At 35.1% G+C, this 129,053-nt stretch overlaps 3 protein-coding genes and 1 long non-coding RNA gene across 4 annotated transcripts; 1 reads left to right on the top strand and 3 right to left on the bottom strand.

Annotated features, from left to right (window-relative positions):
• Window positions 1-18,493: 18,493 nt before the first annotated feature.
• On the bottom strand, window positions 18,494-37,785 carry LOC128559400 (beta-1,4-galactosyltransferase 7-like). The gene is made up of 7 exons (XM_053550823.1): window positions 37,725-37,785; window positions 33,053-33,561; window positions 32,305-32,530; window positions 29,583-29,666; window positions 28,839-28,886; window positions 28,297-28,401; window positions 18,494-25,640 (listed from the first exon to the last, which is right to left on the bottom strand). The coding sequence occupies exons 2-7, from the start codon at window positions 33,400-33,402 to the stop codon at window positions 25,437-25,439; spliced, it is 1,017 nt and encodes a 338-aa protein (XP_053406798.1). The 5' UTR covers window positions 33,403-33,561; window positions 37,725-37,785; the 3' UTR covers window positions 18,494-25,436.
• Window positions 37,779-57,939, top strand: LOC123547739 (uncharacterized). Its single transcript, XM_045334996.2, has 4 exons — window positions 37,779-37,904; window positions 43,841-43,981; window positions 49,741-49,968; window positions 52,995-57,939. The coding sequence occupies exons 1-4, from the start codon at window positions 37,830-37,832 to the stop codon at window positions 53,019-53,021; spliced, it is 471 nt and encodes a 156-aa protein (XP_045190931.2). The 5' UTR covers window positions 37,779-37,829; the 3' UTR covers window positions 53,022-57,939.
• A 1,071-nt stretch (window positions 57,940-59,010) lies between these two features.
• Window positions 59,011-66,242, bottom strand: LOC123547738 (uncharacterized). The gene is made up of 3 exons (XR_006685727.2): window positions 64,110-66,242; window positions 62,932-63,022; window positions 59,011-59,619 (listed from the first exon to the last, which is right to left on the bottom strand). It is a non-coding gene; the product is annotated as an uncharacterized LOC123547738 (long non-coding RNA).
• Window positions 66,243-69,312: 3,070 nt separating this feature from the next.
• On the bottom strand, window positions 69,313-76,679 carry LOC128559399 (uncharacterized). The gene is made up of 8 exons (XM_053550822.1): window positions 76,490-76,679; window positions 75,019-75,397; window positions 74,204-74,324; window positions 73,908-73,980; window positions 73,361-73,502; window positions 72,541-72,720; window positions 71,361-71,508; window positions 69,313-71,005 (listed from the first exon to the last, which is right to left on the bottom strand). The coding sequence occupies exons 1-8, from the start codon at window positions 76,609-76,611 to the stop codon at window positions 70,770-70,772; spliced, it is 1,401 nt and encodes a 466-aa protein (XP_053406797.1). The 5' UTR covers window positions 76,612-76,679; the 3' UTR covers window positions 69,313-70,769.
• Between the last annotated feature and the right edge of the window lie 52,374 nt (window positions 76,680-129,053).

The raw sequence follows: 129,053 nt of genomic DNA, 5'->3' as shown, positions 1-129,053 counted from the left end.
ATTTTCTACTCTGGAAACATTTTTTAAGAAGTTACATAAATTGTATCTTTTGGAATTGAAATATGTTTGAAATATCGGCGTCAGTTCAAGATTTGCTATTTGCGCAGGAACAACATCCCGCACAGGCTACAGATGTAACATTATATTCAGATTTGCAAAGCTTAAATTTTAGATTGTAATCGGAAAACAAAGTAAAAGTTAATATGGTCAAGTCATTGGAGCAATTTTCAGATTTTCTATTAGCGCAGGACACACATCTTGCGCAGCTACAAAATGTAAAATTTCGTTTACATTTTGACGAAAATAACAAGTTATTTTATCTATTTCACTATAAAACATAAAATAAATAAATAATTAAGTATTTAAGATCTGTACGAATTGTCTTTTAATTCTGCTTATTTTTATTTTATTTTTAAACTTAGCCATGTCAAAAGATATGCTCACGTTGGTAAAAAGAATTGCGCTTTTTCAATGTGATAAAAGCGATATGGTGAAATGTGCTAAGTGTGTGGCGTTTCAATTCTTTTATCTACGTCTTCTTTATGTTCAATATCCGGTATAAAATGACTGTGTGAGAACAAATGAAGTAAAAAGACTTTAGTTATAAAAAATAGAGAGGACGATGTGTGCTATCCGAAGGAAATCACACCTTCACGCATGTTTGAGTTTAATTGCATGTTATATGATATTGTAGATATTGAAACCTGGTGACCGACTGCTATGAATTTACTGATGTTGAAACAATTCTATGACACATATTTTTAAAACCAAGATTTACAATTTTAGTCTGTAATTGTTAAACAATGTGAAAGTTAACATGGTTTATGGCAGATATTCAAGTTATCAGAGTAATTTCCAGATTTTCTATTACCGCAGGACACGCATCTTGCGCAGCAACAAAAATGCGAAAATTACTATTTAATATTATTCTTGCATAAAAACTACTTTTTTCACTGGATCCGCCCATGTATAAACGGGAGAAAAATCGTGTGCAAACAAGGCAATTCACGTGCTGTCCTTAATACATGATTTTTATTTTTGAAATGCTTTGCCAGGGCCGTATGTATGTATTTCTGCGCAGACTGATATTTGGCATCTGCATCTTGTTTCTTCCATAATAACCTTTTCTTGTAGCATTATAGATACAATGTAATCCATAGTATGTTTAGTTGTATCAGTTTCCAACCCCAAACGTACTGCCCCCATCAATGTACGCTCTAGCTTCTGTTAGAATTTACTCCCTTTACAAAGCGTCTGTTCAGTTATTGTAAATAACTGTGAATAAATAAGTATCGCGTGTAACTTGTGCTATTGCCCGTTTTTAAGTATTATATTTATGATTTTTGTTAGTATCAGTCGGTTTGTTTTTACCTGATTTTTCGCACAATTCATATAATAAACCTCGAAAGCTAGTCACTATAGCTTCGTACTCATCCGTACTCTGTTTGTTCGTACTCAAAATAATTCGAATGTAAAGTTGTTATTGTTAAAATAATTGTGTTCCTGTTTATCAAATTTTTAAGTTATATGCAAAATTATGTGTAATGTAACGTTTGTAATAACTAAAAATAAAAATAAGATGCTCAAAAACCTTCAAATCACGCTTTTAGTAGTGTTGTTGTTATGTGTGCCCCGGTTATGGATATTTAAAACATGTTTACCGTTTCCAAGAACAACAAGAATGGTAAATAAAAAATGTACCGGAATCGTCAAGTCATCACATATGAAAACAATGCATTTAGTCGTAGTGTAATGTTTTTTATGCAAGAATAGCGACAATACACGTTTGTTTTGTGTATTAACGCCTGCAGAAGCCCTTGGGATATGTTTGTGACCTCGACCTTCGGTCTCGGTCACAAACAATCCCGCGGGCTTCTGCAGACGTTAATACACAAAAAAACGTGTATTATCCCTACATAAAACATTTAAAAATATCAATACGATCTGATCTGTAAGAAATGATATTTATCTGAAATATCGGCGTCATTTCAGGATTTGCTATTAGCGCTGGATCGACATTCCGCACAGGCTACGGCTTTAAAAAAAAATAACTTTTCTTATAAAATATACTTTGGATATTTGGTGTTATTTTAAAGTTTTCTAACACCTATGACTAATGGCTCTTAATACCGTCTTCAACAGAAATTTATAGTCCGTAAACTACCAGGGACGTGAACATCTCATTGAAATTACCGCATAAACACGCTGATTTACTTTTTAAAAAATAGATCTATATATTTCTTGTTCTTTACAAATTAAGCACAGCGACCAAGTCAATTCACACCTTTACGCGTGCCTAATCACCGTCAGTTTTAAAATTAAACAATTTTATGTAGGCCAACAAGCCTAGCCCTCTTACGAGATTCAATTTTATCGGGAGATATCATCCATATGTTAAAAGCGACTCATTTACCATACGCGCAAGACAGTTACCGTGCGCATATAACAAATGTAAATAAGGTTGCCCAATTTCCAAATCGTTGCATAAATAACAAATTGGTTATTTGTGCTGCGCGATTTACCAAATGCGCAGATTGGCTATATGCGCGTAACAAAACTTACCTAATGAAAATATCTAAAATACAACAATTTTAAGATAAAACAACAGCATTAGTTTTAAAGATGATAGTTACTAAATGAACTAGAGGACCATGATGGTCCTGAATCGCTCACCTCTTCCCACATGACCCAGTTTTGAGTATGACGTCGTTTTTTCTATTATTTGACATAGTGACCTAGTTTTTGAGCTCATGTGACCCAGTTTTGAACTTGACCTAGATATTATCAAGATAAAAATTCTGACCAATTTTCATGAAGATCCATTGAAAAATATGGTCTCTAGAGAGGTCACAAGGTTTTTCTATTATTTGACCTATTGACCTAGTTTTCGAAGGTACGTGACCCTGATTTGAAATTGACCTCGATATCATCAAGGTGAACATTCTCACTAGTTTTCATGAAGATCTCATGAAAAATATGGCCTCTAGAGAGGTCACAAGGTTTTTCTATTTTTATACCTACTGGCCTAGTTTTTGACCGCACGTGACCCAGTTTCGAAACTGACCTAAATATCATCAAGGTGAACATTCAGATCAATTTTCATGAAGATCCATTGAAAAAAATGGCCTCTAGAGAGGTCAAAAGATTTAAATAATTTTAGACCTACTGACCTAGTTTTAAACCGCAGTTGACCCAGTTTCAAACTTAACCTAGATATCATCAAGATGAACACTCAGACCAACTTTCATACAGATCCCATGAAAAGTATGGCCTCTAGAGAGGTCACAAGGTTTTTTATTATTTCACCTACTGACCTAGTTTTTTAAGGCACGTGACCCATTTTCGAACCTGACCTAGATATCATCAAGGTGAACATTCTGACCAATTTTTATGGAGTTCCATACACAAGTATGGCCTCTAGAGAGGTCACAAGGTTTTTCTATTTTTAGACCTACTGACCTAGTTTTTGACCGCACATGACCCTGTTTCGAACTTGACTTAGATATCATCAAGATGAACATTCAGACCAATTTTCATACAGATCCCATGAAAAGTATGGCCTTTAGAGAGGTCACAAGGTTTTTCTATTATTTGACCTACTGACCTAGTTTTTGAGGGCACGTGACCCACTTTCGAACTTGATCTAGATATCATCAAGATGAACATTCAGACCAACTTTCATACACATCCGTTGAAAAATATGGCCTCTAGAGAGGTCGCAAGGTTTTTCTATTATTTGACCTACTGACCTAGATTTTGATGGCACGTGACCCACTTTCGAACCTGACTTAGATATCATCAAGGTGAACGTTCTGACCAATTTTCATGAAGATCTCATAAAATATATGGCCTCTAGAGAGGTCACAAGGTTTTTCTATTTTTAGACCTACTGACCTAGTTTTTGACCACACGTGACCCAGTTTCGAACTTGACCTAGATATCATCAAGATGAACATTCTGACCAACTTTCATACAGATCCCATGAAAAATATGGCCTCTAGAGAGGTCACAAGGTTTTTCTATTTTTAGATCTACTGACCTAGTTTTTGACCGCACGTGACCCAGTTTCAAAACTAACCTAGATATCATCAAGATAAACATTCAGACCAACTTTCATACAGATCCCATGAAAAATATGGCCTTTAGAGAGGTCACAAGGTTTTTCTATTATTTGACCTACTGACCTAGTTTTTGAAGGCACATGACCCAGTTTCGAACTTGACCTAGATATCATCAAGTTGAACGTTTTGACCAATTTTCATGAAGATCGGATGAGAAATGTTCGACTTAGAGTGCGGACAAGCTTTGTGACAGACACACACACAGACATACACACACACAGACTGGAGTAAATCAATATGTCTCCCACACCACTGTGTGGTGGGAGACAAAAATACAGCCTCTATTGCATACACAATGTTTTTCTTTGATTTGACCTAGTGACCTAGTTTTTAACCCCAGATGACCCATATTCGAACTTGACCTAGATTTCATCAAGGCAATCATTCTGACCAAAACTCATGAAAAATACAGCCTCTATCGCATACACAAGGTTTTCCTTTGATTTGACCTAGTTTTTGACCCCAGATGACCCATATTCAAACTCGGCCTAGATTTTATCAAGGCAATCATTCTGACCAAATTTCATGAAGATCAATTGAAAACTACAGCCTGTAACGCATACACAAGCTAAATCTTAACAGACAGACAGACAGACGCCAAGTGATCACAAAAACTCACCTAAAAAAGGCACCCGTCTCATAACGTAACAGGCAATCGCTGTAAGATTGGCCCGTTTTTAAAGCAACAAAATTTTTACCCATTTCAATAATTGCTACAGGCATTCGCTGTAAAGATTGGCCAGGTGCACAAATGATATACAAATGTATATTCTGCATAAGTTATGTTTAGTTATCAAGTGGACACTGTCAATTTTGGCAGTTTTGACCAATTCAATGGCCATAATTCTGCAGCTAAGTTATGCACCAGACACAATATGATGGGCAGTTTAGACCTCTGAGCTTCATTTGTCACCTTGACCTTTGACTTACAGGGTTTAAGCTCTCTGCACATCGTCTCATTGCCATCTGCCATTATGCCAAGTTTAAAGTGACGTCATACTATGATCTAGTCTACTAGGTCGGAGACTTCCCCTGGGTTGAGAGACAGTCTCTAGATCTAAACACTGTTTCTCGTTTGAAAGACAAAATGTCTTTCGATCGAAAGACTGTATTTAGCTTAAGTGTTGAAAAAACAGGAAATCATTATCAAAACAATCATTACATTACAGTCGCATTATTTATTCATTGAAACAATTTGTTATTTCGAGTAAACTTTACAAGAAAAACATTGTCACAGAAGTTTACTTAAGCATTATAATGCTTAAACAAAATTCCCAAAATAATTTTAAAAATCTGATAAAAGATAGATAATTTTCTATATTTGAAATAAATTTGCGCATTCTAAAAAGAGAGTTTTAATTACTCTTTCAATGATTTTCATTGCTTAAGCTAATTTGAGTCTTTCGATCGAAAGACATTTTGTCTTTCGAACGAGAGACAATGTTTAGATCGAGAGAATGTCTCTCAATCCAAGGGATATCTCCGACCTGATGAAGTTATGCTCTGGAAACAAATGATGGATGGATGGACAGATGGACGTGCACAAACACAATAATATGTAAATTTTTTCAGAAGGAGCATTACATAATAATATATAGAGACACGATTCTGCAAATATATAAAGCAAACTAGTGTTTCACTGAGAACAAAATTGACCAAAGGAAGTTCCGAATAATTTTTTTCGACATTTACAGTATGGCTGCCTCTACTGAGACAGCCTTACTCATATTGGACTATACGACAGTATCAATTAGCTTGTCTACACATATCGATAATCTATACATATTTAATTTAAGTAAATATATTTTTCCATAATTTCTACACATATCGATAATCTATATATGTCGAGTATACATATTTAATTTATGTAAATTTATACTGGTTGCATGGGAAGCATTTTCTGGACAGGACCAGTTTCCGGACACATGTAATATCCACTTTACTTCTTTGTTATTCATGTAATTGTTTCATCTAGATCATTTACATGTTTGTTCTTCATGTCTACAATAAACCACTATTTTATAAGGCTGTATAATGTTTGGGTTTTTGATGATAACTCGCCTGCGTTTACAAAACAACTTTCTGTCTTAAAGGGGTATGAAGATAGCATTGCGCATGCGCAGTAGTTCACACACGCCAAGGTATCAAGTGGGGAAGAAATAATCAAACTACATAATGATTGTCTGCTGATAACATGTTCTACTTTTAATTTCACGCTAAAAGTTACGTAAGATGCAGGGCTGTCGATTTTTGCACTAATTTTATTCTATATCTATTGGAATTATCAAGAATTCGTATAAGACGAAATTCGAATTTGTATAGTCAACCTCGGTTTGCTTTCGTAGCTGCTATTGAACGTAGGGTTATGTTTCATGTGCAATTTTGAAGAGATGGATGATAAAGAAACGTGCAGAAATAGTTTAATTACTTATTTTGATATCGAATTAACAACAAAACACCATCAAAATATTTGTCCGGATACTGGTTTACCCGACGGGAAAAATAACTTATTTTAGTGACCCCATTTGAAGCCCCATGTAACCCATATTTTACGTCACAACGCGATGCTGTTAAACATCGGATGTGGAAGGAGCTGAAGTTTGTGCAGAAAATGAGGTTTTTCCCCTGTAACTTTTTTATTTCTGCAAATTGTAATCAATGGTCCATATCAAAATAAAGCTTAACATTTGCTGAAAACTTTACACAATTCAAATTTATATTTAGTAAGCAAACTCACAAGAAGTGAGGCCCTGAAAGGGGTATGTGAAATGGGGACTGTATGAACGTTGACTGAAGATAAATTCGACCACTTTGTCATTTACAAAATTTTCTTTGTATTATTATATTGAAACTTTCTCAAAAAGCTGCAACAGTCATTCCTGATCAAGTAATGAAAAGTGACCCAATGTCAGGCCTTCATGTTTCGGCAGTGAGCATGCACAAAAAACACCCTCTTCCCCAGTAATTTTGGATAAATATTTTTTATACAAATAAATGTAAGTCATTTATTTATACAGAATACTTACCAATTTTGTTTTTGTAACACCAGTTGGTGTTGTAAGTGGAAACTATTTGATGGTGTGTTCAATTTTATAAATAACCGATTGCAATTGAACATTTCCAAGGTGGTCGACCTTATCATCAGTTCGGGTTTATCATTAGTACCAGCAGATCTATGTCAAATATTTTTTTAGGGAATAATGGAGCCGAAATATGAAAATGTGTCCGGAAAATGGTTCCCAACCAGTATATATTTTTTATATAAATTTACAGATTGAATGTTTGAAACTGTTGAAATAATACTTGGACTGAAATTAATTCATTTACTTATGGTATGCTGCATAAATGAATCTACAGTACAGACTATGTACAGTGCTGTAAATGTCAACTGAAAATTACAATTGGCTTAATTAGTCAATTTTTTTTTAGATCTAGAGTGGTGGAACCTATGCTCGCGGTATTCCTATGCTCGCGGTTTTTCGATGAATAAGCTCTCTGCAGAAGCACAGATAAAAATATTTCATCATGCTATGTTCAACATCGACCAGTGGTGAAATGCCTTTACAACAAACGTAGCGATAGCCGCGCGTGCCGTTCACGTGACGTATACAGCAGCCGATACATTTTACGCAATCTGTATCCGTCGCACAAATCTCAGACAAATATGTCAAAATAACCCAACTAAAGTTAGTTCTTTTAGAAATCATGCATTACAGTCAGATGTAAGATACATTTAAGAGCAAGATGTGATGAATGTGACGCCTGGCTACACTACGAGTGCCTGTCGAACCATGAAAAGATCGATGGTGATCTTAGTATTTTGACAAAGTCCAAATGGCTTTTTCTGAGATGTAGGGAGGAGTAATTTTCCTACACACAAAAGAAGTGTCGGAAACATTTGTGAGTTATTCAAGGTCGTTGTTTGAATCATTAATACTTGAACATTCTGTTTTTATATAACATTATTGTACGTTTTTAAGCTTTGTTCTAATAGTGACTCCATTTCTGTAAGGGAAATATACACAGGCACATTTTTAAAATTTTATCCTTTTTCTTTTGTTTTTCACAAAATAAATGAGTACTGTAATGTTCTAAATATTATATTCGCATATGCTTGTTTGTACATTTTTAGCCTGCTGAATTTTTTTTTTCGCCCTTAGTTTAATAGATATAACATACCGCCAGCATAGGTTCCCTTCTGGGCGAATTTTCACCTTTTCACTTATGCCGTGTCGATAGCTCACGAGACGACTAAGTCGATATCGGATAAAGTCATATGGCATTTCACTGTGGTTATCCGTGGCCTGTAATATACCTATGTGTTGATAATATCGAGTAAAGTAAGAAGTTATTTTACTGTGTCTATCCTTGACCTGTCATATACTTCTATATTGGACAGCTTGTAATAAACATATATACAGATCGAACAAAGTCAATTGTCATTTTACTGTGTCTATCCATGGCATGTAATACACTTATATATTAGACAGATCTAACAAAGTCAAATGTCATTTCACTTAGCCTATCCTTGGCATGTTATATACTTATATATTGGACAGATCTAAAAAAAGTAAAATGTCATTTCAGTGTTTATCCGTGGCATGTTATACACGTATTTATTTATTTATTTATTATTATTATTATTATCATTATTATTATTATACTGGATTTATATTATTATATATTTATCTTAAGCATGTTCAAAGGCCCTTTACATATAGCAAACGCAGCCACACAGGGTTCGAAATTCATCCTCTATTAGTACAGACACGGAACGATCTGACCAGAGGGACAGAGTGAGATAAAGCCCCCAGAACAGATAGAGAGAAATCGTTTAGATTCACGAAGTATTACGGACGGATGAACGGACGGACGGACAGAGACCACTCCTTTAACCCTCCCCTCACCACCATAGCATCGTGATTAGGAATTAACTAGGCCCCAGAATTATCATATTATGAACAAATCAATTTTAGAATTTGGTGGTACGATACCGTCCCAGCGAGGATAGCCAGAAATGTATACGGTAGCGGATAGCCAAAAGGCGTGTCCACTAAGTCACGTGATGACGCACAACACTATCTTTCGATAATAGGAGGATAACTTTGTGTTTTTGTATAGGCAAATCGAAATAATAATTTTTTCTTGTTTCTTAAAAAGATAATAGATCTATATGTACAAAATACCGCGAGCATAGGTTCCACCACTCTACTTTTTTTCTGAAAATTCTTAAAACACAATGTCTTTCATAAATATCTAGATTTCTAACTACTAGTGCTATTCTAATTTAGGTATCAGGATCGTTAAACTACCCCTGTTTACGGTAGATCTAGTTAACTTACCGAGACAAACACCTGTAAAATTTATCACGTTTGCTCTTGTTTACAAGAAAATGGCGGCCTTTTCAAAAACTCCCCTTTCAGTTATCAGTTATCTCCCCTTACTGTTCAGTTTTAAACAAATTAGGCTTAAAGCAACAACTCAAATAGTTTTTGAGTAATTTTCAGAGATTATGCTCACGCATCCATTACGAAAAAATAAAGACAGGCCTATAAACTAAAGATAATGTTTGCAAAGGTCATGTCACATGGTATATGAGCGGCTAGGCACGCGTTTCGGGACAGTGCGAAAACTTTTGACTATAAAATGGCACCTGTCTACACATTTTTCTCGATGTGATCCCGGACTCGTAGTGGTTTGTGGAGTGAAACAACTACTGTATATCTACGTTTATTTTTATTGAACAGAGAACCAAGATCTAGGTGAGCCCGCCCGCTTAGCTCAGTAGGTAAGAGCGTTGGTCTACGGATCGCGGGGTCGCGAGTTCGATCCTCGGGCGGGGCGTATGTTCTCCGTGACTATTTGATAAACGACATTGTGTCTGAAATCATTAGTCCTCCACCTCTGATAATTCATGTGGGGAAGTTGGCAGTTACTTGCGGAGAACAGGTTTGTACTGGTACAGAACCCAGGAACACTGGTTAGGTTAACTGCCCGCCGTTACATGACTGAAATACTGTTGAAAAACGGCGTTAAAACCCAAAACAAAAAAAAAACAAAAAAAAAAAAAAAACAAGATCTAGGTTGATCTACGTAGGAAGAAAACCTAAGAACACAAACAAAAAAAGTCATGATAAAATTAGGGCCTATGAACAGCAAATGTGGAAAATGTACATTTCTCGCAGTTATATGTCTAAATAGCCTACTGTAGTTAGATCTAAATGAACAATTACAAATTAAAAAAAAAACTCACCAGATAGATCTACGTCTAAGAATATGTTACTTCGCGCCAAAAAAAAAGAACAACTTGTTATTCGTGCAGAAAGCATATGTGACCAATCAAAATGTATTCTCTCTTACAAAACAACTTTAGTTAGATTCTACACGGATAAAAGCATGACTGGACACGAGCGTGTTGCACGAAATTTTGATGGGATGACTGTCAAGTACATGTATACGTATACATGATACAAATGTAAAACAGCCAAAACCCGACAGGAGGGTGGATGACAAGGGCGTCTTTAGAGGGGGTGCGGTGGGTGCGAACGCACCGCCTTTTCGTTCGGGCAAAGTTTGCAAACTGCATTCCATTAATAGATCTATACCTTTTAAGCCGTTTCTATATGTTTTCTGTATTTCTTCCGGCCCGCTTCGCTCGCCAATTTGCATATACTTACTTAAATTACTTTGTAAGTTGTCACATATGCAAATTGGATGCATGCAAACAGTTAAATAATTACTTTATTAAGATTGCAAATTGTGTGCTCCTCCTTCATACACGTTTGACAGACTAAAACTTAGATTTTAGACATTTTAGTCAAACTTTTCGTTCACTCGCAAAACTTTATTTCAGTAGTATTTATAAATACTGAAGGGATTGCAGACCAAAAGCACTACCTCCATCGCAATACCTGCCACCGGCGAAGCAGAGGAGGCCCATTAAAATAAGGAAATTCACAGACTGTGATACCACAAGCGTTCTTGAAAATCAAGTGGTTAATAATTCACGTGGTTCATTAGTAAGAAACTGTAAAACTGAGCAGTTAAGAAACTCTTTCTTTGTGAAAACGCCATCTGGAAGATTATATAATGTGCGCAAAGACAGTTCAGGGCTTTAAGCCGGCCCTCCGATATTACTAGTACCTCCCCACGGTGTCCGATTCCGTAACTGGTCCTGCGCCACAGATACACAAAAGCTGTCCACTTTTTGAGAGTAAATTATTGCATTAGAATATCTTATATATAAAACATTATACAGTAACTTGAAATAATGAAATATTTTTAAATGACTTCCATATCCTATATATTAAATAGACGGTAGAAAACATGCAGAAGGCAAGTCTAGAAATCGTACGCACGGACATTTCCTGGATGTACATGCAACGGAGTGGGGGAAGTTGTTTAAATTCATAAAACAACTCTCCAACGTTTCTGTGGACATCGAATGGAGAGGGTTAAAAACTGCGCATGGCAGAGAGGTACGCGTCTTCAGTTCCGATCCTACACGCCCCCAGGAAGGTCTAATACGTATCAGTTGTTCCAGACGCCCCACACACCTGTCGGAGCATGGAGTAGCAAGGAGCGTTGTAGTTAGATCTACTCACAAAAAGACATGTTGCAGGTCCAAGTTCCGTGACTGGGCCCATCTATGACGTCATCAAATTGGCGCCAAGTTTGAACAAGAGCATCGCCTTGCGGGTGCTGACGCTCATCTGATTTTTTTTGTATAATAGAAATGTTGTCCTACCCATGATTTTCTAAGTCTAAAAAGGGCCATCATTCTTGCAAAAAGCAGGATAGAGTTATGTTTCTTGAGGTAAAGCGTCCGATTATGATGGTGAAAAACTGTTGCAAGTTTTAAAGCAATAGCTTTGATAGTTTAGGAGAAAAGCTGACTTAAACATAATACTCAACCAAGACAACTGATTTTCTAAGTCCAAAAGGGGCAATAAATCTTGCAATAAGCAGGACTGAGTTATGTTTCTTGCTGTACAGGGTCAGCTTATGATGGTGAACAAGTGTTGCAAATTTTAAAGCAATAGCTTTGATAGTTTAGGAGAAAAGCTGACCTAAACATAAAACTTAACCAAGAAAACTGATTTTCTAAGTCCAAAAGGGGCAATAATTCTTGCAAAAAGCAGGATGGTGTTATGTTTCTTGATGTACAGGGTCAGCTTATGATGGTGAACAAGTGTTGCAAGTTTCAAAGCAATAGCTTTGATAGTTTAGGAGAAAAGTTGACCTAAACATAAAACTTAACCAAGAAATCTGATATTTTCTAAGTACAAAAGGGGCCATAAATCTTGCAAAAAGCAGGATGGAGTTATGTTTCTTGCTGTACAGGGTCAACTTATGATGGTGAACAAGTGTTGCAAGTTTCAAAGCAATAGCTTTGATAGTTTAGGAGAAAAACTGACCTAAACATAAAACTTAACCAGGCGACGCCGACACCGACACCGATCAAGTGATGACAAAAACTCATCATTTTTTTTCAAAAAATCAGATGAGCTAAAAATTAAAACTTTGCGTATCTTAAAATTTACTTAAGTGAGTATCTTAAAATTTACTTAAGTGATACAACAATATTTAATATTATTATCTTTGATCTTCCATCGTGGAATATTTTTTGTCAACAAAATAACACTATTGAAGTTTATAAACAATTAAATGTGTAGAAAAAACAAACAATGCCGTCCCAAAAGCAACCTCAAGCGTTATAAATAAAATTGTTAATAAATGTGACCGAAAGTGTTGATTAATAGCTGTTCAAGCCATTTGGCTTCACAACATTGAGAAAAATGTCAGTTTCCAATATATTTGTTTTTCTCGAAATTCTGATCTTTGTTTTGAATGTTTTTTTTATTATTATTTTGTAGGTTATCTGATTGCTGATGAATACAGGGAATATTTGCAGATCGGCCTGAAGCTGAAAATTTATTTGGGGGGGGGGTGGAGTTCGAAATTGTCTCCTGGCGATTACTGGTCGCAAATTTGTCGCATCACTTGACTGGCGAATTGTCACAATTGTTGGAAACTGTTCCTTATATAATTAGTTATTTGCGCTGCGCGATTTACCAAATGCGCAGATTGGCTATATGCGCGTAACAAATACAACGAGCAGGGATATTAAATATTTAGTGATGTGTCAATAAATCACAATGTGAACGAACTACAAATGTATGGATAATGTCCTATCAATTTTGAAAATGGCATTTGCCCAAAAACAAGAAAGAACCAGCAGATTTGTCATTTATCATAGGGTTATACTAGATAGAATTGTACAAGGATCTGCCATTCATGGACTTTATGTTCAGAATAAGCGAATTCAGGACAAAATCTTGTCCAAAATTGAATTTTTTGTTTTCGACTATTTACGACACAGTTGTTTGTTTGTTTTGGGTTTAAACGCCGTTTTTAACAGTATTTCAGTAATGTAACGGTGGGCAGTTGACCTAACCAGTGCTCCTGGATTCTGTACCAATACAAACCTGTTCTCCGCAAGTAACTGCCAACTTCCCCACATGAATCAGTGGGTGAGGACGAATGATTTCCGACATGATGTCTTTTATCAAATCATCACGGAGAACATACGCACCGCCCAGGGCTCAAACTCACGACCCCACGATCCGTAGATCTGTGCTCTCCCTATTTAGCTAAGCGGGTGGGCATGACACAGTTGTAGTCATAGTGACCCGATAACTACATGTACCTATTCATCTGGATTACATTGTTCATCACTCGTCAGACTTCAAAGGTAGGTAGAATGCACTTTTTAAATTTTGAAAGTACCGTGATTTGAGTTTGTCGTTAAAATATGCTTTAATATTGTATCTTTTATTGTAATTGTCAACCAGTAAGGGCTAAAATACGTTGTCATATTTCAGTCAACGGTTGTCTCTAATTATTGATGGATAGTTATAAATATTTCCATTTTTCAGTTAGAAATAAAAGCAACATTTTTTCTGTACAGAACTTTTTAAAAGGAGTATGAGATATTTTGAGTTGAGTACAATGATCTCCAGTCTAATATCAAAATGTCATATAAAGAATGACAATCTTGGTAAGTTACATATCTCATTCCCAAATTGCTAGGGTATATACGTTTTCTCTACCTACAGGCAGTAACTGAATCTTTTTTTTTGCATACCATATTAAAGAAACAAGAGGGTCATGATGACCCTGGATTGCTCAGCTGAGTAATATGAGCTACATGTTTCAAATGTCAAACTGATGCTAAAATATTAAGAAAGTCAGTAGATCACATTCATGGTCAATGAAATTCAGTTTTACGATCGGTGTGCAAAACTGTGTATGTCATCCAAATTTAAAGGCTGTATCTTAAAAAACAAGGAAGTAGGTCAACAGGTCAAGGTCACAGTCAAGTGACATAATATTACTTGGGATCATCAGGTAATTATAATTAAACAGTCTTGGAAATAGGATCAGATAATTATTTCAGTATTTTTTCCTATATAACTCATATAATAACTAAATGACCCCGGGACGGGGCCTCTTTTAACTCCAGGGGCATAATTTGAACAATTTTGGTAGAGGACTATTAGGCAATGCATCATACTAAATATCAAAAGCCTAGGTCGTGGTTTTAGACAAGAAGATTTTTAAAGGTTTTTTCCTATATAAGTCTATGTAATACTTGGGACCCCCATGGCAGGGCCTCTTTTCACCCAAGGGGTACATTTTGAACAATTTTGGTTGAAAACCGTAAGACAATGCTACAAACCAAATATCAAAGACTTAAGTCTTATGGTTTCAGACAAGAAGATTTTTAACTTTTTTTCCCAATATAAGTCTATGTAAAACTTGGGACCCCCGGGGCAGGGCCATATTTGACCTTAGGGGGATAATTTAAACAATCTGATAGAGGACCACTAGATGATGCTACATACCAAATATCAAAGCCCTAGGCCATGTGGTTTTGTACAAGAAGATTTTCAAAGTTTTCCCTATATAAGTCTATTTAAACCATGTGACCCCTGGGGCAGGGCCATATTGTGACCCTAGGGGGATAATTTGAACAATCTTGGTAGTGGACCACTAGATGATGCTACACACCAGATATCAAAGCCCTAGGCCCTGTGGTTTTGGACAAGAAGATTTTTAAAGTTTTTCCTTTCGGTTGCCATGGGTTCTGTATGGAATTTAATTCTTTGAATAATTTTGAAAGGGGCCACCCAAGGATCATTCCTATGAAGTTTGGTGTAATTCTGCCCAGTGGTTTTCAAGAAGAAGATTTTTTTAGAAAATGTTGACGGACACATGATGGACGACGCACGATGGACATTGAGCGGTCACAAAAGCTCACCATGAGCCTTTGGCTCAGGTGAGCTAATAATAGCAAAAATAAAATAAAAATAATGACTATTTTCTTTTAGCAGCGCATCTAAACAAAACGTGTGAAATCAACGTCCATAAACAGGAAAGACGTCAAGACGTTTCAAAGACAAATAATGATGTTTTGTTCTGGTGTTGTTTTATCATTTGCAGTGTAACGTTACGTATTTTTGAATAACAAGAGCTGTCCGTAAGACAGTCAAGCTCGACTATTTGAAATGTTGTCCCAGAAGTAGGAAAATGTTACCCAAATTGTTAAATATCAAAAGAGTTTTAAGTTCGAAAGGGGACATAATTTGACCAAAATGCATATCAGAGTTATGGGACTTGATGCTATCAACTAGTTTTATAATCCCAAAGAAACATGTTTTATAATAAGTTTCAATTCCATATCTGCATTAGTTTTGGAGATAGTAACTTGCATGTAAAACTTTAACCAGAATTTTTTAAGTCCAAAAGGGGGCATAATTTGCCAAAAATACATGTTGCAGTTATGGGACTTGACCCAGTGAACTTGGTACTTGATCTAGAAAATGAAAAAATAAGTTTCAAATCTATATGCCTTTAAGTAATACCTGTATGTACTTGCACGCAAAACTTTAACCAGGATTTTCTAAGTCCAAAGGGGGCATAATTTGGCTAAAATGCAGGTCGGAGTTATGGGACTTGATGCTATCAACTAGTTTTATAACCCCGAAGAAACATGTTAAGTTTCAATTCAATATCTGCATTAGTTTTGGAGATAGTAACTTGCATGTAAAACTTTAACCAGGATTTTCTAAGTCCAAAGGGGGCATAATTTGCCCAAAATACATGTCACAGTTATTGGATTTGACCCAGTGAGGTAGGTAATTGATCTAGATAAAGAAAAAATAAGTTTCAAATCTATATGCCTTTTAGTAATAGCTGTATGTACTTGCACGCAAAACTTTAACCAGGACTTTCTAAGTCCAAAAGGGGGCATAATTTGGCCAAAATAAAGGTCAGAGTTATGGGACTTGGTGCTATTTACTAGTTTTGTAACCCCAAAGACACATGTGAAGTTTCAATTCAATATCTGCATTAGTTTTGGAGATAGTAACTTGCATGTAAAACTTTAACCAGGATTTTCCAAGTCCAAAAGGGGGCATAATTTGCCCAAAATACATGTCAGAGTTATGGGACTTGACCCAGTGAGGTAGGTTATTGATCTAGAAAAAGAAATAATAAGTTTCAAAGGTATTCGCCTTTTAGTAATAGTTGTATGTACTTGCACGCAAAACTTTAACCAGAATTTTCTAAGTCCAAAAGGGGGCATAATTTGCTCAAAATACATGTCAGAGTTATGGGACTTGTATGCAAAAACTTAACCAAGGTGTGACGCCGACGCCAGGGTGAGTAAAATAGCTAGACTATTCTTCGAGTAGTCGAGCTAAAAAACAACATTTCTTTTTAACTGAAAAATATACTACAAGGATGTAAGATGAAGTTTTCTAGCACCTGTGAAAACGCTGGAAATCCCCGTCTTGTATGCAAGAAAAAGAAATTAAGGGCCGGAATTATATGCAAGTGCGAGAAGCACACATTCGGCAACCTTTGGTCGCCTCTTCAGTGAAATGTATAATGTAAAATAATAATAATCAGAAATTCGTGTTTGTCATGATTGTTTTGTCATGATTGTTTTTGTTAATAATTTGATATGTAATACTGAAAGGTATTAACAGAAAAGACAAGGAAATGAAATAATATCCCCTCCTTTGTTGGCCGCCATTTTGGACTTCATTAATTTCATTTATCTTTGATATACAGGTACAAAACAGATGAAGCAGGTAGAAATGACCCATTATCACATACATTCAACATAATATAAAAAGCTATACAGTAATGGCCATATACGACTATACGAGTTGTCTCTCTTTGTTTAATCCAATTCAAGTAGGTATTATTTCATTATTTCCACAAGAGAAACTTTTAACTTGGAAATATGACAAGATGATATTAATTGAATAATTATCACATAAATTTATATTTATCTGGTTTACATGTCATACTGCTTTATTCAATCTGTACTGAAACAAATGCATAGAAAAACGATGGAGAAACGTTCCCAGTTTTCTCTTTGATGAAGTTAAAGAAAACCAAAAACCCTTGATTTAATTTATTTTGATGCAGGAATATCAACAATACAATTATGCCTTAACACTTGCCAAAGCCCCACAGACCAAATTAAAGCTCTCATATATAGTGAAAGTGTATTAAAACTTTAACCTGAAATTTTAAGTAAAAAGGGGGATAACTCATGAAAACTGATGTCAGAATTATGGCCTCAGCGTCATATGATGTGGGTTCTGGTGCGAAACAATTATTTCAAGTTTGAATCACATTCCTTCTGTACAAGGACACAAACCTACAGATATTATAGTGAAAATGCTTCAAAATTAACATAAAATTCTAAGTAAAAAGGGGGCATAATTCATGTTATGGACCTTGTGTCATTTGATGTGGTTTATGATGAGGAACAACTATTCTAAGCTTGAACCAAATTCATTTATTAACTACAGAGACAGAATGAAAGTGCACCAAAACTTTAACTTGCAATTCTAAGTAAAAAGTGGGGAACATTCGCAAAATATTGGTGCAAGAGTTACGGCCCTTGTGTCATATGATGTGGGTGATGATGAGGAGAAACTATTTTAAGTTTAAAGCAAATCCATCAAGTAATAACAGAGACAAAGTGGAAGTGCGTAAAACTTTAACCAAGGTGAGGACACTGATGCTGACACCGGGATGAGTAGGACAGCTCTCCATATACAGGTACTTCATATAGTTGAGCTAACGATTCAAAGAAACAATTTCAATAAATACTTTTATTCAATTTCAATAAAATTCAAATTAATATAAATAACATGAGGATACACTTTTAGCAAAAAAGAATGATTTTCAAGTACATGTAAGAATAAATTGTATGGCACATACTGCAGTATAACTTAGAGCTATCACTAAATATGAGTCATACCACCACTGTAAGCCTTTTTTGCAAAGTTTCAGTAGCAGAACACTTGTTTAGAGAAAAAAAGTTAAAAGATACTAAAACAAACATGGAAATAATTCTACAATGAATAAAAAAGTTACTAGTTCTTTGGCTCATCACTTCCTTTACAATATAATTATCATTGTAATAATGATCAAAAATATGTAAAATTACAAATCATAAAGGGAGATATACTTTAAACTGAGTCAATGTTTGTACTTCCCAATTAATCTCATTGGCTGCCATCTTTCATTGGATCTAGTAATCTTTATTTCCCCTCAGTGAATTAAAAGTTACTGTACTGAATGAAAAACAAGTTGACTGCTTTCAGGGTTATGCCACAATGTTAAGCCAAGGTCTCTTTGTCGGCAGCAAAGAACAGCAAAATGATTTTCAATTATCATTATACAAGGACTTAATAGTCCTATCTAGTTTAGACACAGACAGAAATAAAAAAAATATTCAAAACCTTTTCATACACATTTGATTTAAATGACTGAATTCAATGCAGTAAAAATAAAATAAAATACACTTACTACTTGTATATGCAGAGTAAATAAAAAAAAATGGAACAGAATAATAATCATTCAGTATAATAAAAAAGAACTAATAAAAAACATCAAAAAGAAATTAAATGTTAAAATGTGATAAAACATTAATATAATAAAACAAAAAAGACATCTATGGACTTTATGATAACAAGAGGACCATGATGGTCCTGAATCGCTCACCTGTTCCCACATGACCCAGTTTTGGGTTTGACGTCGTTTTTTCTATTATTTGACATAGTGACCTAGTTTTTGAGCTCATGTGACCTAGTTCTGAACTTGACCTAGATATCATCAAGATAAAAATTCTGACCAATTTTCATGAAGATCCATTGAAAAATATGGCCTCTAGAGAGGTCAAAAAAATTTTTATTATTTGACCTACTGACCTAGTTTTTGAATGCAGTTGACCCAGTTTCAAACTTGAACTAGATATCATAAAGATGAACATTCAGACCAACTTTCATACAGATCCCATGAAAAGTATGGCCTCTAGAGAGGTCACAAGGTTTTTTTATTATTTCACCTACTGACTTAGTTTTTGATGGCACGTGACCCAGTTTCAAAGTTGACCTAGATGTCATCAAGGTGAACATTCTGACCAATTTTCATGAAGATCCATTCAAGGCTATGGCCTCTAGAGAGGTCACAAAGTTTTTCTATTTTAAGACCTACTGACCTAGTTTTTAATCGCAGTTGACCCAGTTTCAAACTTGACCTATATATCATCAAGATAAACATTCAGACCAACTTTCATACAGATCCCATGGAAAGTATGACCTCTAGAGAGGTCTCAAGGTTTTTTCATTATTTGACCTACTGACCTACTTTTTGAAGACACGTGACCCACTTTCGAACTTGACCTAGATATCTTCAAGATGAACATTCTGACCAATTTTTATGAAGATCCATTCATAGGTATGGCCTCTACAGAGGTCACAAGGTTTTTCTATTTTTAGACCTACTGACCTAGTTTTTGACCGCACGTGACCCAGTTTCGAACTTGACCTAGATATCATCAAGCTGAACATTCAGACCAACTTTCATACAGATCCCATGAAAAATATGGCCTTTAGAGAGGTCACAAGGTTTTTCTATTATTTGACCTACTGACCTAGTTTTTGGCAGCACGTGACCCAGTTTCGAAACTGACCTAGATATCATCAAGATGAAAGTTCTGACCAATTTTCATGAAGATCTTATGAAATATATGGCCTCTAGAGAGGTCACAAGGTTTTTCTATTTTTAGACCTACTGACCTAGTTTTTGACTGCACGTGACCCAGTTTCGAACTTGACCTATATATCATCAAGATGAACATTCTGACCAACTTTCATGAAGATCTTGTGAAATATATGGCCTCTAGAGAGGTCACAAGGTTTTTCTATTTTTAGACCTACTGACCTAGTTTTTGATGGCACGTGACCCAGTTTCGAACTTGACCTAGATATCATCAAGGTGAACATTCTGACCAATTTTCATGAAGATCTTGTGAAATATATGGCCTCTAGAGAGGTCACAAGGTTTTTCCATTTTTAGACCTACTGACCTAGTTTTTGAAGGCACGTGACCCAGTTTCGAACTTGACCTAGATATCATCAAGATGACCATTCTGACCAACTTTCATAAAGATCCCACAAAAAATGTGACCTCTAGAGTGGTCACAAGCAAAAGTTTACGCACGCACGGACAGACGACGGACCACGGACGCTGCGCGATCACAAAAGCTCACCTTGTCACTATGTGACAGGTGAGCTAAAAAGTAGACCACCACCTGTAAGCTACAAAGCAAACTTTAACCTGGATTTAGCATATTTAATCACTCCCTGTTGACATTTAACCTGCTAAATATCTATAATGAACTTGTCCATCTTTCAATTTTGACAGTACCATTAACTGTTAAAAGGGGTGCTTACCAAATAATACTGACTGAATGGCAAACAGTGCAGATCATGATCTACACAGATCACAAAGGCAGAAGGTTTTACTGAATCTGTTGTCTTTGATTACCTCCCTTAGTAGCTCTAACTGTTCAGTCTCAATTGTGCAGTATTAAAAGTAAAGCTTTCCTAACCAAATAAAGAAGCTTAAAATTAATCAGGCGCTGGAGATTTGAGACTTGTCTCTAAATTTATTTCAGCCGCGCCATGAGAAAACCAACATAGTGCCTTTGCAACCAGCATGGATCTAGACCAGCCTGCGCATCTGGGCAGTCTGGTCAGGATCCATGCTGTTCGCTAATGGTTTCTTGTATTGCAATAGGCTTTGAAAGCGAACAGCATGGATCCTGACCAGACTGTCGCAAAGCCAATATATTGGCTTTCTCATGGTGCGGCTCATTTTATAACCTTGAATTCACGAAACTTTTGAGACAGTTACTTAAAGCTGTTCTTAATCATGATTGTCTACTTCAGTAATGTTTATCAAAACTGAAAAGCACAGCATAAGCCTTTTAGCTCTAAAAAATATTTCATATATATAGGGTATTCCATAAATATCAAAATCATCTATTTGTATTTCTGGTAAACTGATCTCAAGTTTGAAACTCACACTGGTTTTCATAATGAGAGAATATGGGAAAATCACAGTTTTGGTGACATTTCTGAAAATGTTTTTTTTTTACAATGTAGATTTTAATGTAGTTCTCACAGCCATATAAACAAACATATGGCATGAAAAAATGTACAAGGTCTGTGTGCTTGTACTGGAGATATCTGGACATAATTAAATACATCTGAACATTTCAAACTGATTTTAAGACATTCTTTAGATTTACTGGTATTTAATGTACTAACAATTTTGATATTATATTCTATCTTTAGAAAGAAAGTTACATTGTTATTTTATCTTCATTTGCAGGTTGCCATTAAATCATAAAAAAAAATCTTTTTTATTGCCAAGTCATGGCTTTGTTCTTCTTTACCCAGATAAATCATATTACGCTATTACTTCCAGTTTACCATAGGTGCAAAACAATCTTAATCCAGTACAAAGTCAAATGTTTTCATTACATAATTATAGTCTCTCCTCATCACCTGTAGGTAAAGTTTCTAGATGTAAGTTATTTACTTCTGAGTACACTATACATAGTGAGGTAGCTTGAGCACTTCAGTAAGAAAAGGGGCATTAAACCTCATATGATCAATAACATAATAATGCAAAATGCAGCGCAAAATAATATGGCCATGATGGCCCTAGATAATGGCCATGATGGCCCTAGATAGCTCACCAGACATTCACAGTAGGATTGAATAATTTATGAAAAAGGAACAATGCTGTAAAAAAATTTAGGATCTGGCCAGCAGTGTCAGCAGAAAAGATTTTCAAAATTTTCTAAATAGTCCCTTTTAAACAAAACAGAATTATTCAAAAGAATTTAGAGGGGGTGGGGAGGGGTCAAATTATTTTCAAACTGAGTCAGCAGTTTTACATCAAACTGAGTCAGCAGTTTTATAAAAGAAGATTTTTACAGTTTTCCTAATAAACAAGTGAATGAAGTATTGCCATGCTACAAAAAGACCCTACTGGAAGGCAACTAATTTTGTCTACTGCAGTATAACATAATAATCTAATATCTGAACAGTACTGTACTGTATATACTATTATGCTATAACACAAAGTTAGCTGCAGTCACTGATTGCTTATAATAGCTATGAAGATGAAAAGTTCATTTTTGATAACATTTCATTTTGAAATTGTGGAAAAATATGAGAACAAGACGGTCACTGACCCTAAAACGCTCACCTGTGTACAAGGCTTCAAGTGTGTTTGTGTAAGTACAGAGTTAGGTTTCTTCTATGTTAGCCTATATTATATACATGTCACACACACTTTTGAACCTAGGGCAATAATTTGAGCAATTATAGTAGACATTACAAATCTGATATCACCAAATATCAAGGCTCTAGCTATTATTGATTCAGAGAAGAAAAGTGACCATGCTCCCTGGCAACCATGTTTTTTGACGAATCGGAATAATTTTAACAATCTTGGTACAGAGTCACACAAGAACCATTTGTGTACAATTATTTTAAAATCGGGCATGCAGTTTCAATCAAGAAGATTTTTAAAGTTTCCACTATATACATATAGGGTAAAATGACCACACCCTCTGGCGGCCATGTTTTTTGACGAATCAAAATAATTTAAATAATCTTGGTAGAAGGTCACACAAGGACCATTTATGTAAAATTATTCTAAAATCGGGCTAGCAGTTACATACAAGAAGAAGTTTTCACTATATACTTAGAGGGAAAAGTGACCATGCCCTCTGGCGGCCATGTTTTTTGACGAATCAGAATAATTTGAACAATCCTGGTAGAGGGTCACACAAGGACCATTTGTGTAAAATTATTCAAAAATTGGGCAAGCAGTTTCATACAAGATTTTTAAAGTTTCAATTATAGTGAAAAGTGACCACGCCCTCTAGCGGCCTTTTTTTCTGACGAATCGGTATAATTTGAACAATCTTGGAAGATGGTGACATAAGGACCATTTGTGTGAAATTATTTCAAAATCAGTCAATCGGTTTAGGAGATGTCGTTTGAAGTTTTTTTCTATTTTTAGCTCTGGCAACCCCTATGTGCAACCAAGCTGAACCGTTTAACAACTTTACCTGGTAGAGGACCACCCAAGGAACATCATGGCCAAGTTTCATCAAAATCCAATCATTGGTTTCGGAGGAGATGTCGTTTAAACACAAATGTTGACGACGGACGGACGACTTGACGCACTCACGGATGCACACACCACGAACGATGGACACGGCATGATCACAATAGCTCACCATGAGCACTTTGTACTCAGGTGAGCTAAAAATAAAAGAAATCCTCATATTAATGGGAAGTAATTCTGAAGAAAATACATCAACAATTTTTTAATTGTGTCCATATGACACATGAGCTTATATCAAAATATGTTACAGACTGGACAGGAACGAACTTAACGTTTGAACTTCAAATGTGACCTTGACCTTTGAGATAGGGGTCTGGGTGTTGCATGTGACAAATCATTTTATGATGGAGAACATTTGTGCCAAGTAATATCAAAATCCCTTTTTGGATTTTTGAGTTACATCTCAGACAGGAAAAAAGTCCTCTTGATCTTAGACCTCAAAGTTTGACCTTGTCCTCTCAGACTGGGGTCTGGGTGTTCTGCATGCCATGGGGTACATTTGTGCCAAGTAATATCAAAACTCTTTTATGAATTGTTGTTACATACAAAACAGGAAAAAAAGTCCTCTTGATCTTTGACCTTAAAGCTGACCTTGACCTTTAAGCTAGGGTTCTGAGTGTTTCACATGACACACTGTTTGATTATGGGATACATTTGTGCCATGTAATATTGAAATCCCTTCATGGACTGTCAAGTTATAGACTGGACATAAAAAATGACCTTTTGACCTCCAAGTGTGACCAGGAGTTGCGCTTGACATGTTATCTCATAATGAGGAACATTTGTGCAAAGTAACGTTAAAATTCTTTGATGAATGACCGAGTTATTGACCAGACACAAAATTGCGAACACACAGACAGATGGACAGACAGAATGACAGATGGACAGAAAAGCGAAATACTAGTCCTAAAAACTGGTTTCCAACAAGTAAGGGATTAATTAGCATCTCCCAAAGGCTGTCATGTTTTTAACACATCAATACTGCTTGAAGGAATTTGGCAAAGGATCATGGCAAAGGATCACTATACAAGCATTGCTTTTACGGACTAGCAGTTTGATAGGAGATTTTCAAAGTTTTCCATATAGTTGCCATATACTTAATGAAACAAACTGATTTTAAGCAATTCAGAAGAGGGTCTTCCAAGGAACATTGCTGCGAAAGTATTTTAAAATCAAGCCTATATTAAGTATCAAATTGCAACACATGTAAGGCTGAAAAACATTTTCTTAAACAAATTTAAATAGAAAAATGTTAAAAATGAAAAAAAAACTAGTTTACAAAGTGTTATAACAAGTGTTATAACATAGTTCAGACGAGGTAAAAATATGACATTGCAATAAATGTTATAACTGAATAAACAAAAATTAATTCAATCCTACAATATCATAAATAAATACATTCGTTTCATACCTTTCCTACACTAACACACTGTATAACTGTCTGCTAAACAGGAAATATAATGGTCCAAAGTAGTTAAATAAAAAAATTTAAAGGAACTAACAACAATTTCATTGGACTTTTCATTTTTTACATTATAATTACTGTTTTATAAGTAAAACTGGTTAATACTGAACTTTTAGTTATTCCAAACTACCACTGAAAATACATCTTTCCTATAATAAGATATATATAATGTAAGAACTCCTATATAATCAGAATTACAATCAGTTTAATCAAATGGCCATGTCTTATATGATGACTCGTGTACAGTAACTTCATTCTTTTCTTGGTCATCTCGGAGGTATAGGAGTTACATATTTCTTTATAAGATGGTGATCTGCCTCTTTCAAGCACCATGGTGTTTTCTCATAATCACACTTCAGTTTCACCTCTAACATGGTAAAACCAGTACCATTCACTGTCAATTTATGCCTACTCAGTACTTCATACTTCACATTGTTCAGTCCTGTCTCTCTATCCAATTTACTGGTTTTCTGGAGAAGAAAAAAACACTCTGCTTATAATATTATTAATATATACTGTGAAATCATTTAAATTCGCTGGCATGAAATTTCGCGCAAACGTGAAATAGGACTGTTTCGCACGGGCTTTAATTCGCGCATTTTCAGTTTTAGAAATGAAAAATTAAAATTAAGAAATAATATTAGCGCGGTCTTAAATTCGCGCATCAGTCCTAGCGCGAAATACGCGAAAATTCTTCCTAAGCGAATAAAAATGATTTCACAGTAAGTTACCTAAAGAACACATCATAACTTGAAATGTGTACTTCCATTTTGCTTGAAATTTCACCTACATATTAACTGAATTCCAGTAAATAATTTATGATGAACAATAACAATTTCAGTTTTATGTACACAGTGAAAAACTGATTGCTGATGGTCACAACAGGATTAGCAAAATGCTCCAGGGTTCTGAGCAATCCAAACACTCAGGGCCTCATGACTTCCTTGAGAAAGCCTGTGCTAAAGCCATCAATGCTCATGTGCGTATTGTTTTACTGTATCTCAAGATAGGTCTTTTCTTTAATCATACAGTTTCCTAAACAAGAAATCATTTTAATAAGAAGAAATACAAAAGCTGTAAAGGAGAAACTACAACTGCACTGATAATGTGTGTCCAAATTGATCCTACAAAGACTTCTTTCAATGACAGGCATTTTGTCAGTATCCCAGTATTATACAACAAAGTATGTAGACCAGTTTTAGAAAGTAGTTTTGTCATTGGTCAATTTACTGAGCCAAGGGTCAACCAATCAGGAACTGCAGATTTTAGGCTTGTCTCCAAACTCAGTTTTATACCCATGGACACAGATCTTTTAAAGGTCAGCTGGATGACATGTTCTTTACGGGAGTATAGGACCCCCTTTGGACTTGAAGCAATTGCTGTGACAAAAAAAACAGTTCATTTCAACTATTCACACTATCCAACCACTGTGACAATTCTCTGCTAGAATAAAGTGGCAAAAATCACAAAACTGTTTAAACACATCAGAAAACGTTCAATGTTGGGCGGTTAAAACCGCCCCCGGTTTTAACCAGCGGTTTTAACCGGTTAAAACCGCCCCAGTCAATACTCCCTGAAGTGGTCAATACCGGTCAATACTGGTCGACTGGTCAATACTGACTGTTAAGATATTTTGCAGACTTTATGAACAATTTAAATAATGACTGTTAAGAGCATTTGGGGCTTGATGAAGGTGTTTGCATGCATTATATTTAGTTCAAGCAACCAAATTAATACTCTCAAATTAGTCAGAAACGGTCAATTTTTCAGCACTGGTTGATACTGGTCATTAGACTGCTTATTTAACTGAACTTCATTTGTAGAAAGTATTTCATAAATTGTAGCAGTTAAGTGTTCGATTCACAAGTGATAAATCTAATTATTTTTACTGGTATTTAATTCAACGAAAAATTGCTGCCTACAACTAGACCCTTTCATTGAAGTGGTTTAATTGTGTTTTGATAGCGTGTGTGTGTTTCCGTTTGTTTATCCTCGCCACCGGGTATTCCCATATGGGCGAGCACGTTTTGATAGCAAGTGTCACACTGCCTAATTGACACCATGTCTTTCAATATGCAACAGATTATATGTTTCAGGCCTGTCTATCCAGTCACTAATTAGCTGTCATGATCAATAATCCAACTGTATTAATGAGGTGCTTGAACATGGTAACGTTATCTAAAAAAAATTAGTTATGTAATCAAAGTACATAATTATGTATTCAAATGACCAGTATTGACCAATATATGTGTTGATCAGGGATACTGTGTAGGACCAAAATTTGAATTGACCAGTACTGCCATTTCAGTGAGTGTAATTTATAGTAATATTTTTTTTTAATTAATTCAAAATAAAGGCTATACTTTAAGGTTATAAAAGCATTTAATAAACTAGTATTGACCACTGACCAGTCTAAGTATATTGTCCAGAACTGAGCCTGACCAGGACACATTGCCAAGGACCAAAACTGAATCGACCAGTATTGACCACTAATCCATTGTACTTTTAAAGAAAAAAAAAATAATATTATTCAGGCTGCTTTATAATTTTTACATTACTGTTACAGCTTGATCTAATCTGTGAATGTGCATTATGTAAAAGTGTTGAATAAACCAGTCTTGACCACCCAACATTGACCAAAGTATTGAATCGACCAGTATTGACCAGTTGAATTGACCAATATTGACCGGTTTTAACCAGTATTGACCGCCAGCCCGGTCAATACTCATATTGAACATTGAAAACGTTTAACAAGATTTGTGTTGTAAGTTGGTGGCTGCATAAATTGTAATATACCAGAACTGTATGAAGAGTATTTGAGCCGCGCCATGAGAAAACCAACAAAGTGGCTTTGCGACCAGCATGGATCCAGACTAGCCTGCGCATCCGCGCAGTCTGGTCCGGATCCATGCTGTTCACTTTCAAAGCCCATTGCAACTAGAGAAACCATTAGCGAACAGCATGGATCCTGACCAGACTGCGCGGATGCACAGGCTGGTCTGGATCCATGCTGGTCGCAAAGCCACTATGTTGGTTTTCTCATGGTGTGGCTCATTTGTGAAGATCAGTCTATTTCAACATTTGTTTTCAGTTAGGTAAAACATGAAAATATCTTTTACTGGATACCTCTTTCTGGTCAAAGTATCTTTTATTGTCTCTTGGTCTTTGCCTCCTGTCATGGATGTGGTGAAATGTTCCTAAACCTGTCGTTATGTTCTTTGGTCTTCTAACCTGAAAAAATATGCAAATGCATGAAATTGAATTTTTTCAGTAGATTTATCGGTAGTCGTCGACAAAACAAGTGTAATTAAAACCAGTATTGTCCAATGTCATATTCCTTATTCCAACATCTCATCACACTACAAACATGGTTACATAAAATGTTTTGTTGCAAAAAGTAAAGTACCGGTGTTGGACAAAACCACTGAAAAGCTAGTGTCATCAAAATGGCATACTGTATGGTTATCGAAAGCTACTAACGTAATGCAACATTCTCACCAACAAAATCAATATCAATTTTACCAGGTAGAAATATTCACAAATATAAAGATCTTTTTTCTTCTTTTAATCAATTATTTACAATTTAGAATTTCGGATTCTGTTCATTTCAAAAACGAAGTTTTTCAAAATTTAAACAAATAAAAAACATATTGTCTTCCTTATAGTACCTCATATTCTGGAACACTTTCACCATCCTTCTCAATCCATTTTGTTTTCTGGAAATTACAGGAAAATCATAACTAGCATAGTCATAAAAGATATAAAGTGAATTTACCACAAACTATGCATTGTCAGAAATTCATACAAGATCATGAAAGTGACATCTTGTGACAGTGATGTCATCAAAAATAACAAATAATATGTTTTAGAGTTTTCTGTCTCTTAGGTGAGATAGCATTGTAATGTAAAAACACATGAAAGTTAAATAATTCTGGCGAGTGTACTAGTAACTTCCTACCAGTGAAGCTCAATTCTTGAACTGAAACCTGTAAACATCAATTTTTAACATTTTATACCATGATATGCAGTGTTTATTAATGCTGATACTTGTTTATCCAATATGTGAAAAATAAATCACAGCATGTGTTACTATGTGCAGAGACTAACTTTAAATAATCAAAGGCTTTCAAGAATTGCACCTGCCTACTATCTATTCTTGATTTTGTACTAAAGTCAGAAGTTATAAAAATGAATTTAGAAACCAGTCTCACAATGGTGTCTCCCCATTGGTTAATTTCAAAATCCACTTCAAAATCAACCAATCAGATCATTAAGTTTTTTTAGACTGGTATCCAAACTCAGTTTTTAACCTTGGATCCGAAGTCCTTGAACTGTTTTCAAACACAACCTCACTGTTACAATGAGTTTTATCTTCAATAGAATCAATCAAATACAAAAATATGTTCACTAACCAGCAGTCCTGCCTTTTTTAATCTGACATAAAATTCATCATCTTCTCTGCCCCATCCCCAGTACCTGTTAGACATTCCATTTACCTGAAAATAATCAACAGTAAACTGAATTTACATAAATTAATATGAAATGAGGTGCTACCTAAAAGGCAGAGCTCCCTTGAAAAAGCACCAGTGCTCCATAAAATAAAGAAATGTTGTTATTGTAATGGCTGCAACTATCTCCAATGTAATGTGGATCTGTTTTAGGAAGTTTATGTTCTATTATTACAATTGACTGTATTAATGAAAATCCACAATTTCTGAATGCAATACATCATTGTATAAGTTTTTTATGTCTTAGACTGCATTAAAATTAAATCTCAACATGTGAACACTTGACACATATTCTAAACAAGAGAAAGTACGGTAAACACAGATATACATCTGCACCAAGATGTAGAGGTTTTTAAAAACGTATCTGAATAATTTCATTATTCATACTGAAACATACTGTATCAACGATTTTTACATAAATTATCATTATAATTCTAAACCAATCACTAATAATAAATGCTTCAAATTTAAAAGCTTGTGAATTTTTTTAACCTAAAAGAATCTAATTAAGGCTATAGCCTAATTAAAGATATTGTGTCTCTTTTCCAGTGAATACTTGGAAATGAAGACCTAATGTAAATACTTTATGTTCCAACTCCAACACTTATAGAAATCGGAATTTATGCAATCTTAGGATCATAGATAATAACTAGAGCTGCTTTTGAGAAAAGTGAATTTCTCCCACAACTGCCTAATCATCTAAATAGAAAGTCAGTCTTTATATACTGTTTACTCACTACAATTCAAGGGCCAGAACTCCAGAATGCCTATACCGATTTGGCTCATTATCAAACTCGTCTGAGGTCTTACAGTCAAACATATTTTGTTCAAGTTTGGTGAAGATCAGATGAGAAATGTCTGACTTAGAGTGCGGAAAAGAGTAAAAAGGCCGATTTTTGGTAATTCAAGGTGCCTGGACCGATTTGACTAGTTATCGAACTTGACCAAGGTCTTATGATCAAACACATTTTGTTTAAGTTTGGTGAAAATCAGATGAGAAATGTTCGACTTAGAGTGCAGACAAGCTTTATGACAGACAGACACAAAGACTGGAGTAAATCAATATGTCTTCCACACCCCTGTGTGGTGGAAGACATAACTATTGTAATTCTTGTTAATGTCATTATTGTCAAATTATGTTCTTTTTGGAAGAATGGGACTAAATTTCTGCCAAAGTTTCTGCAATGGTAGACATCCGGTATGGGAGAATGACAAACATCCATTTACATGTACAATGATTGTTTTAAATTCAGAAGACAAACCATTTTTAACAAGAGCTGTCTGATGACAGCGCGCTCGACTATTCGAAGAATTGATTGAAGAATGGGGTCAAAATATTTCCACGGATATTCAGACAAAAGAAATAAATAGATTAGACAAACAATGTTCCTGTATTACTTTGATTTCGATAAGTCTTGCACTAAATCGCAATATATGAGCCAATTTCAAAGTCCAAAAAGAGCCATAATTCAGTCAAAATAGTTATGTACTCTTGCCTACAGATGGAAATCATAATGATAAACAAGTGTTCGAAGTTTAAAAGCCATATGTCAAATAGTTTTGACAAAACATGGACTTGTATGAAAACAGAACCAATTTCAAAGTCCAAAAAGGACCATAATTCAGCCAAAATAGATGACAGAGTTATGTTCTCTTTCCTACAGATAGAGACTATTACACTAAACAAGTGATAAAAGTTTCAAAGCCATATGTCAAACACTTTACAAAAAATATGAACTGGTATGAAAAACTTAACCAAGATTTCTAAGTCAAAAGGGGCCATAATTCAGCCAAAATCCTTGATGGAGTTATGTACTCTTGCCTATAACTGGACATGGTGATGGTAAACAGGTGTTGAAAGTTTCAAAGCTTTATCTCAAAAGACTTTGTCAAAATATGAACTGGTACGAAATATTAACCCAGATTTCTAAGTCAAAAAGGGCCATAATTCAGCCAAAATCCTTGATGGAGTTATGTGCTCTTGCCTATAACTGGACATGGTGATGGTAAACAAGTGTTGAAAGTTTCAAAGCTTTATCTTTAAAGACTTTGTCAAAATATGAACTGGTACGAAAAACTTAACCATGATTTCTAAGTCAAAAGGGGCCATAATTCAGCCAAAATCCTTGATGGAGTTATGTGCTCTTGCCTATAACTGGCCGTGATGATGGTAAACAAGTGTTGAAAGTTTCAAAGCTTTATCTCAAAAGACTTTGTCAAAATGTGGACTGGTACGAAAAACTTAACCAAAGTGTGACGCCGACGCCGACACCGACACCGACACCGACGCTGACGCCGACACCGACGCCGACGCCGTGGTGAGTAGGACAGCTCTACTTATTCTTCGAATAGTCAAGCTAAAAATTACTGATCAGAATTTTACTCAGAGAAAAAGACTGCACCCTCATGATATAATTACTTCACATCTGAATTCCAAACAATGATTTTATTCAGTGACAAATCATTAAATGGGATATATTATTTCTTAATCAAGGTGTGACATGATGCTGACACAGTGGTAAGAATAGCTACATATTCTTTGAATAATGAAGCTAAAAATCTGTAATAATATTTTAAATTCATTCAATTTACATACTAAAATGAGCCATTATCAATAACATATTACCATCTTGAAATGGAATTTAGTCAGCAGAATTATGCCTCCAATAAACGAATGATAGTGATATAAGGGGTGTAAATCTGGAGCAGATATATGGAATGGTCCATCTCCTGGGTAGGAATAATCTAATGCGTCATTGAGGGGTAGCAGGTCAACATCGTGCATAGCTATATAATCACAGTCACTTGAGCTTTCTAAGACACCAACGTTAATAAGAGATCCACGGTTGAACCTGGAAAAACAATAACAGTATCATTTTCCTTTATTTGCTACAATATCTATCATATTTCATGGAACATACATTGACATATCAATTGTCTTGATATTAGTTATACAAAAGATATATTTCTGTTATGATATCACAGTCAAAGTTCAATGACATATGCCTTAACAGGATAACCCGATAAAGTCCGGAGACCCAGATTTCCATCGGGGTCCATGGTCTTACTTTAGAAATGCATATTTATAATAACTCCACTTTTTCAATCAAACAAATACCTGTTCCTGTTATCTCTATGATCAGAACAAAACTGAAGTGATAGGATTCTTTTGGAATTTAAAAAGAAGTAAAAATCCTGAAAAATTATTGCTTTTATATGTGAAAAAAATATTTTGGTTATGGGTTGAGAAACAAACAATATTTTATTTTAAGCCTTTTGTCCAGTTTAAAACAACTCTGATACCAGTTTAAAAGGCACAGTTATCAAGCTAATAATTTCCCCTACTTTAATCTGGTTGAAAATATTGCTCTTACCTCAAAGAATCAACTTGATTCACAACCAGGATTTCATGTCTGACATGCTTTCTGGTGAGGTATTCCTGTATATGTGGAGCAAACTCTAGTAATTCTTCTAATCTATCTCTGAAAGGGACAATAAGTGTCATTTTGTGGGGGCCCCACTCTTTGTTGTCTCCATTTTGCACGCTCTCTGGAATGTTAACAGTTTCTTTGATAGTGGCATCTTTGTTTACCTTGAGACTTTCATCCATCTGGGAACATGGGGTCAAGGGTGGGCTGGATGACATAAAAAGCACTGTCAGTGTACCTGAATATACTACAGTGACAAAAGTAAGCCATTTTAAAATTGGTATATGCCTGGCCATTCAACAATAAGTTTAGATATAGTCTTGTTTGGTGTAGTTTCCATACAGCTGTAGTAGATATATAACGACACTTCCCTAGTCTTCTCTATAACTCTTTCTTCTATCTATCACTGTGATTGTACTTCATATCCTTAGAAACAATGGTTCACTTTCAGACACCTGTAAAACATCAAAGAAACAGATCAGAATTGCAGTACATGACTGTATACGTAAATCTATCAAAAATATGTTTTTCTCAACATAGTGGAAATTTAAATGCTCTATTATTTTGAATGATAAGCAGCATTATAGTGTATTATATACAATCTTTTCATGTAGCGCAACTCTAAATTCATACAAAACACGCTGAAAGATGCTCATTATATTCTGGTTCACTACTTTGTATTCTCATTCAAAATGGTCCACATTGCATTTCCTGATTTTTTTTTCAACAAAATATAGTATATGTTATACTGGATACATGTACAACAAGAGCTGTCCATAAGACAGCGTGCTCGACTTTTCTCAGTGCTTGACTCTGAATTAGAGCTTTGCCAGTAAAAAATTTCCAAGTTAAAAAGGGACATAACTCTGTCAAAATTATAATCAAAGTTATGGGAACTGCGTCTCCTGGTGTAGACTTTGATAGTAAATAACTATTTAGAGTTTCAAGTCAAAAGCTTTAATAGTAACAGAAATATTTGACTTTTAACAAAAAATTCTAAGTTAAAAAGGGGCATAATTCTGTCAAAATTCAAATCAGAGTTATGGGGATTGTGTCTCCTGGTGTAGACTGTGATGGTAAATAAGTATTTTAAGTTTCAAGTCAAAAGCTTTGATAGTAACCGACTTTTTCTTCGAAAAGTCGAGCTAAAAATAGTGCAAAAAAATCAGTCACAGTGACTGTGATAAATAATCAAATATTCCTATAAGCCTGTCCTTTATAGAACTGCCTAGTCATATAAAAAGCAGTAAACACAAGGAATGAATTACCTATGGTTATAAATGTAATTAATACCATCTAGATATAAAATATCTTGGACCGCTTAAATGTACTTGTATAGACCAGTCCACTGATGGTTATTTATATGTATTTGTTGCCTATTGCTCCCACTTTGCGTTCCAACTTGACAAAACAAAATACATTAGAACATGCACGGAATGGGTATGAATGAAAGGATAAAATATATTATAAGGACAATACATGTATACCATCAACAGTTTATTATAACATATTATTCATTACAGAAAAGTATTTTTATAATTTATAATTTCATAATGGAACCTGTAATTTTAAAATTGACAGGTGCAATTCAAAATTTTTATACATTATCATTCTATATCAACTGTTCTGATTTCAGTCTTCATCACTGATGGCATTGTTTGAAAAGTCAGGTCCAAAAGCCTGCCTAGGCTATCTTGCTGCACATCCAAAGAAGCTGTGTAGTGGTCAAGTTGTAGTTTTCATATTTGTCCCAAACATCGAATAATCCTCAGTGAACCTGTCTGTATCATTCCCTGTAAAGACATGTCTGAGACCAGTCAGATATGCAGATCTACATTCTTTGACTTGCCACAAAGAAAGGGCACAAGTATCTAAGGTCTGACCTGCCAGCTCTAGTCTTGATCCTTCTTATGCCACTCTTCGATATTGTTGTTAGTGTCGACTGTTTGTCTGAAAATGCTCCACATTGTTGATCCATGTCCACTGACTTAGTTGCTTGATTATTCTATATGTTTGTTAACTAGCTAGTAATTGGTCATTTAATTACTGCTAATAAAACCATACTCGATGTGAGTATATTCAATTTGGCAGAATGTTTCATTAAATCAGGGATAAAATGTTTGTTTTTTTCTTCAAAAACAGTTTTGTTTTTTTCTTCAAAAACAGTTTACAAAGCCTTTAAAACTGCCCCTTAATTTCAAAATTTACTGATAATTGTCCCTATATTTTTACATAATTAAGCCGCACCATGAGAAAGCCAACATAGTGCGTTTACAACCAGCTTGGATCCAGACCAGCCTGCGCATCCGTACAGTCTGGTCAGGTTCCATGCTGTTCACTACTGGTTTCTCTCACTGCAATTATAAGGCTTTGAAAGCGAACAGCATGGATCCTGACCAGACTGCGCGGATGCGCAGGCTGGTCTGGATCTATGGTCACAAATGCGCTACGTTGGTTTTCTCATGGTGCGGCTCATATATATTTGAGAATTTAGTAATTTTGTTTTAAAGTAATTGCTAAATACCTTTTATTTTACCAGTATGTAACATGTCTTTTTTTCCCTTAATTAACTGATTTATAACTATCCTTTTTGTTTATGTCAATATTCGTAAAAATCAAATTAAGTTGCATTTTTTGCACTTGCTAGGAAATATATTAATATAATTTGAATTATTATTAGTAACACAGATTTCAACTTCTTTCATTTCATTTCAACTCCCAGCAATACAATTGAGCGATAGAAATTAAAAGGTACGAGTGAAACACTTACAATATTGTATCTTGTTATGCTGATATTAAACCTCTTGGAGCCTGCTATATAAATTAAGTTAGACAAACCAGTAGGGTGATGAATCAAAGGTAAATCATTCAAACACTCTGTCTGTAAATTTTAGATTAAACAAGGCAGTCTGAAAGACATGTAGCTATATCCCCCACTGGTGTTATGGATAGTGAAAGGGTTGATGGTATTGGGTGGGAGGCTCAAACCTTTGACTTGAGTTGTGACCTTGACCTTGAGCCAACATGGCTGACTCATGAGTTCTGCACATCTTCTTGATGAGGTCCTTCAAGGGGTTTTGAAGATACTGAGCAGACACAAAATTTGTTTGTTTTTTTGGGTTTAACGCGGTTTTTCAACAGTATTTCAGTCATTTAATGGCGGGTAGTTAACCTATCCAGTGTTCCTGGATTCTGTACCAGTACAAACTTGTTCTCCGTAAGTAACTGCCAACTTCCCCACATGAATCAGAGGTGGAGGACTAATGATTTCAGACACAATGTTGTTTATCAAATAGTCACAGAGAACATACTCCGCACCAGGATCAAACTCATGGCCCCGCAATCTGTAGACCAATGCTCTACCTACTGAGCTAAGCAGGCGGGTTCGGACACCAAAATGGAAGGTTCACTGAAATAACGCACAGATCCAATTGCTTTTTTTACCTATATAATGATATTTTTTCGGCCCAAAAAGGACCAGGTGCCAGTGTAAAGGTGCAAGGCAGAAACCTGACATTCTGTATTATGGAAAGAAGTGCATGTTCTACAACACAGTGTTTTCAGTGCAAGTTAAAGTACAGCACAAAATTTTATTCCCTTTTATGCATATTTTTGACTAGTCCAACTAACTGTACGTGAGCCACGATATTGCGATAATTTTTGCATAGGTCAATATCTTTCCTCCATGTACAACACAGAAAGTACCTTTTATGTGCTGAGCCTTCCGCGACGATTTCTTGGCGGAGAGGCGGCGATTTTTGAATCACATCCTAACTATCAAAAGACAAAAATATTAGAGAAATTTTAACTAAAATTTAAGATACCTGGAAAGAATATCCAAATTTTTCCTTCCATTCAATTGATGTTTATATGTGAATAAACGGGAAAACACGAGTTTGTCACTGTTTTAAACAACACACCCTAAAGTTTACACAAATTTTACAGGCTCCGATTCATGTCACATGATCGATAACGACCAACTGCACTGTCAGCGTGTACTGAGTGTAATGGCGGACATGTAAATACAGCATGGTAGCCAAACTGAAACATATAGTGTTTACGCTTTATTAACGTGTTTTACTGTTATGTTTAAACCATAAAATGATTCAGTTTTATTTTGTTTTACTATAATATCATGTAAATATATTGCCTGATCGTGTTTTCAGCTAAATCTAATTTCACCACAGAAAAGGTCGTTATTGGTTTTGACGTAAAGAGAGGGATTATGACCTATCACGAAAATATCTCAGAATCACTTTTGACGTCAAATTATTTGGACTAATTTTTTACTAACTCCAGTCTGATTATATATGTATTATACTGCGTAATATCTCTAACAAAAACCCACAACTTGACATGCTAAGTATTATTCCTGTAATGTTTCATAATTCTGTGTCAAATATTTTTTGAGATACCTGCTTGATTAAGAACAAGATATCCAAAATCTTACTATCCGAAACAATACCAGTTGGATTAAGTCAGTAAAAAGCCATTTAACGATTTATGTTTATATATCTGTTTATTGGGACTATTAAATCTGTGTGTTTATTTGATGTTCATAACTATCTTTGATTGTAACATTTTACGCAGAATTTAATAATGTGCTGAACGTCCTTACCGAGATGAAACGTCATCAGGCGTTTGGATTTTGAAGTGCTAATTAAAGCAGTTAGATGATCAAGACTCATCAAAACAAAAACTTGATTTTAAAAAATCTACTGCCATGGCTGCTGAAAAAAGATCATTTCCCTTCTCTGAATTAGATATTCCAACCACATATACATCTGAAAATAAATGGGTAAACTTTTTTTCAATACAGACCGCTAATCAGCAATCAGAGATGATTTTCACATGAGTTCGCGACATTATCAGCGAAAGTGAGGGAAATTTAAACATTTTCTCCCAAAATACCTATCGTGATACCTGAACAATTACCTATACATCTATGCCTGGAAAGTTTTGCCAAATATTTTTGATATCCATATGACTAAACATACTATATACATATGTAAAATTTATATAGATAAGTTTTTGAAAAAAACTGGTTATCTGACCAATGCACAACAACAGTTTGACCTACCTTTTAGATTTTAGTTTTAAGGCAGTGGCTACGATTACGGTACCGTAATCCTAGCCTCCAATTCTAGGATTACGGAAGTTCCATATTCCTAGACAACCCTATAAGGATAGGCTAGGAATACGGAAGTATTTTAGAGGCATCACTTAAAATAGCGATATTTCATGCCGGCTGTATTAATTAATTTATTTTGTGTTATCCTTTCCTTTCCTTCCATATATACGGAAGATAGATGTAATAGTTATAGTATGTGTGAGAGCGTGTTACCAGGATATATCAGAGCTAGGGGTACATCGAGGGTATTTTTCTCTGCACATATCGTCCAGGCCGGTACTTATTTATGAATGGATTGTATATTTACTAATTTTGGTGGTAACCGCCGCCCATAACTCTGTGTTCTAGCCCCTAGCATTCATTAATGACCTCCCACAAAATATCAAGTGCGTCTTTTTGCAGATGTGTCTGCAATATACATGTCACTGACCTCTGTCAAATTAAGTCAGTTTTAAGTTACCACATCTCAGGAAGGAAACCATCCGTATCCCCTCACAATATAACTGCATATGACACTTCTAGAATCTGTCACCTCAGCAAAATACCTGGGATGCCCACATGAATAGGTCAACCAAAAAGGTTTCCTCCGCAGGAATATGCAGAATATAAAGGTCAACACCATGGCATATCAGACCTTCGTCAGACCACATCTGGAATATAGCTCCGATGTCTGGTCTTCATACACACAAACCCAAATAGACCAAATAAGAAGCAGTCCTGAGATGGGCAGCACATTGGGCTATGTGTCTGACTTGGCCGCACATCCAGTGTCATTGACATGCTATACAGTCTATAATTGCACAGGCTAGGTCTCCTGCGCATTGACTCCCAACTCTCTCTGACATATGTATAAAATCTCAAATCAAATGTCATGGTTGCAATCCCCATGGAAGATTATCTAATTCCCCTAACAATTAAGGCAATAACACATTATCATCCGCTATCTTATAGGTTAATTTCTGCAACCACTGACAACTACAAATACTCCTTTTTCCCCAGGACTATATAGTCCTATGGAATAATCTTCAACTTGACATTACCTTCCTTCCAACCCTTGAGCAGTTCAATGCCACATTACACCACTACTGTTACTGAGGTCTACATCAACCCAAAAGAGATACTATATTAATTTTTTACATGTACTTCCTTTTGTTTCCTGCTGGTGTCTTCATATCACATTTTACTCTTAAGTTTCTTGTATTCTTTTTAGCTCACCTGTCACAAAGTGACAAGGTGAGCTATTGTGACCGCTTGATGTCCGTCGTCCGTCGTGCGTCAACAATTTGTAAAAAAATCTTCTTCTTGAAAACCACTGGGCAGAATTACACCAAACCTCACAGGAATGATCCTTGGATGGCCCCCTTTCAAAATTGTTCAAAGAATTGAATTCCATGCAGAACTCTGGTTGCCATGGCAACCGAAAGGAAAAACCAGAAGCCCTAGAGCTTAGATATTTGGTGTGAAGCATTGCCTAGTGGACCTCTACCAAATTTGTTCAAACCATGACCCCGGGGTCAAAATTGACCCCGCCCCAGGGGTCACTTGATTTTACATAAGAAAATCTTAAAAAATCTTCTTCTGAAAAACCGGAAGCCCTAGAGCTTAGATATTTGACATGTAGCATTGCCTAGTGGACCTCTACTAAAATTGTTCAAATCATGACCCGGGGGTCAAAATTGACCCCGCCCTAGGGGTCACTTGATTTTACATAGGAAAGTCTTCAAAATTTTCTAAAAATAAACCAGAAGGCCTAGTGCTTAGATATTTCACATGTGGCATTGCCTAGTAGACCGCTACAACATTTGTTCAAATCATGACCCCCTGGGTCAAAATTGACCCCGCCCCAGGGGTCACTTGATTTTACATAGGAAAATCTTCAAAAAAATTTCTAAAAATAAACCTGAAGGCCTAGAGCTTAGATATTTCACTTGTAGCATTGCCTAATGGACCTCTACAAAATTTGTTCAAATCATGTCCCCCAGGTTAAAATTGACCCCGCCCCAGGGGGTCACTTGATTTTACATAGGAAAATCTTAAAAAAAATTATAAAAATAAACCAGAAGGCCTAGATCTTAGATATTTGACATGTAGCATTGCCTAGTAGACTTCTACATAATTTGTTCAAATTATGACCCCTGGGGTCAAATTGACCCCGCCCCATGGGGTTACTTGATTGTACATAGAAAAATCTTCAAAATTTTCTAAAAATAAACCAGAATAGCTTAGATATTTGACATGCAGCATTGCCTAGTGGACCTCTACAAAAAAATTTCTTTTTCTTCTTTTCGTTCGCGACTACACTGTCAGACCAGTAGCCTCAATGAAACTTGTGGTTTGCCGCAAATCCTCAATGCCTCCATACAGTTTCTGGTGGATTGAGGTATCTATCGGCCAAGTCGCAGCTCGCTCCTGGTCATGTCTTTTACATCTCTGAAGTATATGCTCCGCAGTCTGATCTTCTTCGCCACATGGACAAGTTGGCGATGTTGTCAGTCTGTATTTCTTGTACATGTGAGCATTGAGCTTGTTGTGCCCTGTGCGGAGCCTGACCATCATCACTTGTTCAGACCGATCAAGGAGATGAAAAGCATCTTCCTCCATCCTTGGTCTCGTTAGTGCCTTGATGATGGTGACTTTCTCCTTGTAATTCACAGGTTCTGTTGGTTGTTCTGACTGAGCTCCTAGATTAGCCAGTTTGTCTGCCTCTTCATTGCCTGCAAGTCGACAGTGGGATGGAATCCACTGAAGTGCTACTTTGCAGGTTATACTCAGGCTCTGCATTCTCCTGGCTAGCTGCGGAGCTTTATTGTTGATCAGAGCTTCCATGACAGACAGTGCATCTGTGAGAAAGACGACTGAGGAGCTTTCTTCTGCCGAGTCTTCAACCATTGAGACGGCCTTCATGAGTGCTTCAGTCTCTGCCTTGTAATTGCTGCAGTGTTTTCCTGTGGCATGTAGTGTTTCTCTCTTGCCAGATGGGTATTGAATGAAAACTCCTGCTCCTCCATCTTTGACGGCGCATGTGGCTGATCCGTCTGTATAGACATGAGTCCATGATTTCGGAGGATAGTCTTCATTGATCATAGCAAGTGTGAGGCTCTTCCGAATGCCTTCATCCTCTTGCTTCCCGCAGTCAAGACGAGGAACAGCAAGTCTCACAGTCACTGAGGACAGATCATTCGCTAGTGGGTTTATAATGTCTTCACTACTTAGGGGAATCGTTGGTATGCTCAGCTCAGTTTTGAACTCTCGGTTGAGTTTCTTTGCCTCATGTACGAAGCTGCTACGTTTGAGCCGATTCTTTATGTAGCCATCTAGCTTGGCTTTCATGGGATGGTCTTGAAAAGACCTGAACTTCTCTGCTTGAAGCAGAACCTTTGCATGTCTTCTGTCTTGTAATGGCTGTGTGCCTGTTAGCTTCTCCATGAAGGAGATTGGTGTAGACTCTGTAGCACCTGTCATGATCCGCAATGCTTGGTTCTGGACCTTGTCTAAAGCCTGTTGGTTAGTTTTGGCAGTAGTGGACCAGGCAGTTGAGCTATACTCTAAATGGAGTCACACTGTTCCCTGATATACTGTCTTGAGTATTTGCTCATTTGCTCCCCACGTTGTTCCAGCAAGTTTGCGCATCATGGCAAGCTTCCTACGGGCCTTCCCTTCTGCTTGACTGATGTGGGGCTTCCAGGGTAGCCGTTTGTCAAAGGTCACTCCGAGGTATTTTGCCTCATGTGCTTCAATCAGCGAAGTATTTCCCATCTTGATTTTACCCGCCCTCTGCTTTGATGACAGGGAGAATAGTGTGGTGGACGATTTCTCTGTATTGATCGATACACACCAATCTTCAGCCCAAGCTGAAAGCTTGTTGATGGCTTCTTGCATCCTGTATGTGGCTGTAGTGGCATGTTCTTCCTTACATCATAACATCAGATCGTCAGCGTAGAGAGCAGCCTTAACTCCTTTCGGTAGTTCAGACACCAGATCATTGATGAAAAGCAAGAAGAGTGTAGGGGATAAGACTCCGCCTTGTGGGACACCATGACGCAACAGGAACTTCCTACTGCTGGCATGTTCTAAACTGACTCTTGCTCTCCTGTTGTGGAGGTATGACTTAATCCACCTCAGCATGTGACCTCCTACTTCAGTCCTCATCAGCTTGACGAGGAGTCCATCAGTCCAGACTTTGTCAAACGCCCGCTGCAGATCAATCCATGCTGTAAGCACGACTTTCTGCTCTTGGAAGGCGTCCTCTATCTCTTGCGATAGATAAGTGGTCTGGTCCTTAGTGGAGCGGAATTGTCTGAAGCCAGCTTGTTGCGTTGCGAATAGGTTGTTAGTCTCCATGTACCACTTCAGGCATGCATTCACAATCCTCTCCATGGTCTTTCCATGGTTAGGCTGATTGGGCGGTAGCTTGCAGCCTTCTTTGGATCCTTCCCTTTCTTGTGGGGATCATGACCGCCTCTTTCCATATCTGTGGAAGCAGTCCTTGTGTGCAGCTGTAATTGTAAATTTCCAGGAGTTTGCAAATTGCTTCAGTGCCTAGATGGGTCAGCATTTCATTTGTGACTCCATCTGGTCCAGGAGACTTCTTTGTCTTCAACTGCCTAAGAGCTGCCTGTAGCTCTGGCAGTTTAAGGCCCTGCTTCATGCATTCTGGTATGACTTGGCTTGTCTGCCTTTCCCTTTTTTCTCTTCGAGATTCTCTTTGCTGTTCCCTGTTGATGTTGGAAACATCTTTGTAGTTAGGGGCAAAAGTGTTTGCCGCTTGTTTACCCGTCAACAGTTCACCATTCTCTTCCAAAGTTACTGAGGCTCTTCCTGTTTTTCATCGTTCAGCTGTCTCGTCAATCTCCACAGCTTTTAGCCATCTCGCTCTAGGTTTAGCGAGGCTGTTTTGTTTCTCCAGCTCTTCCTCTGTGCTTCCCGTTTGTGCCTGAGGAATTTGGCCTTGGCTTGCTGTAGAGAGAGGTTACTTTCTTGTGAGGGATTGTTTTCTGCTTCCTACCTGGCTTCTGATAACTTTGCCTGTAGATTCTCCAACTCATCACTCCAGTAGGGCTTATAGTCTATGACAGCCAAAAAATTTTCAAATCTTGACCCCCCAGGGTCAAATTGACCCAGCCCCAGGGGTTACTTTATTTTATGTTACTATAAATAGCTTATTTAGTAACTTCTTTATTATTGGCCGCAAGGAAAAACCGAGACCACTTTTCTGTGGTACAACATGGATGGTACCTCCAATTTTTAGGTGTATTTTGACATATCTGTACCTTTAAGAAAATTTCAACTATATTTACTCATGATTCTTTTGATTGATCTTGATTACGATTTTTTGACCTTCTTGTCCTGAAGTGCAATGATAACAGGTGAGCGATATAGGGCCATTATGGCCCTCTTGTTAACTGTGTCTTACTATCCTGTAACATCCACCTATATTTTCCCCACCCCATACTTTGATATATTTTTTATTTTCACTTGGCTGTGTTTCTCAATATTGTTTCATGCTAAACCAACCCTCACCACCAAACAATTGCTCCATGTTGCCTCATCTTGAGGTGAGCTTGGTTGTCTGCTGACAACTTTTGTTTGTTGTTTACTTTCAGAAAAGGCAATGCATATCTTCAGATTTCTTGAAAAGGCATGATAAAAGTATGATAGGTTCAAGTTTAATGGATGGAATAACAAACTCACCTGCAGAAGAGGCAAGCATGGAATATGAAAACTGCACAGACGTTCATCACCAGGTAGGTTATATGTATAGTGCCAAGAAAATGCCTCATTTAATTGTTGATACAAAACTTCAGGGCGGTCAATCTGACCAGAGCCTCCACTGTCGATCGCCAATGTCAGCGTGGTCAACCTGAGTGAATTTGTCTTCAAACTTTTATTTATTTGTATTTGATTAATTATACATTCATGGTATATTTTCACTTTAAGTACTTTTGGAATTTAAATTTATGATTCTGGTTGTCCGACCAGTATTTTTTCAAAAAAAGTAATGTGTCATAAAATATTGCTTAAATGGGGCAAACTACCTTTAACATTTAAGTTAGGGATGCTAGATTTTTTCATTCATTTTTAGCTGACCTGAGCCAAAGGCTCATGGTGAGCTATTGTGACCGCTCAATGTCGTCCGTCGTGTGTCCGTCAACATTTTCAAAAAAAATCTTCTTCTTGAAAACCACTTGGCAGAATTACACAAAACTTCACAGGAATGACCCTTGGATGGCCCCCTTTCAAAATTTTTCAAAGAATTGAATTCCATGCAGAACTCTGGTTGCCATGGCAACCGAAAGGAAAAACTTCAAAAATCTTCTTGTCCAAAACAAAAGGGCCTAGGGCTTTGATATCTGGTGTGTAGCATCATCTAGTGGTCCTCTACAAAAATTGTTCAAGTTATTCCCCTAGGGCCAAATGTGGCCCCGCCCCGGGGGTCACATGGTTTATATAGACTTATATAGGGAAAACTTTGAAAATCTTCTTGTACAAAACCGCATGGCCTAGGGCTTTGATATTTGGTATGTAGCATCATCTAGTGGTCCTCTACCAAAATTGTTCAAATTATCCCCCTAGGGTCAAATATGGCCCCGCCCCGGGGGTCACATGGTTTATATAGACTTATATAGGGAAAACTTTGAAAATCTTCTTGTACTAAACCACACGGCCTAGGGCTTTGATATTTGGTTTGTAGCATCATCTAGTGGTCCTCTACCAAAATTATTCAAATTATCCCTCTAGGGTCAAATATGGTCCCGCCCTGGGGGTCCCAAGTTTTACATAGACTTATATATGAAAGAAAGTTAAAAAATCTTCTTGTCTGAAACCACAACACTTAGACCTTTGATATTTGGTTTGTAGCATTGTCTTATGGTCCTCAACCAAAATTGTTAAAATTGTACCCCTGGGGTGAAAAGAGGCCCTGCCGTGGGGGTCCTAAGTTTTATATAGACTTATATAGGAAAAAACTTGAAAAATCTTCTTGTCTGAAACCATACGACCTATGCTTTTGATATTTGGCATGATGCATTATCTAGTAGTCCTCTACCAAAATTGTTAAAATTATGCCCCTGGGATTAAAAGAGGCCCCACCCTGGGGTCACTTAGTTACTATGTGAGTTATATAGGAAAAAATACTTAAAAAATCATTTGATCCTATTTCCAAGACTGTTTAATTATAATTACCTGATGACCCCAAGTAATATGATGTCACTTGACTGTGACCTTGACCTACTGACCTACTTTCTTGTTTTTTAAGATACAGCCTTGAAATTTTGATGTCATACACAGTTTTGCACACCAATCGTAAAACTGAATTTCATTGACCATGAATGTGACCTACTGACCTTCTTAATATTTTATCATCAGTTTGATCTTTGAAACATGTAGCTCATATTACTCAGGTGAGCGATCCAGGGTCATCGTGACCCTCTTGTTTTTATATTCATTTTTATATGCCCAACGAGACAAAATAGATGGTGCTGGTCATAAAACTTAATTGCACATTGCTCATGGTCAGTTGATGATCCCTACTGATTTTGAGGTCAGTAGTTCAAAGGTAAAGGTCACAGCCGCTGTTAGTTGAAATAAAAAATAAATTTCCATTCTGAAAGTATCTTGAGAATCCACAAACCTATTAGGAACACTGCTAATAGATACTGAATGACCCCCGTTTATTTTGAGGTCTGCTCACCATGGTCAAAGGGCTACAGTGAGTGACTCAGTATGTTTCTGCTCAATATCTTGAGTGCCCCTTGACCTACAATCCTCAAACTTGGCAGGCATATTGCCCTCAAGGCAGTTCATGACCCCTGTTGATTTTGAGGTTAGTGTTCTGCTCAATTACTTAATGATCATTGACCTGCTATCCTCAAGGTAGTCAGGTACATTCCCAGCTAGATGCGAATGACCCTATTCAGCAATTTTCTAAAGGCCAGGGGACCAGGATTTCCCTCTGCAATATTGATCGTAAGGCCCAACTACTTATAATCCTGTAGCAAATTAAGGTCTTAGTGGGAGGTCCCGCTCTACTTTTTAACTTGCAACTCATGAAACCCCTGCTATTAATTTTGAGGTCAGTAGGTCAAAATGACAGTTAGTACAAAAACTGTTTTTGTTGAATATCTTGAAAACACCTTGACTTTAGCTCCTTATAGATGACACATTACTCATAAGTATTGGATGACCTTTAATTATGTTGAGGTCATTGGGTCAGTGTTCAAGGGCTCAGTGACTGTTCCAAAAAAACTTTTTCTTCCTAATCTGAGAACAAATGCACCAGTTTTGTAAGTGTAAATGAATTTGCAATGAAAAGATTGATGCATTGCGAATTAATGCTGACGCCCTTTTGCAGACTTAACATCGCACTACTAAAGTTGAGCAAATTCTTTGTTGCAAAACTGATGCAAATTTCTGATACAAATTTAATCTAATAACCTATGAATATAGTTAACTATTTACACACAGATGTGTTAAGAAAATTTTGAACGAGTGTGTGATCCACCTCCAAATGCAGGTGTTACAAGACTCAGACTACTGTTATATTACAAACCCAGTAAGAAATATTTTACCTCCTGTACCAATTCAAGGTAAATAGTTATAGTTGTTATGACCTAGCATTTAACTAAATTATGGAGACATTGAAAATTGCCTCTCCTTGTAAATACCAATGATACCAAAATTGTCTTGAGAAATTGTTTTACAAGTATTTAGATTGAAACTTGATTTCAGCTGCTTTGTAATGATATGTATTTTGTCTGTTATAATGGTCTTAATTATTTTTTCATAAAAAAAGGAAAACCATTATTTAATTTGTACATTTAAGGGATCTTGTGCCCAAATTTCGTATTTGAAAAGTTAACAGTTACTACACAGCATCTATGAAAACAACAATTCTAACATGGCTCGAATTGATTTCCAGTTAAACAAAGAAGAAAATCAAACGCAATATATGCTGCGATAAACAACGGTTGACGCGCGGACCGGTAAGAGAGCATTATGGCGTCAATTTTGACGTCATGTAGCCGCCTGACGTCCGATACATTACTCCTCGCGTAAATGAATTCCAGCATAATATTTATTGAAATATATCAACGTCCATGTCAGAATGAAAACAATCAAGGCCTTCTTGTGATTTATCGTCTAATTTACCACGGTTCATCGTTCAGATGCTTCAGTATTTAACCACTCGGGCTAACGCCCTCGTGGTTCAATTCCTACGCATCTGAACTCTGAACCGTGGTAAATTAGACGATAAACAACGCGAAGGCCTTGATTATTTGTTAAATATACATATTTGATTATATAAACAATGTTGCATATCAGGTTAAAAATAGCTCACAATGCATAAATATTTAACTAAACTAACTACAGTATGAATTTGTGCTACCACTGACAAAAGAGTGGTACCGTAGTTTTTTAACAATTGATTGTTCCTACATGACATTTATCTGTGAAAGCAGCTGTACATTCACAGTCAGTTTTTTTATGATTAGCCAGATTTAACACATTTCATGAAGAAGTTAATATCTATTGATAAAATATATACATTTTGTAAGTGGAAGATGGGCTTATTGTATTGCTGTTTTGATACTATTTTTAGCTCACCTGTCACAAAGTGACAAGGTGGGCTTTTGTGATCGCGCGGTGTCCGTCGTCCGTCCATCCGTAAACTTTTGCTTGTGACCCCTCTAAGGGTCACATTTTTCTTGGGATCTTTATGAAAGTTGGTCAGAATGTTCATCTTGATGATATCTAGGTCAAGTTCGAAACTGGGTCACGTGCCGTCAAAAACTAGGTCAGTAGGTCTAAAAATAGAAAAACCTTGTGACCTCTCTAGAGGCCATATATTTCACAAGATCTTCATAAAAATTGGTCAGAATGTTCACCTTGATGATATCTAGGTCAAGTTCGAAACTGGGTCACATGCCTTCAAAAACTAGGTCAGTAGGTCTAAAAATAGAAAAACCTTGTGACCTCTCTAGAGGCCATATATTTCACAAGATCTTCATGAAAGTTGGTCAGAACGTTCATCTTGATGATATCTAGGTCAAGTTCGAAACTGGGTCACGTGCCTTCAAAAACTAGGTCAGTAGGTCAAATAATAGAAAAACCTTGTGACCTCTCTAAAGGCCATATTTTTCATGGGATCTGTATGAAAGTTCGTGTGAATGTTCATCTTGATGATATCTAGGTCAAGTTCGAAACTGGGTCACGTGCCATCAAAAACTAGGTCAGTAGGTCTAAAAATAGAAAAACCTTGTGACCTCTCTAGAGGCCATATATTTCATGAGATCTTCATGAAAATTGGTCAGAATGTTCACCTTGATGATATCTAGGTCAAGTTCGAAAGTGGGTCACGTGCCTTCAAAAACTAGGTCAGTAGGTCAAATAATAGAAAAACCTTGTTACCTCTATAAAGGCCATATTTTTCATGGGATCTGTATGAAAATTGGTCTGAATGTTCATCTTGATGATATCTAGATCAAGTTCGAAAGTGGGTCACATGCCTTCAAAAACTAGGTCAGTAGGTCAAATAATAGAAAAACCTTGTGACCTCTCTAAAGGCCATATTTTTCATGGGATTTGTATGAAAATTGGTCTGAATGTTCATCTTGATGATATCTAGGTCAAGTTCGAAACAGGGTCATGTGCGGTCAAAAACTAGGTCAGTAGGTCTAAAAATAGAAAATCCTTGTGACCTCTCTAGAGGCCATACTTGTGAATGGATCTCCATAAAAATTGGTGAGAATGTTCACCTTGATGATGTCTAGGTCAAGTTTGAAACTGGGTCACATGCCTTAAAAAACTAGGTTAGTAGGTCAAATAATAAAAAAACCTTGTGACCTCTCTAGAGGCCATACTTTTCATGGGATCTGTATGAAAGTTGGTCTGAATGTTCATCTTGATGATATCTAGATAAAGTTTGAAACTGGGTCAACTGCGGTCAAAAACTAGATCAGTAGGTCTAAAATTGTTAAAATCTTTTGACCTCCCTAATGGCCATATTTTTCAACGGATCTTCATGAAAATTGATCTGAATGTTCACCTTGATGATATCTAGGTCAGTTTCGAAACTGGGTCACATGCGGTCAAAATTTAAAACTAGGCCAGTAGGTATAAAAATAGAAAAACCTTGTGACCTCTCTAGAGGCCATATTTTTCATGAGATCTTCATGAAAATTAGTGAGAATGTTCATCTTGATGATATCTAGGTAAAATTCAAAACAGGGTCACGTACCTTCGAAAACTAGGTCAATAGGTCAAATAATAGAAAAACCTTGTGACCTCTCTGGAGACCATATTTTTCAATGGATCTTCATGAAAATTGGTCAGAATTTTTATCTTGATAATATCTAGGTCAAGTTCAAAACTGGGTCACATGAGCTCAAAAACTAGGTCACTATGTCAAATAATAGAAAAAACGACGTCATACTCAAAACTGGGTCATGTGGGAAGAGGTGAGCGATTCAGGACCATCATGGTCCTCTTGTTATTTATTTTGCAGAATGGCCAAATTGCATTTAGAGATCTTCAAAATGGATATGACCCACATGTTGATATTAGATTCAAGAATGGATACAGTCTGCAAGCAAATTCTAGTATTCAGAATGGACACAGTCTAAACTCAGATTGTAGTATTCAGAATGGACACAGTCTGCTCAATGAAACCAATGACAACAACAACAGCATCTCAGGGACATCAGTGTGTATTAGATGCCAAGCTGGAGAACCAGTAAGATTTTTAACTCGAGATCTACTAAATGAGACATATGGAGAACTGTTCTACTCACACTTATGTTGGCATCCACATCCAGATTTGTTTAAATTTTATGTACTTTTTAGCTCACCTGTCACAAAATGACAATGTGAGCTTTTGTGATCGTGTGGCGTCCGTAGTCCGTGCATAAACTTTTGCTTGTGACCACTCTAGAGGTCACATTTTTCATGGGATCTTTACGAAAGTTGGTCAGAATGTTCATCTTGAGGATTTCTAGGTCAAGTTCGAAACTGGGTCAAGTGCGGTCCAAATCTAGGTCAGTAGGTCTAAAAATAGAAAAACATTGTGACCTCCCTAGAGGCCATATTTTTCAATGGATCTTCATGAAAGTTGGTCAGAATTTTCATCTTGATGATATCTAGGTCAAGTTCGAAACTGGGTCACGTGCGATCCAAAACTAGGTCAGAAGGTCTGAAAAAAGAAAATCCTTGTGACCTCCCTAGAGGCCATATTTTTCAATGGATCTTCATGAAAATTGGTCAGAATGTTCATCTTGATGATATCTAGGTCAAATTCGAAACTAGGTCATGTGCGGTCAAAAACTAGGTCAGTAGATCTAAAAATAGAAAAACCTTGTGACCTCTCTAGAGGCCATATTTTTCAATCGATCTTCATGAAAGTTGGTCTGAATGTTCACCTTGATGATATCTAGGTCAAGTTCGAAAGTGGGTCATGTGCAATCAAAAACTAGGTCATTATGTCTAAAAATAGAAAAACCTAATGACCTCTCTAGAAGCCATATTTTTCAATGGATCTTCATGAAAATTGGTCAGAATGTTTACCTTGATGATATCTAGGTCAAGTTCGAAAGTGGGTCACGTGCGATCAAAAACTAGGTCAGTAGGTCTAAAAATAGAAAACCTTGTGACCTCTCTAGAGGCCATACTGTTCAGGAGATCTTCATGAAAATTGGTGAGAATGTTCACCTTGGTGATATCTAGGTCAGGTTCGAAACTGGGTCACGTGCGGTCAATGCATTGTATATGCTTTGATGTTAAAGTAGCTGTTCCGCATTATCTTCATCATACCACCTAGTTTGTGCCATAACAACTCTGGTACCAATATTAAATTTTCATGATTCATGAATTGTGCTCTTTTGTACTTTGAATTTCAGGTTAAAGTATTGATGCACTTCCATTCTGTATCTCTGTTCAAACTTAAAATAGTGGCAGTAGAAAGTGTAGGTGTGCATGTTTTTGTCTGTAATTTGCATTTTTAGCAAATAATGCACCTTTTTTAGCTCGCCTGAGCCAAAGGCTCAAGGTGAGCTTTTGTGACCACTCAATGTCCGTCGTGCGTCGTGTGTCAACGATTCTGAAAGAAATCTTCTACCAAAACCACTGTGCAGATTTACACCAAACTTCAAAGGAATGATCCTTGGGTGCCCCCTTTCAAAATTGCCCAAAGAATTGAAATCCATGCAGAACTTTGGTTGCCATGGTAACTGAAAGGAAAATCTTTAAAAATCTTCTTGTCAGAAACTATCAGTCGAATTTCAAAAAATACTTTGTAAAAATGATTTCTAGATGATCTTCTACCAAAATTGCCTAAGCCGTTCTTTTTCATGAAAAAACATGGCTGCCAAGGGACGGGGCTTATTTTCCCTATTTGGCTATATTGTAAATTTCAAAACTCTTCTTCTTCAAAACTAGGATTTTAATTATTTGGGCAGTTTTGATAGGGGGCCACCCAGCAGATTTTCACAGAAATGATCCTTGGGTGGCCCCCTATCAAAACTGCCCAAATAATTAAAATCCATTTAGAACTGTGGTTGCCATGGCAACCGAAAGGAAAATCTTTAAAAGTCTTCTTGCCAGAAACTGTTAGCCAGATTTCAAAAATATTTTGTAGAAATGATCTCTAGGTGACCCTCTACCAAAATTGCTTAAGCCATTCTATTTTGGTAAAAAAAAAAAAACATGACTGCCAGGAGGGCGGGACTTATTTTCCCTATACGGTAATATTGTAAATTTCAAAAATCTTCTCTGAAACCTGAAGATCTAGAGCTTAGATATTTGGTATGTGGCATTGTCTACTAGTGGGCTTTTACCAAGATTGTTCAAGTTATGAACCCAGGAGGGCCAATGTTGGCCCCACCCTGTGGTCCCTTGAATTTACTTAGAGTTCTATAGGAAAAACATTTTAAAAAATATTCATCTCTTAAACTGAGAGGCAAAGAGCCTAGATATTTTACATGTGGCATTGTGTAGTGGTCTTTACTAACATGACTAAGATTATTCAAGTCATGACCCATGGTCAATTTAAAGCCCCTCCCAAGGGTCACTTAGTTTTTATATGAGTTATATAGGAAAAAATACTTAAAAGTTATCTGATCATATTTCCTAGACTGTTTAATTATACTTACCTGAAGACCCCAAGTAATTAGGGTCACTTGACTGTGACCTTGAACTACTGACCTTCTTTCTTATTTTTTAAGATACAGCCTTGAAATTTTGATGACATATACAGTTTTGCACACCGATCTTAAAACTGACTTTCAGTGACCATAAATGTGACCTAATGACCTTCTTTCTTATTATTTTAGCATCAGTTTGACATCTGAAACATCTATAAACAACTGGGAAAAAATTTCAATGCTAACTTATATTTGACTTTCTAACCTGATCTCTTACACTTGTCCATGTAGCTCAAATTACCCAGGTGAGCGATCCAGGGTCATCATGACCCTCTTGTTTACTCTATATTCATTCAGTTAATTTTCTTTAGTTGACAGGGCTGTTAAATAGTTCACCATTGCTGTCTGCTGACAGCTCCTTATTACCTATTACATCATGACCCAAAGTTGAGATATTTGGCATGTTCCATTTTGTAGTGGTACTCTACAGTTACTGTATTGGTTCAAGCCATAATTAGCCCCGCCCTCGCGTTCACTTGTTTTACTTAGACATATTTAAAAAAATATATAAAATCTTGTCTAAGATTTAATCTATATGTATTATATATTATTATGTACATTACAGGGTCACATTGGACACATAGGTAGATGACAAAATGTGTAGCAGATATGTGAGATAACACTCTAATAATGCGATCAAAGAAATCTGTCTCTGGAGTTTGGTGATTAAAGCTCTTCAATGAAAGGGTAAAAATGGTGTAAAGTCATTGTAAGGAGAGCACTTCCTCACTGCTGTATATACTTGTAGAGACTGAGGGATACACAGTTATTGATATGTTTTCAAGTCAAGACAGGAGTGTGCAGCTATGAAAGGCAAAGCATTGATAGTAGGTTTAGAGAAATTAGAAGCAGGGAAGAGTTTAATGTCTGCTACAGTGTTGTCAATGCATATTTTAAACTGTAAAATTCAGGAAGGAAGGACTTGCAGAATTATGCATTTTGTGTTTTAAACGCTGAGATCTATTTTGTATTTTATTTTTGTAGAAAAATTCTTTCTGTCATCTGTCATCATATTGTTAGTATATGCCTGTACTTAAGTTGTATTATGTTGAAATTTTTGTAAATTTAATGACATAAATAAGACTTACTAATATTATGTTTGTAGTGAAAACTTTTGTTTGAAAACATTGTAAAGATGAACATACAAGAGCTTTTGTTTTCATGTAAGTGTCAGAAACAAAGAAAAATGCTTTAAACTGCCACAAAAAAATAACTCACTAGACATCTAGGCCTCTTCAGTTATTCTGCTGAATGTGTTACCTGCCATTTTTGAAATATGTTAACGTGTTAATGTCACTTTGACCTACGATATTAGGCACCATGCATGCACCATGAACTTGTACTCAGGATCAGTTATGTCTCCTCGAAATTATTTCAGCAGGCATATGAAGTCTTTGTATTGTTTCAATATATTAAGAAAGGTTCCTGTTATATATGATTTCTTAAATTTACACAAAAAAAGGAAAATTTACAGAGGTAGTGATCAACACTTCAAATTATTACATACCCATTTTAAAACTGTTAAGTTTCAGTGGAACCTGAAACATCAATATTTTTCCATATTGATATTCAAATTTCATATCTGGTGTGTGACGTCTTTTCTAACGTAAGTTTCATGTATGTTGTCGCGTTTAAAAATTCTTTAACAACAATATTTTCAATTTCGCTCAGGCTTAATAACAGAATTGTATCATTTATATTATAGTTTTTGGGGTGTAGATGTGTATGTAATAAAAAGATAATTAGATTTGCATCAAAAAATATGCACACGTTCTTTCGCAGAATAATATTGCGCTCCTTAAGTCATGCAATATTTCCACTGCAGAACTCATGCATATTTCTCGATACAAATCTAATAATCTATAATTGAGCCGTGCCATGAGAAAACCAACATAGTGGGTTTGCGACCAGCATGGATCCAGACCAGCCTGCGCATCCGCGCAGTCTGGTCAGGATCCATGCTGTTTGCTTTTAAAACCTACTGCAATCAGAGAAACCGTTAGCGAACAGCATGGATCCTGACCAGACTGTGCGGATGCGCAGGCTGGTCTGGATCCATGCTGGTCGCAAAGCCACTATGTTGGTTTTCCCATGGCACGGCTCAATTATCAGTTGCAGGTCCTATCATATTGTACACCTGATCAGCCTATGGCTGTTTTATTACATGTATGGATTTTTTAAAAAATATATGAATGATGATTAACTAATTTAAGTTACTGTACAGTAAGATCATATTATGCATGGTTTAATGTTTAGTGTCACGCGTGTTTTCACTGCCCAGTTTAGCTGACTGTATTAACCTTTAGCCTGCTGGCGGCAAGTGATTCTGCCTTTGCGACCAGTGCATCCATGCAGTCTGATCGTGGTCTGTACTGATCGCTATTCAGTCAATAAATTTTCAGTAAACTCCCCTTCAAATAATAAATGGTATTGCCCAAATTGAATGATGGACCAGTCCATTTTAGAAATTTAGTAGGGTAAGGGTTGAATAACTGAGCATTATCATGATGTGATGCACAGTTTGTCAGTTGCAAAGTAAAAACTGCAGTATTGTCATTTATTAGGTATGCTGTGCAGTGGTAAAAACTTGAAAATGACTAAACCCCTAAAAACCAGTTCTGAAAAAAAATTGCTTGAATTTCACCCAAAAACTCTTTGAAAATGTTATGTCAGCAACTTACCTTGGGAAAAGGATAGATTTAAGAAAAAATAAAAGCAAAGTTAATTAGTGCAAAAATATGGTGTGTTTTTTTCACTTATCAGTCCTGGAATGTACCAGTAGTGGTTATATAGCAGTCATGACCACATATTATTCACAGGTTACACAGAATGCAATTTCAGTTATAATGCTGTTTTTCAAAATAGTTGATAAAATTTTATCTGGTATGAACGTTGTGAGAAAGATTTGTATATATTTAATAGGGAAAGATTTTCTCAAAAAAAATTTCTATGTATCAGTAATTGCTTTATTTTTAGTTTTAAATATTTCATACAAATAATTTGTTTCTGCAGTATTTTTTCTCATGTATTTAGTTGAACATACCAATGTAAATTGAGGATTTATACAGTCTTTTACTATATACATTGTATTTTAAATCAATGATCAAATGAATTTAATCATTTGCTCTTAGCATGTTTAAAGAAAGATTTGTATACGTGTAAGAAGATGAAAGTGATACAAGTTTAAGTTATGCAGTAACAGTGTTATACTTAAATCACTTAAGACAGCATGTTTTAGCAGGTGTACATATAATTGAGAGAAACCATAAGCGAACAGCATGGATCCTGACCAGACTGCGCAGATGCGCAGGCTGGTCTGGATCCATGCTGGTCGCAAACCCATTATGTTGATTTTCTCATGGCGCGGCTCATATGGTGAAACATCTTTCGTTTATAATTGCCATGTATCATGTTTCCTTTATTCATGTATTTTATAAAATCATCTTTATTATGTCTGCTTTTACAATTTTTCAAGTTTATTATTTAATTCACTTTAGAGATTTTAAAGCATAAGTTTTTCAATATATTTTTACACTTGCCCAGTTCTCATCTAGGTATTCTGGGTTCTAGGGTCCAAGAAGAACTTACCAAGTCATATAGCCCTGTTCATCTGTCAGCTGTATATAGCTTGAACATTATGTCTATGTTTTTTGTTTTGAAACATTCAGTTGTACTTTCCATAAAACTGCCATCAATACTTTACACTGTAATTCCTATATAAGGAAAGAGTGATGGCATCATTGTGTCGAAAAGGGCTGCCATTTTATTACATTGATAATAATTAAATGGTTTTTATTCTTTCTGTTTGTTGTCCAATTTCCATGACTTTCTGCAAGTTTTAATTTTTTACAAAGCACATTTTAATAGAAATATTTCAAATGTTGCGCAAGTTTAAGCTCAGAATGTCTCTAGGGGTTTTGCTGTACCCCCAGCGTCAGTATCAGTGTTGTGTGTAGACACCTTATAAAGGATTCTTATGAAGTTCATATCTCATTTAATACTGATCACAAGTGAATGAATCTTCACACATGCTAGGTTTCTTCTATTTGTTAGGCAGGTTTATATTGCAACCTGGCAGCTACTATAGATGTGCTCTGTAAAAGACTTTCACAGAGTGATAGAGTAACTTAAACCATCATTTAGAAACAAAGAGACCAGCTTTCCTTTCTGGTAAAATTCATTTGAGACTTTAACTATTTGCAGGTTGTAATTTTGTAATAAATACTGATTTTATACACCCACTCAGCTCTCAGTTCACCAGTAATTAAAGAAATTCCTGATAGACAGTAAACACAATGTTTCATATTCATGTGCACTATAAAAAAGTGTAAAATTTTACAAAGTTTCAAATGATACATTAATAAAAGGTTTTCCATTCACAGTTATTTGGTGATATATGAAAGAGAACAAATGTACACTATTGTATGACAATACCATTGTAAAATTATACTGACAAAGTATTGAATATTTAAGTTTTTATTAGTAATTATTTTCACACACCTTTTTCCTTTTATTCTTTTTATATTTATGAATGTGCGAAATGAGATAGATGGACTTGTCAAGTTATTTCAGTATTTACACATACAAATGAAGTGGGAGTAGCATTAAACAAAGAAGGTGATGGTCAGATGTCTAATTCATTTATCAAATGAGAACATGTGAACACAAATATTAATTGTATATATATAGAAAGAAAAAAGTAGGGGGGGTTTCTGTAAACAATATTGGTGAAATGATATAAAGTGTGTCCCTTTTCCTGAGATTGCATGCCGATAAACATTAAATAATAGCGAAAGCTAATTTTACTGACACTAAAAAACAAAATTGTACCACCATGACTACACGACTTTTTTTGCCCCCAAAAGTTGTGGGAGGGCACTTTGAGTTGCCATACCTTTCTAGTGTCTATGTTGTACTTTCGATGAATGAGAATAGATAGTGGAAATTTAATGGAAATGCAAACAGAATTAAAGATATGAAACAGATATACATTAAACTACAGTATTCTTTGTAATTTTGCTATGATTTGAAAAAAAAATTAGCATCTTTCAAAATTCATACTAATGTTGGGGAAGTGGAACTGCTTATTGTCATAGAAAAGTGGGGTCACTTCCTGACAAAAAAATGTCAGACATCTGAGTTAGAAATTTTATTACTGATCATGTGTTCATGTAACTTGTGTAAGTGCCTCGCTTTCAGTTAAGTAATTTTGGGGTTGATTGTGAAACTTCTGTATCGGAATTTGAATATAGTTAGTTATACAATAGCTTCATGATTAATGCTTAATATCATTAATGTGTTGAGTATAAGGTACTTACATTATGTTTATTAATATATGTGAGAATAATAATGTAAGTTCTTTGTACATGCTGTGAATAAGATCAGAACAGTACTAAAGTGACTGAATTGTGTTCATATTTGTAAGTTTTTAATATTCTTTTCTATTTTATTATTGATTTTTTTTTATGAAGTCTGTCTCAGGATTTATATGTAAAATAAATTTCTTGAAATTAAAACAGTGTCTAGTTTTCAGTTTCTTACTCCGTTTGTACTGATTTTTGGAAGATGTGCCTTCAACAACTGATTTGTACTAATTAGTAAGAAAATGTTCCCGTATGAAGAAAAAGGCTTGATGTTTTTGAAATCCTCTTAAAGCAAATAAAATGAATGGATTGAATAACATGGCTGAAATTTGGAGCAATTTTTAGCTCAACTAATCAAAGACTAGTCTGAGCTATTCTACTTACCCTGACATCGCCCCATGTGGTTCTGGGACGATCTGTGTATGAAAAGAATTGGAACCACTGCCTAAATATCCTTGCATGATCGTAAGAGGCGACTTATAGGGTCTTAACACTTGGTTTTGCAGTAACTCTGTGATTCCAGCAGGTATGCAAATTTTGATTCCATACCTCATGTTTTTATTTCAATGTAAATGAGATGTGGAACCAAAATTTATAGTCCTGTTTGGCGCCATATAACCTATACTGTGTTGGTGCGCCATAAAACCCAAATAAATAAATAAATGGCATCGGTGTCACACTTTGGTTACAGTTTTGCATGTGAGTACATATAGTTATCATTTAAAGGCATATAGCTTTGAAACTTACTTTTTTCTTTTTCTAGGTCAATTTCCAACCTCACTGGGTCAAGTGCCATAACTCTGACGTATATTTTGGCAAAATTATGGCCCCCTATTTGACTTAGAAAGTTTTGCATGCAACATTCTACCTCCAAAAGTAATGCAGAGATTGATTTGAAACTTCACATGTGCCTTCAGGGTTATAAAACTAGGTGATAGCATCAAGTTTCATAACTGACATTTATTTTGGCCAAATTATGCCCCTTTTTGGACTGGGAAAATCCTGGTTAAGGTTTTGCATGCAAGTTGCTATCACAAATATTAATGCAAATATTGAATTGAAACTTCTGATGTTTCTTTGGGTTCATAAACATTGGTTCAAGGAAGTACTATAGTGACTGACTACAAGGTTCAAGGAAGGAGTGTAGGTACTGTCTGCACTTGTTCAAGGAAGTAGAATAGGGATTGAATTCATTGTGATATTTCGTATCAATTTTTATTTTCTATTTAAATGAAGTGGTATGGGGAGACATAAATGTGCTTTTACTATAAACAGTATCTAATTTTTAAATCAAATCGGTTATCTTGAATAAAATGCTCAGTCGCTGAATGTTCTAGATACCGAGACTCGACTGTATTTTGTATTCAAAGTATAAAGAGTTCTAAACTAGCTATTCACGTCCGCGGTAGGTACGTGGCATCTGAATCTCTGCCGATTGTAGTTTCATATTTTTTGTCCTACACAAGGTTTTATGATCTCTGTATGTATAGCTCTTCAACTTCTAAGCTTCTGAAGACTTCTGTTTGTATCGTCTAACAGCTTTAGTATGTAGCTTCTAAAGTTATCTTAGCTTATGGATATAGTGCCTAAAAAATTTAAACATTAACTTGCATGTTTTATTGTAGTTTTACAATCCGTTTGTAGTGTTTCAGTATATCTGCCACACATTGTTCTTGATGAGACATAGCTTTGATGAAAACATGTAATTCAGTAGTGACTGCTGTCTTAGAGTACCTGTATAAATTATTATATGTGACTGTAGTTTATATCGTCTTGTATGTACATTCTTCTACGTTTAGTTCCATCTTGTAATAGCAGGTGTAAAATCTAAAACGAGAGAATTATATACTGATATAAGATTATCTATATATTTACAACATTCACTTTACTTCCTCATTGTAAGAAAATAATTATAGAGTTTCTTTGTGAAACTGTTTATTCATAATTACGAAGAACTCATAAAGTTTCTACTCAGAGCTCTAAGAATATTTCACTGACTGAACGTGTAGATTAAACATCTGGCACAAGGATAACTGTTTAGGCAGTAACGAGGCTCTGCCGGGTTATCGCAAAACAGTCTATTGAAAATAACAGGCTACTGTCTTTTGGTGTCAATGTTATTAGGTCGCGGCTGATATGCGCTGGAAGGGGTGAGGTTCACCAAAGCCCTTCTGCCCATATCTGCCGAGCCTGATAACATTGACACCAAAAGACAGTTGTCTTTTATTTTATTTATCATGAAACTCTAATAACCTGCCTAGAACAACATTATGTCCTCATCTCTTATTTCGTAAGAATTGACTTCTGAAGCAAAAAAAAAGTCATATTTTAGAGATTGGAAAATTGATCCGCTAATGAAACATTTGAACGAAACAATACGGCAGCCATATTGAATTCATATTGACTTTCTGATGTTCTTATAAAAATTAACAATAGAATAAACTCTTACCTGCATAAAAAAATAAAAAAAATCAACCTCTTGAATAAATCAGAACATGCTTTATTTCCATTTTTTTAAACATTTAACTCGGGCAACTCAGGCAGAGAGTTTTATATTGTGTTTTATAATTGTTTACCAATAGTTTGAAATTTCTTTTTTCAAAATTAATGGTATAATGAATTCTCTGAAAACGTTTTGGACAGTGGCTATCACTTTGAAATTTGTCTCTTCTTGATCTTGAGGATATCATGAATTATACAAAATTTATATTTAACAAGAGGGCCAAGATGGCCCTAGGTCGCTCACCTGATAAACACACCATAACAGTGTAAACATGTTTGACATAGTGATTTCATGGAAACAAATATTCTGACCAATTTTCATTAAGATTGGATCAAAAATGTGGTCTCTTAAGTGTAAACAAGCATTTTCTTCAATTTGACCTAGTGACCTAGTTTTTGAGCTAAGATGACCTATATTCGAATTTGACCTAGACTTGATCAAGGCAATCACTCTGACTAAATTTCATCAACCTCGATTAAAAAATACAGCCTCTATCGCATACAAAACGTTTTTCTTTGATTTGACCTAGTGACCTAGTTTTCAATCCCAGATGAGCCATTTTCAAAATTGATCTAGATTTCATCAAGGTTATCATTCTGACAAAATTTCATGAAGATCAGTTGAAAAATACAGCCTCTATCGCATACACAAGGGTTTTCTTTGATTTGACCTAGTGACCTACTTTTTAACCCCAGTTAACCCGTTTTCAAACTCGGCCTAGATTTCATCAAGGTAATCATTCTGACCAAAATTCATGAAGATAAAATGAAAAATACAGCCTCTATCGCAAACACAAGGTTTTTCCTTGATTTGACCTAGTGACCTAGTTTTTGACCCCGGGTGACCCATTTTCGAACTCGACCTAGATTTCATCAAGGTAATCACTCTGACAAAATTTCATGAAGATCAATTAAAAAAATACAGCCTCTATCGCATACACAAGGTTTTTCCTTGATTTGACCTAGTGACCTAGTTTTTGACTCCAGATGACCCATTTTCGAACTCGGTCTAGATTTCATCAAGGTATTTGTTCTGACCAAAATTCGTGAAGATAAAATGAAAAATACAGCCTCTATCGCATACACAAGGTTTTTCCTTGATTTGACCTAGTGACCTAGTTTTTGACCCCGGATGACCCATTTTCGAACTCGGCCTAGAATTCATCAAGGTAATCATTCTGACAAAATTTCATGAAGATCAATTGAAAAATACAGCCTCTATCGCATACACAAGGTTTTTCCTTGATTTGACCTAGTGACCTAGTTTTTGATCCGAGATGACCCATTTTCGAACTCGACCTAGATTTCATCAAGGTAATCATTCTGACCAAAATTCATGAAGATCAGTTGAAAAATACAGCCTGTATCGCATACACAAGCTAAATGTTGACGGACGACTGACGACGGACGCCGGACATCGAGCGATCAGAAAAACACCTGAGCATTGCTCAGGTGAACTAAAAAAACGGCAAGGTAAAAGTTGTTTAAAGTTTGCATACAAGTCTTCCACTGGATAGAGTATATTGCTGTAACTTCAATGTTTTGAACATTTGAAATATTCACTATAAGGTGGGTCATATTTTAAGTGAAATTACTAGTTGAGATTACAGAACAAGTCGTGCAACATTAAAACTGGACTCTGTAGTAAAATTCAGTCTGGAAGGAATGATGTAAAAACTAGTCCGTTAATATGGAAGAAGCTTAATTTTGATATCAGATCAATGGCCTGATATAAAGAATATCAGGCAAGTGGTATAAGGCACTTTGCATAGTAGTTGCATGATAAAACGCGCCAACACACCAGAACGACAAATTAGCGTGCCAATACAACAAGTAACGTATTTTGTCGTAAATTAGCGTGCTAACTTGTCTTTCTGGCATGTTGGTGCTCTTCAAACGCACCAACACGCCATAACGGCTTGCACCAATACAAGTAACGCATTTTGTCGTAAATTAGCGCGCTAGCTTGTCTTTCTGGCATAACGCACCAACACGCCATAACGGCGCGCACCAATACATCAAGCAACGCATTTTCTCGTAAATTAGAGGCTAGCTTGTCTTTCTGGCATAACGCGCCAACACACCATAACGGCGCGCACCAATACATCAAGCAACGCATTTTCTCGTAAATTAGAGGCTAGCTTGTCTTTCTGGCATAACGCGCCAACGACACCATAACGGCGCGCACCAATACAACAAGCAACGCATTTTATCGCAAATTAGCGCGCTAGCTTGTCTTTCTGGCATAACGCACCAACACGCAATAACGGCGCGCAACAATACATCAAGCAACGCATTTTCTCGTAAATTAGTGGGCTAGCTTGTCTTTCTGGCATAACGCGCCAACACGCCATAACGGCGGACACCAATACAACAAGCAACACATTTTATCGTAAATTAGCGCTCTAGCTTGTCTTTCTGGCATAACGCGACAACACGCCAGAAGTAAATGGCAGAAATCAGCCACCATATATATACGCTTGCACGTATGTAATCATCGTCTTTGTTGAGGTGTAATCAGGTGCCTTTACATTCGGACATTATTTCAGATACAGGGTAGAAATTTCTTCAGGACACCCGGGTAATTCACTGACTCGGTTAATCTAACTACTAAACATTACAAAAACAATATCTTACCACGTCACTTTCACATTTTAACTATATTTTCGTATGTTTGGTCTTGTTCCTGAAATGCGTCAGCACAATTTTGCAACCTGATCAGTTCATTCTGAAAATAAGTGACATAATTCGTTACGCACCTAAATATACATGACGTATACCGTTTTGTTAAATATCGCGGACACCTTTTAAATGTTTATAACTGTTAAATATAGATGTAAATAGGTGAATCTTTTCTCCCAAGAAGTATTCGAAAACATTTTTAATGTCACTACTAGATTTATATTAACTAAGATAATGTCGATCTTGTATAGAGCTATTTAGATTGTATAAACGAATCTTTTTGAACGCTAAGCAAAAAAGATTCCCCTCAATCAATTTCTTTATAGATAGAAACGAGCAGTCTGTTTAAAAGGGTTATATATATTGTTTTACACTGAAACAACCGAGGTGTCAGATTCCTGATCCGGAATCCAGGCAAGAGCGGACCTCAACCTTAGTCTCTACATTCGTTACAAAGCGTGTACATCGGACACAAATCCAGGAAGCGCTTTATTAACAGAAGTTGCGTCAACGTTCTCAGAGTTAATTAAAGAATTAATAGAGGAATTCTCAACTTCATATGAATTAGACAGATCACAATGAAATTCTTAGGGGATGTTTTATTTACTAAAACTTCGTGCGCATGTTGTCCCGCTTTCAGGAGCTCTTGATTTTTTATTTAAGTTGTTTCCATATCTCAAATCAATCGGTAAATATTCGTCCTGGATGGATTATACCTGTATGTCTGTAAAGAGCTTACAATTTTCCCTTCAAGTAAAAGCATTGACATTAACATTGTACAAGAGTATCTCTGTATATGAGATGGGCGAAATGTTTAGTTAAATGCCGTTTTCAATGGTAGATAATTCTTTTTTCAATACTGGTGACCTATGACTTTTATTGTGTATCTTTGTTTCTTAGATGATTGTCCTTCAATATCCAAAGTTTGAAGAAATTCTATTATTGGGAAAAATTTCGCCCATCTCAGAGACTCAATCGTACGCCTTTAAGAATAAAAAGCAGGATTTGCTTTTAAACGTAAAAGAGACATGTATTGTTTCCTTCTCCAAATAAATATACTTGTTTGAATACTTCTGAGCAGCCTCCCCATACTAAACTTGCCGGTAACAATTTAAAGACGGATAAATTCTTACTTGTATAAGGTTATCCAACAGCAGCCGGAAACGGGAACTGGGGAGACAAGTCATCGGCGCTGCATGAACTGCTGTAATGAGATCCTCAGCCAAGCGCTTCGAGATCCCAGCTCGAACCCAGTCTTCTTTCCCGGGGAACTTTTCGTCGTCAGAGGATGACGCCGTTGGTACTGAACATACGGCGATGACCAAAATAAGCACAGAAATCGGTCTCATTGTAGAGTACATTCTGCAATACAAATACAAGAAAAATCCGAAGAGCAGTTTTGATGCACGAGTAGCACTTCTGATTCGAAAAAAAGCAGGCACCACTGCTCAAAACCTGAGTATGCTGGAAGTTTTTCCCTTTTTTTCCAGATAATGTCGTCAGGTTTCGTTTGATTTACTTGTTGGCTGTAACCGTTTTCTGTATTTCGCACGTCCGTGTTCTCTGTACGCCTCAGAACGAATCAGGAGTGGAAGACGAATGCCTTAGAATTAGTATATATAGTACACGTGATGGAAATCTTTCGTAAGGCGAACTTTTTTTTAACAATAAGTTGTCAACCTGGATGTGAAAGGAATAAATAGTGTTTGTTAATTAGAATATACAAATCTTCGACAAATTAACACATTTTTCACAAATACAAAATTTTCTAACATGTGACTTGTAATTGTGTACCTCGAGTTACATTCACAGACTAACACGTTGCTTATACAGAACGGTATCGGTTGCACCAAATTAGTCTCGACTGTCGAGAGTGAATTACGTCAACTTCTCAAGGCCTTTATGACATTTTATTGTCCGCAAAAAAGTGTCAGATTAATTAATGACGTCATGCCCACATCTTTCAAATGAACAATTACGCACGGTAGCTGTTGATGCGAAAGAACTGTGGACAAAAGGCGGACATAGCGGACAATACAGCATCTGAAAATGATAAAAAAAATGTATTTTTGCCTAAATGCTTGCCTAAATCTTTGTCAAAGAGCGTAAAAAAGAAAACTGCCAAAGATGTGTTTCAGAACATGCAAACGAGAGAAAGGTTGTTCCAAAAATTTCCGAGCGGTGAGTCGTGAACGGAACGAGCGATTAAATATGGTGAATTTTAATCATGTCTTTTAACTCTTTTAACTGGTTTGATTTATTTGGCAGTGAAGTAGAATAATAGTTTAGGACGTGTTGAGAATATAAGTCAAACATAATACGGGCGCATAACGAGTAGCCCGATTCCTTATTCCTTTATTATTTTTTTTTCAAATAAGGAAAAAGGAACTAGTTCCTTATTCCTTTTTCGGAGAATACTAGGTAAAAGCAGTGAGAAAATAATCCTTACTCAAATCAGCAGCATAAAATGAACACGCTAAATCATAGCACGAGTGATAAAGATCGAGAAAAAGAATAAGGAACTGGTTCCCTATTCCTTTTTCAAAAGTCGAATATTTATTTATTTATTTATTTGGGTTTTATGGCGCACCAACACAGTATAGGTTATATGGTGCCAAACAGGACTACAAATTTTGGTTCCACATCTCATTTACATAGAAATAAAAACATGAGGTATGGAATCAAAATTTGCATACCTGCTGGAATCACAGAGTTACTGCAAAACCAAGTGTTAAGACCCTATTAGTCGCCTCTTACGATCATGCAAGGGTAAGGCAGTGGTTCCAATTCTTTTCATACACAGATCGTCCCAGAACCACATGGGGCAAGGAATAGAACTAAGAAAAATGAAAATATTTAAATCACAATGATATCTTTTCAAAAAGTGTATATACATTCTCGTCATAAAATGTTTCAAGGATGTAAGTGGTATTTTCCACAGATATGAGAGAGTATGACTCAAAATCGAGGTACAAAGTTCGAATAAGGAATTGGGCTTTTCAGAGACGACATGGTACATGCATTGAGAAAATAATCCTTACTCGCGGTTAAAAACGTTCAACAGTATAAAATGCACACGCTAAATCAGAACAGGAGTGAGTAAGATAAAAAAACGAATAATGAATAAGGACCTGGTTTCTTTTTCCTATTTCAAAAATCGTATAATGAGTAGAACACAGAAAATGAAAATACTTTAATCGCATTAATTTTCTAACTGCTTGTACCATGTCGTCTCTGAAAAGTCCAGTTCCTTATTCGAACTTTGTACCGCGATTTTGAGTCATACTGTCTTATATTCTTGGGAAATATAACTTATATCCTTAAAACATTTTATGATGACAATGTATATACATTTTTTAAATCTTTCTACCCCTACAGTCCTACCCCTTCCTCCCCTTTTTCTATATTTTGCACCAAATGAAAATATACTTGTTGGATTTTTGAAGCAACCCATCTATAACAGCTTCTTTTTGTTGTGGACCTACTTTGCAAATGCGTGGTTCTTAGGCTGTGTTTGTGGTGCTTTGTGCATCCGAGAAATTTACCCTTATCTATTATCTTTTGCTTCTCATTGTTCTGAGCAACATCAAAATTCCTCTATGAATTAAGAAGAAATGTTCCAGATAAAGTCATTCTTGTATCTGACCTTTGGCCTCTATGTGTGACCTTGACCTTCAACCTAGGGACCAGGTTCTTGCGCATGACACTCTCATAGTGGTGAACATTTGTGCCAAGTAATATCAAAATCCTGTTTTGCATGACGAAGTTATAAACCGGACATGAAAAATGTCACATTGACCTTTGATCTCCAATTGTGACCTTGACCTTTAAGTTAGGGTTCTGGGTGTTGTGCATGACATGTCCTCTCATCATAGGGAACATTTATGCCAAGTAATGTTAAAATCCATTGATGAATGACAGAGTTCTGGACCAGACAGGAAAAAAAAACCTATTGACCTTTGACCTCCAATTGTGACCTTGACCTTTGAGCCAGGGGCCCGGGTTTTGTGCATGACACGTCGTCTCATCATGGGGAACATTTGTGCCAAGTAATATTAAAATCCCTTCATGAATGAAAGAGTTATGGTCCAGACAGGAAAAAGCCCTGTTGACCTTTGACCTCCAATTGTGACCTTGATCTTTGAGCAAGGGGTCTGGAATTTCCGCATGACAGTCGTCTCGTCATGGAGAACATTTGTGCAAAGTGATATTAAAATCCCTTAAAGAATGACAGAGTTATGGACCGGACACGAAACAGACCCTGTTCATGCCATGTTAACATCTGACAGCCAAGTGTGACCTTGACCTTTGAGCTAGGGGTCTCAAAGTTATGCATGACACATCGTCTTATTATGAGGTACATTTGTGCCAAATAATATTAAAATCCCTTCATGGATGGCAGAGTTATGGACCGGACAGGAAAAAAGCCGTGTTGACCTTTCACCTCAAATTGTGACCTTGACCTTTAAGCTAAGGGTCCGGGGTTTGCGCATGACACCTCGTCTCATCATGGGGAATATTTGTGTCAAGTAATATTAAAACCCTTCATGGATGACAAAGTTATTGACCAGACACGAAATTGTGGACGGATGGAATGATGGAATGACGGATGGAAAAGTGCATTCCCATAGTCCCTGAAACTGGTTTCTCAACCAGTAGGGGACAAATAACATGAGCTATGGATCGTACACGAAACAGACCCTGTTCATGCCATATTCACATTTGACGGCTAAGTGTGACCTTGACCTTTGAGCTTGGGGTCTGAAAGTTGTGCAAGACACATTGTCTTATTATGAGGTACATTAACTACATTTGTACCAAGTAATATTGAAATCCCTTCATGGATGGCAGAGTTATGGACCGGACAGGAAAAAAGCCCTGTTGACCTTTGACCTCCAATTGTGACCTTGATCTTTAAGCTAGGGGTCCGGGTTTTGCGCAAAACATGCCGTCTCATCATTCGGAACATTTGTGCCAAGTAATAATAAAATCCCTTCATGGATGACTGAGTAAATATTGGACTAGACACGAAATGCGAACAGATGGACGGGCGGACCAAAAGACAGACGGAATGACTGACGTATGAAAAGCGCATTCCTATTGTCCCCGAAACTGGTTTTCAACCAGTAGGGGACTAAAAATGTTGAAGCAGGAGAATGGATGACCGGCTCCTGATGCCAGACCATCCACCAATAGCATACGAATGGATGAAAACAGTTACAATGACTTACACCCCACATCCTACCATCCTAACCATTTACAAGCTGAACATTATAGTGGTATACTAACGCATAGACACCAAAAGGTTTATTTCAGTTTAGTAGTATTGATAATATTTCCAGTTTTTCTGCATTACTGTTCAGTATCAATGCAGTATCATAAATATACCATATAATAAATACAAAGAAAGAAATTATCATGATTGTGCCAATATACACGATTAACAACAACGATATGCTGATGAAATATAACTGCTATGTGATAGAATACAGAGAGGACAGACACTTTGGCAACAGAAACCTATATACCGGTACAATTAATCTTGTCAATAAGTTTGACCATGACCTTTGAGCTAGGGATTCGAGTCTCATGGGACACCTGCCAAACCATTTGAATTTCCATCTACTGATGAAGATCACACAAGCAGTTCATGAGCAGAAGCTGTTTAAAGGTATTTCCAAATTCAGCTCTTGCTGCCCCAAATGCCCCCATTTGAACAAAATTGGGAGAGAACCTTATAATGATGCTACATCAATTGATTCATGAAACGAGGTTGCTTAAAGGTTTTCTTTTTAGCTCTGGGTGCCCAAAAAGGGGCTATTTAAGGTGAAGCATTTGAATAAACATGATAAAGGTCCATGCCATGACGCTACTGAAAAATATTGGTATAATTCTGACTAGTTTTATTTATTTATTTATTTGGGTTTTACGGCACACCAACACAGTATAGGTTATATGGCGCCAAACAGGACTACAAATTTTGGTCCCACTTTCTGACCAGTAGTTTCTGAGGAAAGTCTATTTAAATTAAAATGTTGATGCAGGATGAAGAAGAAGGATGCAGGACAATTGACGCTGGACCATCCACCTATACTAATCGCTCACCCTGAACTTTGTTCAGCTGAGCTAAAAATTTAAGAAATCTGAATGTCACATCTACGTCTAGCATGTGATACACTGTCTTATACCGGTGAATGATTACATAAGTTTACATTGCTATGGAAGGATAGTTGGATAGATAAAAACAGTAAAACTCCATCTTTCGCAATTAGTAAGCTGATGCATGAACCTTCTTTATTAAACACTCATTGTAAACAGAGCAGGAGAAACAAAGCATTTCATTTTGTTATATTTATTCATAACATAATATGTATGAAGTTCATGACTATACATCACAGCCAGCTGTGAGAAAGCTCAAACTATATTTACAAAATTAAAACAAACAAAGAAGACCAAGCCTTTACAGGTGGTACACAACAATTATGACCATGCCTCTTTATAGATGGATCCAGGTTCTAAAGTTATAAACTGAGGCTGTATACCATTCTCAGAATGCAGCCTTGTCATTGGTTTATTTCAAAAGTGTGCTTTGAAACAACCAATCAGATGCTAGTATTTTGAGACTGCTCTCCAAACTTTTTGAATAATTGCCTTAGACCCTGACTTTACTAAACATCCACAAATTGTACCATCTTCACAGTAACAGTAAATAAATACTGTATAAATTAGCCACTAACAAAGTTAACAATGGTTATAAAAGGCTCTGTTTCATTTCCAAAGGGTTTATCAACAGGTATGAGCAGCTACTACTTTCAACTTTCAAAAAGACTTCGAGACAAGCATTTGGTAAAAGTGTGCAATAAAAGCTTCCCCCACTTATGAGAAATGTAATGCACCTTTTTTTTTAATTTCAAAAGTTAATGCTTCCTCACTTCTGGGTAATAAATGCCCATTTCAGCAGAACAAGTCAATGTAAATTACTCAATAATTAAAACTACCTGACCCTGAACTATTCTTATCTCTTACTGTAAGGATCCTTTATTTCTGTCATAACTCTTGGATGAACAAAAATGCTCAATTTCACTGACTGCAATATTAAAATTAAAATTTGTTCATACCTGCCTGAAGTCTAGGGGAACGAGTGCAAGGCTTTATAGTATGTGATATGATATAATAATCAGTTTGAAAACCAGTTCTATATAATATACTTACAGACTCTGTACAAAACTATAAAATATTCCTTTTAAAATTTGTTTTAACAACCCCGCCAGAAAAAAAGTTGCAGCAGAAAATCAGCAGTTTTATAAATGGACATGGCAGGTTAACAAATAAATAGGATTTGCCAGCCTTTAAAAAAATGCATTTGTCAATCCTTAAACTACATACTAGCCAATTTATAGCTCTAAATAACTGCATTTCACTCCCAATAATTTTTCTGTCAAGTTTTACAAAATACTGTCAACAGAATTGCTAGTAACAATTAAACTTTCCTCAATCATAATAATTCTTTGTCAATATACAGGTAAACAACTGATTTTGAAAATGTTCATAACCTGTAATTGAGCATATTCGGAATATGACCTTTACTCATAAGGTCATTGGACAAAACACTTTTTTTCCTAAAAGAAACCTACAAGTGTTGAGCATTTTTCTTTGAACTGTCCTTTGTAATGCAGGCAATGCACATTTCAAAATAAATGCCTGGTGACATAAAGACCCGTCATTATCTAATGCCACAAGTCATCAAGATAACAAAGTAATGTTTGTAGACATGGCAACAGTAGTTAAAGTGTTCAGTCTTGGTTACATTTGTATGCTCTGATGATATCTCTGATAGGTGCTCTACACACCGGACATTTAGCATTTCTGTCCATAAGATGTCGACCACATGGGTAGCAGACACACATATGTCCACACTGATAGAGCACCGAGTCACTGTGGTTATCAAGACAAATTAAACAATGTGTGTCATTAACAGGTTGTGATCGAACTGTTGTCTGTGGTGCTGTTGCATTGTCTTTGTTTCCAGCTGAAAAAAAAATCATTGAAACTATATTCTTTACTTTAATATAAAACAAATAGTTTCTGTTTTATGAATAGTAACCTTTATGTAATTTACAGTATTTTAATACCTATGAAAACTGATGCAGGTGTTTGAGAGACAATGAAAAGATAGCTCATTTATATATTACGAATAAAAAGATATACAATTTTTACACGCATATTTGAGCATAAATGAAATAAATTTTTAAATGTATTTGAAAACAATTTTAATACTTCATAATCCTTTTTCTGTGAAATAGAAACAAATATTGCAGAATTTACTCCTAGATTTCATGTTAGCGAACTTATAATATGTGTGCTAGAATCTCATGCAAAATTACCTGTTGCTGCAGCAATGCCTGCTGCCACTTCCTGTCTAATTGACCGTTGAATGTCCATCTGGAGGTCAAAACTGACCTTCATCATATTCTTCATTTCCTGTAGCTGAGCTTTCAATGAGGCAATCTCTCTACTCATGTGAAGGTTGGTCTGAAGTAAATCATTTATACATGTAACATGGGTTTACACATCAATTTACAACCATAATATTTACTATTTTACTAACACAGTTTTCTTTTTTCCCCGTCTCGATTACATTTCTTGTGATTTTGTAACATTTTTTCAACTGCATAACAAATTTCTGTTCACTATAATCAGTAACTATTTGTTGTTTTTTTTTAAGCAAATAAAAATTTCTACATCAAACATTGAACAAAATGCATTTTTAATCATTATCATTAAAAATCACAACTTTCCTCTTTATTTATTGAGTAAAATTATAGTGAATGCACAAAAGTAAATTATTCTGGCTCTGACTGCATGAATGCAATAATTGTGTTTTGAAAATTGTTCTACTTATATATCTGAATAACAGTATGACTGTTAACAATTTAAATGAATAAAGATTTGAAAGTCAATGTTATGGATAGTGTATGACAGTTATTATGGAAAGTGTATAATAGTTGTTATGGAATGTGTATAAATGTTATAATGAAAAGTGTACAATGGTTGTTACTGGCAGTGTTTGACAGTTATAAGAGAAAGTTTATGATGGTCATTATGGGATGTGTGCAATTCTTGTTATAGAAAGTGTACAATGGTTGAAATGGACAGTGTAAGGCAGTTGTTATTAAAGTGTACAAAGGTTGTTATGGAAAGTGTTTTATGAATGTTGCAGCAAGTGGATCAATCTTGTTATGGGAAGTGTATAATGGTTGTTATGGGAAGTGTATAATGGTTGTTATTAAAAGTTTACCATGGTTCAATGGATGTTAATGAGAGTGTATCACGGTTGTTATGGAAAGTGCATGGGAAAAGTACCATGGCTGTTATGGAAAAAGTACATGGTTTGTACTAAAAGTGTATGAAAAGTATACAATGGTTGTTATGGAAACTGTACAATGGTTGTTATGGAAACTCGTACAATGGTTGTTGTAGAAACTGTACAATGGTTGTTATGCAAACTTGTACAATGGTTGTTATGCAAACTTGTACAATGGTTGTTATAGAAAGTGTACCAACCTGAGTATAAGGTACAGCTGTAGCACTGATACTGGTGATAGAGGCTGTTTCCCAGTTCTCTCCTGGAGGGGGAATACCAATATTGGAGAAGTCATTCTGAACGTGGTGTTGACTTTGTGGAATGGAGCGTATAAACTCTTGAACTCTCCGTCCATCTGTACCTGTTGCATCAACACGATTCTGAAATTTGTAAAATGTAATTAAAATCTCTTCAATTAAAAATATGGAAATTTATGTAATTCACACTCTACTTCATACCATTTCAACAGAATTTCTGAACTTTAATTGGCTAGAAGAAAATAAAACCAACTGATTGCTTTTTTCTCAAGTTTCTGTCAATATCAGATACTGATTGTAAGCTTGATCTTTCCCCAATACCCATGGCTATTTATAACATCATACCAGGATATGCTTTCAAAACTGGTAATGAATACACACACACAGAAAAATCGGACATTAACTTGGTATAACACATACCAATGCTTTCAGACTCTGTAACAGAACTGACCTTTTCTCTACAAATAAATGAATCAGCAGTGAAGGACAAAAGACATCAGACATTTTGACTTCTTTTATTTCATCAAGAACATGTGCACAGCCCAGAAATCTAACAGGACCTCTCAACTTACAGTTATGCTCTATGCACTAGTTAACTAGGAAGTCAAAACAGTTTAAGATAAACTAATGTAGCAATAATAATATTGATAGCACATTTCAAATATATCCTACTACATATATGCAATAGCCTGAAGTAGAGTAATGTATCTCAATTATATTTTACAACATTTATGCAATAAATCTGTTCAAACTGAATATATACCCTGATATGAAGCTCCAATACATTGCGAAATTCTCCCTCCAGTGTGGACGTGACAAGCCTGCGATGAACGAGTTCACTGACTTCCTGCACAAGACTCTCTTGCTGCATGTCTTCAACAATATTCCAGTCAACATTTGCTGGTCTGTAAACAGACAAAGAGTTTCATCACATAAAAATTCTACAAATTTGTGTAAAAATATTCACCCATTAAAGCTGATGGAAAATGTAAAACACTGGATGCAAAGTTAAACACACTAACAAACAGATATTATACAAATGTAGACAACATGTTTCATTCTCAATTTCACAGATAAAATTTAATTTAGGTTGATGTATGTATCAATGAATATTAAAAGATTATTGCTTTACTTCCGAGACATGTTTAAACACTATGTTTTTTTCCTGAATAATGGTAATTAGCAAATCTAACAAAGTTCATGAATTTTTTGTCTCTCAGCAAATTACAGATAGCTTCGCCATTATAAAAGAAAGGTGGTATGACATATATCTTCTAAACAATATTTTACACAAGAAAAATTAAAGTTACCTTTCTTGAACAGGCATCTGCATTGGTGGTGGTGGTGGAGGAATTCCATTGTTTAACACTGCACCAAGTAACCCTACAAGATGGAATAAGATAACTGAGCTGTATATTTTTAATAAATAAAGTGCCAAAATAAAAAAAAAATCAGTAGTACAAATTATAACATAACATATTACTTACTTGCCCTCAAAGTCTTATTTGCAAAAATTTCATATGACAGAGAAATTAAGGTCCCATCTGGTATCTGGTAGGTCGAATTTATCCTTGAATCTGCTATTATACCTCTGTAAGAACCTTACCTCTAGGATCTTGCACTCTAGTGTTGTAATCTACTGATACGCTAGAAGAGGAAGTGGTGCTATTACTTGACACACTATCACGTCGCTCGGCAACACTAGATACAGCATCTGCAACAGGCGTCTGCAACACAAACAAGTGAAGCAACAATCAATTTACGCATTAATTTTGCTGAAAAAAACACCCATTCTAAACCTACCAGTATTTTTTCCTTCTATAGCAGCCAATTCCCCTAAGAAAAGTTTTTTTTCAAATCATGAAGTTTTCCCCTATAACTTTGCTAAAATACCAAGCTTGTTTTCCCAAATAACAGACACAGGTCCCTTCTCCTCTTCATCTATATTCTGACAAAATGCTTTAATTATTGAGTAAAAACCCTGTTTAATAATGATTTTCAATGAACCATAACACATACATTGCTGTATCATAATATTCATTTTGTGCTGGATTCAATGTATCTTCCGGGAAAGAGTTTCTAAAAAAGCTTATTAGCTTTCTACTCGATCCCTAGCTTTTGTAAATATGTATTGTAATTAAATGCTATTTGATTAATAAATATTGTTTAAACCAATGTATCTTTTGGAATAGTTCATGCGTGTAATTAGCTTTCAATTGCCTTTAAAAAACAAGAGTATTAACAAGGCAGAAGCAGCTGACAACTTCAGCACAAGAAACAGTGTAGGAGTGTAGGAACTTGGGCATAGAATAAATTGAAGCAAGGACACAGCCTACTCCTGCAAGCACATAATTACCCTATTATTTGTAAACCTTAATCATAAACATGCTAATTACAAATAATTTCTATCAATATCTTTACCTGTGCTCTAGCCGGTGTATTTACTGGAGAAGGTGTGGGCTGGTGCGAGGATGATGGACTGTGACTCTGTGCAACTGTCCGGATACTTCCCCGAATAATGTTCTCTAAATGTCTACGAAAAGCTGCTGTTTGCAGAGTATTTGAAACTCTCTGCTGCTGGGAAAGACCCTGGATTTCAATGACAACAGCCTCTGGTCTGTGTTCTTCCACATTGCTTGTATTAAAAGGGACATTTTCTTTTCCAGATGCTTGGGCGGCATTGACATTCTCTCGTACTTCGATGTTCTTCTTAATAAATTGGTTAATATTATTTCTGTGATCCTGCCCTGTTACTGGTCTGTTATTATTCTCTATCTGACGCAACTCATTTAACCTCTCACTGAAAATAAAACATTTTCATATTTATTTGACCATAATAGCCACCTACTTCACCTGGACTCAAAGACATTCTCTCGATTTAAACATCATCTCTCATCTGGAAGACAAAATGTCTTTTCAATTGATTTTAAGACTAAAATTAAATTAGCTTAAGAAATGAAAATCATTGAAATAAAAATTAAAATGAGCAAATTTATTTCAAAGATAGAAAGTTATCTTTCTTTTATCAAATTGTTAAAGCCTAAATTATTTCTAAATTTTGTTTAAGCTTTGTAGTAAAGTAAACCCTGGGAGAGAAAATACCATGGTCCCCACTGGGGCTCGAACCCCAGACCAAGTGATCCGTAGGCGGACACTCTAACCACGTCGCTAAAGGGTTAACCCAACATCAAGGCTGTTGGAAGTGGCCTATAAACCTACTATCACTACACTTCTTCCCCTTTACATTTCAGAGCTAACTAGCCCTCCAGAATGACCCTCCATGCTCACTGCATGGGTGCGTCAAACATCCTCGTCGCCATTAAAGTAAACCCTGAGAGAGAAAATGCCAAGGTCCCCACTGGGGCTCGAACCCCGGACCTCGTGATCCGTAGGCGGATACTCTAACCATGTCGCTAAAGGGTTAATTAACCCAACAGCAAGGCTGTTGGAAGTGGCCTATAAACCTACTATCACTACAGTAGTTCTTAGGAAAAGTTTTATTAAAAGGTGTTTCTTGTAAATCTGATTTGGCATAAGTTGTTTAAATGAATAAATAATATAACTGGAATGAAATGATTGTTTAAATAAAGATTTAGTGATTTTTCAACACTTGAGACATTGAGACAAAGCACGATGTTTAGATTGAAAGTATGTCTCTTACTTGTTTATGATGAAAGTCATTCTTGGATCATACTGAAAGAATATCATTAGAAAGAACCAGCTAGCTAGTTTCCCTTAATTAATTCTAGGCATATTAAATGTACAATCTTGCAGCAACGTTAGTACATGCATCACGACTGTAAATATACAGAGCTGTCAACAAGAAATAAAGAGTTGTCAACAAGAAATCAGAGCCGTCATCAAGAAAAAAGTTACGTAGAGTGCACAGTACCTTCGGGTTCTTTCCAGTAAAGCATCAAAAACTGCATCCATTTTATTTTCACTCTCCGTCTGACTGTTACTTGTGACAAGCTCAGTGTCGTGTGCGGTATAACTTTCACCACCCTCGGCCATGGTTTCTACTTATAACTGGGCGTGAATGGCGAATGCTTGCAGCTTTTTATACCCAGTTTATTTTTACCAATTACGTACCCCTTTGTTATGGTCTGTTTGCACGTTACTCATGTCCTTGGTTTCCCGTTTTCACTATCTGTCAACTGTCAGCTGAAAATTAACCGGGTGCCTGAATTCACGGAAAACCAGTCTTAAAATAGCTATTACAGTTAGATGACGTCATAACGCAACAGGCGCGCGCAGATGAGCGCGACATCTACTTTCGTTTTGAATGCAGACGATTTTTTTCATGGCTTCAATTGATGGTCTATTTGAACAAATTATTCATTATGAAAAGACTGCACAGAAGCGTAAAAACTTCCTCCAAGAGCGTATGTGTTATTTGTGTGTATAATTGATATAGTAAGAAACAGGGACGGATGCAGGAGTTTTGGCGCAGAATTTCTAAAAATAATATTTTCTACAGTAGTCAGCGTGATAACTTTTGACTGTCGCTGTCTCCGTCACCTATAAGATATCAGATAATAAAATAAGTCATCCCGATAAGCCAAATGAGTAAGGCTAAGATAGCTAATGCCATTTTATCCCAGCGCCGTAGCCACCATTCTCGCATACCAGAGGTCTACCGTGGCAGGGGCGTAGGGACGATTTGAGCATTGGGGCGGCGGAGGGGGTGGGTTTGGGAGGGGGTGTCCCCCTGCTATGAACGGGGTACGGGGTTGCCCCGAGAAAATTTTGCATATAGCTAGAGTAAATGGTGCAATCTGGCGACTTCTTGGACTGCTCAGTATCTGTTGAACATACTCGTTTTTTTTTCGAGTGTTCACCCCTTTTTACAGTTTACTATGTTTAAACACTGTAACGGCGGTACGATGTTAGATACGCACAATGTCTTGCCAGTGTAAAACAAGTGAATGTCTAAGTAGAGGATCGAGCACAAGACCCTGACTTAAAGGGGTAATCTAATCCTTATAGCATTTTAGTCATTAAATGGCATTGTAAAGGTAAAACGCAATTCACTGTTTTCTTTGAACCATTGAGGGTTGAATGAACGGAGTTCATGGTTCTTTTTACCAAATGATCGATTTGGAAATGCAAAATTGCGAGGCTGATTGGCCTTTTATATTTTTATGTAGAAGCTGTAATACTTGTTAATTTAACTAGATATGAGGATTTTTCTACATTTTATGCGTTGAATTTAATCATTATGATTGGTGCCTTTGATTTGCAAACAGTATGTTTAAGCGTCAAAAATATTAATTTAATATAATATTTTATGTAAAGACATCTAAAGATCCCGATTTGCGTTTGTGTTTTACTCAAGATACTTTCCTTTGTCGGCAGAATTTGAGATACAACATTAATTGCAAGTTTGGCAGTAAGCAATTAAAATCGATTAACTTTCATTAATTAATGTATTGCCTATAATCCAAGTCTGCGGGGCGTAAAAATACAGCGACCTTGGTTGTTGCGGATTATCGATTTTGTACAATACCCTGTCACCAAGGTGATCTAGCAAGGTGTCAGCGATATGACACGATTCTGTGTACATATCAGTCGCCGATGCACTTCATGATAAATGGTAGACCGCTGTTTTTATTTTCAATTATATTTTCTAGCCTTTTCAAAAATTTACGAGTTCGGCATTTCGCCGCTTCTCGAAATATTGGGGCGGCGGGCGCGTGGTTCCCCGGATGACGAACCTCTGATGGATGAGAATGCGTAGCCACACGCAGAACTTTGCCTCGGGCCAAAAAAAGGTAAAAATTAGTACCCCTTCAGTACACGGACAGAGCCCCACCTCCCGTACATGGCACAGGGTAAAACGCAGACCACAAAGGGAAAGAGGAGTGCAGACCAGTTGAGTTATATAGGGGATCTACAAAATGCAGACCACAAAGAATATAACAGGTATTGGAAAACGCAGACCACATAGAATGCCTGAAAATTTGGAAATAGCTGTTATGACACTTGTGTTTTATAAGTGGACATGATATGATGACATTGGAATGTCAGTTAATTATAAGTTATTGTGAATTTGTAGAACTTCATTGAATAAAGAGACTCATTTTTTTGTTTGTTTTTTTTTTACAAAATTTATCTGCATAGATCTACATTATTAAAATTCAAGATAATCTAATAATCATTTGGGAGACTTTTATAATATCAAAAGTCGAATCTTTAACTAAGACACTAAAATATCAATAGTTGAATATTAAATATATAATTTATGCAATTTCTCAAAACTTGTATAATTTATTAACTGTCCATAATCACAAAGAAAAGAAACACAAATTGTAAATATATACATACATTTAATTTAGTAATAAATTATGAATAAACTTTCCATGACCACAAGTTGAAAAAAAAAAAATTATATCTATTATACATCTAATAATTACACCTTCAGTGAACTGCAGAAAAAAACACATTAATTCTAAAATGAATAATAATTTTCTCAGTGTGTACATGAATTTAGTATCTAAAATAATAATAGATATTGTTGGTATTAAGGAAAAAGCAATGGCATAAGCATAGTGCTCTTTGAAGCTGAATTCTGCAAATATTATTTTTGAAGAATCATTTGTTTGAAATTTGAAAAGATATATATTTCAGTATATTTTGTCTGAAGACACATCTTTGCATGGCTCAGCTCATAGGTTTTATGACCTCAAAAGTAAACTGTAATTGTTGATCTGTTTCATGGTTAACTGACAGAAACTGTGGTACTTAGTCTGCTTTTAAAATATTTGTTTTAAATTTATGATTAATTTGAGAAAAATACCAAAGTCTAAAGCTGCATCAACATATTACAATGACTGCATTTATAATATTGACTGAACATAACATGATAAAATTTAATAAATAAGGTATATGAAAAAAAGATTTGAAATTAAAAGGCTTAGGCTGATTAAATCATTGACATATTAGTTGCATCTGATTATAGTTTTTAAGCCTCCAATCAAAGAGTTCTGTTGTTACAAAATGTTCAAATAAACAAATACAAGATAGAAAGATTATCTAATCTACTAACTGATTAGAGGTGCTATTTCTCATTTATTCATTATTGAATAATCCAGGAAGTCTACGGAATAATGCTTTTCATAATGTATTAATTTATCCCCTGTAACAATCTAGCATTGTTTAATTTTTCAATCAACATCTTTTGCAACTGATGACAGCTTTATCACTTACTGGAGTGCTAAAAGGACAGCCCTTTTTTTACGCCGATTTTGGGGCCGAAATTCGGCCCCATTCCCCAGGCAAAATAATATACTTTTATCCCCAACTGCACTAAAAAATTCCCCAAATGCAAGTCGTTTTTATCAGCGAAAATTTCCACCGCCGATGGATTAATAGGTTTGAATGTATATGCGTTCAAAACACTGCTTCAAGAAACGCCGCAATCGGAACATCTCAGATATTACCGTTAGTGTCGGTCATCGGGAATTTCACTTTCCAGAATTTCTGATTCGCGGATATATTTATCTACAACAATCCGATTCGCGGATATATTTATCTAATAACAAGCCGATTCGCGGAAGCAATGAACGAAAAAATCTGAAATATTGTTAAGTCGAACGGCTTACAAACAGTTTGCGCGATCGTGAAATGATTTCAGTCGCGTTCATTTCAGTCGACGCGAAGATTTCAATCGTATGACGTACCGTTTGGGTCAAAAGTCTGAAATCGCTCGAGCGATACCATAATACACGGTTAGCGTGTAAATTTACACGCTTACCGTGTAAATTTACACGCTTACCGTGTATTTCAATCGGTAGATCTATAAAAGTACACGCTCACCGTGTATTTTACGCGTTTACCGAGTAAAATATACGCTTAGCGTACAAATTTATATATTTAGCGCGTATCGCTCGCTTGAGTTACACTTTTAAATAAATTAGCCAATCAAAATACAGGTTACAAAGGAAGATATTTATAAAGTTTATGATTGAATTATTACTTTTAAGGAAACATACATAATATTTTCATTATATTACGAATTCTTTTGCCACTGTAAAGATGATTTCAGTCAAGTAATTTATTCTACAGTATATATGCTTTGATTAAAGACATGTATATTTTTATTATATCTTACCTGAAAAGCCTGCTTTATTCTTATTTTCGTCAGAAAAGAACAAGCATTTCCAGTCTAATTCCACACATCATACACATATAAAACTTGTACTTTGCATTTTAAAATGCCATTTGTTATCATATATCTATTTTTTCTACAACCTCAAATGATATATATATAAATAATAATAGTATCTATTTTTCTCCGACTTGAATGACATGTACATTATTGGGAGGGGTGGGGGAATCGAGCGGCTCCATGTCACTGAAGTTGCTGTTTTAAGTGATCTACCGGAAATCATTACGTAACTGTTATGCAAAATGACATGATAAAACATATGTCACCTAGGTTATCAAGATCCTTTCGAGGTGCCCTAATTAGAGCGGATCATAAAATTTACTGAAGCATATAAGATGGCTTTGATATGATACAATTTAATGCCTTCGGTCATCAATGCCACTATATATGAACGAACACGGATTAATATATCACGTGGCGGAGCTGTCTTGTGAAACGAAAATAAAAATTTCACAGGATATCTAGTATTCTAAAATCTGTAAGAATATATTTGGAAATTTAATGGACATTTATTTTTAAAACGATGAAAGTGTAATAACAAAAAATGTAAATTCGTTAGATATGAATCAAGGACTTTAACTACTTACTAATGGGAAATACCTAATATCTGGAACAACTGATACGTATATTAGACCTTCCTGCTAATATAAATCTATAATTTTTCATTTTTTATATTTACATGCTGGATCATTTTCATATCGAAAATGTATCGTGCGCAAAGTCATTATCCGTAATTTAATAGAATAATTATGATAAAGCTGAATACCGCAAAATATAGAACAAGATTTCAAGTCTAGAACACCCTTCCCTGCTGCTACCCGCCCCCCTCTCTCTCTCTCTCTCTCTCTCTCTCTCTTAAATCTGACCGCTGCCATTTGATATTTTCAAATAAAAACTTTCAATTCGAAGAATCAATAGAAATGATAAATAACAATTTTAAGATGATTACTATTTTTGAATACGGAATGAATTGATCCCCACTTTAGTATAAGTGGATACAAAATGAAAGGCTGGACTAATTGAATATTTCATTTTCAACTTCCACTTTTAATTATATTACAAGTATCATGCAAGCTTATTGCGGCAGGTTGTAAGTTCTGCGAGGTCGAGCAAGGAAATAAAACAAATACTTTGGTTTAAATAATTGATCTTTAAATGTTCCATATATAGTTATTTTCCATTTAGGTAATACAAATTTAAGCCATTTCGGCTATGAAATAATATTCTCCATTTCATTGTATTTCTTATCCATTTTAGTAATAAGTTTGTTAGTTACATGTACTTGTGGTCCGATCCATTTATTTTTTGGCTGTACATGTACATTTTTTATGTTTGTTAGAATAAATGTAAACAGTAATAAGCAATAAAATATGATTTAACTCGAAAAAAAATTTAAACGCATAATATATATTTCCTAGGCTTCGCGTGGCCGGTCGTCGGCTAACCAGAAATAAATATTATCCATTTCGTCAATGAAATTATTCTCCATTTCGTTGTAGTTATAAATTATTATCAATTTCATTTATAAGTTTGTTAGTAACAGGTACGCATCACATAAATTACGGGGACTTCGCGTAGCCAGTCGTTGGCCACCAGAAATAAATATTATTCATTTCGCCAATGAAATAATTCTCCATTTCGCTGTAGTTATAAATTATTATCCATTTCAGTGTAAGTTTGTTAGTTACAGGTACGCATCATATACATTACTGGGACTTCGCGCAGCCGGTCGTTGGCTACCCGGAAATAAATATTATCCATTTCTTCAATGAAATTATTCTCCATTTGGTTGTAGTTATGAATTACCCATTTAATAATATACACTCGTTTAAGAAACTACTGCTGTCTGCATTTTTTTCGTATGGATCCAGAAGACGATCATAATACTGGTCCGCGGTGAATGCAGTCATTTTTGCAGTTCTAAACTAAATTTTGATTGGTCTATTCGCTCGAATTCTAAATTAAGAATCGGGTCAACGAAAATACACGTTGAGCGTGTAAATTTACACGGTAAGCGTGTAAATTTACGCGCTTAGCGTGTAATTTATACGCTAACCGTGTAAAAACACGCTTAACGTATAAATTTACACGGTGAGCGTGTAAATTTACACGCTTACCGTGTATTATGGTACCGCTCGAGCGATTTCAGACTTTTGACCCAAATGGTACGTCATACAATCGCGTTCATTTCAGTCTAGGCGTAAACATTTCGGTCCGCCCAATTCCGCTCGCGTTAGTTAAATTTCAGTGAAGAAACAAAGTGCTAATCATACCTTTAGGTGGTATTTTCGCTATACAGTAATATGTATGAAATAGATTGTAAATTGAGATTTATATATAATGCAATTAAAAGCATTTAAAAAGCTTTTTAAAAGTCATAAAATAAAAAAGGACAACCCTATTTTTGATAAATGACCTTATATTAAGTTTGAAATACAAAGGCCAAAAATAAAGAACTAAATATCAATGCTTTATAAACATCTAAGTAGTGAAAAATGCCCATTAAAGGGAGATAATTCAAAAATTGCAAACTATTAAAGGAATAATTTCATACATTGAGCAATTACTTTAGCTTTGACATGAAAGTGTTCTTGAAAAATGATTTAAACATTTTAATGAGAAGATTAAAAACTATTTTTGATTCAATGTGATATTAGGATGAAATGGTTCAAGGGCAAATTGCTTGGTTAAAGTATAAAATGAAATAGAGATTAAAAAAAAATAATGGCTTCTAATTCTGGCACTTTAGGGTATGAAATGGTCCCAAGATTTTGCAATTGGCTCAAGTCATGGCTAAAAGTGTGAAAGAGCCATGGGAGGCCTTGATCTTACTCAATCTGTGTTGTTTTATATATATATATATATATATATATATATATATATATATATATATATATATATATATATATATATATATAAAAAATTCCCCAATTTGGTATTTTACGACGCAAATTTCCCCTTCTGAAAGGACCCGCCACCCTTCCCCAAAACCATAAAAAAAGGGCTGAAAAGGATTAAAATATTGAACTAACAACATATTTGTTATCACATCTTGATGTTTTAGTTCATAACCTGTATTAGAAAAAATATCAGCTTTGATACATTTTAGCAATCCAGTTTAGTTTAAAAAGAAATACACTAGTATTTTGTGAAAGTTTTACCTTTGTAGCTATATAATACAACTATATTTATAAATTATAACATTTTGGGTACATTTTAACTTATTACTTGGGTATGTCTTAAAAGGCCTAGATGGGCTACTATATAAGTGCCCACCCACCTCCAATCCAATAAACAACTCCCATCTTATCTGCTGCTTATCAGCAATTATGCAACAGTATAATTTCTTTGTACTAACAAACAGTATCTGCCAATATATCAGAATAATGAAAAAGCTCATACCGGTGAAATGTTTTTCTCTTATAATTATTATGTTTCATCTATACTGAATTTTCAATTTTACTAATAAATTGTATGAAGAGTACCTATCTCATGCTTTATAACAAGGAAATGCACATTGGGTTTTCAATCTTATAAACTCTTGATGCACTTTTTATTTGGTTTTACTCATACTTGTACAATATAGTATGTACACATAGGTGAGACTCAATAATTAAAAAATTACATATTTAAAACTTGAAAGACTTTATCTAATCTATTTATTTCATAATCTAATTCAACTGTCCCAGCCTTTGAGTAGTAAGCTGGATGATTGTGTGACCAATTAACACCTACAGTCAGCCTGCTAGAATTTAATCCCCTTATCTACATGTTAATTAGACTGTGGACCATGAAGCCTTTTTTGATGTGTGTCATGCTGCTTACTGACCAATCACAAAAGTAGGAGAGTCACAAACATGCAAATGTACTGACAATTTACTGTATAACTTAAGTTAAAAAGATGACAATAAATAAATTATTTACGTTTTATTTGTTTGTTGGAACATTGCTTCTATCAGCTATGTAAATGAACACAATTTTCTTGCGGAGAAGTGGTACGAACATGGAACTTTATTAGGGCAAAGGAATCCTAAAGAGCTTATAAACTCACAATCCAAGAAAATATGCATTAAAGGCTTACTTTTTTTATTTTTCAAGTAGAGTTGAAAAACAAGAATATTATATAACTGTTTATAGATCCTTTTTCAGATTTGTTTAATGGGTACCATCAGATCTATTCATCAAAATGAAACTGAAGATGATAATGCATTTATTGTTAAGACTTGCATCATCAAAAGTAAGTCTTTCCTTATCTGCCAAAGTTAAATGTGAAATCAAAGAACAACAGAAAGTGCAAAATTTGTCATTGAATTTCAAGTGAATGTGGCCATCAGTGGATGATGGATTTCCTGGTATTTTGTGAAACTGCATTGAAAGTTGACAGACACTATGATATATAGGTCATGAGTACCTTATGTACTGGTGAGGTGATTGCAGACTTTTCCATATATATAATGATTTCTACATGAGAGTAACAGCTTACTTATTCTTATGTAGTGACATTGAATCTAAGGCAAAACCCTTTATGTGGCCAGGGTACTGGCTTGCCTAGGATAAAACATAGCAAACACATTAGTTCTATACACTAGAAATACGGTCAAATTGCCAGATTTTCTTGTATCCGCCTGTTGTCCCCCCAGTTTGTTTAAATGTCTAAATGTTTGTAATGTATTTTGGGAACAGTTTGTAATTAAACCTTCAACATTTAAAGATCTTTGGTTCTTTTATGTCTTTTCAAGCCATTTTGATATGTTTTTGCAGTGCTTGTTGACTTTTGTGACAAGGTTTTTTCTCGGGCTCGGTGGGGGGGGGGGTGCAGGGTGCATGCCCCCAGACCACTAAAGAGAGTGACAGTACTACTTATTTAATGGACATTTAGCTCATGATAAAGTTCATTTATGAGTTTACTTCCTTTTTTTAATTTCTCAGTTACAGACAGTGTTTTTTCTACTGATGTGGAAATGTGGCCAGGGCCTTTACAATTGGGAAAAGCCTCAACTGGAAATTGGTAAAAGTCATATTCATAAAATTTATCATCATGCGTTAAGTTAGCCAATTGTCTTGTGTTCCAAATGCTTAATGGTAGTCTACAGTCTTGTTTGAAAAGTTTGATTTTCTGTAAGGTATTTTAAGTATTGTTGAGGACCAGTTTCAGTTATTACAAGGATATATCATTGATAAGATTAACTACACATAACAGAATCAAAACTTGAGACTGTACATTTAGGTTTGTTGCATTGCTTTGACGTTTCAAAGAATTTCTTAGGTTGTTATTTAAAGGGTAATTAATACATGTGAAATGGAATGGAAGGGAACACTTAGGAAAGAAATATTGAATAGATGTACTATAAAAAACAAAAACAAAGGAAAACTGGAATAATCAATTATGGAACATCATTATGATAATTGCTGTTTCACAATATATTTGTCTGTACATTTTGGGCAAATATTTCATGGAATTATGGATGCTTTTTTTTTTATTCCAACATATTCTGAATAGATTTCTTCCGCTCAGTCAGGGGCGTAACTGGGCCTATTTTGAGAATACGCACAATTACTAGGGGGGTTCGGGGCTAGCTCCCCCGGGAAAATTTTTTTCTTAGAACGTCTCTGGTGCGTTCTGGAGGGTATCCAGATGACGAATTTCAATATAAAAATCATACAATTCGTGGTAGCAAATTTGATTTAATACCTATTTTTTTTTATCTTTAACAGCTGATCTGAACCACATTATTATAAGTGACCAGAGAGGGTCCATCACTAGATCTTACATATCAAGTAAATGCCAAACTGAATAGCAATGATTTTACGGCACAGTGTTGAAAATCATCAAAATATGCAGAACATTTTTCCGATAAAGACAGGAGTTAATTAAATACACGTTTTACACGCTTCAGTCGTAAGCATGAAAAACAAAATTCCCCTGATTGACTATAGATGGCTATGGTCGATGGGCTCGTGTCGTATCAATGATCAGTGCAACATTTTCTATTGACATTGTTACATATTCAAACACGGAAGTGCCAAACGTCGGCTTTTCCTTTTCGCAAATATGTCAACAACATGTTCTGCACTAATTTCCCGCTCTCTATGAATGTTCAGGAGTCCTAACCCGGACAACCGCTTTCTGTACTCATTGTACTGCGCAGATAGGTCTTCACCTTTCTCATAGTGGAGAAGGATCTTTCTGCGGTTGCAGTCGAGACTGGCATCACTAACAGAATGATCAGACATTTTCTGATGCTTGGGTACATATCGGACGCATACTCCAAGCTTCTCAGTGCATCCGATGTCCACCAAATGCCCCAACAATCACATTCCCTGAGAAAGAGGTCTTCGATGGCATCTACTGGCAGGTTGGCACTGTAAAATTGGAACACTTCTTCTTTGCATTGTTCCTGTGAAAACGGACGTGACACCTTCAGCTAGACTGAACGGGTCATTGTCCTCAGGGGGTACTACTTTAAGGTCCCTTAGGGGCTATGAGTATACTCAACCGTTACACAATATACCCAATGGGGACATTGTAGTATGCTCAATTGAAAAAAATACTAATAGCGCCTGCAGATACAGTGTACAAAAACATCCATGTTGAACAGCTAAATTAAAGGCAATAAAAATAAATTTTAAATATTTTCGAAATCCATTTTGTAGCAATAAGTTTATCTACCATTTAATTCATATTTGAAAATAAGGCCAATTTTTTTTATTATTAGTTTTACCGATTTTTTTTTTAAAAAAAGGTAGGGCAGGAGGAGGGGGAAAATAGAAGTGTCCTCGATTGTAAAGTATTTTTGCAAAATCTGAAACGCAGCCCTGTTCAACCTGAACTGAAACTACCAACAAGGCAACACTATCACCAAATAAAAAGATGATTATTGAATCAAACTACAGCCACATCCCTGTTCACAAGGCAAACGCTGACAGCCAGAGGACAGACAGTAGTTGATTACAAAAACTTACCTGGTGTACCTGTGCTCAGTTCTCAACATGTTCGAAATATGCATTTTTATTGTTCTTGTATTTTTATTCAAGAAGGATTGTAATTGCTCAGCAGTTGGTGCCGAGTGGATCTGGTTCAAATCCAGCTATAGCCCATTACCTTTATATGTTAAGTGATTAAGGTCACTAATTTTATATTCTTACACAATGTCATACCATCAACTGTGGAACAAGGTTTGAATCCCAATGCTTAAAAAAACCCATCTGTGGAACAAGTTGGCAGATAAAAGTTAAAGACAATCGTGATAGTTTTTTTTCTCACATTAAAATAATTTTCTTTGACTTTAAATAATAAGATATCAGCAATGAAAAATACACTTGTCATATAGTTTACATTTTTTGATGATTTAAAGATGATTTAAAGATGATACATTAACAGTGCACCCCTTATAAATAAAAAAAAAACTGGAATAGAACCCTTTTTTACAGCGAATATGAAGGAGTCAGGACACTTCTTGTTTTATTATATCCCAATCCATATTCAAAAACTCATCTTTTTTAAAATGCATATGATTTGTTCTTAAGCATTAAACATTATTTTCATGTATAATCAGTATGGAACCTGTTTTCTGATATTCCTGCCCTTAAGGTTTAGCAGTATATCACAAAACAACAGATTTTTTAAGTAAATAAACAGCATCTTGACACACAACTTATCTGTCCAATACATGCTTTACTATTCAAAATGAGTTGTCCCCCTGTAAATAAGAATGCCATTTGTAAAGAAATAAATGTAAACAATTGTCAAAAACGACGTTTTACCTACTTATGTAAAGTTTAAACACTCGCACGATGTTGCAAATGCATCAAAACGAAGACATGTAACAGCTTTTCAAAAATGGTGAGTTTTTAAAGCCGCTGAACTGTCCAGAAGTATGGCCCCTTCATGCAGTCCCTTTCTGGAATTCAATACATGTAAGCGTAAATTGACAATGGTTTTGTAAAATAATATAAATGTTTTATATGCTGTTAAATTTTCATGTAAAACAATGCTTTCTTTCTATGATTTGATGACGTTCGAACTTTTTTCTCCGAAACATGGACCTATACCTTAAACTATTATTTGATTAAAAAAAAACAAACAAAAAAACACACACACTTCACATTTATTAATAGACCATTTCATGGCAAGCATCTAAGTATTGGAAAAGTCTTGATCGGTAGATGCATTCTAAGCGAGAATACTCGAGACGCAACGAGATTTGAAAAACTGGGGGCTCTTCAGTTATTTATCGATTTTTGCAACAAAGTTTCCTGATGCATAAATCGGTGAAAAAGGTTTTTCACTTCAGTGGTTTATTGATTCGGCTGATATTGACATAGGAAAACTGAAGTCCTATCTGACTGTTTAGAGTAAAAATATGGTTATGATTTTGTCAGCATTTGACCGTATTCATATCGAACACTCAGATAAAACCTTCCACCGTTTTTATCAGTATGTGTATTTCTTTTTTATCAAATTTGAATAACGTGAATATTATGCAAAAATTTAGAACCCGTGTCACCGCTAAGAGTCTGTTTTAAAGAAGCACTAACAAAAGGCAAAAAAAAGGAAAAAAATCCCAAAAACAATGGACTTTCGCGTTTAAACAATTACATGCTTACTTCATTTTCTTATTTTAATCATTATATTTGATTGCTTTTTGTTTCATACATAAAATAATACAAGCATATCATTTTAACACAGAACAATATGAAACAACAACAACAAAAACCAAAAACAATTGGGTCAGGCTACAAGTTATTTCAAATGATTGGTATATAAGTCCTTCCCACAATTTAACATTCATCTTTTTAAATGAACATTTTAAACCATTGTTAACAAATACGTGCAATTCAGATTTTAAAATAATTCCAGTTTTGAAACTTCAAATACAAATGACTCTTAAAAATAGTTTTTGTTTCATTCATCCAGTCAAAAATTACCCCCGCCCGGAACGAATTACACACTGGTTGGATCGTTCGCCCGTCAGTCAAGCGATCACATGTTTGGTTTCTGGTACGGCCACTCTATCCGTAAGTATTATTTATCAATGGGACAAGTTTAAGTTACTGTGGAAATAGTTTAGGCCAACATTTTTTTATTTTCTGGTTTACGGGAGATTTTTCAAAAAATTAGGGTCGGGGGGGACAAATAAAAATAAAAATAAAAGTCCCAATTTTGAGCAGTCGACCAAATAAATAAAAATAAAACATCCAAAAGGATACAATTTTTTTATTTTTTGTAAACCACAGAAAACGAAAGTTTAAAGTTAAAAATTGATACACACTAAACAAAGGGACCAATTCTAAAACGGGGTTTATATTCATCTTTCCATATCCCTTTTGTTTTCTTTATTTTACATGTAGTTGTAGAAAAATCCCATTTTCAAAGGTAAAACCAAAAGGAATGCAAAAATTTTTTGTTTTTTGTATTTAAACTTTTGGGTAAGAAAAAATAGATTTTTTAAAATTTTTCAAAAATTTTTCTCCCCACAAAAAAAGGTTTTAAAATTAAAATTTTAACCAAAAAAAAAATTTCATATCCATTTAAACAAAAGCATAATTTTATTTTTTAAAAAAATTTAAAAAAAACCCCTTAAAATGGGTATATGTTTTTGAAATTTCGGGGTCTGCATCCGCAAAAAGCATATTTTTGGGCAAAAAGAGGGAAAGTTTAAAAAAAAGGGGCATTGTAATAATAGAAATAAAAAAATTAAATAAATTTGGGATAAATATTATGCACACTCGTGCCCAACGGGGCTTTAAAAATTTTAATTGCTTTGGTTAAGTTTCTTTGGTTTAAATATTGTTTTATATTTTGCTACTGTATGCCACCTTTTCTGTCGCCCGGGCCAAAACAATCTGAATTTTGGAAAAAGCAAAAATTTTACAAAATAAAAAACCTTATGGGCCGATTTTTTCCGAAAAAACATTATCGGAGATTTAAAAGACTTTTCACTGAGAGGGGACGGGAAAAATAATAATTATAGTCCAAAAAAAAAACATTATTATGGAAAAGGTCTTTAAATGTTCCTAGTGTCAAAGGCAAAATTGGGTATATTTGCCCCTAAAAGTTGTCTCAAACATACTTTCAAAGGTCTTTTTCCCGATTTTTTTTTGGTATAGTTTTTTAAAGGGGAAACATGACAATAATTGCTGGGATTTTTAATTTTTTTTTCAAATTTAATCTTTGAGTTAAAAAACCTGGCAAAAAACTTGACCCCTAGGAAAAATTGAAAAAACTTTATATAGGGCCCAAATTTTTCCACGGGTTTAGTTTTTGGGCCCCCGCACAAAAAAATTAAAAACCTTTTAATCTAAAGGCCCAAAATTTTTTTAAATATTTTAAATTTTTTATCCCCTGTATCATTGTAAAGTTTTTTGGGGGAAAAAGGTAAATTTTACATTGAAATAGCACTTTGTTTTGAACAGAACCCCGAAAATTGTGGTTTTAGTTAGTTTTTTTTCTCAACCTCAAGATTTCAAAGTAAAAAAAATATGTTTAAAAGCTGTACCCCACTTTTGCTCCCTTTTTGGGCCAAAATTTTGGGGTTTTTTCCTTTTTATCAATTGGGTTTTTTTCGGGACGGGCCCACATAAATTTCCCGACGTTGCCCAAATTAAAATTTTACAGAAAAACAAATTTTGTAATGTATACCCCCCAGATTTTTAAACACTGTTGATACTGATAGTGAAGGGCCATTTTCTGAGGTGATTACTCCTAATGTTGATTTAGGGGGGCCCGTAATTTTCTACTCAGACCCAATTTTTTTAAAACCCACTTTTATCTCTCCCAAATTTCTTTCCCAAAGATTATTTTCTGAAAAATTTGAATATTTTTCCAAATTTTAAATTTTCACAAAATTTACATTCATGCAGGCGCCATTTTTCATGCGTTTTACTGATCAAATTTTAAAAACCTCTACCAACAGTTAAAACTTTTTTTTTTGGGGCAGCAGCAATTGGGGGAGGGTCGGGGGGTAAAATAAAAAAAAAGTATAAAAATGATTTTTTATTTTATTTTGTTTTGTAAAAAAATAGGGTCGGGGCCTCCCGTAAACCAAAAAATTTTTTAAAAAATGCGGGCCTTAGTGTTTTGCAAAAAAAATAAATAAAAAACATTTTTGAAGAAAAGGGGGTGTATAACCCAAAAACAAACAATAATTTTTCCCCTTTATAATTTGGGTCGAAATATGCAAAATCAAAACGCCCATGAAGTTAATGTCAGACGAAAAAAATTACGGCATGAAATAAATAGATTATATAATTGTACTTATCCATTTGATGCCTTTATTTTTTGTTGGTTTACGCCTTTTTCTCAAAAACCCTTTGTCACGGCGGTTTGCTTACAAAAACCTTTTTTATATTTTTCAAACCTAGGTATTTCTCCGTAAAAAATTTACCCCTTTTCCCCACTTCATGCGTGCTTTTTAGGAATTGGGGCCCGAACAAACCCTCCCCAAATTTAAGAAAAAACTGCATTTATTTATTTAAAAACAGCTAAAAAGGGTTTAAAATTTAATAAAAAAAAAAAAACAAAAAAAAACCCCACAATTTAATAACGCTACAACCCGTAAAAAAAGGCCTGAAAAAAAATTAAAAAAATTTCACAAACAGACAAATGAATTTGGTTGGAAAATCCCCCCGGGAAAAAAGACAGGGTTTAAAAAGTTCCTTAAATTTCCCCAAATTTTCAAAAGCACTGAGCGTAAAAATGAACCCGGTATAAAGGGAAATTTTTTTATTTTATTAATTAAAAAAACATCTGGGGGGAAACATTTTCAGAAAATTTCTAAAAATCAAATGGAGGGAGAACGAGCAGAAAAAATTTTTAATAAAAAGAAACTTTTTCCCTTTTTTTTAAACGCTTTTGGGGTGTGGAAACAGTTCGGGGCATAAAAATGTGAAAAAAAAAAACCCGGAAAGAAATGGAAAAAATTGCTAAAAAAAAATTTGGAAAGTACGCTTAAAAGGAAATTTTGTTGTTGTTTGTTTTTTTTTCCCTAAATCCGCTTAAAAAGGATGGGGTGAAATTGAAGAAAATAAAGCGAAAGCAAAGTCGGAGCCCCGCTTTTTAATTTTCCCAAATTTTACATTTTAAAATTTAAATTTGTATTTTTGAGTTTAGTTTTTTTTTTAAAATTTAGGGAAATTTTTTTTTTTACAAAATTACTTAGTCATTCCGTTCAAAAATTATAATTTCGTAAAAAGTTTTGGCATGGCCCTTTGCAAAAGTAAAAATTTTCCTTGGGGCGAATAGGGAGTACATTTTTTTTTTTTTGAAAATTACTTTTACCATATGGGTTTTTCAAGGGTTCCAATTATAAATAAATGAAAAAATTTCTTTTTAAATTAAAAAGGGGGCGCCCAAAACCCTTAAAATTTAATCGTTTGGAAAAACAGCAACGTCAAAACTTTTTAGGCTAAAACGGTTTTTTTTCGACGCCATTTGCGAAAAAAAGTGGCTTTTAAACCTTTTCAAAAATTTGGAAACATCGGGTGAAAAACATTTTTTTATTTTTAATTAAACAATTAAAATTATTAAGGACCCCAAAATTTGTGTTAAAACTTCCCGCTCATCACACCGCCCAAAAAACTACAGACCCCAGCGGTTGGTAAATATTGTAAGACATTTAATTTAAAGGGGTTTCAGCTAACGACTTTTTCATTTTTTTTAAACGTAGTTGACCCAAAAAAAGAAGAAAACTGCCCCAAAAACATAAAAAGCTGTACAAAACCTATCTATCAAACTCTTAGCCCCAATTTTTTGTTTTCTTTTTAATCACAAAATTCACGTTTAAAACGGAAATCATTTTTGCGAAAATCCCAAAAATTTTAATTCGGAAATGTTTTTTTCCGGGAAAAAAAAAAAAAGGGGAAAAAACCCCCATACTAAAAAATTTCAAAAAAAAAAAAAATTTACCATAAATGATCACTTTTGTGTGATAAATTTTGGGATATTTTGGAGCTTTTTTTTTAACCCTTATTTTTTTCATTTTCCCCAAAATTTTTTAGGGCAGGGGGGCCGGTAAAACTAAAGATAAAAAATACTGACAAAAAAGTTTTTTTGGAAAAGGGACATAAGTTAAATAAAAAATTCTTTGGGGGGGCACAAAGTTTAACATTTCCTTAGAAAAAATTCTGCCGCTGATGCTTTCCCTTGCTGTTTAAGGCCAAAAAAATTCTTTTTTTCCGGGTAAAGCTAAAAAAAAAGGGAAAGGTAGGGGGAAATTTTTTTTTGGGAAATTTTTTTTTAAATTAAGTGAGCCTTCTGGGAAATCTTTTTAAGTAAATAAGGGGGTTTTTACCTTTAGGGGAATCAGCAAGTTAAATTTCCCTAACATCATTTTGGCCCCATGTTTAATGCAAAAAAAGGCAGTTTTGCAACCTTTTTTTAAAAAAATTTGGAAAAAAATATTTCTAAGGCCATAAAAACTTTTAGGGGGGGCCCAAAATTTTTAACGGAAGGTGGGATCCCGGAAGCAAAATATTTTTTACCCCCTTAGAAAAGATTTTTTCCCCCCGTAAAATTTTTGGGTTTAACTCGGGGATGTTTTCAGTATTTCGGGGGGCCCCCTTAGTTACTCAATGCAATTTTTTGGGAATCCACCAAAATAATTTTCTCATAAAAAAACTTTGTAATGTGCAGTTGACCTAATACAATCGACACTTTTTTAGTCCAATAAAGGAAAAATCCAAAAATTTTGTTTTTCCCAATAAAATTTTTGATGGTTTATCTTTGAACCCCCTTTTTGGGACTGACTGGATTTAAACTCCCAAAATTTTTCAAAGTTTTTTAGCAATCCAAAATTTTTTAAAATTATATGTTTTTTTTTCCTCAATTTTTTCCCCATGAATTTGCAACAAAAAAGAGTATTTAAATTGCCTTTCCTGCCCCCCCAAAAACGGCCAAAAAGTTATCGGGCAGCAATAGTTTGCGGAAATGGAAAGGGAAACAGGGTGGCGGGGTTCTCTAGAGAGACCTTTTTTAAACGTGGGTTATGCTCACCAAAAAAAAAGTGAACACAGTAGACCCCTTTTTGGATTTAAAAACCGAAACCCGCAAAAATTTTGGTAATCCACAAACCAAAAAGTTGTCCCTTTTCCCCATTTTGTCACATTTAAAAAGGGAAAAAAAAAAATAAAAACTGATTAAACATATCTTGGGGTTTTGAACCTCGAACCCATAAAATCGATAGCGAGTGCTCTCCCAAAAGGGACCTATGGCAATATACTTTTGCGCAATAAAAATTATTGTATTTTTAAACCCAGTTGCTGTATCCCACCGACCAGTTTCCCCGCTTTTTGGGAAGTTAAATTTTCCCTAATGTTTACATTTTAAATTTCCCACATTTTTGACAAAACAATTTTTAAAATTTAAATCACTTTTAGCAATTAAAAAAATTTATGGCAGAGGTTCAATTAATTTTATATAAATGTGGAAATAAAATTTAAAATAGATCTAGAATTTTACCGAAAAAGATTCTAAAATCTTTTTAAAAGTTAGCTTATTTACGGGGAAATAAAAAACATGGAATTGCTTCCCTTTCGTGAGTGATTTAATGCCACTTTTTTCATTTTTAAAATTAAAAGGGACCTTGGGTTTATTTTGTCTTTCAAAAACGTAAAAGCGTAAGGGGGCAAAAAATTGCCAAAGTAAAGCCATTTTAAAAATTTCACGGTTTGTTTACATTTTCCCTTTGGGAATTTTCCCGAGGTACAACGATAAAGCGTAAATCAAGGGTTTTATAAACATTTGACACAATGGGTCTGCGGTGGGGTTTTTTGTGAGGGATTTTTTCTCTTTTTTGAGAATCATTTGTGTTGATGGGTTTTAAAGGCCTAACCCCCCTTGGGCCATCGATTTTAATGAGTTTTTCCTTTTTAAACTTTTTTTTTTTAAAAAATGCGTTTTGAAAATGAGCATGTGGTATTTGCGTTCCCTATTTAAACGCGCCGGGTCTTTTGTCACAATATTTTTAAATTTGGTGGGAAATTTCCGTTTTGGTATTTTCCCTAGATCCATTGTGGTTTTTGGAAATTTTTTCTTTTTTTTAAATTGTACCCAAAATTGGTTTTAAATTTTTTTTTCTTAAGCTTTCCAGTTAAGTGCGGATCATACCCCTTGTGTCTTAGTGTACGCCATTTGCTAGGTCTGTCATTACCTCTTCACGTGGCAGGTCGCTAAAGCTGTTCCCTTTGTTGTGGGGGAAAACTGTCAGCTGCCTTTTTGGGAAAGCTTCCTACTCGAAAGGCAAAAAATTTTCCCAAATCATGAGAGGGAGTGTCATCCCGAAAGGGGGTCAAAGGGTAAAGGTCACAGGGGGTTTCAAAGGTAAAATTAAGAAGACTTTTCCAGAGAATTTCTTATTCATGATGGGGGATTTGATTTTTTAACTTGGAAAAATTTGTTCCCCATCATGAAACGGAGTGTCTTGCCCCAAAAACCAAGGTCTCAAAGGCTAAGGTAAAGGGGGCCCAAACTTAAAGCCAAATGCAATACAAGAATGACTTTGTCTGGGGCTTTTCTTTTCAGGAATGGAGGGATTTGATGAAATTTTGGCAAAAAATTGTTAACCACCATGAGACTGAGTGTCATGGAAAGAACTAGGCAAAGGGTCAAGGCACACTTGGATGTCAAAGGTAAAATTCAAAAAAGATTTTGTTCCAGGGGAATTTTCCCTTTCTTCATGCATAGGGGATTTTGAGGGTAATTGGCAAAAAATGTGAAACCCCCAAAGAAAAAAAGAGTGTCAGGGGCGCAAGAACCAGGCCCCTAGGCCCAAAGGTTTCAAGGTCAAATTTGGAGGTAAAAAGGTCAGATAAAAAAAAGGCCCAACTTTCCAGGGGCCATTTTCTTTTTTTCTTTCCCTGGAGGGATTTTGTTTGTAATTGGGGCACAAATCAGCTTCAATGGGCGATTTGTGACAAGGAAACCCCCTTGTTACTAATAGTTTTGGTTTAAAAATTTATTAGCCATGTGAATTAAAAAAAGGTAAATTTACATGAATTATTTTCTTTTTTACTAAGTTAATGTTTTTCTTTTCCCCTCTTGGTTACGCCATCCAAGGAATCGTTAAACACCCAGTGCCCAGCTCATTTTTCCCTTTGGATTGCCCAGTGACTACCCACATCGAAATGTGGAGCACGCCGCTCCGGGGAAGTTTTTGTCAGACACTATTTGAAATAAAAAAATTTTGGAAACAATTTGTTAGGGAAACGGGAAGTCCAGTAAAGGTCCATTGAAATGTTTTGAAAACCCTTTCCCAATCGGGAAAAATTAAATTTTAGAGTAAAAGGCAATACTGTATAAAAAATCCCTTTTAAACCTTTTTTTTATGGGGTATATTTTTCAGGTAATTATTGTATTCAAAGTAAAATTTTGTTTTAAGATTTAAGGTCCATTTTTCGGAAAAAAAAAAATTTTAAAAAAACATCAAAATCATAGAAAGAAAAAATTTGTTTTAAATGAAAATTAAACAGCATATTAAACATTTAACATTCACAAAAATTTTTTAAATTTACTCAAATAAAAGGTATTAAATTTCCCAAAAAAGGGGAAATGTTTTAAAGGGGCCCACACTTCGGGGCCAGTTCAACACCTCTAAAAACCCCACCATTTTTAAAAAGGGTTACATGTCTTTTTTTGGGAAGGGCTTTTGCAGCAATGTCCCAGTGCTTAAATTTTAAAAAACCGAAACACATTTTTCAAAATTTGCTTATTTTGTCTTTACAAATGGCATTTTTTTTTAAAGGGGGACAATTTTTTTAAAAAATTTTTTTAAAAGGACCCAAATTCAAAGGGGAAAAAAATAAAAAATTTGGAATTGGGGCAGATAGGTTGTTTGTAAAGATGTTGTTGGGTTTAATAAAAATTTCTGGGGTTTTTGGGATATAACCCAAAACCAAAAACCCTTTTTATACATGTATGCAGATTTTCAATCATAAATTTCGATACAAAAAAACAAAATATGCCAGAACTTTACTTTTAAAAGTACAGTTTTGGGGGTTTTTTTAAATTTTTTTTTAAATTTATTTCAGTACCCAAAGCGTTCTTTCCCCCCGGGAAAAAGGGGGAAGGCCCGGGAAAAAAATTTAAATTGTTGAATTAAAAAAAAGGAAAATGGAAAAAAAGGGTTTAATAACTATATATTTGTTTCAGATGTTTTTAAGTTTTTTTGGGTTCATGTAAAAGATTTTTGGGCTAGCCCAAAAGGGATATACCCCACATTTAGGTAGGAAATCCCTATTTCCCTGACTGCATAACCCCCTTTTTGGTAGGTAAGAAATTTTAAAAAAACATTTTTTTTCAGGCCAAAAACATGTGAAAGAAAAATTCAAGACAAAACCCCAAAAAGAAAGCAGGGGAGGAAATTATATATTACAAATGTAGGTTAATTAATCCTGTTTAAAAAACCCTTTTTTAAAACTTTGTTTTTTTTTTAAAAGGAAAAGCCCAAAAGGGTAAAAGGATAGAATGTTAAAGGAAAGGGTTTTCAAAAAAAACCATTTTTAATCAGAAAATAATATTTTCTTCGGGGGCCTGTGGCCGGTGGTTAAGGGATGCCCTTCAAATCCCTTCCCCCTCCCCCGATGTGGGTTCGAGCCTTTTCTCGGGGGGGTTGAATTTTTCCCATGGGGGGAAGCCACCCAGCTGGCGACGGAAGATCGGGGGGTTTAACCCGAGCCCCCGGTCTTTAATTGAAATAATGCACGGGGGGGCACCTGGGGCCTTCCTCCACCACCCAAAGCTGGAAAGGGTCGCCATATGCCCAAATTTTTTTCTGGCCCGTTAAAAACCCAAAAACAAAAAAAAGAAGAGACTTTCTTCAGTGTATGGAGTAAAACTTATTGTTTAAAAGGAAACAGCTTTTTTTAAAAGGGGAAAAATGAAAACTTGGTTTCCCAATTTTTAAAGATTTGATTTGGCAGAAACTGTATTTCTGAAAATTTTTTATTTAGAAATTTTGAAAACAACAAAAATCAATAAATTAAAAGGTTTTTTAAGGAAAAAAAATCCATTTTTTTTTTCAGTTTCTTTGATTTAAATTTTAAAAATATTTTTGTAGCAAAAAATGACAAGGATAAGGTCAAATCCCTCGGCATTAAAGACTATTAAATATTGATGTGTTCACCCACTAAACTGTCAAAACCCAACCCTCCTTTTCAATAACAAATAAATACTTTTCATTTTGATTGAGTTTTGCAGATTTTTATATTTTTGGCTTTTTTTTTTCAAAATTTGCCATTTAGATTATTTTTTTTAGCTCCCCTTTAAAATTTATGACAAGGTGAGCTTTGGTGACCCCCCCTTTCGTCATCCGTGCGGCGTGCATGATTTTGTGGTCGCCCAACAATTTTTTGCCTGAAACGATATGGTTTTTTTTATATTTTTTTTTTAACCCAAATTTGCACACAACTTTTTAAATCACCAAAGATTTTGGGTTTCCTTTTTTGGAACTGGCCAGATCCCTTTAAGGGTTTTCCGAGTTAGGCCCCTAAAAGGGGCCCAAAATTAGCTATTTTAAACCTTTGTTGCAAAATAGCAGTTTTCTTTTATGTTTAAATTTTAAACCCAAAATTTTGGCAAAAAAATTTGTGTCACCAAAAGGGATCTCGATTCCTTTTTAAAAAACCGGCCAGATCCCAAAAAGGGGCCCAAAAATTTGCTATTTGGACATTTTTCTGCAAAAGGGGAGCAGCTTCATTTAAAGATTTGTTTTTAAAAACCCAAATTTGCACACTTTTTCCCTTTTTTGGAAACCCGGCCAAAATTTTTTTTAGGGGTTCCAGAGTTATGGCCCCGGGTTTTAAGGGCCAGAATTAGTTTTTTTTTTTTTTGACCTTGTCTGACATAGCAGTTTCTTTTTTTATGATTTGAATTTAATAAATTTGCACAAAACTTGGCACCAAAGATTTTGGGGTTCTTTTTCTTAAACCGGCCAGCCCCCAAAAAATGGGTTCCAGAGTTAGGGCCCCCCGAAAGGCCCAAAAATTTCAGCATTTTGCCCTTGTTGCACAATAAAAGCTTCTTTTTGATTTAAATTTTAACCCCAAATTGCCCCCCCAAAACCTGGGGTCCCCTAAGTTTCTGGGATTCCTTTTTATCCCCCAAAGGGACGAAATTCTGTTATCCCCTAGGGTCCGCCCTGTTGTCTGTTTTTTTGGTTAGCTTTTTCCCCTTTCCGCATGTTAAACCCCCTTGAAGGATTTCAAAAAAACCCGGACACAAATTTTTCCCCTCATGGGAAAACTAGGTGAAAGAGCGAAATTTTTTCGAATGGCTTTTAAAGGTCAAGGCCCACATTTTTAGGGAAAAGGTCATTACTTTTTTTGGGTTTGTATATTGCTTGCTTTGCTTTGCATTGCAGTGTTTCTTTTTTTTATTTGGCAGTTTCCTTTTTTGTTCATTTACAATAATTTTTTTTAATTACTTCCCTTTTATGTTACTAAAAAATACTTATTTAGTAGCTTTTTTATTATTGGCCGTAGGGAAAAACCGAACCCTTTTTGTGGTTTCAACATGGGGTGGGCCCCCCAAATTTTTTAAATGTATTTTTTACATATCTGTACCTTTTAAAATTTTTTTTTTTTTTTTTGGTTAAATTTTTTCCCTTTGTTTTTTCCTGCCTTTTTGGGCTTTGAATTTTTTTTTTGAGGACTTAGATTTATTTTTTTTTTCTTTTGATTTTATCTGATTATGATTTTTTTACCTTCTTTTCCCTTTAAATGAAATGATAAAAAAAGTGAGGGGTATTTGGGGCCCAAAAGGCCCCTTTTTTAAGTTTCTTTAAAAAGGGTACAGTGTTTAAACCCCTTTCAGAGCAAAATTTGACAGAGAAAATTTTTGGGTTCTCGGAGAGGTTTTTTTTGTTCGGAAAGAAGAAAGTATTGGGAGTTTTTTTTGGGATCTTTTTTAAACATTTTGGGGAACGAATAAAAAAAAACAATATGTTCAAAATTTTTAATTTAAAATTTGTTTTATTTTCCCTTGTCATAAATTGAGCTGGAAAAAAAAAAATCTTTTTTTTATTTTATAAAAAATTTTTCCCATAGAAATCAAAAATTTCTAAAAAACCCCCTAACCGGGAAAAAAAATATACACCCACCACACAAACAATTATTTCCCAAAATTTCCCCTGTTTTTTTGGGGTAAAAGCAATTTCCCGTACTTAATTAAAAAAAACCTTTGTCAGTGCAAAGTGAAAGTCTTCTACGGAATTATGAAATATCAGAATAAAATTTAAAGGAAAAAACAATCCCCCAAATTTTTTAAACCCTTTTGCTTTAAAAAGCCCCTGAAAGGGGAAAGATCATGTAATTATCTTTTACAAAAAATTAAACCCGACAAAAGTTTTGGGGGTCCAAAAAGTACTGTCCGAAAAAGCTTTTCCCTTTGAAACATGTTTAAAAGTTATTTTTTGACTGTATCAGTCAATTTTGCTTTTTTAAAAAATACCCAATTTCTGTTTTTTCCCTTTCTACTTCTCGGGGGAAAAATAAGGAAAAGGGGAAAACTTTTTTGATTGCTTTTACCATTTTTTTTTGGAGTAACCGCTTATCAGAGGTTAAAATGAGCTAAAAATGAACGTGGGTTAACAAAACTGTTGCTGTGAGGAGGTAGCCGCTCGTCAAGAGGTGCTTTTTTTTCAGGGGGTTTACTGTATATTTTTATTTTTTAAAAAGGTTTGGAAAAATTGAGGATAAGGGAACTGATTTTTTTTGGGGAAATGGTTGTCATGCAGGAAAAAAATTTTTTCATTTTCAGCAAAAGGGAAGGAATTTTTAGAAACAACTTGGAAGGATCTTTGGGGGAAAAAACAGGTTTTCACTCTACCCGCACTTTTAATATTTTTAAAAATATTTCCCAGCTCAAATATAATATCATTTTTTTTAGATAGGGTTTTAAGGTCCATGTAAAACATTTGATTGTGGGTTTTTAACTCTCCCCGGTTTTTTGCTGATATAGGTTTCAACAATCAGGAAAAAAAAGTAATGGATACCCCCAAAAAAGTGATTCAGCATCTATGAAATCTTTGAGGGTTTTGGGGTGAGGGTTTTTTTGAAATTCAGAGAAAAAAATAAATTTTATCCCTTATGTACATGTATTGCTTTCACAGGAATCTGTATTGAAGAAATTACAAGTTGAGAAGGAGGAATTCTGTGCAAAAATTTCACAACATGAAAACCGTTTGGGCCAAGAAAATTTTGGCGTACAGAAAGAAACCGTGTTTTAAAAATTTTCAATTACAATATTTTTCATGAGAAAGAGAAGCCAAATCAAGTAAGCCCTTTAAAAATTACTTTGTTTTAAAATTTTATTTTTAAAATGTTTTTTTCTTGGCCAATTTGGGGGGCCCTAATTGGGGGGGCCCCAAACCCAAATGGCCCAAAAAATATGTTTTATTCCCAATTTTAAAGTTTAAAATTCTCAAAGTTTAAAAAAATTTTTTTTACTTTTCCCAAACCCAAGGGCTGACATATGAAAACCTTTTTAAAAACTGAAAAGAAGACAAAAAATATTTTAATGCATTTATGGCCATTTTATTTTTTAAAAAGCCCAAAATTTTTATAAAAAGTTTTTTTAACAATCCCCCTTACCAAAGAAAAGGGCCTGTCGTGTTTCTCTTGCGCGTATATGTGGCGGACTTTTCGCGGGACATGATGTGACTAAAATTGGGGGTTGAAATAGTAAAGCAGGATATACACAAAAAATTTACTTAAAAGACGGGGTTTATTTTAAAATCCAATTTTTAAAAAAAGACAGGAAGTTTTTTACGGGCATTCTCCCAAAGAGGGTAAAATGAGGGTCTAATCTTAAAAAGAGTTGCAGAAAAAAAAATTTTTTTCTTGCGGGAAAAATGGGAAAAGGGACCTTTTGGAAATTTTCCCGTCACGTGCCACAACAAGTTTTGTACTACTGTTTCCTGCGTACATGCTGTGTAATCTGTGAAATATTTCCAGAACGGGAAAAAAAAGGAAAATTTTTGGGGTACTACTGGGTTTGCGGAAGTAAGCAGCAAGTACACATTATTTCGCCCCATTTTGTTGTTCTGTAAGGGGGCCCCAATTTTGATTTTTTTAAAAAGCAATTTTTTTTAATGTAAAAAGGTGGGGGGGGGGGGGGCAATCGCAAAAACAGTGGACAAAAACACTGGCGAGTTTTTACCAATGAAAAGATGAAGGGCAAACTTAGTCCAAAGGAATTTTATATATTCCGGAAACCCAATTTTTTGGGTTTTGTTCTAAAAAAATACTGGTTTTTTTAAAACCCAAAAACATCAAAAATTTTTTTTAAAGAAAAAAACTTTTTTCTAATAATATTTAAAATTGCCCTTTGGCCCCTCTGTTTTATTGTTAAAATTTAAATTACGGGATTGGGAAATTTAAGATAAAAAGTTTCAATTTGTTTTCAGTCAAGAAGCAGACTTATATAGAAAACGACTTGTACATTTTTTCCAAAAAAAAAAAAAATTGGGTTTTAAAAAACTTTACTTTAGCATGTTTTAGTTTTTTGATGCAACCCGTTTTCCATATTTAAAAATATTTTTTAAAACAAAAACTTAAAAAAAATTTACTACATTTAGGGAAAAAAATTTTGTAGACTTTCAGAAAAACCCGTTTATGAACCACGAAAAAAATTTTTTTCAATCATGCACTAAATTTTTAAAAAGTGAAATATGAACAAATTTAAAAAAGCTTTTCTCTGTTAAAACAAAATTTGTACGCTGAATGACGTCACGTTAACGTGCGGTGACAACAAATTTTTGTTGCGACCAAAAAAAAGAGTGCTAAATATTTTTATCTAAAAGTTTTAATTAAAGGCATATTAGAAACGAAAATTTCTCGGGCGGTAATACGCGTACAAAAAAATTTTAATGGGTGGGGCCCCTTTGGAAAAAATTTTTACGGGCCCGACGTAAAACCACCCATCGTTTCAAAAATTGATAAAAACACTTTTCCTAAAATTTTTTCTTAAAAAAAATTGCATTTTTTTACAATTGGGCTGTCCAGGTCAAAAAAATTTTTTAAATGGGACAGGGGGGGGGTTGGGGAGAAAAATGTGGGAATACCCCAAACATTGGGTTTGTAAAGAAAAAAAACAGCATTTCCATGTTGACTCATTTTTAAAGACAGAAAATTTTAATTTTCCCTTTTTTATATTCTGGTCAGAGTTCCCCTTAAAAATAAGACTGGTGTATAAAAAATTTTTTAGAATAGTAACAAAAATGGAGTAGCTTTTAAATTAAACAAACCTTAAAAAAAAACTTAAATTTCTATTAATTCTCAAAAATATTCTTAAGAGGGGGAAAATTTTTTTTTAAACTTTGACAAAACAAAAGGGGTTTTTAAATTGTACATTTTTTTTTAAAACAAATTCACATTCCTTAAAAAAAATCCCCTACAGGGGGTTTTTTTGCCTTTTTTCAAAAAAAATTTTTGGGGTGTAGTTTTAAAATTTTAAAACCCCCAGAAACATTTTGGATTTAAAAAATTTTCTTGGAAAATAAAATTTTACAGGGAAAAGTGGGCAGAAAAACTTTATTTTAAGCACGGTTTATGATTTCAGGGCTCAGAAATTTTTTAAATATTTTTAAAAATAGAAAAAAATTAGAAACAAAAAACAAACGGGAAAAAAGTCAGGTACATGGAAATTTCCCTGTATTAAAAGTGGGGAAATAAACTGATTTTTTTTTTTAAAAAAATTCATGGGTTTGGGGGGAAAAGGACAAAAACACCGGGGACAAATTTATGGAGCCCTTTCCCTTTTAAAAAGAGTAAAAAAGATTACATGCTCCCTTTAAATTTTTTGTTGACACAATTTTAGAATCCTTTTTAAACTATTGGCCCCAAAAGTAAAGAATCACAGTTTCGGAAAAATTTGGGAATTTAAAAATGTCTCTGTTGGTTTAAGGGAAACCCGTGTTTTTTTTAGGCATAGACCAAATGCGATGCCCCGGAAACTGTCGGTTTATAAGCTTTTACCAGAAAAAGAAAACCTGCGAGCACAGGGGGGGGAGAAACTCAAACCCTTTAAAACAAAAAAAGGGAGTATCATTTTCTTTTTATTTTAAATAGTTTAAATATACTATAGACCCTATTTTTATTGGGCCCAAACCCTGCCAAGGTTTTCTGTTTGGTCCCAAAATTTAAGGGGCCCTTTTGGGAATCCCCCTTTGTGTAACAAGCCCGACAGTGGGAAAACCATCAATAAAAAAATTCCCCGGGTTTCCCGTCCTGCTTTTACCGTCTTTAAAACTTGGGGCAAGGTTTAAAATTTTATTTTTAAAATCCCAGCTATTTTAAAAACAAGTCCCGAAAATTCCCTTTAAAACAAAGGGGATGTTCATTAATTTTAATGACATTGACAGCGGCCTTAATGTCAAAGTCTTTTAACTTAGCAAGCAGGAAATTTTATGGTTATAGCCAAAACAGCTATTTCATGGAGATATGAATTTGTGTATAAAAAGATTTAAAATTTAAAAAAAGAAAAATTGTCCCCATGCATATTAAAAATTAATGAAATTTTACAGTATGAATTTGCATTTTAAAAAATTTACATTTTTACATTCAAAATTGGGCATCTATAACCTATGTGATTAACATTTCAAAAAATTTACATCTATAACCCCTGTGATTGAAATCTATAACTATGTGATTAAAATCTATTTAAACCCATGTCTTAAAATTTCAGAATTGACTTAGTGATTTAATTTTATAACCATGTATTAACATTTTGTACCCCATGGGTTAAAAATTTCAGAATTGAAAAATTTGTCATGTTATGAGCGCAGAAGTCGAAAAGATCTTGAATGGAAAAAACATTGGGTTTCAAAACATTCCCACCAAGACCAAAGTTCAAAAGGAAGTGGGTTTTTTTTAGTAAAAATAAAAAAGTTGGTTTCTTGTTACGATACTAGAGGGCAAATTTAAAAAAGAAAATATAACCAGTTTCGACAAATGCATTTATGTTTTAAAAAAGGGATTCTTTTCTTCTCCCTAGCTAAAAAAGAAAAAAAAATCAATCTATCTAGGTTTTCATCTTAAAAATTGTTAAAAATTTTAGGATCCCCGGAGGAGTTAGGGAAACTGAGGGGAACGTGTGGGGATTTAGCGGAGGGAAAAAGTAAGCCAGGGGCAGTCTCAGCACACCAACTGCATCAAAAACTGGTTGGGGGCAACAACTAAAAAAAACAAAAAACTTAAAAAACCCAAAATCCACTAAAGCAACAGGGCATTCACCAAACAGCAAAAAGGGTTTTCCCCAGCAACAACATAAACAGCAACCCCTTGCAAACCTTGGGCCGTCTGTTGCCGGCAACAGAAGGGGGGAAGTACAGACGCTGGAAAGGGCCAAAAGAGGACAACCGGAAAAGACATCAAAAAAATGCAAAAAATCAAGCTTTTGAAACCGTCAACAGACAAACAGTCAAGAAAAATCTGAAGTAGGTTTAAAAGGGAAAAGCTCACCAGGGAATTAAGTAGTAACAAACAAAGTATGGAAACCCTTTGGTAATAAAATATCTTTTTTAAAACAATATTTTTGTAAAGTTGACAAGGGTACAAGGTTTTAACCTTATATATTTAAAAGGGCCCCCATTTTGGGCCCCTTTCCCCAAATTTAAAAAAGGTCAAATTGAGCATTTTCAAGTTAAATTTTCCCCAAATTTTTAAAAGGGCCCGGGTCTTTCCCAATTTCCTGATTTAAAAACCCTTTTGCTAGTAAAAAAATTTAAAAAAAAAACGTAAAGCTCTGTTTAAAGGGGTAATCAATAACATTTAAAAAAGAAAAGGGGATAAACAAAAATTTTATTATGTTGATGCAAAGGGAGAAAAAAATTTACCAAACCCCATGCACGGATCCAAGGGAGGGGACTGAAGGGGGCAGGACCCCCGGGAAAAAAAAAAAAAAAAAAAGAAAGAAAAGGGGAAAAAAAAAAGGTTTTTTCAAAAAGGGGAAAAAGGACTCAAATTTTTTCGGAAAGCGGCTGGGGGCTATAGGGGGAAAAGCCAACCCCCGGTTTTTAGACAGATTGCCTTAGCAGAATCTGGTGGCCCTTTGGAAATGAAAAATATTTCATATATATTTTTTTATTCCCAAATTTTTGTTTGTCCGGGCATATTAAAAACAAAATTTTTTAAGATTTTCAATTTTTAATTGTAATTTGGAAATATGGCCCAGCAAAATTTAGTGAAACTGCTTCAGGAACATATTAATTATTATTTATTATCATTGAACAGACTAAGACAGGGCCGGAAAAAACCCCAAGATAAAACGGGACCCCCCCTTAAATATATAAATACTTTTTGAAACTGGGTTTAAAAGGAGTGTCTGGCCCCTGGGGCCCAAAGGTTTTTGGGTTTCTGTTAAAAAAAAAAAGAAAATTGTTCCGTAAAGGGAAAAGGGTTTTTGGTTAATTTCAACCAAAATTAGAAAATTTTTGGGAAACTTTCATGGTGGCCATGGTTTTTTATAATTTTTTGGTTTTGTTGGGAGGTCATTGTTACTAAAAATAGAAAAAATGGCTTTCCCCCATTTAATGTGGAAAACAAAACCTACCTGTTTAAAAAAGGTAGCTTTAAAAGAGACCAGTGTTTGGGGTTTTTTGTCACCTGTCACAAAGTGAAAAGGTGACTTTTTTGATCAGCCGTCCGTCGTCCTCCTTTATCCGTGCGGCGTGCCCTAAAATTTTGCTTTTTGGGGCCATCTAGAGGTTTACATTTTTCATGGGGTCTTTTGAATAAAAGGGCAAATGTTCATCTTGATGATGCTAGGTCAAGTTTTTAAACGGGGCACGTGCATCCCCAAAATTGCTAGTAGGCTAAAAAAGAAAAACCTTGTGACCCCCTAAGGCCAATTTTTCAAAAGGAACTTCATAAAAATTGTCAGAAAAAATTTATCTTGAAGATATCTAGGTCAAAGTTTTGAAAAATGGGTCCGTGGGCCTTTAAAAAAATAGGGAAATAAAGGGCAAATAATAGAAAAACCTTTTGGGGCCTCTCGGCGGGGCAAATTTTTTTATGAGATCGCAGAAAATTGGGCAGAATTGGGTTTATCTGATGATTTTCTAGGGCCCGGTTCCAAAAAGGGTCATGTCCGGCCCAAAAAATAGGTCGTAGGTCAAATAATAGAAAAAAACCCTTTTGACCTCTGTAGAGGCCCTTTTTTATTGGATCTTATGAAAATTTTATCAGAAAGTTCCCCCCTTTAGATACTAAAGGGCAAGTTTGAAAACCCGGGCAATGCAGTCAAAAAAAATAGGTCAGGGGTCAAATAATAGAAAATTCCCTTTTTACCCCCTTAGAAAGGGCCCCTATTTTTTTTTATGGGACTTTATTTAAAATTTGGGCAAAAGTTATCTTGATGATTAAAAATTTTTGGGGAAGGGCCCAAAATGGGGGCCCCAATTTCCCAAAAAAAGGCAGTAGGGCAAATAATAGAAAAACCTTGTGACCCCCCTGTAGAAGGATTGGGTGAAAAATTTGGGCAGGAAAGTTCATCTTGGTGATTTCTTTGGTCAAGTTCGAAAATTGGGTCAACTGTCCAAAACTAGGTTTATTTGGGCAAAAAAAAGAAAAAATTTTTTTGTGACCCCTAGAGGGGCCATATTTTCATGGGGATTTTATGAAAAATTGGGCCCAAAAATTCACCTTGATGATATTAAGGGCAAAAATTTTAAACTGGGTCAAAATGCGTTCCAAAACTAGGGCATAGGCAAAAAATTTGAAAAACCTTTTGGACCCTCTGGAGGAATTTTTTTTCAAAGGGGTCTGTATGAAAAAGGTCAAAATGTTTTATCTTTATGATATGTAGGCAAGGTTTTAAAAATGGGTCAAGTGCGGTCAAAAACTAGGCTTTTAAGCAGATAATAGAAAAAATTTTTAAAAACCCCTGTAGAGGCCCTAAATTTTTTATGGGAAACTGCATAAAATTGGGGCCCGAAAGTTTTCTTCATGAAAACTAGACAAGTTTTAAACTGGGTCACATGCGGTTTAAAAAAATTTGGTCAGTAGGTCAAAAAAAAAGAAAAAACCTTGTGAAACCCCTATAAGGGCCCAAATTTTTATGGGATCTGTATGAAAGTTGGTTTTTGAATGTTTTATCTTGATTTATAAACTTTGGTCAAGTTGAAACCGGGTCAACGCGGTCAAAAACTAGGTCACTAGGGCTCAACATAGAAAGACCCCCTTTTACCTCTCCCAGAAGGGCCCTATTTTTCAATGGTTTCATAAAGAAAATTGGTTTAGAATGTTTTACCTTTTATGATATCTAGGGCAAATTCGAAACTGGGTACAGCCGGGGCAAAAATAAATCCGAGTCCAAAAAAAAGAAAACCGGGGACCTCTTGGAGGGGAAAATTTTTCATGAGAATTTTTCATGAAAATTGGGGGAAAAATGTTCCCCCCTTATGAAATGAAGGGAAGCAAAACTGGGGCACAGCCTTCAAAACTAGGTTATTTGTCAAATAATAAAAAAAAAAACCCTTTTGACCTCTTAAGGCCATAATTTTTTAAAGGGAAACTTCATGAAAAATTGGGCAGAAAATTTTTTTCTTGATGAAAATCAAGGCAAATTCAGAAGGAGGTCCCCAAAAGGCTCAAATAATAAAAAAACGAAAGTCCCTACCTGTTATGTGGGGGCAGGGGGACGATTTAGGGCCATCATGGGCCTCTTTTTGTTTCATTTTTGGGTTTTGCTTAGGGCAAGGCATTGGTTTTTGAAAAATAGAAAAAATTTTCAATCAAAATTAAGAAAAAAATTTGTAGGCTTTCAAAAAGGCCAAAATTTAGTTCCATTTATAAGTTCTTTTTTTAGGGAAAAAATGCTTCTCCGAAGGTGAAAAACTTTAATTTGGGTTTTGGGGGGATACCAATTCCCCCCAAAATTTCTTTAAAATTTTTATTTTTGTTAGCTCACCTGAGCAATGCTCAGGGGAAATTTTTCCTGATCCTCGATGTCCCCGGGGTTTTTCTGTCTGTCATCTGTTGTCCGTCAAAAATTTTAGCTTGTTATGCTAGAGCTGTATTTTTCAAAATGATCTTTATGAAAATGGTCAGAAAAGATAACCTTGATTAAATTTAGGCCGGGGTTCGAAAAAGGGGGAATTCGGGTCAAAAAAATAGGTCAAAATAGGGCAAATCCAAAAAAAAACCTTGTGTAACGATAGAGGCTTTTATTTTTTTAATTGATCTTAATTTAAATTATTGTTCAGGAATTTTTGCCTTTATGAAATCTAGGCCGATTTGAAAAAAAGGGGCAACTCGGGTCAAAAAACAAAGGGCATTTGGTCAATTCAAAAAAAACCCCTTTTGGGATGAGATAGAGGTGGGGATTTTTTTAATTTAAACTTTAAAAGTTTGGGCAAAGATAACCTTGAGAAATCTAGGGCCCAGTTTGAAAAAAAGGGGCCCTCTCGGGGCAAAAACTAGGTCATAGGGCAAATCAAAGAAAAACCTTTTGTATGCAATAGAGGCTGTATTTTTTAATTTTTTTTTCCCGAAATTGGTCAAATGATAACCTTGATGAAAAAACTAGGCCCAGTTCTAAAAGGGGGATCTGGGTCAAAAACTAGGGCCCCTAGGTTTAAATCAAAGAAAAAAAACCTTTGTATCATTTGGGGGCTGTATTTTTAATTGATCTTTCCCAATTTTTGGGGCAGAAAATCGCCCCTTTATGAAATCTAGGCCCAGTCCCGAAAAAAGGGATCTCGGGTCAAAAAAATAGGCCACTAGGTCAATCAAAGAAAAAAAACCTTTTGGGATCGATAGAGGGGGGTATTTTTTCAATTGGGTCTTCATGAATTTTGGGCAGAATTTAAACCCTTTATTAAAATTTTGACCAAGTTTTTGAAAAAAGGGTCATCTGGGGTCAAAAAATAGGTCAATAGGTCAAATCAAAGAAAAAACCCTTTTGTTAAAAAAGCAATAGAGGCCCGTATTTTTTAACGGGTCTTTATGAAATTTGCCCGAGTGATTACCTTGATAAAAATTGGCCGACTTCAAAAGGGTTTATCTGGGGTCAAAAAATAGGTCACTTTGGGGGAAATCGAAGGGAAAAAAATTGTAAGCAAAGGAAATATGTAATTTTTAAATTTATCTTTAGAAATTTGGGTTTAAAGTGAATTTTTTTGATTTAAATCTAGGTCGAGTTTGAATAGGGTTTTTCGAGGGCAAAAAAATAGGGGGCTAAAGGGCAAATTTAAAGGGAAAAAACTTTTTTTTGCGATAGAATGTTTTTTAGCCCACCTGTCACAAAGGACAAAGGGGAGCTTTGTGACGCGCGGTGTCCGTGGGCGTGCGTCCTAAACTTTTTCTTTTACCACCTAAGGTACATTTTTATGGGATTCTTTTTGAAAGTTGGTCAAAAATGTCATCTTGAAGAAAATCAAAAGGGCCCAAAATTTGAAAATTGGGGCACATGCCATCAAAAACTAGGTCGTTTGGTCTAAAAATAGAAAAAAAGCTTTTTGACCTCTCTAGAGGCCCTATATTTCAAAGATCTTCCCTGGGAAAAATTTGGCGAAAGTTCATCTTGATAAATCTTTGGGCAAGTTCCTAACTTTTTGGGGCCGTACCCCCAAAAAAATAGGTAATTTGGTTAAAAAAAGAAAAACCTTTTGGGCCTTTTCTAGAGGCCATTTTAAAATTTCACAAATCTTTAAGAAAAAAGGGCAGAACATTTACCTTTTATGTATTAGGGAAGTTTGAAATGGGGCAGTTTCTATCAAAAACTAGGCGTAGGTTTAAAAATAAAAAACCTTTTTTGACCCTTAGAGGCCATATTTTTCATGGGGGTCTTTTGAAAATTTGGGCTGAATTTCATCTTGATGAAAATCTAGGTCAAGTTTTAAATGGATCACGGCGGTCAAAAAATAGGTAGTAGGGGCTAAAAATAGAAAAAACCTTGTGCCTCCTTTGGGCCCTATAAATTTTATGAGATCTTCATGAAAATTGGTCAGAATGTTTACCTTTATGATATCTGGCAGGGTTTGAAAAGGGGGCCAAATGCCTTTTAAAAACAAAGGGCAGTAGGTAAATAAAGAAAAACCTTGTTTACCTCTTTTAAAGGCCATTTTTATTGGGGGTTGTTGAAAAAAGGGGCTGAATGTTCAACGATGATATCTGGTCAAGTTGAAAAAAGGGGGAAGTCGGGGCAAAAAAATAGGGCAGTAGGGTTTTTAAAAAAAGAAAAACCCTTTTTGACCTCTCAGGGGGCCATAATTGTAATGGTCCCATTTTAAAAAATTTGGGCAGAATGTTCACCTTGAGATATCTAGGTCAAATTTTTTAAACTGGGGGCCATGCCTTAAAAAACTAGGTCCGTAGGTCCAAAAAAAAAAAAACCCCTTTTGAAACCCCGCTTTGAGGCCCAAAAAATTTTAAGGGTCGTATGAAAGTTGGTTGAATGTTCATCTTTAGATATCTAGGTCAAAATTTGAAACTGGGTCAACCCGCGGTCAAAAATAGGTAATAGGGCTAAAATTATTAAAAAAATTTTTTCCCCTTAGGGCCAAATTTTTTTTAATGGGTTTCATGGGAAAAATTTTTTAGAATTTCACCTTGATGATATCTAGGCGTTTTGAACGGGGCACTGCGGTCAAAAACTAGGCCAGTTTGGTATAAAAAAAGAAAAACCGTGAACCCCCTAAAGGCCATTTTTTTTCAAAGATTTTTCATGAAAAAAAAAATGAGAATGTTTACCTTGATGGGTATCTAGGTAAAAAAACAAAACAGGGTCACCCATTGGAAACAGGTCAAAAAGTCAAAAATAGAAAAAAAACCCTTTTGGGCCTCCCCAAGACCCTATTTTTCCGTGGAAACTTCAGGGGAAAAATTTGGGCAGAATTTTATCTTGATAATTTTCATGTCAGGTTTTAAAAAATGGGTCACATGAGCTCAAAAAAAAAGGTATATGTCAGATAAAAGAAAAAACGACGTTTTACTCAAAAAGGGGCATGGGGAAGAGGGAAACGAAAACAGGGCCATCATCAAATTTTGGGGAAGGGGATTGCCTTTAATGAAATCTAGGTTTAAATTTTAAAATGGGTTTATCTGAGGTCAAAAACTAGGTCATTGGTCAAATCAAAAAAAAACCGGGGTAGGATAGGGCTGTTTTTCCCGGTTTATCTTCATGAATTTTGGTCAGAATATTGCCTTGATAAAAAACAAAGGGGATTGAAAGGGTAAACAAAGGGGCCCAAAAACTAGGCATAACTAAGAAAATGGTTGTTTGGATCGCAAAAAGAACCCCAAATTTTTGGTCCTATTTAATGAAAATTGGGCAGAAAAAAATTTTTTTCCATTTAAGTCACAAAAGGGCAAACCTTTTTACAAGTTATGGTTGTTTTTTAGGTGACGACCTAGGGCCATCTTTGGCCCCCTTTTTTTTTAGTATACCAGCACAAAATGCCATATTTACCCATTGTGATAAGCGTGCCGTCAAGTCATCCCATCGTTGGGCAAAAATTTCTTTTAAAAAAAAAATCTCCTCCAAAATCCCGAATGGATTTTGGAAAGAAATTAGCCTGGTTGTTTTCCCTTTGGGGTTTTCCTCTTTCCAAATTGTTTTTAAAAGGAATTTTCCACTTGGGTTTCATATAGGGGCCCCAGAGCTAAAAATTAAAAAATAACTTTAAAAAAGCCCTTCATTCTAAAACCCCGGGGCATTTTAAAAAAGATTTTTAAAAAAGGTCCCCTTTTGTAACCTACCAAGATTGTTTTAAGGTTAAATTTATCTGTCAAAAAAAAATTGCCCCAGGGGGCTTTGGGCACTCTTCCGTATATCATATTTATATGTGGAAACTTTAAAAACTTTTTTGTGAAAAAACTAAGGGGGCCCCATTTTTAAACCCAAAAAGGTCCCTTTTGGTTTAACCCCTTTACCAAGGGGTGTTCAATCTATTCCGATTCCCTTTTAAAAAATGGCCTCCAAGGGGGGGGGTCACATTTTCCCCGTATGTTATATTGGGGAAATTAAAAAAAATATTGTTAAAAAAAACGCCGGCCCCCAAATTTTTTTTAAAAATTTCACACAAAATTATTGGTACCTTTAAAAAGACTTAGAATTTTTCAGAAATTTGTTTAAAAAAAATTGTCCCCAAGGGCGTGGTCCCCCTTTTTTTCCCATAGTGGGAAGTTTAAAAAAATATTCTTGTTGAAACTGTGGCCCAATTCCCAAAAAATTTCACAAAATGGGCCTTGTGTGACATTCTAAACCCAAAAAAGTTTAAGTTAATTGATTTGTAACTTTTTTTTCAAAAAGTTCTTGCCCCGAAAAAACAGGGGCCTATTTAAAAACCAAATTTTTCCCCAAAAAGTTTTTTGGATAATTTTGGGGTGTGATATCAGGGGTTTTACTGTCTACCCTAATTGTTCAAATTAAATTTCCCTGGTTCAAAAATGGCCCCTTTAAAAAGTGTGTGGCATGTATTAATATAGGTGATATAAATGAAAACTTTGAATATCTTTTCTCTGAATCCAAAAACAGGGTGGAGCCTTGATATTTTTAACCTAACTCATACTTGTTCCATTGCATTATACAAACTACTTTAAGCCTTTTTCACAGGGTTTGGCTTTAGGGTCCCGTGGGCCCCTGTTTAGTCTAAGTAAAATAAATTTTAAAATAGGAGGAACCCAAACTTTAACCCTAGAGGGAGGGCTTTATAGAGGACCGCTACACAAAGGGCAGTTTTTAAATTTTTTTCGATAAAAATTTTTTCAAATCCTCCACAGTTTTTATTCATTTCCCAAAACCCAAAGGGCAGGTGCCCCACAAGCGGGATCACAACAAAAACACGTGGGGCCATTGTGGGAAACAAAAACAATCATATTGACAGTCCCGGTTTCAGTCTGTTTTATGTAAACATTAAAAGATTGGGTTTGTTTTTGGGTCCATCCATGAACATTGGCCTATTGCCTTCAAGTTTAGATTTTCGACAAGAATGTTTTTTAAAGTTTTTTTCTATACAAGTCTATGTATAACAGTTGAACCCCAGGAGCCACTTTTGTTCCCAGGGTCAGGATTTCAACAAACCTAGTAGACGATCACCAGACAATATTACATACCAAATATCTAAGCTGTTGTCCTTGTGGTTTTGGAGAAGAAAAATTTTAAGTTTTTTTTCCCTTTTGATTGCCATGGAAGTCATTGAACAACTTTGGTAGATAACCATCCAAGGAAGATCCAGGCCAAGTTGATTAACTTCACACAAAGGGGTTCAGAGGAGATGTTGTTTGAAGAAAAGTGTGAATGGATGTTTGACCACAGTAGAGTAACTTCAAGTAAATTTGACAGTCGTGTATATTCGACATCTTGAATTAATATCCGCGTGGAGAAACCCATAATGTCCTTGAATAATTTTTATTAAGTAATTTCTATGATGTCATATTTATATATGATGTCATGAGAACATCTTGATCACACAGGCACTCTTTCCTTTTCCGATACGCTTATCAGGCAACTTCGACATTCAAATTCATTTTGAACGAAAACCGCACTTACAGTTTTCTATAAGAATGGTCAGCGAAGTTATTTATGTAAAACTATTCTTACAATTGCATTTTGACTTTATTTAACCGAAATATAAACAAAACTATATTTGATGTTGATATTTAGAAACAAATGATATTCCCCGTTTTCCAAGCATGACCTTGGCTAGGGGTGACAGATTTGCACGACAAGATAAAACATTATCGTGCAAATTCGATATATTATTCAAAATTATTTGAATATATCTTCTTTAAAGGATATTTATGGCATGCAAGTGGTTTAAACATATTTTTTACCATATCCAGTGCTTAAATCACGCTTTCCAATGGTGGCATATTTCTGCCAACCACATAATTACTTATTTATGTAAACAGTTTTCTCTAAAAATGTCAAATATCCAGTTACTATCTGGCAAGTGGCAAAATTGTGTGTTATCCAGATAATTATGTTAACAGTACAAAACTGCCTGTTATTGCCCATTTCTGCCATCCACATATTCACATAAATAAGTGGTTATTGTGAAAGTTTTCTTGATATCCAGTTAATATTCGTACCAAAATTGGCGATTAACGGTTAGACTTTCCGTCCCTTATACGGAATTGTCACGGTATAGAACTGAATATTGAAACGGGGAGAAAATGTATAGGCAGCAAATAAGCTCAGTCGGTACAGCATTGGAACTGTATTCCTAGGCCCCAGGTTCGAGTCCCGGTCATGTTGCACATTTTTCTCATCCTGTGACATTTGGAGCCCAACGTGGGGCCTTGACGGCAATACACTGGTTAGTCTCCGACGCCTGAAATTGCTTAATTTATAAAGTACCTGCTGAAATTCGAGGACGAATTTCAAAATGGTGGGGAATATATCGCGGTATAGAACTTGAATATTGAAACGGGGAGAAAATGTGTATGTGGTCGTGTAGCTCAGTCCATAGATTATCGAAACAGTATTCCGAGGTCCCGGGTTCGAGTCTCGGTCTGGCTTCACATTTTTCTCACCCTGTGACAGAATGAATGAGTGTATATCCACCTCATCCCCTACCGCCACCCCTAATGGTTTTTGCCTATAGGATTTGGAATGATAAATTTGCTTAATTGTTTTGCCCCTTTATGTATTTTCATTTATTCCGTAATGATAGGGGTTGATTACGGGATATTGCCAATCATAACTGACCAAAATCAAGATACCTAGTTAACGTAAGTGAATATGTGGATGGCAGTAGTGGGCACTAACAGGCAGTTTTATCCTTTTAAGATACTTTAGTGGATAACAAGCAGTTTTGTCACTTGTCAGATAATAACTGAATAAGTGACATCTTTACGAAAAATTTTGAGATAAATAAGTGGATATATGTGGTTGGCAGAAATATGCCACCATACTTTCCTAATTTCGTCCAGGCAGATTCTTTAAGTATATTAACCTGAGCTAACGTCGCTAATTACGTCACTGAGTTGTGCATTAAAAAGCACCTGTGCAATTAATTAGCGTGCACATGAATTTATGACAATTAATTATCAATAGACAATAAAAATTCTTGCGAAGTAAAATATATTGAATAGCATACAATAAGAACATATCATTGTTATTTAAAACAATCACAACTGAGTACTCCACATGTTTCGGTAACAAAAACGCCTTCTTTCAGGTTAAAATGTTGAGACAAATTCATGCGATGTGTTGCAGCTACTCTCCGTCAAAACTTGCATCCGCCGCTCAGATGGTGGAAAATGGTACCTTACCATGTTAAAAAAGAAGGCAGCAGCGAATAAATAAATAAACATAATTATGAGGATATATTAACGTTTAGGAGTATATCACCAAAACACAGAAATATTTTATAAACGAACAACATCGTTACCAATATTTTACCTGACCATTACATGTTCTGCCGTACTGTCTCGTACTGCAAATATTCTGAAAAAGTTGTCCCCCTTTGAAAATGAATGCCATTTGTAAAGAAATAAAAATAAACAATCGCTGAAAACTGTGTTCCACCTAGTTACGTGAAATTTCAACACTCGCACGCTATTACAAATGCATCAGAACAAACATATGTAACAGTTCCTTGAAAATGGTGAGTTTTTAAAAGCGCTTGACTGTCTGGAAGTGTGGCCTGTTTAAACAGTTCTTTTTTCGGAATTCAATGCTTATATCAGTAAACTGACACTTGTTTGTAGAGTAATAATAAGTAAATATACACGCTATCAATTACAAAAACAACAAAACAAGTGTCAGTATACAAATATAAACATTGTATTCCGAAAAAAAAGACTGCCTAAATGGGACCCACTTCCAGGCAGTCAAACGCCTTAAAAAATTCACCATTTTCAAAGAACTGTTACACATGTTAGTTTTGATTCATTTGCAATCGCATGCGAGTGTTGAAATTTCACATAGTTAAGTTGAACACAGTTTTCAGCAATTGTTTATTTTTATTTCTTTACAAATGGCATTCATTTTCAAAAGGGGACAACTTTTTCAGAATATTTTCAGTACGGGACAGTACGGCAGAACATGTAATGGTTAAGTAAAATATTGGTAACGATGTTGTTCGTTTATAAAATATTTCTGTGTTTTGGTGATATACTCCTAAACCTTAATTGTTTCCTGAAACAATTAGCCAGCGTTTGTATAATCTGCAAAACAGTAGAGATTAATTTTTGTTTTACATTTTTAGCTCACCTGTCACATAGTGACAAGGTGAGCTTTTGTGATCACCCGTCGTCCGTGCGTGCGTCCGTGCGTCAACAATTCCTTGTCTGCACGATAGTGGTTTCATTTATGATTTTATTTTAACCAAACTTGCACACAACTTGTATCACCATAAGGTCACAGTTCCTTTCTTGAACTGGCCAGATCCCATTATGGGTTCCAGAGTTATGGCCCCTGAAAGGGCCAAAATTAGCTTTTTTGACCTTGTCTGCACAATAGCAGCTTTATTTATGATTTGATTTTTACCAAACTGGCACACAACTTGTATCACCACGAGATCTTGGTTCCTTTCTTGAACTGGCCAGATTCCATTATGGGTTCCAGAGTTATGGCCACTTAAAGGGCCAGAATTAGCTATTTTGACCTTGTCTGCACAATAGCAGCTTCATTTATGATTTGAATTTAACCAAACTTGCACACAACTTGTATCGCCATAAAATCTTGGTTCCTTTGTTGAACTGGCGAGATTCCATTATGGGTTCCAGAGTGATGGCCCCTGAAAGGGCCAAAATTAGCTATTTTTACCTTGTCTGCACAATAGCAGCTTCACAACTTTGGTAGATAACCAGCCAAGGAAGATCCAGGCCAAGTTGATTAACTTCACACAAAGGGGTTCAGAGGAGATGTTGTTTGAAGAAAAGTGTGAATGGATGTTTGACCACAGTAGAGTAACTTCCAGTAAATTTGACAGTTGTATATATTCGACATCTTGAATTAATATTTGCGTGGAGAAACCCATAATGTCCTTGAATAATTTTTATTAAGTAATTTCTATGATGTCATATTTATATATGACGTCATGAGAACATCTTGATCACACAGGCACTCTTTCCTTTTCCGATTCGCTCTTCTGGCAACTTCAACATTCAAATTCATTTTGAATGAAAACCGCACTTACAGTTTTCTGTAAGTCATAGAATGGTCAGCGAAGTTATTTATGTAAAACTATTCTTACAATTGCATTTTGACTTTATTTAACCAAAATATAAACAGAACTATATTTGATGTTGATATTTAGAAACAAATGATATTCCCCGTTTTCCAAGCATGACCTTAGCTACTAGGGGTGACGGATTTGCACGACAAGATAAAACATTGGCGTGCAAATTCGACATATTATTCAAAATTATTTGATTATATCTTCTTTAAAGGATATTTACGGCATGCAAGTGGTTTAAACATGTTTTTTACCATATCCAGTGCTTAAATCACGCTTTCCTATGGTGGCATATTTCTGCCAACCACATAATCACTTATTTATGTAAACAGTTTTCTCTAAAAATGTCAAATATCCAGTTATTATCTGGTCACATAGTGACAAGGTGAGCTTTTGTGATCACCCTTCGTCCGTGCGTGCGTCCGTGCGTCAACAATTCCTTGTCTGCACGATAGTGGTTTCATTTATGATTTTATTTTAAACAAACTTGCACACAACTTGTATCACCATAAGGTCACAGTTCCTTTCTTGAACTGGCCAGATCCCATTATGGGTTCCAGAGTTATGGCCCCTGAAAGGGCCAAAATTAGCTATTTTGACCTTGTCTGCACAATAGCAGCTTTATTTATGATTTGATTTTTACCAAACTGGCACACAACTTGTATCACCACGAGATCTTGGTTCCTTTCTTGAACTGGCCAGATTCCATTATGGTTTCCAGAGTTATGGCCCCTTAAAGGGCCAAAATTAGCTCTTTTGACCTTGTCTGCACAATAGCAGCTTCATTTATGACTTGATTTTAACCAAACTTGCACACAACTTGTATCACCACGAGATCTTGCTTCCTTTCTTGAACTGGCGAAATTCCATTATGGGTTCCAGAGTGATGGCCCCTGAAAGGGCCAAAATTAGCTATTTTGACCTTGTCTGCACAATAGCAGCTTCATTTATGATTTGAATTTAATCAAACTTGCACAAAACTTGTGTCACCATAAGATCTCGGTTCCTTTCTTGATCCGGCCAGATCCCACAATGGGTTCCAGAGTTATGGCCCCTGAAAGGGCCAAAATTAGCTCTTTTGACCTTGTCTGCACAATAGCAGCTTCATTTATGACTTGATTTTAACCAAACTTGCACACAACTTGTATCACCACGAGATCTTGCTTCCTTTCTTCAACTGGCCAGATTCCATCATGGGTTCCAGAGTTATGGCCCCTTAAAGGTCCAAAATTGGCTATTTTGGCTTTTGCAGCCATATAGAGACTTCATTTATGGCTTTATTTGATACAAACTTCCAAAATATCTTCAACAACAATAAATCTTGGATTCCATGACAAATCAGATCCAATCGTAGGTTCCAGAGTTATTTTGTATCTGATTACCTCCCCAGATTGTAATCAAAATGGATTTATATCAGTAAGTACTTATAGGACTTATTTGAAATTTCATTTTTGTTATTAGTTGGCCAGAGACAATCAGGGTAGATAACTATGGACTGGTTTTATCTCAAATTACCTCCCTTTATTTCAAATTAAAATGGGTGTATCTCCATAACTAATGAAGATACTGATCTGAAATTTCATTTATGTCAACAGATTTATTTGGCAGATCCTTCTTTTGTTCACTTACAATATTTATTTTTTTAATTACTTCCCTTTTACGTTACTATAAATAGCTTATTTTTAATAACTTTTTTATTATTGGCCATAGGGAAAAACCGAGACCACTTTTCTGTGGTACAACATGGATGGTACCTCCAATTTTAAGGTGTATTTTGACATAATTATCTATACCTTGTAAGAATTTTTTTTCTTTTTGGTTAAATTTCTTCCCTTTGTTGTTCCTGTCCTTTGGACTTTGATATTTTACTGAGGACCTTCTTGTCCTCGAGTGCAATGATAACAGGCTAGCGATATAGGGCCATCATGGCCCTCTTGTATAGCTTGTGTTATGAAATCTGAAAAATTAGAGCCTACTTGTCAGCATAAAGCCATGTGCTATGTCTGTTGCGACATTTGCTGTATTCAATGTAGTTATACTTAAAATAATAAATGTTCAACTTGAATATTTTCTACAAGAGCCTCATGATGACCCTAAATCGCTCACCTGAGTCATATGAGCTACATGTTTCAAATGGCAAACTGATGCTAAAGTATTAGGAAGTAGGTCAGTAGGTCACATTCATGGTAACTGAAAGTCAGTTTTTAAGATCGGTATGCAAACCTGTACATGTCATCCAAATTTCATGGCTGTATCTCAAAAAAACAAAAAAGTAGATCAAGGTCACAGTAAGGTGACATGTAATCACTTGGGTACATCAGGTAAATATAATTAAACAGTCTAGGAAATATGATCTGATAATTTTTGAAGTATTTTTTCCTATATAACTCATATAACAAGTGACCACCAGGGCAGGGCCTCTTTTCACCCCAGGGGCATAATTTGAACAATCCTGTTAGAGGTCCACTAGGCAATGATACATACCAAATATCAAAGGCCTCGGCCTTGAACTTTCAGACAAGAAGATTTTTATTTTATTCTCTATATAAGTCTATGTTAAACTTGGGACCCCCGGGGCAGGGCCTCTTTTCACCCCAGGGTAATAATTTGAATAATTTTGGTAGAGGACCACAAGGACATCCAACACGCCAAATATCAAAAGCCTAGGCCTTGCAGTTCAGACAAGAAGATTTTTAAAGTTTTTCTCCTATATAAGTCTATGTAAAACTTGGGACCCCCGATGTGGGGCCTCTTTTCACCCCAGGAGCACAATTTGAACAATCTTCATAGAGGACCACAAGGCAATGCTACATACAGAACATCAAAGGTCTAGGTCTTGTAGTTTCAGACAAGAAGATTTTTAAAGTTTTTTCCTATATATGTTATGTTCTACTCCATGCGTTGTTAAAATAGTTTGGCTATAAATGTATATTTGTTTAATGCCAAATAAATGATATGTTATGTTATGTTATGTAAGTCTATGTAAAACTTGAGGACCCCCAGGGTGGGGCCTCTTTTCACCCCAGGGTAATAATTTGAACAATTTTGGTAGAGGATCACAAGGCAGTGCTACATACCAAATATCAAAGCTCTAGGTCTTGTGGTTTTAGACGAGAAGATTTTTCCTATTGTCTATGTAAAACTTGGGACCCACTGGGTGGGGCCTGTTTTCACCCCAGGGGCACAATTTGAACAATCTTGATAGAGGACCATAAGATGATGTCACATGCCAAATATCAAGGCTTTAATTCTTGAAAGGGGGCCACCCAAGGATCATTTCTGTGAAGTGTGGTGCCCAGTGGTTTTCAAGAAGAAGATTTTTTTAGAAAATGTTGACGGATATTGAGCGGTCACAAAAGCTCACCATGAGCTAAAAACTCCATCAGGGTGTCAAATTTGCCAGAAAGATTTCGAACTTACACAACGATAACAACCAGAGTAAAATTCATCATATTGACGATGTAGATGCAAACACTGGGCAGCATTTTATACTGAAGACGCAGAAAAGGCCTACCTTCGTTTTCATGAAATGTTCACACCGGTCATTTAGAATCGAAAATTGCTTCACCGTCTTTATGCTTAAGATGTCGAATATACCCGAAGTTACTCTAGCTCATCCATAGCAATTATAGCTCTGGTGATCTAAAACATAAAGCTAAAAAATACTACAACTCGTCAGAATAAGCATTGATGTACAAAAACTCTTCAGTTGCATTTTTGCGAATGTAAAATGTAATGCTGTTTACATTCAGTATCTGGTTAAAGTAAATCATATTACAATTTCAATGAACATCTAGGCTTTCTGTCAGGGAAATAACTGATGGCAAATAGTTTCAGTACCTGATTTAAGTTTTGTCTCCCCTGAACTGTTTATCTCAGTGTGGCAGTTTGGTTTGGAAAAATTAAGTTTTACTTAAATCTGCTATATAAAAGTCTTCTTTCTACACAGACTGACAGTTGTCTTGAAGAGTACAGTGATGTGTTGTTTATGGACAGTGATGATCCCAGTGTGGGTAACCAGGAATCTCAGGAATATATAGATGACCATAGCAATGGCAACAGTATGTAACCAATGACAACAGTCTGTAACCAATGACAACAGTCTGTAACAAGTGACAACAGTTTGAAACCAGTAACTATGATGATCTCTGTAATGGTAACTAGGAATCTCAGGAAGATATAGATGACCATAGCCATGACAACAGTCTGTAACCAATGACAACAGTCTGTAACCAATGGCAACTGTCTTTAACAAGTAACTATGATGATCTTAGTAATTGTAACTAGGAATCTCAGGAAGATGCAACCAGAACAAGCATGCAACCATGTAACAATATCCAGTATCTATTTCAACAACATGTAGCAACCACTACAGTCTATAACCATGATGTGACAAGTATCCAATATCCACAAAAAACAGTGTGTAACTATGACATTGTCATGTCACCATGGCAACAGTTAAAATGGTGACATTCCCAAGTATTCATTACAGCATAGTATCTGTTAGAATGATCATGACAATAACCTTATCTGTGAGAACAGCAGGTGACCATGACAATATTTTGCAATTTGACAAAAGCTAGTAATCTTTAAAGATATCTTTGAATCAGCCATTCTAATTTGTTCTCATGTGTGAATGTCTTTAAAATGTAAATTTAAGTGTTATCTTCTGCAAGTTAAGTTAAAAACTGTTTTGAATAGCAAGATATTTAGGTATGTGACATATCAGGGCTAGAGTTAGGGGGCGACTTCAGTGAAATAGTTGCTTTGGAGCTTCCCAGTTGCTCAAATCTTAAAGTAAAATTCAAGTCACCTGTCTTTGCTAATTATCCCATGTTGGCTGAAGATCTCACTTTGCTCAAATACATGATGGCATAAATTAAGCTTCACCTTCTTCAGATACATGTAAAAAAAAATCCAGAAAAATGTGATTTGTAAATTTATTTTTGATAAACTAAGCGATAGGGATTTACATTACATCAACTGATACATTCTCTTTTGACTTTTCAGAGTATCATTATGTGACCTCGAATAATTCCATTAAATGATTAATCCATATAATTCTGCTCATATCTTTAAAATCACCATAACATTACCAAACCCAGACTTCAGGATGTACAATCAATTTTTTTCTACAATTAAGAATTTTTTCATACTCTGCGAGTTTCTAAGACAAATAAGATAAATCTCTCCCATGTCTCCCTTAAATTATAATCTCTCCACTTTTTCCCAAAACCTCTCCACTTCTCCCTAATCTTAGCTGTCAGAGGGAGAAATTACCTCCCCAAAATCTAAGTCTAGCTAAAAAAAAAGTAAGCCCTGTATACTGTAATAAAAAGCATTTCCATATCAGAAAAACACATAATTATTATTATGTATTTGCATAGGTCACAACAAAATGAGAGTCAATTCAAACTGAAATAGTTAATGCATGTAGGTTTCTTAAGTGTTTAAATTGAAGACAATTAACAAGGAAAAATACTATGAAATGGGGAAAAGTAACAGGGAAGTAAAAATATATTTATTAAAACATAAATGTTGTTTTTGGTTTTTTTTCACACAAATAAATTTCTTTACTAAACTTGTAGGTTATGGGAAAATAGGATTTATAAGCAAGTGCAAAATGCTTTTAAATAGTGTACTTGTAAACCTTAAATATAGAAACTTTTCAAGTGTTCATATTATATTGTAACTATCTGTTTTACTGTATGTGAACACATTGGTAGAGGTTATACAGCTGATCATTCTTGCCATATTAACTGTTCCTAGTACAATTTTGCAAATAATATAAGCAGAACCTTCCCTTGAGGAGGGTCAGGTTGCGTTTACATAATGCTGTACAGAATTTCATGCCAGGCAGGGCTCTTTGAAATTAATTTAGAATTTGTCAGTTTCTGACATTTATTTAAATAGTTTATTTTTATGTTTATTTTTCATTATACACTTTCATGGAAGAATACTATAGATACATTTGAATGAAATTTGAGATTGTAACATGAGGAGGTTCATATGGACATAACTAGACTGACATGAAGACAAGTACTTCACTAGTCCAGTTTCTGGCTAAATAATATTTTTCTTAAATTCTATTTATTCACTTAAATGTCACTTCTGTATGCTTTTAATGTCAGAAAATCATTTCTGTCATTATTTGAGATTAATTTTGACAGGCTACTAGTAGTAAATTTTTTAATTTTAAGGTCAGAAATTATTTCCTGAAATCTATTCAAACAAATACAGGGTAGAAGGCTACTTCTTAATGGGATGAACACCTTGAATGAATTATATCTAGTTTTGTATAAAATGTTATCTGATGGACAAAAAGCAAAAGGGGAAAAAAAAGGAAAAAACAGGTATTAAAAGTTTGTAGCAACTGAAGCAGAATCATAATTTTGTTCATTATATCAAGTGTCTCAGACAATTCATTCCTTTCCAAACATGCTGTACTTCAACTTCACAAGGATATCAAATTACATCACATTTCAGTATTACTGAATTTTTACAAAAGGCAAGATTTAAACAATTTGAAAAGACTACATTTTTACCATAATATCTGTTCATATATCTTTTGTATGTTGTTCTCAAAATTTTATCATTAAAGTGAAATAAAATTTCACATAGCAGTATATGGTATACAAAGTATTAAATTATATAAAATCCCCAGCTAGTTAAATATAGAGTACTTTTTAGGAAGTTTATCATAGGATATGTAGGTGTATTGAGTGAGTGAAAATAAATGAGAAATGATGATTATAGTGTTTCAAGTTTTCTGTGGTGAAATAACGGTAGATCTTGTTCTTTGATAAATGATGATACTAAAACTGTCCTTTTAGTAACACTCCTGTCATACCCACCAATATTATGAAAATTGACTTGCACTTCCTTGACTGAATTTCTGACGAAATAAAGGTAGAGAGGTGATGGTTGCTAACATTAAATTTCTTGAGCCTGACTGCTGTGAGTTCTCTAATTTTTTATGTAAGGCAGCTTTGAGCTGTGGACAGCTGGCAGTTTTATCCAAGAGTCTGCTTGTGCCAGAAATGATACTAAGCTGGGCACCTGCAGTCTTCCTTGATTGTGACTTAAATCCGAACAAAACAAGCTTACTAAAACACAGCATTGATAACTATAGTAGCTTTTTTTCATAGAACTTTCTCCCTTTCCCATCATCTCATATAAGTTTGATCTTCATTTCCCAAACTTTTCCATGTACCAGCTGGCAGCAGCAGGGAATCAGAAAAAGTAAAATTCTGCTGTTTATCTTCTCCAAAATTTCTTGTTTATCTTTTCTGAAATCTCTATGTATATTCAAGAGCTTTTATCTGTTATTATATGATGAAATATGTAATATTTATCATGGCAAATTGGTGAAATAAACTTTCTGTTAGATGAATATTAAAATTCTCTAGTAAGTTAATGGAAACCTGGGTTACAGAGGTCATACTGAAGGTCAAATTGAGGACCTGTCAATCATTTGTCAACCATACTGATTAAAATACAAGAATATTTGCTTTAGAATGTACTGTAAAATCATTTAATTTTGTGGGCATGAAATTTCGTGGTTTTGGTCAAAACGGAAATTTCGTGGATATGAATTTGTGGGTTTCAACTTTTGAACATAAAATGAATGGGAATTTTACATGTTCGTTGGGATTAAATTTTGTGGATTGACTCGACCACGAAAATTAGTCCCCCACGAATATTAATGATTTCACAGTATCTTAAAAGTTTATGTGTTGTATTATCATTATTCATTCAATGCAAGTGTTTTTGTTTTTTATATGGAAGAATTAAAATAAGAGCTGAATTGTTTGTTCCTACAAGGTTTCTAGATCTTTCAAAAGTCTTCTATAGCCTTGTGGCAGCAGTTTAACACTTAACAGCTAAGATTACCATTGCCCCGCCCGCTTAGCTCGGTAGGTAGAGCGTTGGTCTACGGATCGCTGGGTCGTGAGTTTGATCCTCGGACTGGGCGTATGTTCTCCGTGACTATTTGATAAACGACATTGTGTCTGAAATCCTTAGTCCTCCACCTCTGATTCATGAGGGGAAGTTGGCAGTTACTTGCGGAGAACAGGTTTGTACTGGTACAGAATCCAGGAACACTGGTTAGGTTAACTGCCCGCCATTACATGACTGAAATACTGTTGAAAAACAGCGTTAAACCCAAAACAAAACAAAACAGTACCATTGACCTAGCAAGTTCAGTTGAATTAAGTGGAAACTTAAAAGAGCTTGCATTAAATGAATACATTTTCACAGCTTTTGCTGCAGCAGGCTGTATTACGAATAACGGAGTTTAATCTGGACAGTTTGTAGATTTTAAGCCCTGGGGTGGCCATGATTCCAGACTTGAGAGTTTATGAAATCACTGAAGTCAGTAAAATAATGTAACAATTTTTTGTAAACATGTAATTTATACAGACACTTTTATTGTAAAATTATGATCTCCTTTTCAGTATTGAATTTCTTGTTGACATTGAATTAATATCTTTTATACAATGCTGGGTGTTTACACTTCAAGCTTTACTTATGAAGTTAAGAACTATTTTTTTGTGAAGTATGTCAGCAGATAACATTACATTGTCATATATTTTGTGAGACAGTTTTGCAGTTAAGAAAATCATGCATTCTTTCACTTCCTTCTAATGTCTGATTCTTGTTCATGGAAACAGCTCACAACTTCATCAAACAAGTTGTAGGGGCAGGCCCTACGTTTGCCCTATTCATTAACACTGCTTACAGAATATGAGATGAAAATACTATGTTCATTTCATCATATATCAACATTTAATCTGAAATTTTGTTGCAGTATATATGGTAAAGAGCTACTACATACAACTGGCACTTTAAGCTTGGAAAATGAAGTTGCATTATACTTCCTCAAAATTAAGTACCATCCCATAAAACCTGTGAATTTTAAACAGCGGGAATTATTTGGGGGAATTTATGCAATTAATCTTTAGACATTATGCCTCAGATTACCTTTCTTTAATGTTTACGTCTATAAAGCTTAAATGATGTGCAGGAATATCTTCCCGACATTAATAATTGTGAACAGGAAAAACTGAGTTTGGTAAATTCCCTTATCCAGTGGTAATTTCACTAATTTGTCAATTAGCAAAAATTACCGAAACACTTGCTCTTGAGGAACACTGTCTCTCATAACAAATTTCAGGACTCCATATCTCGTTTTAGTAAAATTTTTACTTCAGGCCAGGAAGCTATCTACAGTAAAACTGATATAGCAAACTCGGATATAGTCAAAACTCTAATATAACAAAAAATATTTTATTCCCAAACTTTTTGTGTTTTTTTTTTTTACTTATTTCATAAATATTAAAGAGATCTACAGACACAGCACACTATGGTTACAGTAAGTAACATTTCTGGTCCAAAGGCAGTAATTTATGGAGAAAAGTAAACGCTTATATAGCAGACAGTTTCAGATGCATTATTTTCCTCATTTCACATGAAGATTTTTTTATACATGTAGTAAAAATGAGATAAATGTTTTATTTCAGAAACTGAAATTGAACTTGAATACAAAAACAAAAACAAGATAATTATTTAATAGCTTAAATTACATGGTAATTGTTCACTTAGTTTTCTCAATATGGCAGTCAGGCTGAAAATATTTTATCAAAATGTCTTTTGTTCATAAATTTCAAATGGAAATTTCTGTAAAGGACCTACAGACAGGTAGTTCCATCCAAAATACGAGTTATCTTGACCAGAGATAATAAAAGTACAAACTTAGAAACATCAAATGAATTTTTAACTGTTAATGATTCAACTGCCGCGGTATGGACTTGGTCACATATGGGGATAAAATGTGCAGTCAGTCCAGGACTCGAACCTGGGACCCCTCCCTTACAGGGTGAGTGCTGTATCAACTGAGCTAACCGACTGCCTAACACATATTCTCCTCTAACATGACCAGGTCTGTATTGTAACACAACCATATATATAACAAACTTGTATGTACCACATGCTTATAGTTTAACAAGCCTTGGTTATAAGGAACAAATTTCCAGTTCCTGCCAAGTTCACTATATCCGAGTTGTTAAAGTAGATGGTTTGTGGGACACCATAGGTCCTTCTCCAAGCTTTAAAGTGCTAGAAAGTGCTCTTTTGTTCAAATTCTTTTGTCTGCTGAAAGT

This window comes from Mercenaria mercenaria, chromosome 9 (assembly GCF_021730395.1).
Source record: "Mercenaria mercenaria strain notata chromosome 9, MADL_Memer_1, whole genome shotgun sequence".
Classification (NCBI taxonomy): Eukaryota; Metazoa; Mollusca; class Bivalvia; order Venerida; family Veneridae; genus Mercenaria; species Mercenaria mercenaria.
This window is presented reverse-complemented; position numbering and strand designations above follow the sequence as displayed.

What these genes read in the sequence shown, in the direction of transcription:
- LOC128559400 (XM_053550823.1), bottom strand. Translation starts at nt 33,402, where the DNA reads ATGGCCAGGCATATACCAATTTTAAAATGGCTTACTTTTGTCACTGTA. An exon ending in AATCAAGTTGATTCTTTGAG is followed by an intron (nt 32,531 to 33,052) that starts GTAAGAGCAATA and finishes TTGTTTTTCCAG; the next exon opens with GTTCAACCGTGGATCTCTTA. An exon ending in TAAAAAAGGCAGGACTGCTG is followed by an intron (nt 28,887 to 29,582) that starts GTTAGTGAACAT and finishes TGTAATTTCCAG; the next exon opens with AAAACAAAATGGATTGAGAA.
- LOC123547739 (XM_045334996.2), top strand. Translation starts at nt 37,830, where the DNA reads ATGGCTGCTGAAAAAAGATCATTTCCCTTCTCTGAATTAGATATTCCA. An exon ending in ATACATCTGAAAATAAATGG is followed by an intron (nt 37,905 to 43,840) that starts GTAAACTTTTTT and finishes GTTTACTTTCAG; the next exon opens with AAAAGGCAATGCATATCTTC. An exon ending in GCACAGACGTTCATCACCAG is followed by an intron (nt 43,982 to 49,740) that starts GTAGGTTATATG and finishes TTTATTTTGCAG; the next exon opens with AATGGCCAAATTGCATTTAG.
- LOC128559399 (XM_053550822.1), bottom strand. Translation starts at nt 76,611, where the DNA reads ATGGCCGAGGGTGGTGAAAGTTATACCGCACACGACACTGAGCTTGTC. An exon ending in TAGAGTGCAAGATCCTAGAG is followed by an intron (nt 73,981 to 74,203) that starts GTAAGGTTCTTA and finishes TCCATCTTGTAG; the next exon opens with GGTTACTTGGTGCAGTGTTA. An exon ending in TATTGGAGCTTCATATCAGG is followed by an intron (nt 72,721 to 73,360) that starts GTATATATTCAG and finishes TACAAATTTCAG; the next exon opens with AATCGTGTTGATGCAACAGG.